This window comes from Carcharodon carcharias, chromosome 19, assembly GCF_017639515.1.
Source record: "Carcharodon carcharias isolate sCarCar2 chromosome 19, sCarCar2.pri, whole genome shotgun sequence".
Classification (NCBI taxonomy): domain Eukaryota; kingdom Metazoa; phylum Chordata; class Chondrichthyes; order Lamniformes; family Lamnidae; genus Carcharodon; species Carcharodon carcharias.
Window position 1 is genome coordinate 98,641,225 of NC_054485.1, and position 144,179 is coordinate 98,785,403.

A 144,179-nucleotide genomic window follows, 5' to 3' on the forward strand; every position below is an offset into this window, starting at 1 on the left:
CTTCGGAGAGGGGTCATATTGGACTCAAAACGGTAACTCTTGTTTCTTTCGCTGAGCCTTTCCAGAATTTTCTGCTCATGTCAAAAATGCAGAATACCGCGGACGCTGGAAACCTGAAATAAAAACAGAAAATGCTGGAGATACTCAGCAGGTCGGGCAGCATCTGCGGAGAGAGAAACAGAGCCTGTGACCTTTCATCAGGACTGAGGGAAAGTTAGAGATGTAATAGGTTTTGAGCAAGGGGTGGGTGGGACAAGGGCAAAAGGAAAGTCTGTGATAGGGTAAAAGACAGGAGAGATTGAATGATGGAAGAGTTAGTCTTCCAGGACCAAAGGGAATAGTGATGGGGCAAGAAAGAAACAAAGTACCAAACGATGTGCTGAGTGTGATGCTGTCTGAAGGCAAAAAACAAGCAATAAAAGCACCATATCCAAACCACCTCCCCTCGAAAGACAGCCTATTTTTCAGCTCCAGTTTTGCTTGCCAATCTTTGATTCCAGTTTATCTGGGCTGGATCCATTTTCACCTCATTGAAGCTTTCCCTCCCCCATTAAATCATTCTTACTCTGGATTTGCTCCTTGTCATTTTCCATTGCCATCGTAAACCTGATGATACAATGATACTCGTCCCCTAAATGTTCCCCTACTGTCACTTGTTCCACTTAACCCACCTCCTTCTCAAGAACTAGGTCTGGCAGTGCCTTCCTCCTCATTTTATTGGACACATTATGGCGTAGAAATAAAAACAGAAAATGCTGGAAAAACTCAGCAGGTCTGACAGCATCCGAGGCAAGAGAAACAGAGTTAACGTTTCAAGTCTGTATGACTGTTCTTCAGAGCTAAAGGGATGGGTGCGACCTCTCTGTCACTCTGAAGAAGTCATACAGACTCGAAACGTTAACTCTGTTTCTCTCTCCACAGATGCTGTCAGACCTGCTGAGTTTTTCCAGCATTTTGTTTATTTCAGATTTCCAGCATCTGCAGTATTTTGCTTTTATGATGATGTAGAAAGTTCTCTTGAACACACTGTAGGAATTCTTGCCTTTCCCAGTCTTTTAGAATATTACCATCCCAGTCCATATTTGGATCATTAAAATCTCCCATTATACCTACTCTATAATTTGTGCACTTCTCTGTGATTCTATAGCAAATTTGTTCCTCTACATCTTACCCCCTAGTTGGTGGCCTATAGAATACATCAAGCAGTCAAATAGTACCCCTATTGTTTCTTAGCTCTGGTCATTTTGATTCTGTCCTTGACCCTTTGGGACATGTCTCTCTCCAGCACGTTAATGCCCTCCTTAGTCAATACTGCCACCCATCCTCCTTTCTTTCCATTTATATCTTTCCTGAACAGCTTGTACCCATGAATATTTAGTACCCAGTCCTGTCCTTCCTTAACCCACATCTCCATTATTGCCACACCATTGTATATCCATGTGGCTATCTATACTTGCAGCTCAACATCCTTGTTTACCACACTCCATGCATTGAAACACATGCACAGTAACCCAAATGTTGACAGTATTGCAGTATCTCTTACACTGATCCCAGCTTACTATTTCCTACTCGAGTGCTATCTGTGTCTCCCAATTCACTGTGCACCTTAGTATTCCTCTCTAATGATGCCTCCTGGTTTCTACACTCCTGCCATGTTAGTGTAAACCCTCTCCAATAGCGCTAGAAAATCACCATCAAAAAATTTGATCCCAACTCTGATCTGGTGACCCGACTGGACTGTAAATCCAGATCACCCGCTAGTACAGGGCAAATGCCCTGATTTGTGTTATGACTTCTATCTCGGATGTCAGCATACATCCATGCCTCGAGTTTCAATTTTGCTGCATCATCTCTTACCAAATCCTCTCTGGTTTTCATGTGCACAGGGGAAGGAGGGGGCGAGATGAGGGGGAACATGATGAATAACCTCAGCGCAGTGATCAAATTCAGGAACTGCATTTACTAGACATGCATGTTGCAGGAATTCATTCTGGACAAAAGACCAAGGTAGATGATCCACAGACCCTTTAATACTTGTCCAATATTCAGTTCAAGTGACTGCTATGTAACTGAATGTTGTGAGGAATTGCAGCATCTCTTACACTGTGATTCCCAAGTGATTCCACCCCTTCCCACTCCACGGATTTTAATTCGTTCCCTAATTTTAAACTGTTATTTCTGCTTAGAGTTGAAATATATATAAGCCTGTGCATCTTTTTTTTCAGATTTTGATGTTTTTATGCATGTTATAGTTAATCTGAAAATCAAATGATACTTTATTTGTTCCCAAAGGAAGACATCGATGTGTGATTGACAAAGAAAAATAGTTTCATCAAGTAATTCAAATCTGGCTTTATTGCAGTGAGCTATTGAGATACAAAGAAACAACATCAATTAACTTTCCCAGTTTGTTCAGATCAGCAAAATATTAAATCTGGCAACAGCAAAGTAATGTAATTTATACTATTTTCCTCTCAATTTGTATCTTGTTTTATTACAATACTTTAATCAATAACAATATTGATAAATGTATCACTGATACCTTTGCCCATAGCCCAGGAATGACATATACAACATGGTTATTGCTATAAAAGGAGAAATGCTGTTGAGGCTTTTTCTCCTGCACTCATCAGGACCGAATGGCAAGAATACCAAATCTCAAAGGGAAGCACCATGGCAATGTCTCGACCAATCAGAACCCACATGCCAACCAATCAGCACCCTTTTCTCAAGCAGTGTAAATTGCTCTTCGCTTTTAAATTGGCAAATAGAGAGACAGAAAGGCAACGGTAGAAAGGTGAGAGAATGAAGCTGCAAGTTTAGTTGCAGTTTCTTCCATCGCAGCCTCAGTGGTCTATCAGTGGAAAAACCTGGGGAAATGTTCCTCCCAGGGTTCTGCAAAAAGGTGCGCTGGAATTATAACAAAGGACAAAGATGTTCACCTTGATGTTCTGGTGTGAAACTGCCATTGTGAATCGGCTGGTCAAGCTGGCACAATCCAGTTAAAATGCAGATTGCAGACCCCATGACATCATATGGGCCCAGCCTACTATTTTAGTTCAAGGTCTGAGTGAGTGAGCTGGGCCCCACTGGCTGTCCTTCCCCTCATTTAAACAGCTCCTTCCCTCCGCACAGGCAGGGTTGGGGGAGTTCAAATAAGGCAGATTGTTTCACCTGGGAATTAGTAAAGTTGACATTGGAAAACGTTTTATTCACCGGCATTCTTTCCTTTGATGACCACACAAATGTTTTACTGTGCAGATACCTCCTAATCCTCGGCTGAATCTTCAGCAGAGTGGCAATCGCTATCAGGTTGCCACTCTGCTCCTTTTTAAACTTACCCTAGACTGGAGCTGCACATTTCTTACCTGAGCTTCTGACCTGGGCCTGGTGAGAAATGTGCAGCAACAGCTGCTGGAGCTTCTGCTGTGCAGGAATCGTCAGGGAAAGTGAAGGGACACGAGCTGCCATTAACCAGTAAATCTAAATGTCCTATCCACTTTGACAAGAGAGAAGGTAAGTGTGTAAGGTTAGTGGGAAGGATAAGTTGAGGGTTGGTGACATTGGTAGGATGGATCGGGCGGGGTAGCATGTGTCGGGAGGTTTGGGTGGTCAGGGATCAGTCAAGTGGTCGGGGGGATCAGAGGATGATGGAGATGCCGGGATTGGGGGTAGTCAGGGGGTTAGGAGGTGAGGGTGTGGTCAGGGTTGGGGAGCTAGTCAGGTGGTTTGTCGAGGGCGGGGGGGCATAGCTGGGGGCTTAGTCAGGGGCTGGCCGGGTAGTCAGGGGAGTTGTTGGGGAATGGGGCCTGGAGGTTAGTCAAGGGGTCCAATGGGTGTTGGAGATGGGGGGGGGGGGGGGGGGGGGGGGGGGTGCGCTGTGGGCATCAGTTACTGAGGAATTAGAAGTGGTTTAAATACTTCTAACTTTCCTGGATAATTACTGTGCTAGGAAAGTTGGAACCACCTGAAGTCTCTGACTTTAAATTGAAGTTTCGGAGTGTTCCAGCTGCAGGGTAATTGACCAGTGGGAGCTGAAACTTCCTGGGCAATTCTGATGCAGTTTTTTGTGTGGTGACAACCAAGGGGACCCCGCCCTCATCCCCTCGTACAACTGTCAGGGCACATCTGGGGTACGATCCTCCAGGGAACAGAAGGTCTGGGCCATGATCAGAACTGTAAATGGAAAAGCTCTAAGGTTGGTGCTACATATTGTTCATTGTGATTGATGCTAAAATACGGGTAAAGTTTCTCCGTAAACTTGTCGTTGAAAGTATGAATATGCGACATGTCCCCGGCATTGTAAAATGACAACTGTCCTTTCTCGTAGTCGAGGTAAATGCCAATCATTTTGGCATTAATATCAAGGTTGATGGTGACTTTTTCATTGCCGTAGGCCCGATAATTTTCCCCAATTCTATGTCCTATGGTCCAATATCCGTTCTCCGGTTTGGTTACTGCACACACCTTCCTATTGACTGATGCTGCAGCCACACCGAGAAGCCAGTCAGCACCTTCACTGACATTTATCTCCCAGTAATGTATTCCTGAGGTTAAACCCACTGAAGCAAAAACACTGAGGTGGTTCGTAAACCTCTCAGGGGTGTCTGGCGGCTTTGATTGAATTTCACAATACTTTAGTTTTCGTCCAAGGTTTGATATGCGAAGGTAAGGATTTGCTGTTCTTGGATCGAAGTGAAGTGCAGTTGGAACTGTAAGGGAATTGGATATAAACAGGCAATTATACTCTCTTTCGCTGAATATAGCGGAGCAGAGGTTTGGAAAAAGTGTTCTTTCTGCCTGTCAGTCTTGTTCACAATACACAACGTGGGGTAGATTTTCAGATGTCAAGGTCTTGGAGAGGGTGCAATAGGAGATTTACTAGAATGATACCAGGGATGAGGGACTTCAGTTACGTACAGAGACTAGATAATCTAGGATTCTTATCCTTAGAACAGAGAAGGTTAAGAAGACATTTAGTAGAGGTCAAAAATTATGAGGGGGTTGATGGAGTCGATGGTCTGAAACTGTTTATACAGGCAGGAGGATTGGTAACAATCAAGAACCTTGACACCATCCAGGACAAAGCAGCCCACTTGATCTTAACCCCATCCACCACCAATGTACAGTGGGCAACAGTGTGTACCATCTACAAGACGCACTGCAGCCACTCACCAAGCCTCCTTCAACAGCACCTTCCAAACCTACAACCTCTACCAACAAGAAATACAAAGACAGGAGACATATGGGAACACCACCACCTGGAAGTTCCCCTCCAAGCCACTCACCAGCCTGACTTGGAAATATATCGCTGTTCCCTCATTGTTGCTGAATCAAAATCCTGGAATGCCCTCCGTAACAGCACTGTGGATGTACCTACACCATATGGACTGCAGTGGTTCAAGAAGGCAACTCCCCACCACCTTCTCAAAGGCAATTAGGGATGGGCAATAAATGCTGGGAAGAAATTTCGATAATTGGCAAAAGAACCAAGAGAGAAATGAGCAGTTTTAAAACAAAATGCAGGAAGTTTTCTGATCTGAATGAACTCCCTGAAAGGGTGGTGGAAGCAGATTCAATAGTAGCTTTCAATAGGGAATTGGATAAATACTTGAAAAGGAAATATTGGCGTGGTTATGGGAAAGAGCTGCGGTACTGATTGGATCGCTCTTTCAAAAAGCCTGCACAGACATGATGGGCTTCCTGACCTCCTTTATTGTTATAAGGTTCAATGTGGGGAACCGCCAGCCTAATGTACCCATTGGAAGATTGGCAGGATTGCATATAGAGCTGGTTCTGCATCCCACCCAATGTTACCCCTTCTTGATGTCAGAGATTAACATTGAGCAGGTTGTAAAACTGACCTTCAAACTAAGACCCATCACACTGGTTTCCTACACAGTGAGTCAGGTTAAAATTCTGTGACTTTTATCTTTACTATCAGCATTTGGGCAGAGGGCAGCTAGGTCCCCACAGTTTTAACCTGCCCAACAAGAATTTTAGCTTTCGGGCTTTAGCTGCCATCGACTTCAACTGCACATAAAAACAAACAGGAATCAGGCATGGAACCTGGACACTGTGCGGATACTGTGACACTGAATGTATTTAAGACTGAGATAGACAGATTTTTGCTCTCTCAGGGAATCGAGGGATTGGGGGGGTGGGTAGGCGGCACTGAATAGGAATGTGGATCTGAGGCGAAAGGTCAACCAAAGCTGTATTGAATGGAAGAGCAGGCCCCAAAGCTGTATGCTCCACTTCTGCTCCTATTTCTTATGATATTGTGCTCTTAATTAATGAAGCTCAAAGTTAAGTGTGCAAGCATGTCCCTTTAAGAAGCTTTGCACAAATATAATGAAGTGCCATAATCGAGGCAAAGAAAAATTATAATGTTAAAATAACCTATTGTGATGATATTCTTCATCTGTTTCCAGGCTCCATACTGTAGAGGACCATAAAATTCATCCACTTTGAAAATTGGTGCATTCAATACTGGATCATAAATTGATTCAGATCTGCAATAGGCAAACATGACTGAGTTGATTTCTTCAGAAAGGTACAACAATATGCACCATTATTGCTTTCCCAAACTCCCCTTTGTGTTGCTTTTGTTTACTGAAGAATTTGGACCCTAAAATTAGAGCCCAAACTCTGCACTTAATTTGCTTCAACACTGCCCATCTCAAGTCTATTCTCTGGCTACTTAAGGATAGGTTGGGGCACTTGCCCATCCCTGCTCTCACCCACCCCTGCAGAGACAAAATTGTCAACAGCATCTTCCTGCTGCATCAGACACCCAGAGGTTGTGATTGAAGATCTTTCTGCAGTTAATAGCTGCCAAGGAAAGATGGCTTGGAACTAGATGGGAGGAGGGGCTAAATTAGCGATATGGCACCGGGTGCCTGTTACACGCTCTGTTTGATCTTCAATTCTATGTATGGCAACATAATTGAATATAAGTGGCAGATACGATATCGCCCAGTTGGTGCTGCTGCTAAAATGAATTGTAGTCACAGTTCAGTGGCTGCACCCTTGTATTAAATGGCAGACACGAGAAAAGAAAAGGGTCGCATTTCCACTACACATTCCCCCGATCTGCTGCTGCAACATCAGTCAGGATCTGCACAGCCTGTTTAGCTCATTATGCTGTGCCTGAGCATACGCAGGGTGCCAATTGGAGTCGGATTGTCACTCCGCTCCTACTTTTTCTTTACCCTGTAACATTTACCCTCCAGCCTCACCCGACCTTCTGACTCAGCCCGGCTGAGAACTGTGCAGCGCAGCATGCCCCTGGAAGCCTGCAGTCAAGTGCTGCCGAATCAGACGCAAGGAGGCCATTCCCCCTCCCCACCCACCCACCCCCGTTTTTTTTAACGGCATAGGCTGCACAAAGTCAGGTGAGATTAAAGGTCCACACCTCACTTATCACCCCACCAGCCTCCGCATTCAAAGGATCATCCTCCGCCATTTCCGCCAACTCCAGCATGATGCCACCACCAAACACATCTTCCCTTCACCCCCACTGTCAGCATTCCGTAGGGATCGTTCACTCCGGGACACCCTGGTCACTCCTCCATCACCCCCTACTCCCCAACCTCCGCCTATGGCACCACCCCATGCCCACGCAAAAGATGCAACACCTGCCCTTTCACTTCCTCTCTCCTCACCGTCCAAGGGCCCAAACACTCCTTTCAAGTGAAGCAACATTTCACTTGCATTTCCCCGAACTTAGTCTACTGCATTCGTTGCTCCCAACGCGGTCTCCTCTACATTGGAGAGACCAAAAGTAAACTGGGTGACCGCTTTGCAGAACACCTGCGGTCTGTCCGCAAGAATGACCCAAACCTCCCTGTCGCTTGCCATTTCAACACTCCACCCTGCTCTCTTGCCCACATGTCTGTCCTTGGCGTGCTGCATTGTTCCAGTGAAGCCCAACGCAAACTGGAGGAACAACACCTCATCTTCCGACTAGGCACTTTACAGCCTTCCGGACTGAATATTGAATTCAACAACTTTAGGTCTTGACCTCCCTCCTCCATCCCCACCCCCCTTCTGTTTCTTCCCCCTTCTTTTTGTTTTTTTCCAATAAATTATATAGATTTTTCTTTTTCCCTCCTATTTCCATTATTTTTAAATATTTTTAAATCTTTTATGCTCCCCCCACCCCCACTAGAGCTATACCTTGAGTGCCCTACCATCCATTCTTAATTAGCACATTCATTTAGATAATATCACCAACTTCGACACCTATGTGTTCTTTTGTTCTACCGTCTGTGACATCTTTTGATGATCTGCTTCTATCACTGCTTTTGCCTACAACCACACCCCCCCCTCCACTTCTCTCCCACTCCCCCCCCCCCCCACCCCACCTTAAACCAGCTTATATTTCAGCTCTCTCCTGGACTCGAACTCAAGTTCTGTCGAAGGGTCATGAGGACTCGAAACGTCAACTCTTTTCTTCTCCGCCGATGCTGCCAGACCTGCTGAGTTTTTCCAGGTAATTCTGTTTTTGTTTTTTATTAATTATTTCAACCCTTCCTGGGATTCACCTAGTTCTGTCGAAGGGTCATGAGAACTCGAAACGTCAACTCTTTTCTTCTCCGCCGATGCTGCCAGACCTGCTGAGTTTTTCCAGGTAATTCTGTTTTTGTTTTTGAGATTAAAGGTCCAGCCACTTTCAAGTCAGGGAGGAGGTAAGCTTGTCAGGTAAGTGGTTAGAATTTGGTGATGGGGTGGGGTATGGTTGGGTGTTCTCGGCCAGTTGGAGGATTGGGGGTGGGAGAAGGTGGGGATTAGGTCTGGCTGGGCCTGAAGGGTGTAGTTGGGGGTTGGGGGTGAGGCAGGAAGTCCCTTGGGGAGGTGGGGTCCCTGAGGGTTCAGGGGTGTGAGGGGAGTCCCTTGGTGAGGGAAGGGGGCAAAATCAGTGTGGGTGCATACATTAGTTACCCAGAAGCTAGAAGTGGTTTTAGTTCTTCTAACTTTTTCTGGGTAACCAGTTATGTTGGAAACATCCAAGGTTTGCAATTTAAATCCCAATTTTTGAATGGTTCCCAGTGCAGGGCAATTGCCCACGGGAAGTTTGCACTACCCTGGCAATTGCAGTGCAAACCTTACCTGGGAACTTCCAGGGGTGGGGTGTTTGGTGTACCCCCAGATACAACACCCTGGAACTCGGAAGTTATGGCCACAGCCCTGCTTGTGTACTTAAGGCAGTCAGTCAGAAGTTAGGTTGAAATTAATCATAACAGGTTAGGGAGGGTTCAAAATAAGTGGTATACATACCTCTTCTTAAGACTGTCATATTCCTGGGAAAGAAAGAAAGCATACTCTTATTTTGTCGCTTAATTTGTTTCTGAACTACCACATAATTTAGAAATTGCAACTCCCAGACTGTGAAGTCAAATCATTTCCATTGCTACCTCTGCTAACTCACCTGCAGTAACTGGTAGCTGTCTTCTGAATTTATAACCTCACGGATGGCTAGTATTATTGCTTCCAATGTGTCACAATGTCTTGATAGCAGCAAAACGTTCTCTTCTAGCTTTTGCAGAACACGATCTTCTTCGTCTGCAAGTTTTTCTATGATTGCACGTTCTTTCTCATCGAGAAAATTATGCATCACCTTAAATTGTCCTGCTATATCTTCTCTCAGATGTTCCATTGTATCCTATAAGAGTGTTGGTAAGAGCATTGTAATCAAAGTTGTCATAGATTTTATTGCAATCCCTAAAGACATTGATAACTTTTTTTTAAAAAGAGATTCAAACTTCCAATTATTAGCTGAAAGAATGACTTGATAAGACTTTATGTTTTAAAACTTTTATTGTAACAAATTATTTTAAAAAAGCATGAGTGACTAAACATTATTTTCTTTTTGTAGGCAACTTATACTTTAACTTACAGAAACAGAAAGTGACATTCCCCTTGTACATTTAGGGTAGCAGATATAACTCCACTATTGAAAAAAGGGAGGGAGAAAACAGTAAACTACAGATTGGTTGGCCTAACATCAGTAGTAGAGAAAATGCTGGAGCCTATTATAAAGGATGTGATAACAGGACACTTAGAAAATATCAACAGGATTAGATAAAGTCAGCATGGATTTATGAAAGGGAAATCACGTTTGACAAACCTACTGGAGTTTTTTGAGGGCGTAACTAGCAGAATAGATAAGGGAGAACCAGTGGATGTGGTGTATTTGGATGAGAGGTTAGTGTATAAAATTAAAGCACATGGGATTGGGGGTAATATATTGGCATGGACAGAGAGTTGGTTAGCAGGCAGGAAAGAGAGAGTAGGAGTAAATGGGTCTTTTTCAGAGTGGCAGGTGGTGACTTGTGGGGTACCGCAGGGATCAATGCTTGGGCCCCAGCTATTCACAATATATATCAATGATTTGGATGAGGGAACCAAATGCAATATTTCCAAGTTTGCTGATGACAAAACTTGGTGGTAAGTGAGCGATGAAGAGGATTATAAGAGGCTTCAAGGCGATTTAGACAGGTTGAGTGAGTGGGAAAATACCTGGCAGATGCAGTATAAAGTGGAGGTGTGTAAAAGCAATAACAATAGAGTAATTATATTAGGTGATTTCAAATTTCCCAACATTAATTGGGATAGACATAGTGTTAAGGGCTTGGATCGAGTGGATTTCTTGAATTGTGTACAGGAGAACTTTTTAGGTCAATGTGTAGAGGGTCCAAAAAGGGACAGCGCAGTGCTGGACCCAATTCTGGGGAATGAAGCCGAACAGATGGCTGAGGTGGTGGTGGAGCATTTTCACGATAGCGACCACAACATGGTACAGTTTAAGGTTGTTATGGACAAAGAAATAGACACGTTGCAAAAAAATTTTCGGATTGGAGGAGAGTGGATTTTAGAAAAATAAGGCAGAATCTGACCAAGGTAGACTGGGAACAGCTACTTGTGGGGAAATCTGCAGAAGAGCAGTGGGGGGTGGGGTTGGGGGTGGGGGGGTGGCATTCAAAAAGGAAATGGGGAGGGTACAGGCTCAACATGTTCCCTCTAGGGTGATAGGAAGGAGTAACAAGTCCAGAGAACCATGGATGACCAGAGATATTCAGGATACGATGAGAAGGAAAAGAGAGGCTTTTAGCAGGTACAAAGGGAGAAAATCAGCAGAGGCATTAGTGGAGTACAGACAGTGCAGGGTGGAGCTTAAGAAAGCAATTAGGAGAGCAAAGAGGGGATATGAGAAAGCTCTGGCTGGTAAAAGTAGGGAAAATCCCATGATATTCTATAAGTATATCAATGGGAAGAGGATAACCAGGGGAAGAGTAGGGCCCATTAGGGACCAAGGGGGCAATCTATAGGTGGGGCCAAAGGTCATCGCTAGAGTGTTGAACAAATACTTCATATCGGTCTTCACCCAAGAGAATGAAGATGAAGGTATAGAACTCGGAGACAGAGACTGCGAAGTTGTTAAGCAAATTGATATAGGGAGTGACAAGGTATTGGAGGTGTTGGCAGGCTTAAAAGTTGGCAAATCTCCAGGTCCGGTGATTTGTGTCCCAGACTGCTGAGGGACGCAAGGGAGGAGATCGCAGGGGCTCTGACCCAAAGCTTTAATTCCTCTCTGGCCACAGGGGAGGTGCCAGAGGACTGGAGAACAGCTAATGTGGTTCCGCTATTTAAGAAGGGTTGTAGAAATAAGCCAAGGAACTACAGACCAGTGAGTCTTACATCAGTGGTAGGGAAACTATTGGAGAAAATTCTGAAGGAGAGAATCTATCTCCACTTGGAGAGGCCAGGTTTGATCAGGGATAGTCAGCATGGCTTTGTCAGAGGGAGGTCATGCCTAACAAATTTGATTGAATTTTTTGAGGAGATGACCAGTTGTGTAGATGGGGGTAGCGCAGTTGATGTAATTTAAATGGATTTCAGCAAAGCCTTTGACTAGGTCCCACATGAGAGACCTATAAAGAAGACAAATGCACATGGGATACAGTGTAATTTGATAAGATAGATTCAAAATTGGCATAGTTGTAGGAGATAGAGGGTGATGACAGAAGGCTGCTTTAATGACTGGAAGCCAGTGACCAGTGGCATATCATAGGGATCTGTGCTGGCTCCCCTATTATTCGTCATTTCTATAAACGACATAGATGACTATGTGGGGGGGTAGGATTAGTAAGTTTGCAGATGACACAAAGATTGGACGGGTGGTTAATAGTGAGGCTGAGTATCTTGGGCTACAGGAAGATGTAGACGGGATGGTCAAGTGGGCAGATGGAATTTAATCCTGAAAAGTGTGAGGTGATACAATTTGGAAGGAGTAATTTGACAAGGAAGTATTCAATGAATGGCATGACAATAGTAAATTCTGAGGAACAAAGGGACCTTGGCATGTGTGTGCAGATCTCTGAAGGCAGAGGGGCATGTTAGTGGGGTGTTGAAAAAGGCATATGGGACACTTGCCTTTATCAATTGAGGCATAGATTACAAAAGGTCATGTTGGAATTGGCGAGGCCACAGCTGGAGTACTCTGTGCAATTCTGGTCACCACATTATAGGAAGGATGTGATTACACTGGAGGGGGTGCAGAGGAGATTCACCAGGATGTTGCCTGGGATGAAACATTTAAGTTATGAAGAGAGGTTGGATAGACTTGGGTTGTTTTTGTTGGAGCAGAGAAGACTGAGAGGTGACCTGATCGAGGTGTACAAGATTATGAGGGGCATGGACAGGGTGGATAGGGAGCAGCTGTTCCCCTTCTTTGAAAGGTCAGTCACAAGGGGACACAAGTTCAAGGTGAGGGGCAGGAGGTTTAGGGGGGGATGTGAGGAAAAACTTTTTTACCCAGAGGGTGGTGACAGTCTGGAATACGCTGTCTGGGAGGGTGGTGGAGGTGGGTTGCCTCAGATCCTTTAAAAAGTATCTGGAGAGCACTTGGCACGTCATAACATTCAAGGCTGTGGGCCAAGTGCCAGTATATGGGATTAGGTAGATAGGTCAGGTGTTTCTCACGTGTCGGTGCAGACTCGATGGGCCAAAGAGCCTCTTCTGCACTGTGTGATTCTGATTCTGTGAAGTCTGAAGTTGTCCACTTTGGTAGGAAAAAGAGAAGGCAGGGTATTATTTAAATGGTGATGGATTGGAAAATGTTGATGGACCTGGATGTCCTTGTACACCAATCATTGCATGCAGGTGCAGCAAGCAGTAAAGAAGGCAAATGGTATGTTGACCTTCATTGCTAGAGGATTTGAGCACAGGAGCAAGGATATCTTACTGCAGCTGCATCGGGCCTTTGTGAGACCACACCTGGAGCATTTGTGCAGTTTTGGTTTGCTTTTATAAGAAAAACATACTTGCCTTCGAGGCAGTACAGCGAAGGTTCACCAGACTGATTTGTGGGATGGCAGGATTGTCGTATGACAATCGTATTAGAAAAATGAGAGGAGATCTCCTTGAAACATATAACATTCTGACAGGGATAGAGGGATTGGATTCAGTGATGATGTTTCCTCTGGCTGGAGGATTCTAGAACAAGGGGGTCACAATTTCAGGATAAGGGATAGACCATTTAGGACTGAGATGAGGAGAAACTTCTTCACTCAGGGTGGTGACCCTGTGGAATTCTCTACCACAGAAGGCTGTGGAGGTAAAGTCACTGAATATATTTAAGAAGGAATTTCTAGAATAGGTTTCTAGACTCTGAAGGCGTCAAGCGGTATGAGGAGAGTGTGGGAGTACGGCGTTGAGATAGAGGATCAGCATTGATCATATTGAATGGTGGAGCAGGCATGAAGGGTTGAGGGACCTTTGTCTATGATCCAAACCTCTGACTCTATCAGTCTGTGACCGAGCAATGTTGCAACAATAAGAAATCAAACAATCATCAGTGTTTTGGATGGTGGGAAGGCAGAGCAGATGTCACTGTGGACCTCAAATACCTGGCTGTTCAACCCCAACCTCACCAGCACCAGCGGACCTGGGCGTGTGGCACCTCTGAAGCACCAGGGCCTCCTGCTCAAAATGGCTCAACGTCATGAGCTGGGCCTGGCCACCTCCAGCCCTTGAATACTCACATGCATTGTGAGCATTCTTCTCCTGGAAAACAGAGGAGACCATTCATCGCAGCAATTTGCACATGGACTCTGCATGTGGACGTCACACCCCAATCACAGTGGCCCATCTCAGGTTTTCAGTGCCTCCTCTCCCCGTTGTTCCTGATCAGTCACACAAAGGTAGTGCAGCTGCTCCCAACTCCCAACGGCCACATTGGACACATTCTGCGTCCATCACTTTAGGAAACACACGGTCTTAGCTCCCATAGCAAGGAAGCGCAACTAGGTGCAGCGTCGAGGGAAGCAGATGGCTCTTGGCCACGAGATCTTGAGGCTCCCCTTCCACAATCTCATCACTATGGATAGGACGATGGAATACTTAGAATTGGAGTTCTGAGTATGCGCTTAGCTGCATCTCCCGCAGGCTGCCCCCAGATTAGTCATGTGCGACTAAGAGCAACATATGGTGCGGGGGAGAACTCATGACCTCATGAACCACTCAGGCTGATCTAAACATGGGCACTATCTCCTTGCTCACCCAGCGTACGAGAAAAGCCCAACATGATTCAATGCAGTCAAGACAGTAAGACTTGGGGGAGGGGCCCTCAAAGGCGAAGGCTATCTGCTGGGTTAAATGTCTAATGCCAACATGGTACTCACCCTTCCACAGCACAACAAATCATTGAAGTGCTTACGGCACTGGATCCAGATGTGCCGCACCGCATGGAGGGAGCTCACCACCTCCGCCACCTCCTCCCAGCAGTTTGGTCACATGCGGGGGGCCTCCTCCTCCCATCCTGGGGGGACCAACACCTCCCACCATGCTGCCACCCCCTCGAGGAGGGCAGCAACGCATTCATCTGAAAAACAAGGGGTGCGTTGGCCGCCTCTGGCCTACCCTGCAGCCTGCCCTGCTCCTGTGGCAGACCCTGCGGCCCGCCCTGTTCCAATACCCTTCCCTCCAGTGTGCGCTGCTCAGCGGTGTTGTCTGGCAGTGGCCATTGTGAGCAGCCTAGAGGAGGCTGTGAGGCCTTCCTGCAGACAGACTGCCTGGCTGGGTCGCCAATGGACCTGGCGGTCTGCGCATGCCCGGCTATTCACGGGAGTTGGAAATGTGCTGGGCGGGCCTTAATCGGCGCGGCCCCTTCTGCCCTGCCCGATGCGGGAAATATTCAGGCCATTGAGAGAAGTTGAATGCGATACTCCCAAAATGGAGAATGATACATAGCTGAAGTCGTCATGCTGTGTTACAGTCGGACAATCCATTGTTCCCACTTTGGTGCCACTCCAGAAATTGAATGTCTCCCCCTTAGAGAGTGTTGGCTGGAAATTTCGGCCATTGTTGAATCCACCCCTTATCCCAACTGCACCTCCCTCTCTCAGCCACCCACACACTCCAATATCCCATTAAATCAACTCAAATAGAGCTGGATATCGGGCTTGGCGCCCGATTTCAGCTTCTGCCAAACACACCTTTCTATATGTTTTTAAAAATCCTTTGAATAAAGGATTAGAAACAATTACAAGGTGCAATGGGAAATAGCTAGCTAGCTGTGCACAACAAACACATCGCACTGTTCAGAGACTCACCAACAGATGTGAAATCTTATCCCCTTGTGAAATGCGCATTTTCACATGGTCTGTAACCTCATTTTCGAGCAATGTCATCGAACGTTTCAGTATATCCTATAAAAAAAACGCAGAATAAATTGACAAATTATTTTTTTTTGGCCCTATTCACTTCATAGTAATTATAATCTGAGCGCGCCCAATTTTAACTGAAGCCACACATTGGGAAATTGATGGGATCGGGTGATACATTGTTGAAGTCAACGCGGACTAATATTGGGGGGTGGGGTGTAAAATTTGTGTTCCACCCTGTCCCATGGGATTCCCACTTGGCCAGCTACATTAAAATTACCGCCTATGAGAATGCTGATCCACCAATTAACTGGATTATGGATAACCCAGTTATCGATATAACTCCCTTGACCTTGCAAAGAATCAAATTCCAGATTTCTATTAACCCTCCGTGTGTTTAAAGAAAAACTTTAAGCTCTGATACTGTTCTGGTGAATCTGCACTGGATTCCCTATCTTTGTCCTGGGATGCTCACGACTGAACCCAGGGCACCAAATGGGGGGCTGACCAAGATACGACATAATGAAAATGTAATTTCCTTCCCTTAGTATCTCAGTCCCTGTGAGCTAGAAGTTGATATTCCATTAACCCGCTTCATTACCTTATGTTCCTGTGTTCTTCTTTAATAGGAGGATAACGGCAGGTAATGGTCAGGATTTCCCCGCCCGACCGACTCGGCGGCCGGCCGATTGCCGCTGGCGAAATGGGCCGTGCCGCTATTTCCCGCGGGCCAGTTAAGGCCCACCCAGCGGGTAAGTGACTCCCGTGGGGAAGGGGAAAATAGTCGCGGGGGTGTTGGACAGCCTCAGACTGCCGGTTCCAATGGGGAACCAGCAGCCTGTATAAAGAGTGGCCAGGCAGCCCGCTTGTGGCAGTGCACCATGGCCATTGGGGGAGCGAGGGAGGGAGGGAGGGAGGTCCGAGTGGACAGCAGCATGAGTAGGAGGAGGGGGGCAGGCTGCAGGAGAGGCCAGCAGGGGGGGGCCACTGTGCCCCCTCATTTTCCGATGCATGCCTTGCCGTCCCCCTGCAAGAGGTGGGCATCCGTCGGCACCTTCTGTATCCAGACGATGGGAGGAGGAGGGCTCCCCATGTCACCAGCCGGGTGTGTAAGGAGGTGGGTGATGCTGTTAGTGCCCATGATGATGTGCGGCGCACTGGCACCCAGTGCAGGAAAAGATTCAATGATTTGCTGCACTCTGGATGGGCGAGTACCATGTCTGTCTTGGCCATTTGACCCAGAAGGCGGCCTTAGCCTTTGAGCCCCACCCCCCCCCCCCCCCCCCCACCATGTCTTGCTGTCGTTACCGCATAGGGCAGTAACTGGGTGGGCAAACGGGTACTGATCATGCTTACAGCAGCCTTAGTGGTTGAGGTGAAGAAGTGCAGCATATGTTGGTGTTTGTGGCATTTGAGTAGTCTGGGGGCAACCTGCAGGTGAGGCCACACAACACATACTCAGAACTCCAACACATGTCATATTGATGCTGATGAGATGGTGGAAGGGGAGCCTCAAGGTGTTTTGGCCAAGTGCCATCTGCTGGCATCGGCGCCCCACCTAGTTGCGCCTCTTTGCCATGGGTGCTAAGACCCGCGTGTTATTCAAAGTGATGGACGCCGAATGTGTCCAAGGTAGCCACTGGGGGAGGGTTTTGGGAGCAACCGTACGATCTTCTGGGGACTGATCACCAGTATTGTGTACAGGAGCCGGTGGAGGCCTCAGATGGGCCACTGTGGTTGGGGTGTGGCGTGCGTGTGCAGACTGCATGAGCGATCAGCTCCAATAAATCCTCTTCTCTGTTTTGCAGGCAAAAAGTCACCACAGTGCTCAGGAGCGCCAGAGGATTGGAGGTGGGCACGCCCTCCTGCAGCGCCTCACGCCTTTTGAAGAGCAGGCCATGGAGCTGGGCAGGAGTCAGGTGGCCTGGGTGGCCGGGGTCAGTGAGGCTGGGGTCCGGCGGGCAGGTATTTGAGGTCCACAGTCCCATCCACTCTGTCTGCCCACCATCCAAACCATTGATGGTTGCTGCAATCGTTAATACTGAAACACTGCTCATTCACAGACTGAGACATTCTGACGTGTGGGTCATACAGAAGGGACCCTCGTCCCCTTGAGGAATCGCATCTCCTCCACCTTCCAAAGTCACCTTATCCCATTTGTGACCACTATCATCATGGTCTAACACGCCATTGGATCGCTGCTGCACAGCCAAAGACTTATTGTATCTTGGGTTTGGGACCTCCAGCACCCTTTCAGCCAGTGTGCCCCACATTACTCTGTCCAAAAGGTCCTCAGCACCTCAGCTGTGAGCCTCATGGCACTCAACCTAGATGAATGAAACAATGTTACTCATCCCTGCACCAAGGGGAAATGTTGCCTTCTGCCCACCAGGTCTTTGCCCCTCATAATGGAATGAAGGTCAATAATGTGACCTCTCAAACTCCTGTGATCAACGGCAAATATTGCTACTGTTTGTGATGTTTCCTGAACCCCACAACTATCCAGGCCACAATGAATCCAGGTCAGGTACCTCTGCACTCTCCCCACTCCTATGGTTCATAACATGCCATGTGGCATTCCTGAGGCCATGTGACCAGCCTGTCTGCATGTGCGTTTAATGGTAGGGGCTGGTCTTGAATCTTTTCCACCTCACCAATGTTCTTCTCCTTAGGGTCTTGAAGGGTGAGCGACTTATGAAGCTGGAGGGGAAAGGGATGAAAGGTTGAACTGAATGTATACTAACTGATGCACTGTCCTTGTTGTTAATTTCAGCATCACCACCAGAGTGAGCTGCACCTCCACACCTGTGGGCCAACAAGTACAACTTGCGGCACATCATTTCAGCCAGCCAGGCACCAACGCAGACACACACACCTCGGTGGGGACTTTACCATCGGCTGGTGTCCCAGGTCACAGTGGGGAGGGCACATCACGATCGCTGGAGGAGATGGTCGGGGCAGAGAGTACGGATAGGGCCAGCAGCCGGAGGGCTGCAGGGGACGAGGCACATGCTGAGTCCAGCACTGATGACGTGCGTCTGGAGTTGTCCCCAATGCAGCAGCTGCAGGACAGGCGGCAGGAAGTGCATTTGCATCTGGCAGGGTTGCATGAGGGAATAATTCAGTTGCTCTCTGTGACAGAAGAGTCCAGGCAGAGTGCACGTGAAGGTTTAGCCCTCAGGGCAGAATTTCAGGCTTCCTCCAATGAGAGATTGGCGACTCACATAGAGAGGGGCTTCAATCGATTGGAACATTTCATGATTGGGATACGCTTTGACCTGCAAACCCTCACAGCGGTACTGGCCATGGGTGGTCATTCCCAATGTGGGAGATGTTGTGGACACCAAGCATTGGCACTCGGTGGCCATGAATCTGTGGTGAGCAGAGAGGTCGAAAGGGACCTCACGTCGGCGCAGCAGCTGCCTGTCATCGCTGCGAGCTCCTCTCAGGACGTTCCGGATGAGGGCAACTGCTCCTCCGTCCCTCTGCCAGTCAACGTTTCTTCCATTGAGGCTGTGACAACTTGGGAGGTGCCAGTTCTGGAACTGGCCACTCCCTCCCAGGCGGGGCCATCACAGGCTCCACGGGCCAGAGGATGCCCACCAAGGTCATCGAGGTCAACAGGACAGCAGAGTCAGCAGGCTGTCTCACAAGCCACTCCGAGCGATGGGGTGGCACCTAGACGTACCACCCAAAAACATAAGCATAAGGCACAGTAGGCACTCCACGGGTATGTCACTGGTGATTTTGTGTTGGCCTTAGAATAGGGACCCATATTTTTGTGCTCGCAAAAAAGTGCTGTGTGCTTTTCTTTTGGACAAAATAAAGTCCACCTTTGTAACCATGGCTGAAGGTCTTTTGTTTGTGCTGCATTTTTCTTTTTCACATATTGATCATTAGTGTTTGAGTGGACATTGATGTTTCTGTACTAAGTCCTTATTTGCAGCTGAACAGGTGGAAGATGTTGCACCTAAGTGCCACGTGTGGAAGCGCCAGGCAATGCTGGTCCTGCTGATCCACATGTGTGGAGCTAGCTGAAGGTTCTTTGGATTAAATTGTCGCGGGTGTCCCTGCCTCCTTGGTGTAGTAGTGCGTCAGTGTGCTGCCCCTCATCATTGTCCTGTGCTTCCTCATCCTCTGAGCCACTGCTGGATTCAGCATGTGCAGCCTTATCCACTGCGTCAAGGTCTTCATTGTCATCTGCATCCCCCCCTTTCCAGCGCAAGATTGTGCAGAGTGCAGCATGCTACCACTATCTCAGAGACACGATCTGGAGGGTACTGGAGTGCGCCCCCTGAGCAGTCCAGGCAACGGAAGCGCATCTTGAGGAAACCGATGACTCTCTCCACCGCAGCCCTTGTGGTGCCCTGGCTCCTATTGTACCGCTGCTCAGCTTCTGTTCTTGGATGGCGTAGTGGTGTCATGAGCCACCTTCTGACGGGATAGCCCTTGTCACCCAGCAGCCAACCATCCAGCCGAGCCAGAGCACTGAACAGCCCCGGCACCTGGGAGTGTCTGAGGATGTAGGTGTTGTGGGAGCTCCCTGGGTACCTTGCACAAACTTGCAGCATCTGCATCATGTGATCACACACTATCTGCATGTTCATGGATTGGAAGCCCCTCCTGTTGATGAAGGCACCGAGCTCATTTGCTGGCACCTTGATGACCACATGTGTACAGTCTATTGCACCCTGGACGCAGGGGAAGCCAGCAATGGCCGTGAAGCCTCTGGCTCGCTGGGCCTGACTTACCTGGTCCCAGTGGATGTGGATGAAGGTCAATACCCGTCTGAACAGAGTGTCTGTAACCTACTTGACACAAGTGTGGAAAGCTGATTGGGAGACACCACAAAGATCACCCACCGAGCCCTGGAAGGAACCAGAGTTATAGAAGTGGAGGGCAACTGTGAGCTTCAGAGCCGCTGGCATGGGGTGTACACCCACAGAATTAGGGAAGATCTCAGGGCCAATCATCTGACAGATATAACTGACTGTCTTCCTTGAGAGTCGGAGCCTCCTTCGGCACTGCACCTCAGTCATATTGAGGTTGCTGCTTTGCCGCCTGTATACCCTGACAGCAGGATAGCGGCATCTTCTGCGATCCCTTGCACCTTGGGCAACCTCTTGGCCCTGCGTCCCTTGTGCCTGTACCTGGCCTCCCAAAGGTGGCTCCCCTGGAGGCTGATTGTCCTGTCCTGGCCTCCTCCTTATTCTATCCCTCCCTTCCTCCTCAGAGGAGCTGCCTCCAGTGGAGAGGTCAGAACCCGTATCCCCAGGCTAAATGGAGGCCTCCGGAAAGCTGCAGGCCCGAGAAAGATTACTGATTGCAGACTGGTTTCAAAGTACACAAGGAGCTCTTGGAAATCGATGAGAACTGTTAACAATCACACAGGTAACTTTTAAACACTTTCAGCAATTAAAACTTCATGGAAAACATGAACAACCCCTCTGAGTCCACAAATCCCGACTTTGCATGAGTTTTCTTAAAAACTCTCCTACCCGCCTGCCTGTTGGGCCCGTGCGCCGACCAAAGTTCACACCGGCCCCTCAAAATCCAGGACAATTGGCAGGTTAAGGGCCTTAACGAGCCCTTCAATTAATGGCGGGCGAATGCTTCACTGCTGAGTGTGTCCGCCGACCGAAATATCGCGATGCCGAGAGCTGATGTCAGGATGCTCCCGCGACATTTTAAGAGCTGACATGCGGGTTCCACCACCCCCACGCCAGCCCGAAAATTCTGGCCTATATAACTAAAATGTAATTTCCTTCCCTGGGTTTCTCAGTCCCTGTGAGAAAGAAGTCGATATTCCATTAACCCACCTCATTACGTTATGTTCCTGTGTTTTTTTTTAATTGGGGGGGGGTATCGGCAGGTAATGTGTCATAATAATGGCAAGTTTGCTGCTGAATTTCAGTGCCTTGGGGCAATTTTAACTGCATCTGCCCATCAGCAAATGACCCGATTGGATGCACTCCCACCGGTTTCCCTCTCCCTTGAACTTGGAAGGTCAGAAACATTGGACCATGTGTTGAAGGCAAGGTTTAAATTAGCCACCAAAATGGTGTCCAGCATTGCTCCCTGGAAGAAAATATCTTTCATCCACATGAAAGTTAATTTCACCCTCAGCATCCGATTAAAAGAAATACAACCCACACAACACGAAATTTTGGCTGCTACTGTATGGTTGGGATTGAGCTGAGTCTATTTAATTGAGGGCTTCCTTGAGGAGCTTTTCCTCATTAACCTGGAAATTCCATGCCATTTTCTCAAACCAGAGATTGGCAGCCCTCTAATTTAAACCTGAAGTTATTCCAGAAAATCCAAATGACCACTATTGACATTCAGGAACTCCAATCTTAATATCACACTCAGAGCTAAATACAAACAGGTGGAGTGGGCCAATTAAGGCACAAAAAAGAGAGACCCATATGTAGAGGCAGAGGGCAAGGCTAAGGTGGTAGCGGAGGAAGAAGGGAACTGCAGGTCAATTACTCTGCCAGTTCTGGTCGGGAAAGTGTTGGAATCTATTGTTAAGGAAGTCTTCACAATGCACTTAGAAAATCAAAACATGGTCAGAAAAAGAAAAGGAAAATCATGTTTGACTAATTTATTAAAGCTTTTTGAGGATGTAACTAGTATGGTTGATAAAGGGAAACCAGTAGATGTAATATACCTAGATTTCCAAAAAGCATTTGAGAAGGTGCCACACACAAAGCTGTTTGGCAAGTTAAGGGCACGTGGTGTTGGGAATGATATGTTAGTATGCATAATATGGTTAATGGACAGGAAACAAAGCATAGGTATTAATGGAATATTGTCAAGTTGACAGGTTGTGACTTTTTATTCTTTCATAGGATGTAGGCATCTCTGGCAAAGCCAGCATGCATTTGCCCTTGAATTGAATGGCTAACTAGGCCATTTCAGTGGGCAGTTAAGAGTCAACCACATTGCTGTGAGTCTGGGGTCACATGGAGGCCAGTAGATTTTTTCCCCTAAAGAAGCAGGTGGGTTTTAGAACAATAGATAAATGTGACAGATCTCATTATGACCATTATTGAGGCTGGCTTTAAATTCCAGATTTATTAACTGAATTTAAATTATACCAGCTGCCATGGTGGGATTTGAATCAGTGTCCCCAGAGCCTCAGGATTACTAATGTTATCACTACGGTCACTGTTTTTGGTGAGATAACAGAGGGGATTGATGAGGGTAATGTTATCGATGTGGTATATCTGGATTTCCAAAAGGCATTTGAGAAAGGGCCACAAAATAGGCTTTCCAACAAAGTTGAAGCTCATGGAGTAAAAGGACAGTGGTACCATGTTTACAAAGTTGGCTGAGTGGCAGGAAACAGGAAGTAGTCGTGAAAGGTTGTTTTTGATGACCAGAGGAAGGTATGCAGTGGATTCCCACCCTCCCCCTTCCCCCTCCAGAGACCAGCACAAGGCCCACTGCCTATCATGTTATATATTAAGGGCTTAGACTTGTAATTATAGTGCACACTTCCAAGATTTGCAAATGACAGAATTTGGAAGAATAGTGAATTGTAAGGAGGATAGTGATTAATTTCAAGACAATATAGATGGTGGAATGGGCAACCACGTTGCAGATGAAATTTAACACAGATAAGTGCAAAGTGATACATTTTGGTGGGAATAATGAGGAAAAGCAATATAACCTAAAGGGTACCATTCTAATAGATTGTGCCAGAACAGCGAGGTATATGTACACAAATTACTGAAGGTAACAGGGCAGGTTGAGAAAGTGGTTAAAAAAAAAAGTATGTGATGACTTGGGCACAGAGTACAAAAGCATGCCAGCTATGCTGGAATTTATAAAACATTTGATCCATGTCAACTGAAGTCTTGTGTCCAATGCTGGACACCATGCTTTAGGAAAGAGGTGTAGGATTTAGAGACAGTGCAGGGAAGATTTACCAGAATGGTCTCAGGGATCAGAGAATTCAATTATGTGGAATACGAATGTACAATTCAAGATTCTCCTTAAAGAGAGTTGTTCAAGATCACAAGGGGCATAGTCATAGTAGATAGAAAGGTTTTCCCACTGGCTGGAAGGTTCAAGAACCAGAGGACTTGGATTAAAAATGGTTGGATTAAGACCCCAAGGTGATTTTGGGAAAAACGCATTGGAGAGAGTGCAGAAGTGGTTTACGAGAATGGTTCCAGGGGTGAGATACTTCGGTTATGAGGAGAGATTGGAGAAGTAGGGACCGTTTTGCTTGGAGAGGAGAAGGCTGAGAGGAGACTTGATAGAAGTTTTCAAGATCATGAGGGGCCTGGGCAGATCAGATAAGGAGAAACTGTTCCTGCTCGTAAACGAATCAGGAACCAGAGGGCACAGTTTTAAAGTGTTTTGCAAAAGAAGCAAATGCGAGGTGAGAAAAAACTTTTTTCCACACAGCCAGTAGTTAGGGTTTGGAATATACTACCTGGGAGTGTGGTGGAGGCGGGTTCATTTGAGGTATTCAGGAGGGCATTGGATGATTATCTAAATGGAAACGATGTGCAACATTACGGGGAAAAGGCAAGAGATTAGCACCAAGTTAAAATGCTCAGAGAGCCTGGGCAGACACGATGGGCCGATTGGCCTGCTTCTGCGCCGTAAGGATTCTGGGATTCTGAATTTTCATGCAGCGAATTTCGCCCCTGAATGAGTCAGATGCGCTGACAGGGAATCTCCACCCTGCCAGTTTGGAGGAGACGGGTCCGAACAAGCGACTGTGAGGTTATTACACCTACATTAAAAATAAGAATTGACACTTTTCGATCTTACCTTGCATTCCGTATAGCCTTCATCTATCGGGACGCAGTCGTGATATCTGTGTTCGCGGGAGGCTGAACAGATATAGCACACCAGCTGGTTGTCCTCTTGACAGAAGAGTTCAAGATCTTTCCCGTGCCTGACACATCGCCGACTGTCAGGCCCTGTTCTTGTCTGTGTTAGGAGGTCCTGCAGTCCGGCTATGACATTGGCCAGTTGCAGGTTGGAGTAAATGGATTCGTCCTCAAACACAGCTCGGCAACAGGGACACGTAAACACCCCCTCCGACTCGTCCATGTGTCTTTGTATGCAGGTTCTGCAGAAGTTGTGGCCGCACCTTAGCAACACCGGGTCTCGGTAAACTTCTAGACAAACCGGGCAACTCAGGTCTTTGTCCAGGTTAGTGGCCATTTCGCAGCCCTCCCCGCAAAACCGGTCTGAGCGTCTGCAGAGTCACAGGAGACTGCGGAGATTCTTTCTGTTTGTTAAGAGGGGAAAATTACCTGGCAAACTGCCCTCTTCGCCATCAATTATGTAAGTTATTTTTAAATCCATTTCCGGAATGTGGGCTTGGCTGGCTAGACCAGCTCTTATTGCCCATCCCTTGGAAAGGTGGTGGTGAGCTGCCTTCTTGAACTGCTGAAGGAAGGGCAATATATTTCTAAATCAAGATGGTGAGTGACTTGGAGAGGAACTTCCCAAAGCCTGTCCACCATCTACAAGGCACAAGTCAGGAGTGTGATGGAATACTCCCCACTTGCCTGCATGAGTGCAGCTCCCACAACACTCAAGAAGCTTGACACTGTCCAGGACAAAGCAGCCCACTTGACTGGCACCACATCCACAAACATTCACTCCTTCCACCAGCGATGCACAGTAGCAGCAGTGTGTATCATCTACAAGATCCACTGCAGGAATTCACCAAGGCTCCTTAGGCAGCACCTTCCAAACCCATGACCACTACGATCTAGAAGGACAAGGGCAACAGACACATGGGAAAACCACCACCTGGGAGTCAGGTGGTGGGTTACTCATCGCACGATTCCTAGCCTCTGACCTGCTCTTGAAGCCACAGTATTTATATGGTTAGTCCAGTTCAGTTTCTGGTCAATAGTAACCCCCAGGATATTGATAGTGGGGGATTCAGCGACGGTAATACCATTGATTGTCAAGGGACTTTGGTTAGATTCTCTCTTGTTGGAGATGGTGATTGCCTGGCATTTGTGCGGCATGAATGTTATTTGCCACTTGTCAGCCCAAGCCTTGATATTGTCTAGGTCTTGCTGCATTTGGACATGGACTGTTTCAGTATCTGAGGAGTCGTGAATGGTGCTGAACATTGTGCAGTCATCAGATAACATCCCCACTCCTGATCTTATGATGGAAGAAAGGTCATTGATGAGGCAGCTGAAGATGGGCCAAAGACACTACCATGAGGAACTCCTGCATTGATGTCCTGGAACTGAGATTACCGACCTCCAACAACCATAACCATCTTCCTTTGTGCCAGGTATGACTCCAACCAGTGGTGAGTTTTCCCCCTGACTCCCATTGACTCCAGTCAATGCCAGGGCTCCTTGAGTACACACTTAGTCAGATGCTGCCCTGATGCCAAAGGCAGTCACTCTTATCTCATCTCGGGAGTTCAGCTCTTTGCCCATGTTATATATCTTTAAAAAAAGTGACTGTGGCTCAGTCATACTGGGTCTTCAATTACCTTTTCACTTGATTAAAACAGAAAATGTTGGAATTTCTTAGCCGGTCTGGCAGCATGTGTGGAGTGAGAAAGAATTATCATTTCATTTTGATACGCCTTCATCAGAACTGGAAGAAGTTGGAAATGTGATCGGTTTTAAGCAAGCACAGAGATGGGGAGATGGCTGAAAAAAGCAAAAGAGAAGGACTGTGATAGCCTGTGAAAGAATTAAATGACCACGGGGATGATGGTACAAAGGTTCAGAGTTGGATAAGTGCTGAAAATTAGTCTAGACGAGGTGTAAATGGGAATACCAGAATCATCACATCTCAGAGAGAAAAGAAAATGAAGACAGTGGTTATGATATGAAATTGTTGAGTCCAGTGTTTAGTCTGGAAGGATTCAACAAGATGAGGTGTTGTTCCATGAACTCAATTTGAGCTTCATTGTAACAAGGTAGGGGGCCGAGGACAGAGAGGTCGGAGTGGCAATGGAATGGTGAAGTGACAAGGGAGAAAAATCCAAAGGCCATGTTAATGGACTGAACAGACTTATTTTGCAAAGCGGTCACCCAATCTGTCCTTGGTGTCTCCAGTACACAGGAAACCACACTGTGAGCAGCAAATAGAGTATCCTAAATTGTAAGAAATATAAGTAAACAGCTATTTCACATGAGAGGGGTGTTTAGGCAATTGGATGATGGAAAGTGAGGAGCTAAAAAGGCAGATGTTGCATATATCCCCGTAAGCAGCTAACTCCAGGAACATCAACACAGAATGAGGCCATTCAGCCTTTGAGTTTGTTCTGCCATTCAGTTAGCCATGGCTGATCTGTATTTTAACAGCGTCTACTCATCTCTGTTCTGTAATCCTTTACATCCTTAGCTAACAAAAAAACCTATCCATCTTGGATTTGAAATTTTCAATTAGCAGCTCTTTGTAGAAGTGAGTTCCAGATTTCCATTACCCTTTGTGCTAAAATGTGTTTGCTAACACCAAGGATGAGTGGCCTGGCTCTAATGTTGAGGTTAAGCTCCTTTGCCTGGATTTTCTAACCAGAGGAAGTAACCTTTTTCCATCCCCCTATCAATTTGAATAATCAATTTCTCAATCCAGTCTTCCACCTGCTAAGAGCACCTGAAATACATCCAATTGGATTTGACAGTATTCAGACATCTGTAGCACTACCTAAAACAGGTGCTCAGTGCCTTGCATAGGTTAAAGAGGGGCTGACAACTGTTTCAGGACTTGTCCCAGAAATTCACCAGCACTGATCGAAGTTGGAGCCACTTTCCTCTGCTCAGAAGGCTGGTTGTTTATCCTAGCTGACCAGCAGTCCTTAAGGGGATGCCAGGAGTCCATAGACCAAATGCTTTCCCCCACTGAAGTCCCTCCTTCGGGCGTTGAGGCTGGCCCATATTGGGCTTCGAGAACCAAGGAGTTGTCTCTGGATGGGTATCAGCGACTCTCCAGAATTGGCTGGATGAGGCACAAGGTCTAACTTTGGATGAGCCTTGGGCACCTGCCTCAGTCAAGCAACCATTTCAACAAGAAAGCAGGCCTGAATCGCTCTTCTGATTTCCACTTCAACTGTGACAAATTGCAGAAGACTGTTCTTTCTTCGCTTGCGTCAAAGAAATTTTTTTTGCTGAGAGAATGATGAGAGTGCAGAAATCACAGCCACACGGACTGGTGCAAGAACCTTTTATGGGATGCTAGATGAGTAGAATGGAATAAAAGGCTCGGCTGATAGGGCGGGATTAAGTTGGGTGACAGGGGGCCAGTGTCCAGGATAAACGCTGGCACAGAGTTACATAAGCAAAATACCGCGGATGCTGGAAATCTGAAATAAGAACAAAAAAATGCTGGAAATACTCAGCAGGCCAGGCAGCATCTGTGGAGAGAGAAACAGAGTTAACATTTCAGGTCAAGATGACCTTAAAACAGAACTCTGTTTCTCTCTCCACAGATGCTGCCTGGCCTGCTGAGTATTTCCAGCATTTTTGTTCTTACACTGGCATAGAGGTGTTGGGTAGAAAGGCCAGTTTCTGTGCTGTAGATTCCATGTTGTTTAATGTAATGTCAGAAAGGAAATTCTTTTCCTCAGAAAATGATATTTTCTCAGGTAAATGCTTTCCCCAAAGAAAAACAGAAGGAACATGTTGTCTTGAATGAAAGTCTGGAATAATTATCTTTGTGTTATATCATGCTGTAAATCATACCACCAATTTATGGCTCCAGTAACATTCTTATCAGCATCTTTGGGCACATCAAGTAACGAGGAAATCATTGCAGAAAAAATTCAAAGTTGTTTTTCTCACAAGGTAACTATAGATGCCCGCATCATGATGTACACACATCTCTCTCTCTCATCATATGTTTATTATTATGCAAGACTTTAACATTCTGAAATGACTGCGCTTCCAAAAGTACTTAACTGGTTCTCCAGTGCTTTGCTCCATGGATATGAAAGGTACCGTATAAATGCAGGCCTATTTTTCCTTCCTGTTTTAAAAAAAGAACTGATGCCAAATTTTTTAATGACTCATAGGACCCGACATTTATGCTAGGAATAGGTGCAGTGGTAGCAGCTGGGAAATCACAACCGTCTTTCCCGGCAGGAAGTGATTTGGATTATTTTTCCCTCTTTTTTTGCACTGGCGGGTAGGCAGACAGAGGGGCTGGCTGTGGTTTGGGGAAGCCTGTAGGAATGTCACAGCTGGGGAGCAGATGGGAAGGAAAGAGGGAGGGACATGACATTGCATGAAGGTCAGATTGCAGGTCACGGGGGTGTGCCACAGAGAGATTGTGGATCAGGAAGAAGGTTGCAGGTTTGACACAGTGTGGGTGGCCAGGGTACGCTAGGGGTGAGGTGGGGGAGCAGTGAAGTGTGTGAGTCAGCAGAAGGTCGTGGGTCAGGAGGGAGATCACGGATTGTGAGGGGAGAGGGGTGTGGGCAAATATAGGGAGGGGCGGAATGGAAGCAGTTTAACTTGAGGAAATCGGGGCTTGGCACTCATACTCCCCCTGGCCCACAAGCATTGCTGGGAAGGCAGTTACCTGCTGGATCTATCCCTGTCTCTACTCCCTTCAGCTGCTGGGTTTCCTGAGCCCTGGGATACCCAGACCACAGCAGATAGCCTCTAAGAGCTGGGGTAAGAGCGGGCTAATCAACCCCAAACCCAACCACCACCACCTCCCTCCTCTCCCACCATTAAAACTAGTAGTGGACATGCTCAATTTTGGTCTCACAACTGAAATTCAACTGCATTCCTGGCCCCACCCTGACCCTAGATTGGCACTAATTTGATTCTATCCCACTCAACAGAGAGAGCTAACTTGATTGGGTCAGGGTATTGTTTTACATTGGAACCCATTTTGCTCCCATGGGTTCAATGGGGAGTAAATTCAGGAGCGTGCAGAAGGCTGAAGGCCAGAAGTCTCCATTGACCTGCCCAGTTCATGAGGTTGATATTAGACCTGAATCTTGATTATCCATTGGGCTAAGTTTTACAGCCCCATCCCATCGGTGCGATCTTCCCGTCTCACCAAAGTCAATGGACTTTTGAAAGGCATCTTCTGCCTCGGCCCCGTCATTCTGCCCATTGACTCACTCAGTCGGTGTTCAGCAACATGTCAGGGGAAAACCAGCTCAGGCTGATAAATTCCCATCATAACAAGAATATTAAAAAAGCCATCTACGAGCCAGTGGAACATGCGGTGTGGGCGGGGCTGGAAAATGCAGCAAGCTGTTCAAAACTCCATTGGCCTTGGTGGGAATGGGAGATCCGGTCAGCGGGAAGGGCCATAAAATTTCGCCTATGCGGCCGAACTATCCAGCGGCGGGATTTTATGGTCCCGCCGAAGTCCATGGGCTTTAGGCTGGCTCGCTGCATTTTGTGGCCCCACCACTGCTGCAATGGGACTGTAAAATTCAGCTCATGATCTCGGAGACAAAGGCTCAGTTTGCTCACACACTGTTCCACACCCCAGCCGCGAATGCCAGGGCTAATTTTGATACCGTGTTTTCCCTTCTGTCTGAAGATGAAGTGAGAGATCTTGGTGTACAAGTACACAGGTCCCTGAAGGCAGCAGTTCAAGTAGACAAGGTTGTAAAGAAAGCATATGGAATGCTCTCCTTCACTGGCAGAGGGATAGAATATAAAAGTAAGGATATAATGTTAGAATTGTATAAAACATTGGTGAGGCCACAACTGGAGTATTGTGTGCAGTTCTGGTCACCACATTACAGGAAGGATGTAATAGCCCTGGAGAGAGTGCAGAGGAGGTTTACAAGAATGTTGCCAGGGTTATAAAAGTGTAGCTACAAGGAGAAATTGGATAGGTTGGGGTTATTTTCTCTGGAACAAAGAAGGCTGAGAGGTGACCTGAATGAGGTTTATAAAATTATAAGGGGAATAGACAGAGTGGACAGGATAAAATTGTTTCCCTTGATGGAGAGTTCTAGAACCAGGGGACATAGATTCAAGATAAGTGGCAGAAGTTGTAGGGGCGACATGAGGAAGAACTTTTTTATGCAGAGGGTAGTGGGTGTCTGGAATTCTCTGCCCAAGTTGGTGGTAGAGGCAGAAACTTTAAACTGTTTTTAAGAAGTACCTGGATCTGCACCTAAAGTGCTGTTAGCTGCAGGGCTATGGGCCGGGTGCAGGAAGATGGGAATAGAAAGGGCACCTGGGTGTCCTTGGGCTGGCATGGACAAGATGGGCCAAATGGCCTCCTTCTGTGCTGTAACTTTTCTATGCTTCTAAGTTATCTATCCAAATTTTTTTTAAAAAAAAACATTTGAAGGGCATCATTTCAGGGAATTAACTTCTTGGCGTGGAGCGTTCTTCACTATGGATACATAGAATCATAAAATCATATGATTGTGGAATGGTTACAGGACAGAAGGGAAGCATTCAGCCCTTTGTCTCTGAAAGAGCAACCCAGCAAGTCGCATTCCCCCTATCTTTTTCAGATAGTTCCACGTTTCTTTTCTTTTCAGCTAATTCTCCAATTCCCATTTGAAAGCCATGACTGAATCTGCCTCCACCACAAGCTCCAGCTGTGCACTCCAGATCCTAACCTCTCGCTGCATATAGCAAGTTTCTCTTCAGCTGGTCCTTTTTTGCCAATCCCCTTAAATTGGTGTCCCCATGTTTCTCGACCCTGCCACCCATGGGAGCAGTCTCTCTCCATCCACCCTGTCCAAATCACTCATGATTTCGAACGCCTCCTCTCATCCTGCTCTTCTCTGAGGAGAAAAGCCTCAGCTTTTCCAATCTACCTTCAAACCCGAAGAGTCCCTCCCAACCCACCATTCAAATAAATCCTACCTGCACTCTCTCCAATGCCGTCACACCCTTCCTAAAGTGTGGTGCCCAATACACCAGTTGAAACTTAGCCAGTGTTTGAGAATGCTCAGCATAACTTCACAGACTGCTGGAAATACTCAGCAGGTCAGGCAGCATTCCTGATGAGAGAAACAGAGTTACTGTTTCAGTATTCTTTGTTTCAGATTTCCAGCATCCACCGTATTTTGCTTTGTCACCATAACTTCTTTGCTTTTGTACTCTCCACCTCTATTTATAAAGCCCAGAAGCCTGGAAGCTTTATTAAACACTTCTCAACCTGCACTGCCATCTTCAGCAATATGTTTACATTTACCCCAAGGTGGCTTTACTTCTACACCCCATATTGGAATTGTACCCTTTAGTTCATATTTCTGTCGAATGTAAACCTCATTAATGTCAGCGGGTGTGTCAGTGCACCAGTAATTTACTGACAGGCCGCTCACTGCTGGCCAAGTTCCACCCCTTGGCACTGAGCCCAGCAAAACCAGTCTGTGCCATGGAATTCAAGATGTTTACGCTTCAGCACCAGGTTAGGTAGGGGCGTTTTATCTCAGGTACTGGGAATTTCCTTTGGGATTTCCCCAGTCGGATGAGGGGGGTGCCGGGGGGGCGGGGGGGGGGGGGGGGGGAACAGTTGCGGAAAGGAGTGGTCATTTTAACCTAAACTGGCAGATGGGAAATCCACAGGATCAGGTGGAACTCAGATGGGAGTTCTGACCTACTTACCCACCGGTAAACTAATGAGCTGGGGTGAAACTATGGGAATCAAGGGAAGTTCTTCCACTGGTTGGAGTCATACCTAGCACAAATGAAGATGGTTGTGGTTGTTGGAGATCAGTCACCGCAGCTGCAGGAGTTCCTCAGGGTAGTGTTCTAGGCCCAATCATCTTCAACTGCTTCATCAATTACCTTCCCTCCATCATAAGAACAGAAGTGGGGTGTTCCCTGATGATCGCACCATGTTCAGCACCATTTACGACTCCCAGATACTGAAGGGATCACCCCTTGATGTTCAACGGCATTACCATCGCTGGATCCCCCACTATCAACATCCTGGAGGTTGCCATTGATTAGAAACTGAACTGGACCAGCCATATGAATACTGTGGCTACAAGAACAGGGCAGAGGCTAGGAATCCTGTGGTGGGTAACTCACCTCCTGACTCCACAAAGCCTGTCCACCATATACAAGGCTCAAGTCAGGACTGTGATGGAATACTCTCCACTTGAATGGATGAATGCAGCTCCAACAACAATCAAGAAGCTCGAAACAATCCAGGACAAGCAGCCCATGTGATTGGCACCCCATCCACCACGTTCAACATTGACTCACTCCACCACCGCACAATGGCAGCAGTGTGTACCATCCACAAGATGCGCTACAGCAACTCACCAAGCCTCCTTGCAATTCACCAAGGCTTCTTCAACTGCACCTTCCAAACTCGTGACCTTTACCATCTAGAAGGACAAGGGCAGCAGTTGGATGGGGACACCACCACCTGGAAGTTCCCCTCCAAGCCACTCACCATCCTGACTTGGAAATATACTTTGGAACTATTTAACCCCCTCCCTAACAGCACTATGTGTGTACCAACAACACATGGGCTGCAGCGGTTCAAGAAGGCAGCTCACCGCCACCTTCTCAAGGGCAAATAGCGATGGGCAATAAATGCTGGCCCAGCCAGCAATGCCCACACCACGTGAAATAATAATTTTTTAAAAAGCTGGAAGATGTATCCCAAACCACTAAAGATAAATAAGGCCCAAATACGAGAGGTCAAATGATTTCTTCATGCTGCACTGACGAATAAGAAATTGCACTTGCCTTGGCCTCTTCTGGCCCTGCTGCTGAATGCTGCTTGTCAGGAAGATATAATAATTCTCATAATGTCATTGGGATTTATTGTAAAGTAGAGTAAAAGTGGGGTCTGTGTCTGTGGGTCTATGTTTATGTGTGTGTCCGTTTGTGGCTTAATTAAATCAAAGCCAGCCGGTCTGAAGGCTTTGACGTGCCAGAAGGTAAGCTGGGTTTGAAATATTAAGCAGGTAAACAAGCAGGAAGTTGTAGAATGTAAGAGGTAAAGGGAACATTTGCGTTTTCAATAAACCAGACTAGCTTGGATTCAAAGAGAGGGAGTGAAATATTACACCTAGCCAGGGGAAGGTAAGAAACAGTGTGTTTGTTTTTTTCCAGAGATTATTGGTAAATGTGGTATGATGAGAGATTTTTGTTATTAAAAAGATGGGGCAGAATTTCCGGGCTAATGTGTGGGTGGTGGAGCCTGCATGTCAGTGCTTAAAATGTCGCGTGAGCGTCCCAACGTCAGCACACGGCATCGCGATATTTCGGTCGGTGGGGGTGCTCAGCAGCGGGGCGTTCGCCCGCCATTAATTGAAGGCCTCGTTAAGGCCCTTAACTTGCCAATTGTCAAGGCTTTTGAGGGGCTGGTGCAAACTTTGGTCGGCGCAACGGGCAGGCGGGTAGGAGAGTTTTTAAGAAAACTCATGCAAAGTCGGGATATGTGGATTCAGAGGGGTTGTTCATGTTTTACACAAAGTTTTAATTGCTGAAAGTATTTAAAAGTTGCCTGTGTGATTGTTAGCAGTTCTCATCGATTTCCAAGAGCTTCTTGTGTACTTTGAAACCAGTCTGCAGACAGAAATCTCTCTCGGGCCTGCAGCTTTCCGGAGGCCTCCATTTAGCCTGGGTCTGGATTCTGACCTCTCCACTGGAGGCAGCTCCTCTGAGGAGGAAGGGAGGGATAGAATAAGGAGGAGGCCAGGACAGGACAATCAGCCTCCAGGGGAGCCACCTTTAGGAGGCCAGACGCAAACACAAGGGACGCAGGGCCAAGAGTTTGTGCATGAGGCCACAGAAGATGCTACTATCCTGCTGCCAGGGTATACAGGCGGCGAAGCAGCTACCTCAATATGACTGAGGTGCAGTGCCAAAGGAGGCTGCGACTCTCAAGAGAGACAGTCAGCTATATCTGTCAGATGATTGGCCCTGAGATCTTCCCTAACTCTGCGGGTGTACACCCCGTGCCAGCGGCTCTGAAGCTCACAGTTGCCCTCTACTTCAATGCATCTGGCTCCTTCCAGGGCTCAGTGGGTGATCTTTGTGGTGTCTCCCAATCAGCTGTCCACACTTGTGTCAAGCAGGTTACAGACACTCTGTTCAGACGGGTATCCACCTTTATCCACTTCTGCTGCGACCAGGCAAGTCAGGCACAGCGACCCAGAGGCTTCACGGCCATTGCTGGCTTCCCCGCGTCCAGGGTGCTATAGACTGTACACATGTGGCCGCCAAGGCGCCAGCAGGTGAGCCCAGTGCCTTCATCAACAGGAAAGGCTTCCACTCTATAAATATGCAGATAGTGTGTGATCACAGGATGCTGATTCTACAAGTCTGTGCAAGGTACCCAGGCAGCACCCACGACGCCTACATCCTCAGACACTCCCAGGTGCCGGCGCACTTTGGTGCTCCGGCTTGGCTCTCTTCGGTGCTCCGGCTTGGCTGGATAGTTGGCTGCTGGGTGACGAGGGCTATCCGATCAGTTGTTGGCTCATGACACCACTATACAGTCCAAGAACAGAAGCTGAGCAGCGGTACGATAGGAGCCAGGACACCACAAGGGCTGTGGAGAGAGCCATCGGTCTTCTCAAGATGCGCTTCAGTTGCCTGGACCGCTCAGGGGACACACTCCAGTCACCCCCAGATCGCGTCTCTGTGACATTGTTAGCATGCTGCGCTCTGCACAATCTTGTGCTGGAAAGGGGGGATGCAGATGATGATGAAGACCTTGACGCCGTGGATGAGGCTGCACATGATGAATCCAGCAGTGGCTCAGAGGATGGGGAAGCACAGGGCAATGATGAGGGGCAGCACGATGACCCACTATTACACCAAGGAGGCAGGGACACCTGGGAGACTTTAATCCAAAGAACCTTCAGCTAGCTCCACATACATGGATCTGCAGGACCAGCATTGCCTGGCACTTCCACACGGGGCACTTATGTGTTACATCTTCCACCTCATCAGCTGCAACTAAGAGCTTAGTACAGAAATATCAGTGTCCACTGAAACACTCATGATAAATATGTGAAAAAGAAAAATGCACCAAACAAAAGACCCTCAGCCATGCTTACAAAGGTGGACTTTATTCTATCCAAAACAAAAGCAAACAACACTCCATTGCAATAAGAAAAATATGTGTCCCTATTCTAAGGCCAACACAAAATCACCAGTGACATACCCGTGGAGTGCCTAATGTGCCTTATGCTCACGTTTTCAGGTACTACACCCAGGTGCCGCCCCATTGCTCGGAGTGGCTTGTGAGACAGCCGCTGACTCTGATATCCTATTGACCTCAATGACCTTGGCGGGTGTCTTCTAGCCCGTGGAGCCTGTGCTGGCCCTGCCTGGGAGGGAGTGGCCAGTTCCAGAACTGGCACCTCCCCAGTTGTCGCAGCCTCAAAGGAAGAAATGTTGACTAGCAGAGGGCCGGAGGAGCTGCTGCCCTTATCTGGAGCGCCCTGAGAGGAGCTCACAGCGACGACAGGCAGCTGCTGCACTGACATGAGGTCCCTTTCAACCTCCCTGCTCACCGCAGATGCATGGGCACCGAGTGCCAACGCTTGGTGTCCACAACATCTCCCACATTGGGAATGACCACCCGTGGCCAGTACCACTGTGAGGGCTTGCAGGTCAGAGCGTATCCCAATCATAAAATGTTCCATTCGATTGAAGCCCCTCTCTATATGAGTCACCAATCTCTCATTGGAAGAAGCCTGAAATTCTGCCCTGAGGGTCAAACCATCACGTGCACTCTGCCTGGACTCCTCCGTCGCAGAGAGCAACTGAAGCATTCCATCGTACAACCCTGCCAGATGCAAACACACTTCCTGCCGCCTGTCCTGCAGCTGCTGCATTGGGGACAATCCAGACGCATGTCATCAGTGCCGGACTCAGCATGTACCTCGTCCCCTGCTGCCCTCCGGCTGCTGGCACCATTGGCACTCTCTGCCCCTACCATCTCCTACAGCTATCGTGATGTGCCCTCTGCTCTGTGACCCGGGACACTGGCCACTCTTTAGACAGCTGCTGGTTCCCCATTGGAACTGGCAGTCTGAGGCTGCCCATCCCCACAACTATTTTCCCATTCTCCACGGGAGTCGCTTACCCGCTGCATGGGTCTTAATTGGCCTGCCCATGGAAAATGGCGGTGCGGCCTGTTTCTCCAGTGGCAATTGGCCGCCCGCTGGCCACCGAGTCGGTTGGGTGGAAAATTCTGCCCAGTGTGTTTATTTTTTCCAGAGATTACTGGTAAACTTAGTACTGTGAGAGATTTTTGTTCTTAGAAGGGTAAAGTCCAAAGACAAAGTGAAACAATGGGAATTTGCATTCAAAGGGGGGAATATGTACAAAGGAGTGAAGGTTGTGTGTAAGGATACGCATTCTAAGATCTAACAAGTTAGAAAAGGCTTCAGCACGTATACCTCAAGCTGCTGCCTACAAAGTACTGAAGTTAAGAAGACTCACTTTGAATTGAATTATGCAGGGTATAATTTTTTTTTGCCCGGATCTTTTATAATCTGTGTGTCTTAGTGTTGCCTAACAAAGGTGTAACTGGGAGTTAGATTAATTAGGGGATTTAGAAGTTATCATAGTAGTAATTTGTAGATCTATGTATATATTTAAAATAATTTCTTCTATTAATAAACCTTTAATTTAATTTTGCAAGAAATCTATAAGACTTGGTGATCTTATTACTGCTGAATTCAAAGCATGCATCTTGAAATTTATCCAAATTGCAAAACGGTTGTGGCAGTTGTTTCAAGATTCCCTTTGGGATTTGAGCAACTCAACATTTCCCATCGGCTGTGCCATAAAAAAGCTGAGGGCTCTTTGCGGGATATATTTGAGATTCCTTGATTAGTTTGGAGTTGGTGAATCTTAAGGTTATGAGTATGGGAAGCACTTTGAATTCAGGAGCCGGTGTGAGGTTTTTTTCAGTGGCTTTGGCAGTTGCTAAGACTTATCTGGGAGTTGGCTGGTTTCCAAAAAGTAACTAAAGTTAAGTTAATGTAATTGGCAGATACATTACAGTTGGGGTTACCTGCAGGGGTGAAAAAAGCAGATCTAATTGAAGGTACAGCACAGCATTTAAAGTTTGAAGTGATAACTGACACTAGTGAGTCACAGTTGGAGATAGTGAGACTTCAGTTAGAAATGAAGAAGCCTAAACTTGAACAAGCAAAGGAAATGAACAACTTGAGCTAGAGACAGCGGAAAAAGAAAAAGGAAGAGCATTTCAACACACAGGAAGACAGGAGTGAGGAAGAAAACAAGAAAGGGAATTACAAATGGTGAGTTAGAAAATGAAGAAAGAGAATAAAAAAGAGATAATTCCAGCTTAAAATGTCAGCATTTAAAAAAGAGACATCAGTAGGTGAGGAAGGACTTATTTCCAGACTAGAACCCAGTGGGGAGATGTTTAACTTTGTACAAGCTGTTCCAAAGTTTGAGGAAAGGGATGTTGAAGCATTCTTTATTTCATTTGAGAAGATAACTAAACAGTTCAAATGGCCACAGGAAAACCGGACATTGTTGTTACAATCCAGGTTGGTGGGTAGAGCACATGAAGTTTATGCTTCACTGTGAGAAGAAATGTTGGTGAGCTATGATGTGGTTAAAAAAAGACTAATTTGAGTGCATATGAGTTGGAGGCATGCAGGCGGAAATTTAGGAATATGAGAACACAGCCTGGGCAAACTTATATTGAGTTTGAAAGAGTAAAACAAAGTAATTTTGACCAGTGGATACTGGCATTAAAGATAGAAACAACATATGCAGCTCTGAGAGAGGTCATTCTTTTGGAAGAATTTAAAGATTCAATTCCTTCAATAGTGAGAAGTCATGTGGAAGAACAGAGGGTTCAAATGATAAGGCAAGCAGCAAAGATAACTGATGATTATGAGTTAGTTCATAGAGCTAAACGTTTTTTTGTCACCCTAATAAATCAGAAAAGGATAGAACGTGGGAAGGTGAAAGGAAGGTGGGTAGTCAGGGAAGAGAAGGAGTAGGTGGAAATTCACAGGAAGGCTTTTCTCAAAATGCAAAAAAAGGCGCTGTGGGTAGAAGTGACATTTGAAAATTGAGGTGTTTTCATTGTAATAAAGTTGGACATACAAAATTTGTGTGTTGGAAATTGCAGGGAAAATCTGTTGGAATTATAGGGGTGCATAAAAATTCTGGAAGTAAGAGTTCTGTGAGTTCTTGGATTCAGGTGCAGGAAAAAACAGTGGTTTGTGCAGAGGTAAAACAGAGAGAATCAGTGATAGATAAAGGAATGGGAATGTGTTCACAATTTACCCTAGAAAATTCAGAGGAGCAGGTTGCAGAAATGTTTCAAGATTTTGTGTTAGAATGGAAAGTCTTTCCATGTGTATAGGGTGAAGTGGATAAAGGGGTTAAAATCTTAAGAGACACAGGGGGCTAGTCAATCCTTAATGTTGTGGGATAATGATATTTGTTGTTCAGAGGGAGTATTGCAGGAACAGGTGATAATAAGTGGGGTTCATGGAGATGCTAAACCTATTCCATTGTGGAAGCTAAATTTAAAGAGTAGGTGGAAAACAGGTGAGGTGACTGTTGGAGTGATGGAAAATTTGCACATTGCAGGGGTTCTTTTATTCTGGGTATTGATATAGCTGGATTACAGATGTAGGTGATGCCTATGGTAGTTGAGCAGCCTGTAGAAGTGTTTTCAACAGAAGTGTTGCAGAAAGAGCATTCTAGATTGTTTCCAGATTGTGTGATAATGGGATCACAGGCTCATAGGTTGAAACAAGAAAAACAAGAAGTTCAAAGACAGGGAGAAGGTGTGGAAATCCAATTAGCTAACACTAATAAGGTTTGATAAGATTGTTTAGGAAGAAAGACTGGAAGACAATTCAGCTTAAGTGTTCAAATCAAGGCAGTTGATAGATTTACAGAAAAAAATGATTTACAAATACAATATTTGGGGATTTGTATTCAAAGAGGAGAATATGTATAATGGAGTGAAGGCTGTGTGTAAGGGTAAGCATTCTAAGATATAACAAGTGTGAAAAGCCTTCAGCACCTATGTCTCAAGCTTCTGTCTACAAAGTACTGAAGTTAAGAAAACTCACTTTGAATTGGATTGTGCAGGGTATCATGTTTCTTTGCCTGGGTCTTTTAAAATCTGTGTCTTACTGTGCCTTAATGAAAATGTAACTGGGAGTTAGATTAACTATGGGATTCAGAAGTTATCATAGTAGTAATGTGTAGATCTACGTATGCATTCAAAATCATTTCTTCTATTAATAAAGGTTTAATATAATTTTGTAAGAAACCTCCAAGACTTGGTGGTCTTATTACTACTAAATTCAAGGCACCCGTCTCAAATCTCATACAAATGGTAACAAGTTGTGGTAGCTGTTTCAAATTTCTCTTTGGGATTTGAACAGCTCAGCATTTACCATCAGCTGTGCCATAACATGCCCCCTGGTGGCCTTGACACTAAGTGACCTGAGCTGGTGTGCCACAGCACAGTTGGCATCATGGCACCTTGAGGCCATGACTTTCACTGTTAAAGCAAGCCTTCACTTGGCTGCAGCAGGAGTCCTGTCCTCCATTAAATCAGTACCACCGCCTGGGAATTGTATGGCCTGAGGTAAGTAACTAAACTCGGTTTGATCTTAAGCCCTTCCATGTATCGCTATCAGTGGGCAAGGGGGAGTTAAAATCGTAACTGCTGGTGTGATTTCATTCTCCGTTGAAGACAATGGGCAGTAACGTTCGGCAGGATACAAACACCCTCCCATCTTCTTACCCGGTTAAGTTAAAACGACCCCCCTCTACTGACATCAATGGAGAATAAAATCAGGTTGGGCAGAAAACCATCACAGGGATCAATTTGAACCTTATTTGGTTCTCCAGAAGCTGAATGGGGTAGGCTGCAAAGCTAATTTTTAACCCGTCCAATTTTATTCTGCTCAGGGGTCCATGGGTAATAATATTGAACAGAGTGTAAAACTACTGTTCCAACCAATCCTATGGCTTATCAAAAATTCAAAATTCAAAATTCAAGATTGAAAATTACCTGCAAATGGAAGAGAAATTGGGTGGAGATCTGGAAATGGTTTTGGGGTACTTCCTGCATGTCTTTTTATCTCTGGGTTAACTCCAGGCAATGCTTAATGCCTTGCATTCAACAAGATGTCATGGCGTACAAACAGGAATAAATGCTTTGATTTAATTGTGTCACGGGAATGATCAATGTAAAACAAAAATCACGCTTTTTGCGTTACTTCCACTGGTGTGATTCACTCCACCAATTTACATGTCTGGTAAAGTTAAACATGTTGCAAGTATTGTGAGGTGAGAAAAAATATTTTCACACAACGAGCAGTTAGGGGTTGGAATGCACTGCCTGGAAGTCTGGTGGAGGTGGGTTCAATTGATGCATTCAGGAGGGCATTGGACGATTATCTAAATAGAAACAACGTGCAGGGTTATGGGGAAAAGACAGGAGATTGGCACTAAGTTAAAATGCTCGGAGAGCTGGTGCAGACACGATGGGCCGAATGGCCTCCTTCCACACCATAACAATTCTGTGATTCTGTGAAGTAAACTGCTTGGAAAAAAAAGTTTCCCAATGTGCCCTACAACTCCCCTTCAAAAATGTTTCTCACATAACATCTACATTTCCCTCAGAAATGAGCACGTGTTCTAGCCTGTGGCATTCTAATGCCCACTTTTGCATCAAACCAGTTGATTTTGTGCAGCAGCAATCTGGGAGCAGCTGCACACCGCTTTTGTCTGACTCCTTTTGGAGTTGATCCCAGCCTCATACAAAACCCATATGTTCAGACCATCCTTCAGGCCCCCTGAGAATCTGGAGAACCGATCTAGAGAGTGGCAGCCGTATTTCAATTGACAACACTCTCGCCTGAGTCCAGAACCTTTCTTTCCTTTTGCTCTCTTGAGTTAACACAAATTCACAACAAGATTGTGCAAATGTGGTTGACTTTCTCATCCCTAGACATTGATTTTGAATTTAACTCATTTACAAAAAAAAAGTAGCTCATTTCCATTTGTTTGACATATGCGTATTAAGACACGGAGGCATGGCTGAATCACTAAAATAGCATGTGTGCTAATTCCCTAAGGTTGCATTTAAGGGTTGTTCAAGTGTAACTATCCAAACTTGTTAGTAGCGAGGTGGTTTAAGGGTACTAGTTATTTCGAACTTTTGAAGAGCATTGATAGTAATGACACAGGAACATGGAAACGTAGGAACAGGGGTTAGCCCCCAACCCAGTTCCACCATTTAATGAGATCATGGCTGATCTAGACCTTAAATCCAAATACCTGTTTTTGTCCCTTATCCGTTCATACCTTTGGATAATGATCTCAGTTTTTAAGTTACAATTAGATTCATATCAATTGTCATTTGTAGAAGACAGTTCCCAAACTTCTACCATTCTTTGTGAAGAAGCGTTTCCAAATTTCACTCCTGAAAGGTCTACCTCCAATTTTCAGATTCTGCTCCCGAACCCTAGACTTCCCCAAAAGGCGGAAATTCTACTGTTTCCCTTAATATCTTGAAAACTTAGATCAAGTCGTTCCTTAACTTCTGAAACTCCAGGAAACAGCCCCAGCCTGTGTAATCACTCCTTGTAATAACCCTTTAGGGTCCACGTGTCTTTCTGGTAAATCTGTGTTGCACTCCCTCCAAGGCCTCCAGGGATATGGAGCAAAGGCGGAGCACAGCCAAGACCTAATGGAGTGGTGGGGTAGGCTGAAGGAGCTGAATGGCCTCATCCTGTTTTGAATGGTGGTCAAAAACATGCTAATCAAACATGATTACCACGTTTAAAAACAGGTTCTTCCAAAATAGAGGTGCCCAGAACTGCTCACAGTATTCCAGGTGTAATGTCTACACCCTTGTAGTCTGGCCCTCGATATAGAAAGGCTCATTCCATTATCCTTTTTGATTATTATCTGTACCTGCTCATTATATTTTAATGATCTACATGATTGATGTTAATCTTATCACTCCGTATTATGCGTTTTAAACATTTTGGGGCACAACATCATGTCTACAGGCGGCAATGTGCTTTTTGCAACAGTTTGGCTGTAAAGGAAGTCAAATGAACTTGCACTATGTGGAAATTGCAATTTATTGACCAATAACATTCATATAACGTCAAAGTCCTTTAGTGTTGAGTTCAAAATTCCCTATAACTGATGTTCACAGCTGCCTGGGCTGATTTTTGCGTAACATATTCTATCCTTGTCACTAACCAAAATTCTATTGTCTTTAAGCAGCCATACACAAAGAGGTAGGGAAGGGAGGGACTTGAATTCTCTCCCCACAGATGCTGCTAGACCTGCTCAGTTTTTTCAGCATTTTCTGTTTTTGTTTCAGATTTCCAGCATCCGCAGTATTTCTGCTTTTATCTAAAGTGTCAAGAGGACATAGAATCGACACGGGGATTTGGATAGACTAAGTAAGTGGACAAAAATTTGGCAGAATGGAGTAGAATGTGGGAAAGTGTGAACCTGTCCACTGCCGATTCACAAATAAGGCGTGCCACAAGAGTTATCTCCAGGGAACACGCCTTCTCTGCCGATTCAGGGAATGCTCCCTTGAGCACGAAGTGAACACTTGCTCCATTTGCATTGAGACCGAAAGTAGGGACCCAGCCGCTGGTGACATGGCGTTTGTAAAGGAACTAGAGAAGGCGAAATCTCAGGCGACCTGTTTACTCTGCCGAGATTTTTACAGGGACCCGGTGATGCTGGACTGCGGCCATGACTTCTGCCGCGCCTGTGTTTTCCAGCACTGGGAGGCGATGGCCGGAGTTAGCCAGCTGCCCGCAGTGCAGATAGCGCTTCCCCGAGAGGACCGTCAAGACCAACCACTTGCTGTCCAGCATAGTGAAGACCATTCAGGGTCTAACTCTCAGTCAGAGCCAGACCCACCACTGCGAAAAGCACGACGAAAGAATCAAAATGTTTTGCGAAGATGATCAAAGTGCGATCTGTGTGATTTGCAGAACGTCCCGGGATCACAAGGACCACACAGTCAGACCCTTGCAGGAAACGGTGGAGATGTGGAAGGTAATGCATTCCTATCCTGTCCATGTTACCTGTCTCATTGACGTCCTGCTTCACCTTAAAACCAACTCACGAGCAACGAGGACATCCATTGCACGACCTGGAAGGCGCCTGGTGTGCCTATCTCCATTTATCCCAACAGATGTGAAAGGGATTAGATAGGAACATAGGCATAGGCCGTTCAGCCCCTCGAACCTGCTCCACCATTTCACGAGATCACGCCTGATCCATCACCTCAACACAATCTTCTGCCATTCCCATATCCTTTGATATCATTGGTACTTAGAAACCTATCAACCTCTGCTTTCACCACACTGAATGACTGAGCCTCCACTGCCCTCTGGGGTGGAGAATTCCAAGGATTTCACACCTTCTGACTGAAGAAATTCCCCTTCATCTCAGTCCTAAATGGCCTGCCTTTTATTGTGAGACTGTGTCCCCTTGTTCTCAGCTCCCCCTTCCTCACCACCACAGCCGGGGAAACATCCTTCCTGCATCGACCCCATCAAGCCCCATAAGAATTTTGTACCCTTCGATGAGGCTACCTCTCATTCTTCTGAACTCTGGAGAATACAGGATCAGTCTCCTCAATCTCTCCTCATGGCAAAATCCTGCCGGGATTAGTCCGGTAAACCTCCATTGAGGAAATACAGAGGAACCATTCCCTCTGGTTGAGAAATTCAGGAGGAGGGGCTATACATATTAACATTGGAGCCAGGTCATTCAGAAGGGAAGTCAAAGAAGCACTTCCTCACTCAAAGGGTCATGGAAATCCGTAGCCCTCCCACCCCATCCCACCCAATCCATCCAAACAAAGCTGCAGATGCAGGGGATGTGGGGGAATTGGAGCTGTCAACACTGAGCTGGATAGATTTTTGTCGGATCAGGAAAACCAAGGATATGGAGCAAAAGCGGATAAATGGAGTTGAGGCACAGGGCAGCCAGGGCCTAATGGAGTGGTAGGTTGGGCTGGAGGGGCTGAATAGCCTCGTCCTGTTTTGAATGGTGGTCAAAAAATGCAAATCAAACATGCTTACTACATTTAAGATCGATTCATTGTGTTGAAACTGCACTCCAAATGCTGTCCTGGAAGCCTTTTGGTTTTTGTGTGGGTTATATAGGTCAGAGGGTCCAGGTTGGGTAGGGGACTGCTGATTAATTTAATCCCCCAATAGAGGACTGGGGATGGGTGGGGGGGGGGGGGGGGTTTAAAACCAATGCCCTCTGCTAATTTAGTTGCTTAGCACATGACCTAGATCTTCCTGGGAGAATTTGCCCCTAACCAGCCTCTGCATTCATCTGTGACAGTGGAGTAGTCGTCAGTGCAAGCATTTGTTTTCATGCAGCTCGTTCTGTTTCAGGAGAAGCTGAATGCGGTGAAGGAATCTCTACAAGCACAACTGAAAGACTATTCCAAAATCCAGAGTGAGGACAAAGCAGAGCAGGTCAAGCTAAAGGTGAGGTATTGAAATATTCATCATTATCTTGTGTCATGGAGGGTAGGACAATCAGCTGGATGATGTGTAAGCACTTGGCGAGTGAGGGGGGGTGGATGCTGATTGCCCTGTTCCTAACTTTTAAGTTCCCTTTGCCGTTGGCTCTTTAAGCTTTCCATTGACATCAACCTGATGATGCATCCCTGTGAAAATCAATAGGGCCTTGCGCAGCAATGTATTACTTGGTGGTGTGTGCACACTGCATGGCTGTAAACGAGCTCTAAAAAAGTAACCACCATCTGCATCCAAATTCGGGCAGGACTGCAGATAAGTATTTCAATCTGGCCGTGCTCCTAGAACAGAGGTGATACTGGTGATATGCATCATATTTGCAATAACCTGCTCTAAGTATATGATGGGTATGCCTATAAAGGATATACCAGGGAAACCGTTATGGTTCACCCATGCTCTGTTGATGATGTGTTGCTGCTTTAGCAACAATTCCATTGATGCCATGGATCTGTATTGCCTCAGACCGGTACTGCAGTGTTAGGTTCGGCTGAGCAGAACCATGAGTGAATTGGCCTAGCTGAAAGAGCTCCCCTCTCCCCAGGAGTTGGTCCACTTTAAGCTGTCCAGACAACAACAAACAGTTTGTGCTTATACAATACAAAATCAGAAAGTGCTGGAAAAACTCAACAGTCCTGGCAGCATCTGTGAAGGGGGAAACAGGGTTAATGTTTTAAGTCTATCTGACTCCAGCTGAGCTTGGTTTCTGAGGAAGTTTCACATTGGATTCCAAACTCTAACTCTGTTTCTATCTCCACAGATGCTCCCAGACCTGCTGACCTTTTCCAGCACTTTCTGTTTTTATATCAGATTTCCAGCATCCGCAGTATTTTGCTTTCATTTTGTCTTTATATTTGTGCCTTTAATGCAGTATAATGACTTCACAGGAGAGTTAACCAACCGAACGTGACACAGGAGATATCAGGGAAGGTGGCCAAAAGCTTGCTCGGAGACGTTTTAATGGGCACCTTATAAATGGAGAACGGTGAAGAAGTAGCAAGGGCTAAGGAGTGAATTTCAGAGCTTAGGGTCTGGGCAGTTGAACACAGGGCCACCAATGTTAGTGAAAATGTGCTGTGGGGAGTGGGGGGTGATGCGCAAGAGACATGAATTGGGGGAATGTAGAATTTGAGTGTTATGGGGCTGGGAGAAGTGACAGTGTAGAGTTTGAGTGTTATGGGGCTGGGGAAGGTGACAGTGTAGAGCCTGAGTGATATAGGCCTCAGGAAGGTGACAGTCTAGAGTGATACAGACCTGGGGGAGGTGACAGTATTAAGTCTGAGTGACCTAGGCCGGAAGATGTTGACAGTCTAGAGTTATACAGACCTGGGGGAGGTGACAATGTAGAGTGATATAGACCTGGGGGAGGTGACAGGGAAGAGTGATATAGGCTTGGGGAGGTGACAGGGTAGAGTCTGAGTGATATAGGCCTGGGGAAGGTGGCAGAGAGAAGGAAGGGTTTGCAAACAAGGAGAATTTTAAAATTGACGCTTTGGACCGGAAGCCAATGGAGATCAGTGAACAGTGGGGTGGTTGGGGATGGGGGAGAAGCCCTCGCTTCCTATTTAACAGGTGGCGGGTTCGAAACCCTGCACCCCAGATGAATTAGATCTCTCAGCAATTGCATCAACGGGGCCCGTGAGTGGCAACGTTTTATACCAGACTACCTGGCACGAGTCAACTTTCTCAGAGCAATTGAGGCCGTTTCTCTGCCTTTCGACCCCTTGGCCTCAGTTTAAAGTATCCCCGAAGGTAATACTGACAATGGGATTGCACTGGATGGAGCAGCAACACAGGTAATGCAGAGAAGCCAAACTTGCCAAAAGGTGAGGGGCGAATAGAAAACGTGACAGATTGTGCCCATGCCAAAATTTCCCCAGGTTTTCGGCAAACTTTTTGGCAAACTGACGTGCAGGATGTGACTTTTGTGATCTTTCATTCTTTGACAGTTGTGTAGAAATTTCGGAACAGTGGGTCGAAGAGATCCCATTCCTTCTGATCACTAAAACCTTTCCACTTTTTTGAACAGAAACAAATTTACAAACAGCGGCAGCACATCCAGTCCGAATTCATTAAATTACATAACTTCTTGGTAGAGGAAGAACGGAACCTCATGATTAAGCTTCAGGAGAAGGAAGAGCTTATTCTACAATTAGAGGAAAATATGAAGGAAACTTCCAAGGAAAGTGATTCGATCAGCCGATTAATAACAAATATCCAGGAGACATTGAGTCTGCAAGAGATGAAATTACTGAAGGTAAGCAGTCAGCAATACCGAGGTGAAGATAACAGAGGTTTAGCAAAAGTGGCTCCGGTTGAATATTACTGGCTATTGTAGAAATGAATACCTGAGTTAAACTGTGAAACAAAGCAGAATCACAGAATGGTTACAGCACAAGAGAAGGCCATTCATCCCATTATACAAACGTATGTAAATACCAACAAAGGAGCAGGAGCAGGCTATTTGGCTCCTGGAGCCTGCTCCACCAATTAATAAGACCATGGTTGAACTGATAGTAACCTCAAATCTGCATCCCGCCTACCCCCGATAACCTATCACCCCCTTGCTTACCAAGAATCTCTCCACCTCTGCCTTAAAAATATTCAAAGACTCTGCTTCCACCCGACTTTTCAGGAAAAGAGTTCCAAAGACTCTCATCCCTCTGAGAGAAAATATTTTGCCTCAGCTCCATTTTAAATAGGCAACCCCTTATTTTTAGACAGTCACCCTAGTTCTAGATTCTCCCACAAGAGGAAGCATCGTCTCCATATCCATCCCGTGAAGTCCCCTCAGGATCTAATATGTTTCAATCAAGTTGCCTCTTACACTTCTAAACTCCAGTGGATACAAGCCTAGCCTGTCCAACCTTTCCTCATAAGACAACCCACCCATTCTAGATATTAGTCTGGTAAACCTTCTCTGAACGGTCTCCAGTGCGTTTACATCCATCCTTAAATAAGGTGACCAATACAGTACACAGTAGTCCAAATGTGGTTTCACCAGTGCCCTGTGTAACTGAAGCATAACCTCCCTCCTTTTGTATTCAATTCCCCTCACAATAAATTATAACATTCTATTAGCTTTCCTAATTACCTGCTGTACTTGCATACTAACTTTTTGTTTTTCATGCACTAAGGCACCCAGATCCCTATGAATCTCGGAGTTCTGCAATCTCCCACCATTTAGATAATATGTCTCTCTTTTATTCTTCCTGCCAGAATGGACAATTTCACATTTTTGCACATTATACTCCATTTACCAGATCTTTGCGCATTCACCTAACCTATCTATATCTTTTTGTAGCCTCCTTATGTCCTCTTAATGACTTACTTTCCTACCTATGTTTGTGTCATCAGCAAATTTGGCAACCATCCCATCCATCCCTTCTTCCAAGTCATTTATGTCAATTGTAAACAATTGAGGTCCAAGCTCTGATCCCTGTGGCACACCACTCATTGCACATTGCCAACCTGAAAAAGACCCATTTATGCCTACGCTCTGCTTCCTATTAGCCAGCCAGTCTTCCATCCATGCAAATATGTTGCCTCCTATAATCATAAGCTTTTATTTTCGCAATAACCTTTGATGTGGCACTTTATCAAATGCCTTCTGGAAATCTAAGTGCAGTACTTCCGCCAGCTCCCCTTTATCCACAACACATGTTACTTCCTCAAAGAACTCCAATAAATTGGTTAAACATGATTTCCCTTTCACAAAACCATGTTGACTCTGCCTGATGACCTTGAGCTCATCCAAGTGCCCTGCTATAGTTTCTTTAATAATAGCTTCTAACATTTTCCTGATGAGAGATGTTAAGCTAACTGACCTGTAGTTTCCCGCTTCCTGTCTCCTCCATTTTAGAATAATGGAGTTACACTTGCTATTTTGCAATCTAATGGAACCTTTCCCAAATCTAGGGGAGTTTCAGAAAATTAAAACCGATGCATCAGCTGTCTCACTAGCCACGTCTTTTAAGACCCTAGGATGAAGTCCATCAGCACCCAGGCACTTGTCAGCTGCAGCTCCAACAATTTACTCAGTACCACTTCTCTGGGATTGTAGTTTTCCTGAGTTCCTCCCTCCTTTCCATTTCCTGACTTATAGCTGCTTCTGGGATGTTACTTGTACCCTCTATAGTGAAGACTGATGCAAAATACCTGTTCAATTCATCTGCCATCTCCTTATTTTCCATTATCAATTCTCCAGGCTCACTTTCTATAGGACCGATGCTCACTTTGTTAACTTGTTTATTCTTAAAATATGTATACAAATTCATACCTATCTGTTTTTATATTTCTGGGTAGCTTTCCCTTGTACTCTAATTTTTCCCTTGTTATTAGCCTTTTAGTCATCCTTTGCTGTTCCTTATATTTTGTTCAATCTTCTGGCCTTCCACTTATCTTTGCACGATTATATATTTTTACTTTAAGTTTGATGCTATCTTTCTAGTTAACCATGAATGGTCTGTCTGCCCCTTGGACTGTTTCTTAATCTTTGGAATGTATCTATTCTGGGTATTCTGAAATATCCCCTTAAATGTTTGTCACTGCATCTCTATTGACCTATCCCTTAACCTAATTTGCTAGTCTTGTCTGTGCTGGTTATCTCAAGGAGCAGTTCACCCAGCGCCATTCCCCTGCCTTCTGCCTGTACTTGCACATTCTTCCTTTTCAGATAATGATCCAATTCCCTCTTGAATAGCCTTGATTGAACCTGCCTCCACCACACACTCAGGCAGCAGATTCCAAACTCTGACCACTCGCTGAGTGAAAAATATTCTTCTCTTGTCACCATTGCTCCTTTTGCCAATCGCTTTATATCTGTGCCCTCTGGCTCTCGATACTTCCACCAATGGGAACAGTTTCTCTCTATCTACTTTGTCCAGACCTCTCATGATTCAGAATACCTCTACCAAATCTCCTTCAAACCTTCTCGTGTGAGGAAAACAGCTCCAATTTCTCCAATCTATCTATGTAACTGAAGCCCTCCAGCCTTGGAACCGTTCTGGCAATCTTTTCTGCACTCTTTCAAATGCCTTCACATCCTTCCAAAAGTGTGGCGCCCAGAACTGGACACGATACTCCACTTGAGGCTGAACTAGTGTTCCGGACAAGTTTAACATAACCTCCATGCCTTTGTACTCTAATAAAGCCTAGGATGTTTGTATGCTTTATTGACCACACTCTTAACCTGTCCTGCCACTTTCAAAGATTTATGCACATATACACCATTTGCCCTTGAAACCCTTTAAGAAATATAGCCTGTATTTTGTATCATCCCTCCATGTTCCTCCTACCAAAATGAATCACTGCACACTATAAGGCCATAAGACATGGCAGCAGAAGTAGGCCATTCAGCCCATTGAGTCTGCTGCGCCATTCAATGAGATCATGGCTGATCTAATAACTCCTTTCCTGCCTTATCCCAATAACCCTTGATTCCCTTCGTGATTAAAAATCTATCTCAGCCTTGAATATACTTAACAACCCAGTCTCTACAGCCCTCTAAGGATAAAGAATTTCACAGATTCACTACCCTCTGAGAGAAGAAATTCCTCCTCATCTCTGTCTTAAACAGGCGACTCCTTACCCTGAGATTATGCCCTTTGGTTCTAGACTCAACCACAAGGGGAAACAACCTCTCAGCATCTACCCAGTCAAGCCCCCTAAGAATATAAATATGTTTCAATAAGGTCACCTCTCATTCTTCTAAACTCCAAAGAGTACAGGCCTAACTTAATCAACGTCTCCTCATAAGAAAATCCTCCCATACCTGAGAACCTAGTGAACCTTCTGGACTGCCTCCAATACCAGTGTGTCTTTCCTTAGATAAGGGAACCTAAACTGTTCACAATATTCTAGGTGTGGTCTAACTAGTGCCTTGTATAGTTTTAGCAAGAGTTCCCTATTTTGATACTTCATTCCTTTTGAAATAAAAGTCAACATTCCATTTGCCTTCCCTATTACCTGCTGAACTTGTATGTTAGCTTTTTGTGATTCATGCATGAGGAACTCCAGATCCCTCTGTGCTGAAGCTTTCTACAGTTTTAACTTGTCTATATCCCTCTGCAGACTCTGTGTGTCATCTTCACCACTTACCTTCCCAACTATTTTTGTGGTCATTCGCAAACTTAGCGATAGTACATTCACTTCCTTCATCCAAGTCATTAATATATATTGTAAATAATTGTGGCCCCAACACTGATCCCTGTGGCACTCCATCCTGAAAATGCCCCCCTTATCCCAACTCTCTGTCTTCTATTAGTTAGCCAATCATCTATCCATGCTAATATACTAACCCCAACACCATAGGCTTTTATCTTATTAAGTAACCTTATGTGCAGTACCTTATTGAACGCCTTTTGAAAATCCATATATATTACATCTACTGGTTCCCCTTTATCCTGCTTGTTACCTCCCCGAAGAATTCTAATAAATTTGTCAGGCATGATTTCCCCTTCATGAAGCCATGCTGACTCTGCTTGATTATATTATGTATTTCTAAATACTCTGCTATTATATCCTTTGTAATAGACTCTTAACATTTTCCCAATGACACACGTTAAGCTAACTGGCCTATAATTAACTTTTTTGTCTCCCTCCCTTTTTGAATTAGGGTGTTACATTGGCAGTTTTCCAATCTTCTGGGACTTTTCCAGAATCTAAGGATTATTCAATGATTACTACCAATGCATCCACTATCTCTGTAGCTATTTTCTTTAATATCCTAGGATGCAACCCATCAGGTCCACGGGACTCATCGGTCTTTAGCCCCATTAGTTTCCTCAGTACTTTTTTTATCATGATAGTTATTGTTTTTATTTGCTCTCCCCATTTTTACCCTTGATTATTTGGTATTTTTGGGATGCTATTTGTGTCTACCGTGAAGACTGATGCAAAGTATTTATTCAGCTCCTCTGCCATTTTCTGGCTCCCCATTATTATTTCCCCAGCCTCATTCTCTAAGGGGCCTATGTTCACTTTGGCCTCTCTCTTCCTTTTTATATATTTAAAGAAGCTCTTACTGTCCATTTTTATATTACTTGTTAGTTTACCCTCAAAGTTTATTTTCTCCCTCTTTTTTTTGGTCATCTTTTGTCGGTTTTTAAAACTTTCCCAATCCTCTGGCTTACCACTAATCTTTGCCACATTGTATGTTTTTTCTTTCAATTTGATACTATCCTCAACTTCTCTGGTTAACCTTGGTTGGTTTATCCCCTTCCTAGAATCCTTCTTCCTCACTGGGATATATCTTTGTTGGGAGTCGTGAACTATTTTCTTAAACATCTGCCATTGTTTATCAACCATTTTTTCTGCTAAACTCCATTCCCAGTCCACTCCAGCCAACTCTGTCCTCATTCCTTTGTAATTACCCTTATTTGTTTAGCACGGTTGTTGCTGACCAAGTTTCTCACTCTCAAACTGAATGCTAAATTCTACCATGTTACGGTCACTGTTTCCTATGGGATATTTTACTCTGAGATCATTTATTAAACCTGGTTCATTACACATCACCAGATCCAAAATAGCCTGATCTCTGGGTGGATCCACAACATATAGTTCTAGGAAACTGTCCCAAATATACTCAATGAATTCCGGCTCATGGCTGCATCTGCCAATTTGATTTTCCCAATCTACATGAAGATTAAAGTCGTCATGATTAATGTACTACCTTTTTTACATGCCCTCATTATCTCCTGATTTATTCTCTGTCCTACAGTATAGCTACTGTTAGGGGGCCTATAGACTACTCCCACCAGTGTCTTCTTCCCCTTGTTATTTCGTATCTCCACCCATATGGATTCCACATCTTTCGATCCAAGATCATCGTACTTATTCCATCTCAGACTAACAAAGCTACCTCACCACCCTTTCCTTCCTGCCTGCCCTTTCGAAAAGTCATATACCTCTGAATATTTAGTTCCCAGCTTTGATCTCTTTGTAACCGTGTCTCCGTAATGGCTATAAGAACATACCCATTAATCTCTATTTGTGCCGTTAATTCATTTATTTTGTTTTGAATATTATATGCGTTTAAGTAAAGAGCCATTAATTTTGCCTTTTTACCATTTTTCCCCCTTTGACCCTATTGCTGCTTTTTTAATGTTTGTAGACTCTGTCTCTTCCTGTTACACTCTGGGTATCATTACCTAAATAGCTGCACTGCAATGCTGCCATATCCTTTTGCTTTGTAAGCCTACGTATCCCCTCTCCAGAACCGCACCGCCCCCCCCTCCCCCGCCACCCCCACCGACCCCCTATTTAGTTTAAAGCACTCTCTACAATCCTAGTCATTCAATTCGCCAGGACATTGGTACCAGCATGGTTCAAGTGAAGCCTGTCCCACTGGGACAGCTCCCTTCTACCCCATTCCTCCCACATTGAACTTTGAGCCACACATTTAACTCCTTGACTTTATTTACCCTATGCCAGTTTGCCTGTGGCTCAGGTAGTAATCCCAAGATTATTACCTCGGAGGTTCTGATTTTTAATTTAGCTCCTAACTGTTCAAATTCTTTCAGCAGAACCTCCTTTCTAGTCCTATCAATGTCGTTGGTACCAACGTGGACGATGACAACTGGATCCCTCCCCTCGCACTCCAAGTTCCTCTCCAGCCCTGAGGGGGTGTTCTTAACCCTGGCACTGGGCAGGCAACACAGCCTTTGGGACTCACACTCGTGGCTACAGGGCACAGTATCTCTCCCCCTAATTATACTGTCCACTTCCATTGCTACATTCCTTTTTCCTCTCCCCATGAATGTCTCCCTGTACCATGGTGGCGTGGTCAGGTCGCTCATCCTTCCTGCAGTCCCTGTTCTCATCACCTGCTCTGCATCAAATTTCATCTGCCATTTGTCTGCCCATTGTAACAACCTGCCTGGGTCCTTTTGGAGTTCTACACTAGCCTCCTCACTGTTCACAAAACTTCCAACTTTTGTATCATCTGCAGATTTTATTAGATATCAGGATAGTAGGGCTTATGCATTATCGATAAATCACTTTCAGAGTGAGATACAATCTGGAGATGAATGGACTCAGCAGCTGTAGAAAGCTGGGACTTGACTGGCTATAGAGAAAGGAATGAGGCACTGATGTCAGTTTTCAAATGAACTGTTCTCGGGCAACTGGAATGGGTTTCAGGGTACTATAGTCTAACTGAGATTTAATTTTAATTGCAATATGCATTTTACTTGCAATAATATCACAGGATGATAATCTGTACTAAGTATATGATGGGTATGGCTATAAAGAATATACTTGAAAAACGCTTATGGTTTGCCTGTTTGTCTGTTGACGAATATTTCAGATAGATCGGTAGATCGCTAGATAGCACAGAACCATCTAATGGCCAGAGTTTCACATTATGATGCTCCAATGGGAAATGTTAACATTGGGATTGTTCACAGAAATGCAAAGTCCAGGCAAAAGGAAATAAGTCTATGGGCAGGAAGGACGCAGCTTTTATCAGATTTTTTATATATACATATATATATATGAAATGGTTTACAAGTTTTGCTGACGGCATTTCACTTCTTTTGTAGATAGCTAAATCCATCGTCGACAGGTATGGAATTTATTAATATATTTGTAAATCTAAATGTGGAATATTAACGAACCATTATCTACAGTCAAATGTAATTTTATGGAAAATGTTTTGCTTTCCACATAGTTTTTTTCACAAAATGTTATGGCAGGCAGATGGTAAATGCCAAGCTGCCCAAATCCCAGCAGGAATCTTGAAGCAGCTGTTACAACAATTTGCACTTATTTCGAGGACTTTGAATTCAGTAAAAAGGCCGCCAAGTCTTACAGGTCTCTTAAAAAACTAAATTATACCTTCATTAAATAAAAAATTGATTTTAAGCACATGCATAGGTTTACAAATTACTACTATAATAACTTCTAGCTCCCCTGATTAATCTAACTCCTAATCTAACTTTACTGTTGCCCCCGTTAAGGCAACAGTAAAAATACATATATTTTAAAAGACCCAGGCAAAGTAACACAATGCCCTGAACAACTGAATTCAAAGTGAGTTTTCTTAACTTCAGTTCAGCGGTTTGGGCACAGAGGCTGAAGACTTTTCATACTTGTTAGATCTTGCAATGCCAGCCTTGCACAGAGCCTTCACTCCTTTGTACATGTTTTTCCCTTTGAATGCAAATTCCCATTGTTTCACTATATCTTTGGTCTTTACCTCTCTAATAATAAAAAATCAATCATAGTACCAATTTTTCCAGTAATCTTTGGGAAAAATAAACACACTGTTTCTTACCTTCTCCTGGCTAGGTGAAACATTTCACCCCTTCTTTTAAATTCAACCTAGTCTGGTTTATTTAAAAATGTAAATGTTCCCTTTACACCTTGCATTCTAAAACTTCACCATGTTTATCTACTTACCAGTTCAAACCTAGTTTATCTTCTGATACATCATAGCCTTCAGACCAGCTGCCTTTAATTCAATTAAAATGCACACACAGACTCATAGACACAGACCCCACTCTTACTGTCCTTTACAATAAAGTCCAATAACATTATGAAAATTATTATATCTTCCTGACAAAAAAAGAAAATCAAGGTTTTTGACTTCCCATTCGCTATCCTGTTCCCTTCCACTTTGAATTCGAAACTTCCAGCGAGACGGTTGTTCTCTTGTCCAACCTTTCTCTTGAAAGTTAACAGTGGGTAAATTACTCAGACTTACGTGTTTTAATGTACAACACAGTTACAGGCTTTTTGGTCCACCCAACTCTACACCCTCACTGTAGATCGGGAAGAATTAGACTACAGCACACAGGGGTCAGTCAGTCCTAATTTGGAAGCCGTCCTTATTTTTCCATAAGACTTTGATGTGTTATTGTTACTTAGTGTGAAATGAAAAGACTGTTAGTCATTTGAGAAGCTGGGGAGTAAAGTTAGTCGATGAGTAGGAGATTCTTTGCAGCCTAGTTTGAAGAGGTGGTTGGGGGTTGGCAAGTGAGAAGCACTTTGTAATTGCACAATCTACGAGGACATAAGAATTTATTATAATGGTATTGTCACAAGTATGAAAATTGCAGCAAATGGAAGTACAATTTCCCTGCAAGATGTCTAAATATAATATACCTTTAGCTATAGATGTGCCAAGAATAGAAAGAACTTACATTTATAAAGTGCTTCCACTACCTGAGGTCTTCACAAAGCACTTCCCAGCTAGCGAAATGACCCTTAGTGTAGTCACTGCTCCAGCGGAGGGAGAGACAGATGGATAGATAGTGATTTTGTTATAATTCATTTCAGGTTAATACTCGTATACAGTAGAAAGATAGGTTTGTGTTGTATGTGGGAACTATCGCCCACACTGGTGTGACACTTGTAAAAATGTGGGCCTAGCAGGGCATTTAGAGGGACTAAGTTAGAAAAGTTAAATAACTAAAGGTATGACTGATCTTCAAATATCCTCCTTGAAGGTGGTGGTTGTTGCAAGCTAAGGGACAGAGGACCATTTTGAGACATAAACCCATCTCTGCTATTATCTCATATTATAGGACTTGTTATATGTTGTAATATAAATAAATATAAATCCCTTTTATCATTTTTCGGTATTAAAGGTCGCTCAGTTGCAGTTTTTAATTAAAGCTGCTAAAGTACAGTTGTTTTCATTAGAATTAGTATGGAGAATCATGTTATGTTAGGAGCTCTGTGCAGTTGGAGTGGTTGTTAGTTTGAAGTCATCATTTATTGCCGAACAAGGGGAAATTGTAGAGAGGCTGAAAAACAAAGATCTACATGCTAAAGCCATGATTGGGTGGAATGGGGTTGTGGAGCATGAAGACACATGATTGGATGGATGGTGCTGCTGTTTAGTCTTGTGGTATAATGACAGGGGCTTAGGCCTTTTTCAGAGTAGTGGATTTAATATTGGGCACCAGGTGGGTGCACCAGGATGAATTGCAGGCAGTACAATGGACAAAGGCTCAATGCTACCCAAGGATCAACAGAGTAATTTAATTCTCGATTGCTCCTTGTAATCGCTCCACCATTGGTGGCCGTGCCTTCGGTTACTTAGGCCACAAGCTGTGGAACTCCCTCCCTACACCTCTCCTCCTTTCCACCTCCCATTCCTCCTGGAAGCCATTCCTTAAAACCTACCAAGTCTTTGGTTGCCTGACATAATATCTCCTTACATAGCTTGGTGTCATACTTAATTTTATAATGTTCCTGTAAAGCGCCATTTTATTTATATTGGCCATTTTAAAAGTGCTATTTATAAGTGCCATTCTATTTATATGGGACATTTTATTACGTTCAAGGCGCTATAAGGATGTAAACGTTTGTACACTGCTGCTCAAACATTGCGTGACTTAATAATTCACACCTACACTTAAATAATATGGAGATAGCTTCAAACGATTGGGGAGACAATCTAGAGGGATTGTAAATACTACATGGTTTTATGTAGTTTTTTTCAGGTGATTGACCAAATCAAAGAGGGAAAACACAGTCGACACTTATATACATTCACAAGCCATGGGATTAAACAATTCAGTAAGAAATAAACATCTAGCTCATTATTCATACAGGTGTGATGTTAAATTCAAGAAACCCACCAAAGTTTCCATCGAGCTCAATCTGGCTGAACTCGTTGGGCCACTACAGTATATCACATGGAGACGGATGCTAAGGATCATCCATCCAGGTAAAGCTAAATTAGAACCCTCTGTTCCTACTTGAGATATAACAAAAACACGCTTACCTTAACAACACAAACATACAGACTGTTAATGGGCTTACTGGGCATAGATGGCTGGATAGTACTGAAGTCATGCCACTTTCAGTGGCAAAGTGAAAACTATTGCTGGTTTAGCGTGGGTGCCAGCGGATTACGGTTGGTAAATCAGACATCTAAATGAGGCTCAAGAACAAAAATACCTGGAAAAACTCAGCAGGTCTGACAGCATCTGCGGAGAGGAACACAGTTAACGTTTCAAGTCCGTATGACTCTTCATCAGAACTAAGGAAAAATAGAAAAGAGGTGAAATATAAACTGGTTTAAGGGGGTGTGGGACAGGTAGAGCTGGATAGAGGGCCAGTGATAGGCGGAGATAGCCAGAAGATGTCATAGACAAAAGGACAAAGAGGCGTTGAAGGTGGTGATATTATCTAAGGAATTTGATAATAGGTGTCATTAAGGGTAGAAAGCAGACGAGCAAGGTAAAGATAGCCCTAGTGGGGGTGGGGTGGGGGCAAGGGATCAAAATAGGCTAAAAGGTAGACATAAAACAATGGATGGAAATACATTTAAAAATAATGGAAATAGGTGGGAAAAGAAAAATCTATATAAATTATTGGAAAAATGGGGGATCGGAAAGGGGGTGGGGATGGAGGAGAGAGTTCATGATCTAAAATTGTTGAACTCAATATTCAGTCTGGAAGGCTGTAAAGTGCCTAGTCGGAAGATCGGGTGCTGTTCCTCCAGTTTGCATTGAGCTTCACTGGAACAATGCAGCAAGGCAAGGACGGACACGTGGGCATGAGAGCAGGATGGAGTGTTGAAATGACAAACAACAAGGAGGTCTGGGTCATGCTTGCAGACAGACTGAAGGTGTTCCGCAAAGCGGTCACCCAGTCTGCGTTTGGTCTCTCCAAAGTAGAGGAAACTGCATTGGGAGCAGCGAATGCAGTAGACTAAATTGAGGGAAGTGGAAGCGAAATGCTGCTTCACTTGAGAGGAGTGTTTGGGCCCTTGGACAGTGAGGAGAGGGGAAGTAAAGGGGCGGGTGTTGCACCTTCTGCGGTTGCATGGGAAGGTGCCGTGGAAGGGGGTTGAGGTGTAGGGGGTGATGGAGGCATCAACAATTTCCAGTTCCCTGGCCCCAACCGCCTCCTCTTCACCAAGGTCCGATCCCTCTACACCTCAATCCCCCACTGGGATGGTCTGATGGCTCTCTGCTTCTTCCTCGAACAGAGGCCCGAACAATCCCCATCCACCACTACTCTCCTCTGGCTGAACTTGTTCTCTCACTGAACAATTTCTCCTTAAACTCCTTTCACTTCCTCCAAATAAAAGGTGTGGCTATGGGTACCCGCATGTGCCCCAGCTATGCCTGTCTCTTTATGGGGTATGTGGAACATTCCTTGTTCTAGTCCTACTCCGGCCCCCTCCCACAACTCTTTCTCCGGTACATCGATGATTGCTTCGGTGCTGTTTCATGCTCTTGTCAGGACCTGGAAAAATTTATTAATTTTGCTTCCAATTTCCACCCCTCCATCACTTTCACATGGTCCATCTCTGACACTTCCCTTCCCTTCCTTGACCTCTCTGTCTCAATTTCTGGTGATAGACTGTCCACCAATATTCATTACAAGCCTACTGACTCCCACAGCTACCTCGACTACAGTTCCTCACACCCCGCTTCCTGTAAGGACTCCATCCTATTCTCTCAGTTCCTTCACCTCCATCGCATCTGTTCTGATGATGCCACTTTCAAAAACAGTTCCTCTGACATGTCTTCCTTCTTCCTTAACCGAGGCTTTCCACCCACGGTGGTTGACAGGGCCCTCAACCGTGTCCGGCCCATCTCCCGCACATCCGCTCTCGCACCTTCCTCTCCCTCCCAGAACCATGATAGGGTCCTCCTTGTCCTCACTTCTCACCCCACCAGCCTCCGCATGCAAAGCATCATCCTCCACCATTTCTGCCAACTCCAGTATGATGCCAACACCAAACACATCTCCCCTTCACCCCCCCCCCCCCCCCCCCCCCCCCCCCCCCCACACCCGGTGGCATTCCGCAGGGATCGTTCCCTCCGGGACATCCTGCTCCACTCCTCCATCACCCCCTACACATCAACCCCCTCCCACAGTACCTTTCCATGAAACCGCAGAAGGTGCAACACCTGCCCCTTCACGTCCCCTCTCCTCACTGTCCCAAACACTCCTCTCAAGTGAAGCAGCATTTCACTTCCACTTCCCTCAATTTAGTCTATTGTATTCGCTGCTCCCAATGCAGTTTCCTCTACATTGGAGAGACCAAACGCAGACTGGGTGACCGCTTTGCGGAACACCTTCGGTCTGCTGGCAAGCATGACCCAGACCTCCTTGTCGTTTGACATTTCAACACTCCATCCTGCTCTCATGCCCACATGTCCATCCTTGGCCTGCTGCAATGTTCCAGTGAAGCTCAACGCAAACTGGAGGAACAGCACCTCATCTTCTGACTAGGCTCTTTACAGCCTTCCGGACTGAATATTGAGTTCAACAATTTTGGATCATGAACTCTCTCCTCCATCCCCACCCCCTTTCCAATCCCCCTTTTTTCCAATAATTTATATAGATTTTTCTTTTCCCACCTACTTCTATTATTATTAAATGTATTTCCATCCATTGTTTTATGTCTACCTTTTAGCCTATTTCGATCCCTTCCCCCTACCCCACCCCCACTAGGGCTAACTGTACCTTGCTCGTCCTGCTTTCTACCCTTTAATGTCACCTATTATCAAATTCCTTAGACAATATCACCACCTTCAACACCTCTTTGTCCTTTTGTCTGTGACAGCTTTTGGTTATCTCCACCTATCACTGACCCTCTATCCAGCTCTACCTGTACCCCCCTCCCCACCTTAAACCAGCTTATATTTCACCTCTTTTCTATTTTTCCTTAGTTCTGTTAAAGAGTCATACGAACTCAAAACGTTAACTGTGTTCCTCTCCGCAGATGCTGCCAGACCTGCTGAGTTTGTCCAGCTATTTTTGTTGTTGTTTTGGATTTCCAGCATCCGCAGTTTTTTGCTTTTATCTAAATCAGGCTAGAAGGTATCCTGCAGTCGAAATGGATCAAACTCCTTGGGAGATAGGTTCACAGATCTTTGGCTTTGTAGCATTCCTATAATGTGGTAAAACAAAGCAGCTTTTATCATTTTCTTAACAGACCTGAATATTGGGTGGTATGTCTAACAGGCAGTAGTTGCAATAAACCCCTATAATGCACACTTTTCCAACCATTGGGGCCTTGCACAGGCAGAATTGTCTTAAACACCATTCTCTCTCTTCAGGTACCATGCCCTTAGACGGCACTGGCGAACATGGATCTCCATGTTAATGTTACTATGGAGGCGTTGGTGGTACATTCATCCAGTTTGCGAGGCTCTTTAGAGAAATCGTTCTTTGTCTATTTTGATCTCTTATACCATCGATCTTTCCTGCAATCATCAAACTTTCTAAATCATGATTTCTTATTTCGTGCCCAAGAAATTCCAGCTGTCTCTTCCTGATCCTGGTCAGCAGAGGTCTTTTGGTCTCAGATTTCACTAGAACCTCTCTTTGTTGGAGAAGTCTCACTTGCTCAAGGTATTTTCATCATTGGCCTCAAAAGCCACAACTCTACAGCCTCAATTCTTGTCTGCATTGCTTCACTGATCGTGCAATGTTCGCTTCCATGTGTCAAAATTAAACACGCCAGTGAAAGGCATATTTGATTTGGACACACGGAAGGGTGATAGTGACTTGGGGTGATAGTGTAAATGGGTCATAGCAAGCAGGAAGGCCATTTTGCACCACTGTTGATTTTTATTTTGGTTGATTTCAATGATAATAGAAATCAGGAGAGCTGATAAGCAAGCTGCCAACTCACTACCACCAGTTTTGCACCATTTCACAGTCATGCTCTGCCCCCACAGTGTAATTTTGGGTGAAAGTGTAAAAGCAGCGGAGGAGAATTCAGCAACTGGTTATACTTCTCTGCAGATCTTTATTTCCGTTTTGTGTATAACGGGCGGTTAAATTGATATCAACCATTGTACATTATCACCCAAAGTCAGAATTAGCCACGATGCAAATGGGATTGTATCTACTGAAGGTCAAGTGGTATAAATGGACTTTTCATGTTTTGTGAACTTTGCTGTATATAGAAATAAATGCATTTTTTTAATAAAGAAAACATATCCAAAACTTTTATCTCACCAGTAACATTCATTTTTTTAAAAGCTCCCAGTTCCCTGACTCTGGATCCAATGACTGCACATCCGAACCTAAAACTTTCCAATGACTTGACCCAGGTAAAACGTGGTGAGACAGTGCAGATGGTTCTTCCCAACCCGAAGAGGTTCAGTAACCGGCGTTCCATTCTGGGCTCCGAGGGATTCACTTCTGGGCGGCACTACTGGGAAGTGGATGTGAGCGGCTGCAACTTCTGGGTGTTGGGCATGGCAAGGGAGTCTATCCCAAGGAAGGGAGATTTCCCCCTGGAACCCAAGGCTGGAGTGTGGGCAGTCGGACTATGGTGGCAGGATGGTTATAAAGCTCTCAGCTCGCCCCCTACCCACCTTCCTGTCAGTGTGAGGCCCAAGAAATTGGGAATCTATTTGGACTATGAGGGGGGACAGATGACATTTTGGAATGCAGATGACATGTCCCATCTTTACACCTTCTCTGATACGTTCAGTGAAGAACTCTACCCTTATTTCAGCACTGGCTGCAAGGCTAATTCACTAAAACTCGTCTCCTTACAATTGTAAGAAATACTTAGTGTTAAGGAGGGAGAGCTTTCATCAGCTCATACATAAGGATAAACGCATTTGTAATCAGGATTAAAGCAGGATAAAGCCATTCCAACTTTTACTGATGGTGTAAATTGGACGATATCCAATTAGTTGCCCATTATACATCGCCTGTAATTTTAATTCCAACTGAAGTCACTGAAATTTGATGTTGCCCATCTTACAATAATACCCAGAAGTTAGTCTGTTCAACACTCTGGAAGGTCTTGAATTTCTTCAGAGTTTCCCCAGATCAAACCTTCCACAAAAGGTCAGGAAAGTGATTGGAAACAAACCTGCAAAAATCCAGGGATGGCTAGCTTGCCTTCCTCATTAACATTTTTGGGTAGAAATTCATCTTGGGTGCTTTGCTAAATGCTTGATAAGTTAATGGTCTTCCATAACTCAACTGTATTGAAATAAATTGAACCAAATGTGAAAGAATAATAGGCAGCCAATTCTGTTTCAGCTGTTTTGCACTCCTGCCCAAGAACCATTTCACCCAGGTAGACCTGAGGACGTGGGATGACCTTCAGAGATAACAAAGAGTGAAATTGCACTTGGGCAATACCATAAAGCAGGCAATAGTGAATCAGCCATTCATATTAAAGCCTGCCTAATTTTCTTTTCTGCTGAAGACTAGTTGGATAACAGATTACACTTGGTTGGTGAAGAACAGAAATTACCCAGATTAATCCACGTGGTTCTCTTTGCCTGCTGAAGATATCGTGATATCAGTTTACCAGTTGGCATCCATTACAGAAACATCCCATTTTAAAAAAAAAAATTCAGTCGATAAATGATATATTTGTAACTAGAAAATTTAGAAATTTGTAAGGAAAGATCAGGACAGTGGGACTATTTTGATAGCATTTTTGATGAGCTAGCACAGGCATGATGGGCTGAATGGCCCCCTGTGCTGCCAAATCCATGGTGTGATCTAACACATGGGTTCCTTATACTGAAATGAAGGGTGTAATTAGTATAGCATTGAGAAAAGAGCAGAAGAGTGGGGCTAATTTAATAGACCTTTCAAAGAGGCCAAATGGACATAATGGACCTCCTTTTTTTAAAATTTATTCTTTCATGGGATGTGGACATTGTGGCCAGCATTTGTTGTCTGTCCTTAATTGCTCTTGAAATGAATTGATTGCTAGGCCATTTACGAGGGAGCTTAATTTCAACAACATTGTTATGGGTCTGGAGTAACATGCAGACCAGACCAGTTAAAAACAGCAGATTTCCCTCCTTTAAGAGGAGATTAGTGAACCAGATGGGTTTTTACAACAATGCATGATAGTCTCATGGTCACCATTAATAAGACTAGCTTCCGATTCCAGATTTTTTATTCATTGAATTTAAGTTCCATCAGTTGCCATAGTGGGATTTGAACCAATGTCCCAAAGTATTAGCCTGGGACTCTGGAATACTAGCCCTGTGATATTATCACTAATGCCATCTCCTCCTCTGTGCTGTATGAATCTAATAACCTTTTAATAATGCCTGATATTTAAGGGAGTAATTTTACTGATTTGACTTCAACTTCAAGTGCAATAATTGTATTAGAAATTGGTATTGCTGACATGAATTTGCATCAGTTTAATCATCAGCTTATGATTATCTTTCATGTTTTGAATGTGTTCTGCAAAAATATTTTAAGAAACTTGATTGTTGAAATTATATTTTTCGAAGAAAATCTTTTGGATTCATTATTTTTAACCTTCCATTCACTCTCACTGAAAAGTTAATGTTACGCTTTCTTGGTGGTAGTAAATTTCTAAGCCCTGATATCATTCAGGTGAATCTCTCCGAAGCCATTATCTCCTTCTTTTGTGCAGTGCACAAAACTGAATGCAGTCTCCAGATGGGATTTGACCAAGACTCTGGGCAACACAAGCATAATTTCCAACCCTTTGAATTTGCATCCTCTTAAGATAAAGGCTTTGGTAAATGATCTTCATACACATCTAATTTTGAATTGAAAAGCAGGATACTGCTGGAAACCTGAACTTAAAATCAGAAAATGCTGGAAGCCATTGACAGATCAGGCAGCATCTGTGGAGAGAGAAACAGTTGATATTTCAGATCAAGGACCTTTCACCAGAACTGGGAAAAGTTAAAGATGCAATAGGATTTGAGCAAGGGTTGGGTGGGACAAGGACAAAAGGAAAGTCTGCGGTAGAGAGGAAGACAGGAGGGATTGAAAGACAGAAGAGTCTTTTGAGGCCAAAGGGGATGGCAGTGGGGCTAGGAAAGAAACGAAGGAACAAAAGATGTGCCTAAAGCAGGTGCGCTGCTGACTGGAAGCAAAAATAAGAGAAAACAATCACTCCCAATGGCCCTTCCCCTTCCCGTGGCACCTTTCTATGCCAGCACAGGAGATGTAACATCTGCGCTTTTGGCCTCCTTTCTCCTCATTGTCCAAGACCCCTAACACTCCTTCCAGATGAAGCAGCCACGTGTGCTTCTATCAATTTAGTACACTGTATTTGCTGCTCACTATGTGGTATCCTCCACATTGGGGATACCGTGTGGAGATTGGTCACTGCTTTATGGAACTCCTCCGTTCAGTCCACCAGTACGACCCTGAGCTTCTGGTGGTCTCTAGTTTTAATTATAGACTTTGCTTTCATGCTGACATTTGCCCCCTTGGCCTTCTGCACTTTTCCAGTGAAGGTCGACACAAGCTTGAGGAAGAGCACTTCATCTTTCGATTAGACACTTTATAGCCTTCAGGATTCAACAGTGAGTTCAACAATTTCAAACTGTAATGCCATTTTGTTTCCTTTCCTTTGCATGTTTTGGTTTTTCTCTGTTTCTTTTTTCTTATTTTTGCTTTCGGTTAGCAGCAACAGCTGGAGGCTCATCTTTTGTTCCTTTTGGTGAGAGGGGCAAGAAAATATATATTCCCTTTGGCCCTTCAAGACTAACTCTCCTGTTGTTCAATCTCTGTTACTGTTTCTCTCTCCACAGATGCTGCCTGACCTGTTGAGTGTTTTCAGCATTTTCTACGTGTATACAAGTTTTGAGCGATTTGTTTACTTTCACATACAAATCTCTTTGCTCCTTCACAGTTCCTAGTTCCTCACCATTCAGGAAATCGTCCAATTTCTCTTTCTTGCATCCAAAGCGCTTGGCTGCACACTTGCCCATGTGGAACATCATTTGCCACAGTTCTGCCCAGTCCTGTTATCCAGATCTCTGTGCAATTTCCTCCTCACATCAGAGAAGAAAAAGCTGATTGGGGCTCCCACCATCATCTGCAAAACTCCATAGAAACTCTGTATTCCTTCTTCTCTGTGATTGATAAATTATAGAGCAAAAACCGATGCCCTCACACTTGTCATATTCTTCCAACATGAAAGCCAAACAGCATAAGCAGCAAGTGACAGACAGAGCTAAGCGATCCCACAACCAATGGATCAGATCTAAGCTCTGCAGTCCTTCCACATTCAATCGTGAATGGTGGTGGACAATTAAACAACTCACTGGAGAAGGTGGCTCCACAAATATCCCCATCCTCAATGATAGAGGAGCCCAGCACAACAGTGCAAAAGAAAGGCATTCGCAACAATCTTCAGCCCGACGTGCTGAGTGGATGATCCATCTTGGCCTCCTCTGGAGGTCCCCAGCATCACAGAAACCAGACTTCAGCCAATTCGATTCACTCCACATGATAGCAAGAAACGGCTGAAGGCACTGGATACTGCAAAGGCTATGGGCCCTGACAACATTCTAGCAATAGTACTGAAGACTTGTGCTCCAAAACTTGCCTTGCACTGAGCCAAGCTGTTCCAGTACAGCTACAACACTGGCATCTACCCGGCTATGAGGAAAATTGCCCAGGGAGGTCCTGTACACAAAAGGCAGGACAAATCCAACCCAGCCAATTACCGCCCCATCAGTCTACTCTCCGTCATCAGTAAAGTGATGGAAGGTGTCACCAATAGTGCTATCAAGCAGCACTTATTGGCAATAATCTTCTCCCTAAAGCCCAGTTTGGGTTCCGCCAGGGCCACTCAGCTTCTGACCTCATTACTGCCATGGTTCAAACATGGACAAAAGAGCTTAACTCCCAAGGTGAGGTGAGAGTGACTGCCCTCGACATCAAGGCAGTATTTGACTAAGCATCAAGGAGTCCTAGCAAAACTGGAGTCAATGGGAATCAGGGGGAAATCTCTCCACTGGTTGGAGTCATACCTAGCACAAAGGAAGATGGTTGTGGCTGTTGGAGGTCAGTCATCTCAGCTCCAGGACATCACTGCAGGAGTACATCAGGGTAGTGTCCTAGGCCCAACCATCTTCAGCTGCTTCATCAATGACCTTCCTTGAATCATAAGGTCAGAAGTGGGGCTATTCACTGATGATTGCACAATGTTCAACACCATTCGTGACTCCTCAGATACCGAAGCAATCCACGTCCAAATTCAGCAAGACCTGGACAATAACCAGGCTTGGTCTGACAAGTGGCAAGTGACATTCGTGCCACGCAAGTGTCAGGCAATAAACAAGTCCAAGAAGTGAGAATCCAGCCATCATCCCTTGGTGTTCAATGGCATTACCATCATTGAATCCCCCACTATGAACATCCTGGGGGTTACCATTGACCAGAAACTGAACTGAACTAGCCATATAAATACCGTGGCTCCAATAGCAGGTCAGAGGCTAGGAATCCTGTGACGAGTAACTCGCCTCCTGATTCCCCAAAGCGTGTCCACCACCTACAAAGCACAAGTCAGGAGTGTGATGGAGTACTCCCCACTTGCCTGGATGAGTGCAATTCCTACAACACCAAAGAAGCTGGACACTATCCAGAACAAAGCAGCCCACTTGATTGGCATCATATCCACAAATATTCACTCCCTCCACCACTGACGCACAGTAGCATCAGTGTGTACCATCTACAAGATGCACTGCAAGAATTCACCAAGGCTCCTTAGACAGCACCTTCCAAACCCACAACCACTACCTAGAAGGACAAGGACAGCAGATAGATGAGAACACCAGCACCTGGAAGTTCCTCTCCAAGTCTCTCACCATTCTGACTTGGAAATATATTGCTGTTCCTTCACTGTCACTGGGTCAAAATCCTGGAACTCCCTTCCTAACAGCACTGTGGGTGTACCTACACCACATGAACTGCAGCAGTTCAAAACAGCACACCACCACCTTCTCAAGGGCAACAAGGAATAGTCTATAAATGCTGGCCCAGTCAACGAAGCCCACATCCCCTGAATGAATAAAAAAAAAATGAACAAACCTTAACAATGTAACTGATAAGACATTGACACCGGGGGAAGTTGAGAAGATTGCTTAAAAACATGGGATCCTGGGCTTTATAAATAGAGATCTAGAGTGCAAAAGAGAGGAATTTATGCCTAGCCAATATAAATCACTGGTTAGGTCACATTTGAAATATTGTTGCCTATTTCTAGGCACCACACTTTAAGCCTTAGAGAGTGTGCAGAGAAGAGTTATTGGAATAGTACCAACAATCTGAGACTTTAGTTATGGAGGCATGAGAGAATCTGGGATTGTTCTGACATTAAAAGTTGTCCAGGGGAGGATTAATGAAGGAATTCACAATTATGAAGGGTTTTGGTAGAGTAAATGGGGAGAAACCAGTTCCCTGACATACAGGTCAATAACCGAACACAGATTTAAAGTTATTGGCAAAAGAGCCAGAAGGGAGAGGGGACAAACTGTTTTGAGCAGCAAGTTGTTATGATCTGAAATGCACTGCCCAAAGAGTGATAGAAGCAGATTTAATTCTGACATTCAAAAGAAAATTGGATAAATGCATGAAGGAAAGATTTTGAAGAACTGTGGAGAAAAAGTGAGTGAATGGATGCTGTAACAAGCTATTGTGTAAGGATTGCCTAGAGATACAGGAGAGAAGGCTGGTGTGACCTTATTTTAAGGGCAGGGCCAGTAACTTTACTCCTTTACTTTAAAAGCCAAGCTTCATCAGGCAGATAAATCCATATTTTATCTTCAATCTGCACAAACCAACTTTGCCCACGCCAAAAATTAACATTTTTACTTACTTTGAGGCACTGGGGATCAATGTCATATGCCCCTTCCCACACTTTCCTCCAAAAGGAGCAGTTATGCCATGAAAGGGGCCATTTCATCCATAACCTTATTGCGGGTGATTGCATTGATCTCTTGACCTTGACAGAAACTTGGCTTAGGATTGGTGACAGTTTGCCTCTTGCCCCCAGTTAAATTCTGTTAGATCTCACATGGCCTTCTCCTGACACAAAGTCTTTCATGCTCCTTTATATATGTTTCTTTCTTTTTATTATATAAATTCTATTGTTTAATACATCTTTGAAACTGTATTTTCCTCATAACATAAAACTTCAATGTTTCCAATATTGCTAGCAACCTTTGGGAAAAATAAACACATTCCTTAGCCTTGCTTATCAGGCTAGTTGTAAACAGACTAAAATCCCTTTGAAATCCAAATCTCCCTTTATTTATCTAAAAATGCAAATTCCCTTCACACCTTACATGCTAAGCCAGCATCCATGTTTAGTCATTAGCATGTCAAGCACCTAGCTTCTTTTGATGAGTTAAAGCTTGCAGTCTACCTGACTCCAAATATAATTAAATCACACACAGACAGACCCAACTATACTTACCCCCATAACCCACTTTACAATAAACCAGAAAAATATTATGAAAATTATTATACTTTTGTTACATTGGGGTAATTAATAATTTTGTAGAAGAACCTTTAGGGATGAGTGACCATAATATGATAGAATTTTACATTCTGCTTCAATCTGAAGCCGGGGTGTTAAACTTGAACAAAGGAAATTATGAAGGTATGAGGGGCAAATTGGCTGGGGTGGATTGGGAAATACAGCAAAAGTTATGATTTTACACAGTCTTTAAAGAATTATTACATAGCTTACAGCAACTATACAAGGCACAAAAACCCAAAAGGAAAAGTCAGTCAATGTTGGCTAACAAAGGAAGTTAAGGATTGTATAAGATTAAAAGAAAAGGCCTATAAAGTTGGCAGAAATAGTAGTAAACCTGAGGACTGGGGGCATTTTAGAATACAGAAAAGGGGGAATCAGGAAACTGATAAAGAAAGGGAGAACAGAATATGAATTTAAATTAACAAAGAAACGTAAAAATAGACTGTAAAAGTTTCTATCAGAATGTTAAAAGGAAAACATTTTATCTAAGACATATGTTGGTCCATTCCAGCAGAGTCAGCAGAGTTTATAATGGGGAATAGAGAAATGGCAGAACAGCTAAATGATTACTTTGTGTTTGTCTTCACTGAGGAAGATACAGGAAATCTCCCAGAATTAGAGATCCAAGGGACTAGGGATAATGAGAAATTGGAGGAAATTAGTAAGAAAGTTGTATTGGAGAAATTAATGGGACTGAGGTTCATAATTCTTCGGGACTTGATATTCTACATCCCAAGAGTGTTGAAAGAGGTGGCTATAGATATAGTGGATGAATTTGTGATCATCTTCCAAAATTCTATAGATTCTGGAATGGTTCCTGCAGTTGGAAGGTAGCAAATGTTTCCTCACTATTTAAGAAGGGAGGGAGAGAAAAAACAGGGAATTACAGACCTGTTAGCCTTACATCAGTAGTAGGGAAAATGTTGAAATCTGTTATAAAGCATGTGATAAATGGATACTTAGAAAATAATGACCTGATTGGGCATAGTCAATATGAATTTATAAATGAGAAATCATGTTTGACAAACCTTTTGGAGTTTTTTGAGTATGTTACTAACCAAATTGAAAAGGGGTGGATGTAGCATACTTGGATTTTCAGAAGGCTTTTGATGAGATCCCTCACAGGAGGTCGGTTAGCAAAATTAAAGCATGTGGGGTAGGAGGTGATATACTGGCACGGATTAAGGATTGGTTAACAGATAGAGAACAGAGAGAAGGAATAAATGGGTCATTCTTGCTTTGGCAGACTGTGACTAGTGGGGTATTGCAAGGATCAGTACTTGGGCTCCAGCTGTTCCCAATATACATCAATGATTTGGATGTGGGGACCAAATGTAATATTTCAAAGTTCATGGATGACACAAAGCTAGGTGGGAATGTGTGTTATGAGCAAGATGTAAAGCGGCTACAGGAGGATTTGGACAGACTTAATGAGTGGGCAAGAACATGGCAGGTGGAATATAATGTGGAAAAATGTGAGATTATCCACTTTGCTAGGAGGAACAGATGTGCAAAGTATTTCTTAAATGGTGAGAGTTTGGAAAATGTAGATGTGCAAAGGGACATGGGTGTCCTTGTCAATAAGTCACTGAAGGCTAACATGCAGGTGCAGCAAGGAATTAGGAAGGCTAATGGTGTCTTAGCCTTTATCGCAAGTGGATTTGAGTATAGGAGTAGCGAAGTCTTGCTTCAGTTGTATAGTACCTTGGTTAGACTGCACCTGGAGTTCTGTGTGCAGTTTTGGCTCCCTTTAGGAAGGATATTATTGCCATAGAGGGAGTGCAACAAAGGTTCATCAGACTTGTTCTCGGGATGGTGGGACTGTCCAATGAAGAGAAATTGAGGAAACTGGGCCTATAATTCGAAGAATGAGTGGTGATCTTATTGAAACCTACAAAATACTTAAAGTAGATGCAGGTGAGATGTTTCCCCTGGTTTAGAAGTCTAGAACCAAGGAACACAATTTTAAAATATGGGGGAAGCCACTTAGGACTGAGATGAGGAGATTTCCTTTTTACTCAGAGGGTTGTAAATTTTTGGAATTCCCGATCCCAGAGGGCTGTGGAAGTTCAGTCATTGAGTATATTTAAAGCAGAGATTGGCATTTCGAAATCTGTCAATGATGTAAAGGCATATGGGGATAGTGTGGGGAAAAATGCATTGAAATGGATGATCAGCCTTGATCGTATTGAAGGACAGAGCAGGCTCGATGGGCCGAATGGCCTTCTCCTGCTCCAATGTTCCTATGTTCCTCAGGGGCCACAAATGAAGATTGCAGGACTTTGAATGCATAATTTACCTGCAGTCTAACCATGAATCGTCAACGTGCTCATTTTGCCTTGGTGGATATAGAAGAGAAAGAACTTGCATTTACCTTTGTAGCTAAAGGGTAGTACAAGTGTGGAGCTCTCTCCCACAATAAAACTGGCTTAACTAATAATTGTAAATCTGGGATCAATAGACTTTTGCTATTCTAGAGTACAAAAGGATAGGGGAGTCAAGTGGAGTTCAGAAAAAGACGTGCCACAGAATGATAGAACAGGCTCAAGGGGCTGGATGGCTTACCTTGTTCCTAAGTTCTAATGAATTACATTTTTTGAAGTGTTATCACTATTGTGATGTTAGGAAACACGACAACCAATTTTCACGCATTGAGGTCCCATGAGCAGCAATGTCTTATGATGACTAGATTATGCTCTTTAGATTGAGATATAAATGTTGGCCTGACACCTCTTTGAAATAGGGAGTGCCCTGGGACCTTCTACGTCCACCTGAGAGGGCAGACAGGGCCTCAGTTTAGCCTCTCATCAGAAAGGCGCCTCTTCTGATAGTTCAGCACTCTTTCAGTACTGCATTGGAGTGTCAGCCTAGATTGGATGGTGCGCTCAAGGCTCTGGAGCATGTGGCAAATTCAGAAAGGCTGCAGCAAAAACAAACAGAAAGAATGCAGGTAGCAATCAGCAGATGGGGCAGCATCAGGCATCAGTGGAGAAGCTGAGGGGGGTGGGTGGTGGGTTAATGGGAGTGGGGTGGTGGCATGAAAGGTCAACATTTCAGCTGTTGATCTGTCACATATTCCAGCCTGGCCAAGGGCTGCACCCTAAACATTCCCATTTTCCCTTTTTTCACGGATGCTGGGTGCTCCGAGCATTTCTGCTTTGTTCTGCATGATAATTGGATGTTATAAGGGGTGAGGCTGATTAACAGTAAAGGCTGAGAACTGCCCTCTGACATCTGTAACAGGCACCAAGAACAGCTTGACCAGATTCCTCTCGGCAGATGGAATATTTATATGAGGCTGGCGCATGCAACCCTGACACATTTGAAAACGTGCATTTCAGCCAGATTTCCAATAGTATCCAGGTTCTCTGTGTTATCCATGGCTGTTGTGTCCATGTACCTAACAGTAAACCTAATCCTAATTATCAGCCATGTCCATGTATCTAACACTAAAACTAATCCTAATTATCAGCCATGTCCATGTATCTAACACTAAAACTAATCCTAATTATCAGCCAGTCTCTGCACAATACTGAAGGCTTCTTAAAGAAGTTTCTGATCTGCTTCCTCCGAAACACCCCGTCATGAGAAAAAGGCAACCCTGGCCCATCAGTGCAAAGTGGATATCTGGAATTTTAGGGCAGAACTTGACCCTTGGTGTGCGGGCATGCGCCTGAATAGCGGGAGCGTAAAATGACACGTGATGATGCCAGAGTTGGCTGTGCGCCCGCCAATAATTAAAAGGCCTATTAAGGCCATTAACAATGTAATTAAAGTCAATTCTACACTGCCAGCCCAACCTTATGATTGGCGGGCAGGCGAAAAGGCCAAGTGAGCTTTGCATTTCTTCTCGTCAATGGGCGGGATGAGGTTTCCAAAAGCAAATAAACATTAAATAAAAACTTTATTTTGGGATTAAAAACATGTCCCATCTCATATGACAGAACCACACGAGGGGACATGTTTTATTAAATTTTTACTGTCTTTATTAATTTTTTATAAAAGCGCTTCAATCTCCTTGAGGCAGCTCCGTGCCTCAGGGAGATTGAAGGTGCTGTTTTGCATGCATGTGCGAACTGTGCACTAGGCCCGACTCTCCCTTGTGCCCCCGACCGCAAAGACAGAGGTCAGCACTGCCCCTCGCGATCTGCGCAGGGCAGGCCTTAATCGGCCCACCCGCGTGAAATCACGGAGTGGAGCCGATGGCGGGCAGCAGCCGACTGCCCAACCACCACCCCCCCCCCCAACCGTCCACCCCCACCGAGCACCAAGGGAAAAATCCTGCCCTTAATTGCAGGTCCAAAGGGCAGTTTCCAAATACGTCATTTGGTCTAGACAGAATAGTGCCGTAAGTTTAAGTTTGGGCGATGGTGTGAAATGTGTGACTTTGAGTTAGCCGTTCCATTCTGGATTACGCTCCGTCTGTCCATCTTTGGAAGTTACTAAGAATGAAAGTCAGGAGATATATGGACCAGACTGCCCATTCACTGTGGCTCGTATCACTGAGTCACACAAGACCAAAGATACCCTCTCATTACCTACAAATAAACATTGTCGTTGTCACTATGTCAGTCGGTATTTTCAAACATAACAGCAACTTGCGTTCATGCATCACCCTTAACGTGGTAAAACATGCCAAGAATGTTCACAGGTGCATCAGCAAACCACATTGGCAGACATTAAGACGGGTGACCAGAAGCTTGGGCAATGAAGCAGGCTTTAGGGAGTGTCTCAAAGGTGGAGAGTAGAGAGGCCGAGGGCTGTAGGAAGGGAATTCCAGAGCTTAGGGCCTCAACTGCCAATGGTGGAGCAATTAAAATCAAGTGATATGCAATATTCTGCGTGTGATTTTAAAGATGAAAAGGGTGCTGTCCTAGTAAGGCACAGGATCATTTTGAGCTATTTTGGTGCTAATTACTGATTAGCATAATTTGAACATGGCAGGAGATGCCAAAATGGACAACCACAGATCGAACATTCAAGCTGTGTTGGGAAGCAATGTTCATGGGACAAGATGTGTGGGCTGCACACATCCACTTCAACTGAACGTGTGTAATGCGCTGGCTGACACACCCAGTGACAGGTTTCAGAATGGCTCCGGGACCGAGGAAAAGAGTGTCCATAGATCCCTGAAGGCGGAGAGGCATGTTAGTGGGGTGATGAAAAAGGCATATGGGACACTTGCCTTTATCAATTGAGGCATAGATTACAAAAATAGGGAGGTCACATTGGAGTTGTATAGAACCTTGGTGAGGCCACAGCTGGAGTACTGTGTGCGGTTCTGGTCGCCACATTATAGGAAGGATGTGATTGCACTGGAGGGGGTTGCAGAGGAGATTCACCAGGATGTTGCCTGGGATGAAACATTTACAGTTATGAAGAGAGGCTGGATAGACTTGGGTTGTTTTCCGTTGGTGCAGAGAAGACTGAGGGGCGACCTGATCGAGGTGTACAAGATTATGAGGGGCATGGACAGGGTGGATAGGGAGCAGCTGTTCCCCTTAGTTGAAGGGTCAGTCACGAGGGGGCATAAGTTCAAGGTGAGGGGCAGGAAGTTTAGGGGGGATGTGAGGAAAAACTTTTTTACCCAGAGGGTGGTGACGGTCTGGAATGCGCTGCCTGGGAGGGTGGTGGAGGTGGGTTGCCTCACATCCTTTAAAAAGTATTTGAATGAGCACTTGGCACATCATAACATTCAAGACTATGGGCCAAATGCTGGTAAATGGGATTAGGTAGGTAGGTCAGGTATTTCTCACGTATTGGTGCAGACTCAATAGGCCGAAGGGCCTCTCCTGATTTTGTGATTCTCTGATTCTGATTCTGTGCACGGGTTCTTGGATGTGGCACCGGAGGTCCTGAAGAGGAGGGGATGTCCTGCACCCACAGGTGAGGAACGAGTCCGTGTCACCTTCCTATCCCTCTCTCCTGCAGTAGCTGCTGCTGTTCTGCCTGGCCTCACGTAATCCTCACAATCCTCCTGCAGAGCAAGGGTGGTTCTTGAGCAAGACACTGAAGGCCAAGCAGTCCCTTTCTTCTGGTGACTCCCCACAAGATGTCCAATAGGGTGAAGTTGGCCAGCATTCACCCACTTTGGGGGAAATCAGAACAACATATGAAATAGGAGCAGAGGTAGGCCATTCTGCCCATCTGGTCTGCTTCACCATTCAATAAGATCATGGCTGATCTGTTTGTATCACTAATTCCACATTCCCATCTACCCCCCCGAGAACCTTTGATTCCCTTGCCTAACAAGAATCTATCTACTTCCATCTTAAAGATATTCAATGACCCCGCCCCCACCGCCTTCTGAGGCAGAGAGTTCCAAAGTCGCATGACCCTCTGAGAGAAAAAAAATTCTCCTCATCTCTGTCCTAAAAGGGCGGCCCCTAATTTTAAAAGAGCGCCCCCTAGTTCTGGACTCGCCCACAAGAGGAAACATAATTTCCGCATCCACTTTGTCAAGGCCGTTCAGGATCTTATATATTCATTCAAATCACCCCTCACTCTTCTAAACTCTAGTGGAGGCAAGCCCAACCTGTCCAGCCTTTCCTCATAAGGCAAGCCACTCATTCTGGTATCAATCTAGTAAACCTCCTCTGAACCACCTCTAACGCATTAACATCCTTCGTTAAATAAGGAGACCCAAACTGCACACAGTGTTCGAGATGCGGTCTCACCAATGCCCTGTCGTCAGAATGAATGTTGGTACAGCATTAACAAAATTTCGACAAACTGTGCCAGAAAGTCTCCCGGCGTGTTTCAAAAGTCCTCTTCAATGCCCTAGCAGCAAGTGAACAGTAAAAGGTGGTGTACCTTTAAATAGCACTGAAAACCCTCTGCAATGAAATGTTTGCTCCTGTTCAGCTGGTCCCTGTTAGAAGGGGTCGATAAATGAAGTGCAGTCCACCAAAATAGCTTGCAGCATCTTGAAGGAATGCCATAAGGTTATGTTATTCTTAATTAGCTCCTGACGATCCTCTGGGTGGTTGTCATTAGCCTTTACTAAGATGACCTCTTGCACTAAAGACAGGTTAAACCAGAGTACAGTGTTCAGCATATAGGCCACATCTTTATCTCTTAGGCACTTCAGTCAAGTTTTCCCCCAAAGATTTGTCGAATGAAAGTATGTGGGTGCATTACAGATGAAACTAATTGACTTTAAAAATAGAAATCATGCGAAAGGAAAGATGTTCACCTTCAGAGCTCACACGGAATCAGAGTTGTGGTGATGAAGACAAGTCACTGAAGGAAAAGCTAAATGAGAAGGACAAGGGGATATTAAGAATCAGAGAAAGAAAAATCAAGAAGCCTTTTCAGAGCATAGAAGGGACAATGCATAAGTAGAGAGTAAACTGATAAAAACAAAAAACTGCGAATGCTGGAAATCCAAAACAAAAACAGAATTACCTGGAAAAACTCAGCAGGTCTGGCAGCATCAGGGGAGAAGAAAAGAGTTGATGTTTCGAGTCCTCATGACCCTTCAACAGAACTAGGTGAATCCAAGGAGAGGGGTGAAATATAAGCTGGTTTAAGGTCGGGGGGTGGGGGGTTGGGTGGGGGGGAGAGAAGTGGAGAGGGGTGTGGTTGTAGGAACAAACAAGCAGTGATAGGAGCAGATAATCAAAAGATGTCACAGACAAAAGAACAGAAGAACACAGAGGTGTTGAAGTTGGTGATATTATCTAAACAAATGTGTTAGTTAAGAATGGATGGTAGGGCACTCAAGGTATAGCTCAAGTGGGGGGTGGGGGCATAAAAAATTTAAAAATAATGGAAATAGGTGGGAAAAGAAAAATCTATATAAATTAGTGGAAAAAACAAAAGGAAGGGGGAAGAAACAGAAAGGGGGTGGGGATGGAGGAGGGAGTTCAAGATCTAAAGTTGTTCAATTCAATATTCAGTCCGGAAGACTGTAAAGTGCCTAGTCGGAAGATGAGGTGCTGTTCCTCCAGTTTGCGTTGGGCTTCACTGGAACAATGCAGCAGGCCAAGGACAGACATGTGGGCAAGAGAGCAGGATGGAGTGTTAAAATGGCAAGTGACAGGGAGGTTTGGGTCATTCTTGCGGACAGAGCGCAGGTGTTCTGCAAAACGGTCGCCCAGTTTACGTTTGGTCTCTCCAATATAGAGGAGACCGCATTGGGAGCAACGAATGCAGGAGACAAAGTTGGGGGAAATGCAAGTGAAATGCTGCTTCACTTGAAAGGAGAGTTTGGGCCCTTGGACGGTGAGGAGAGAGGAAGTAAAGGGGCAGGTGTTACATCTTTTGCATGGGCATGGGGAGGTGCCATAGGTGGGGGTTGAGGAGTAGGGGGTGATGGAGAAGTGGACCAGGGTGTCCCAGAGGGAACGATCCCTACGGAATGCCGCCAGGGGGATGAAGGGAAGATGTGTTTGGTGGTGGCATCATGCTGGAGTTGGCGGAAATGGCGGAGGATGATCCTTTGAATGCAGAGGCTGGTGGGGTGATAAGTGAGGACAAGGGGGACCCTATCATGTTTCTGGGAGGGAGGAGAAGGCGTGAGGGTGGATGTGTGGGAGATGGTCCGGACGGTTAAGGGCCCTGTCAACAACCGTGGGTGGAAAACCTCGGTTAAGGAAGAAGGAGGACATGTCAGAGGAACTGTTTTTGAAGGTAGCATCATCAGAACAGATGCGATGGAGGCGAAGGAATGTAAGGACTCCATCCCATTCTCTCAGTTCCTTTCACCCCTCCCTTGGATTCACCTAGTTCTGTTGAAGGGTCATGAGGACTCGAAACGTCAACTCTTTTCTTCTCCGCCGATGCTGCCAGACCTGCTGAGTTTTTCCAGGTAATTCTGTTTTTGTTTTAGAGAGTAAAGTGGCCCAGTAGAGAGGGGAAGCCTGAATACTGATGAAGGTGAAATTACAAGCAGTCTTATGTGCACAAAATCATAATCCAGTGAAAATTTGCTTTCAACCCAATGTACTTGAAATTCATAGTATATAATGCGAAAAAATTGAAATATAACTCACACTGAAATAAAGAACAACCTCAGGACAACCCAAAGGGCTTCACAGACCGGATGGTTAAAGTCACTGTGGGGCGCTATTGCACTGTTGATCTGTTACAGGCATATAAGCGATTAATTAAATAGAATAGTTTCTGCATCATTTAATGCACATTAAACAATGGCAAACCATCAACAGTTCTTAGTTCTAGATGATTACTGGCAATTGTGCACCTACATTAAAAATAAACATAATGATAAAAGCTTAACATGTTTACATGTGATATCAGTCCATGTACTTCTGTTTTATCTTAGGATATTTAAGGATTTGTTGAGAGGTATGTCACGTTTTAACTGTTTTCCATTATAAATATGAAAATGGTCGCAGGTGGTATTATAAACTAAGTAAGTTTTGTTTGTAACCACAAAACCTTGCAATTATATAGCACCTTTAATGTAATAAAATGCCCAAAGTGTTACACAGGAGTGTGACAATGATCCACATAAAGAAATATTAGCAAAGGCCTTTTTTTATTCATTCTTGGGATATGGGTGCGGCTGGCTAGGACAGCATTTACAAAAACATAGAAAATAGGAGCAGGCGTTGACCATTCAGCCCTTCGAGCCTGCTCCGCCATTCATCATAATCATGGCTGATCATCCAACTCAATAGCCTGCTCCCGCTTTCTCCCCATACCCTTTGATTCCTTTCGCCCCCAAGAGCTATATCTAACTCCTTCTTGAAAATATACAATATTTTGGCCTCAACCACTTTCTGTGGTCGTGAATTCCACAGGCTCACCACTCTCTGGGTGAAGAAATGTCTCCTCATCTCAGTCAATGGTCTACCCCGTATCCTCAGACTGTGACCCCTGGTTCTGGACTCCCCCACCATCAGGAACATCCTTCCTACATCCACCCTGTCTAGTCCTGTTAGAATTTCACAGGTTTCTATGAGATCCCCCCTCATTCTTCTGAACTCCAGTGAATATAATCCTAATCGACTCAATCTCTCCTCATATGTCAGTCCCGACGTCCCAGGAATCAGTCTGTTAAACCTTCACTGCACTCCCTCTATAGCAAGAACATCCTTCCTCAGGTAAGGAAACCAAAACTGCACACAATATTCCAGGTGGGGTCTCACCAAGGCCCTGTATAATTGCAGCAAAATATCCCTGCTCCTGTACTCGAATCCTCTCACTATGACGGCCAACACCATTTGCCTTCTTTACCACCTGCTGCACCTGCGTGCTTACCTTTAGTGACTGGTGTACAAGGACACGCAGGTCTTGTTGCACATTTCCCTCTCTCAATTTATAGCCATTCAGATAATAATCTGCCTTCCTGTTTTTGCTTCCAAAGTGGATAACCTCACATTTATCCACATTATATTGCATCTGCCATGCATTTGCCCACTCACTCAGCTTGTCTAACTCACACTGAAGCATCTCTGCACCCTCCTCACAGCTCACCCTCCCACCCAGCTTTGTGGCATCTGCAAATTTGGAGATATTACATTTAGTTCTCTCATCTAATTCATTAATATATATTGTGAATAGCTGGGGACCCACCACCGATCACTGCGGTACCCCACTAGTCACTGCCTGCCATTTGGAAAAAGACCCTTCATTGCCCATCCCTAGTTGCCCTTGAGAAGGTGGTGGTGACCTACCTTCTTGAACCGCTGCAGTACACCCACAGTGCTGGTAGGGAGGGAGTTCCAGGATTTTGACCCAGAGGCAGTGAAGGAGCAGTGATATGTTTCAAAGTCAGGATGGTGAGTGACTTGGAGCAGAACTTCCAGGTGGTAGTATCCCCATGTAGCTGCTGCCCTTGTCCTTCTGGATGGTAGTGGTCGTGGGTTTGAAAGGTGCTATCTAAGGAGGCTCGGTGAGTTCCTGCAGTGCATCTTGTAGATGGTACACACTGCTACCCCTGTGCATCGGTGGCGGAGGGAGTGAATGTTTGTGGATGGGGTACCAAAGAAGCAGGCTGCTTTGTCCTGGAGGGTGTCGAGCTTCTTGCATTGGAGCTGCATTCATCCATGCAAGGGGAAAGTATTCTATCACACTCCTGACTCAAGCCTTGTCAATGGTGGACAGGCTTTGGGGAGAGTCAGGAGGTGAGTTTCTTGCCACAGGATTCCCAGCTTCTGACCTGCTTGTGACTAAAAAATGGTCAAAGAGCATGGTTTCATGGAGTGCATGAAACAGGAAATCCGAGGTTGAAGAGGTTTAAGGAAGGAATTCCAATGCCCAGGCAACTGATAGCATCAATTAAACATTTAAAATCAGGGGTGCACAGGAGGCCAGGATTATGGAAGTGCAGACATCAGAGAGATGTGGGACTGAAGGGAATTACAGAAATAGGGAGGAGCAAGACCATGGAGGGATTTGAAGACAAGTATGATCATTTTAAAATTGCATCACTGCTCACAGAAAATCTTAGGGGCACCAACCAGGAGGACAGTGGATCTGAGACTACTGAAGTAGAAAGAGCTCCGCAGCACATCACATCGAGGAGAATGAAGAAGCCACTTCAACATGGTAATGGCCTGTGTTTTTATTTCTGTTATCATTTTGCACATATTCTCCCTCACCAAGTTGTCTTTGTAAGTAATCTTCCAGAATTCTGGAAAAAGATCCAATGTTAGATGCCATTGCATTTGTGTTGAGCTTATGAAATCCTGATGATAATTGCCCGCAGTGCTTAATTTTCAATATTCAGCAACAAATTTTGATTTTGATGTGGAAACAATGAAGAATGTTTCCTCTTTTCACTATGTGTCAGCCACGTTGGGATGTTAAGCAGAATTTGTTCAGGGATTTAGACAATTTGGAGAGAAATAGCTGACGTGGGAACTGTTCTGTTCATTAGCTTGCAGAATACCCGAGTATACAGAAGTCATTCAGCCCATCCATTTACCATGTTGCTGTGAGGAAGTGGTCCATATTCTTTGTATCTCATTTAGAGGGCATATCGGATTAATCATGAACTGTCTTAAATTAGCTGAAATGTTTTATTGTTATATTATAAGGTAAAACTCCCCTTAACCTCCCGTGCTCTGGAAAGAACAATTCCAGATTCTCTAGCCTCTCCACATAACTAAAGTCCCTCATAATCAAACAAAACTATTACAAAATGTGCCTTTAAAAAGAAAGAATTGCTATTATTAAAATCTGAATCTTAAATTTAAAAATGTAGGCTTTCACACCCATTTTAAACACATTGCCCTGGATTTTGTGGTAGAAATAATGGCAAGACTTGTACCGTTAATAAGGAGTAAAACAGATCACATCCTCCAGAGGTCTCCTATGTGCAATTAAATTGCTGCCATAATTGCCCTCCTTCACCTGAAGTTTCACTGTGACAATATCTTACTGAGACGCTCATCATTCAAATACATGGAATGGAGTAAAGCCAAAGACTTACATGATAAATACCCATTAAACATGCCAGAAAAAAATAGGCCTTGTCCAATCCAGGGTAAGCAAATGTTAACGTAAGGATAAGTCTTAATTGCTGCTGAAGAACATTTCTGAAGTGGAAAACTTACTTTTATAAACATATTCCTTCAGATATCAATTATTATTGGAGATTTTATTGGAGCTTTTTTTTGTTTCTTTTATCTCTCTATCTTAATCCCTTCTTTCTGTCCAACTGTTTATTTCACTTTCTGTAAATGTTTGAAAAAGTATTAAGTATTCTAACTGAAACTTCCTGGTCCTGATTCTGTACAGGGTGGGGGGAATTTATTTACATAACATCGCTTCTAGTATCATTGATATCATGAAAGAATTCCTGGAGGTAAAAAGGAATCAATTCGTCAACCAGGTTGGTTAAGGAGATATATACAGTCGATTGTCCTGTTCACACAGGTCTCAGTTCCTCTAATTTCTAATCACTGTAAGTTCCAGTGCAAAAGCCCATGAAAAGTCCATGGGCAAATCTAAATTTAAAACAGGAAGCACAGCTGAATGCAAAATTCATGGATTGCTCTGGTCCTTTATAAAGCACTGCTGATATTTCCTTCTCAGAACCGAAACTGGCACTGATCTCCTTAGACTAGGGAAAGTTGAGGGGGAGGTTACTAGAGATATTTGAAATCATGAGGGATTTTGATACAGTAACAAATAGTTGCTGGTAATACAGAATTTGAGTATTGCTGGAAAAATCCCTTTCCTCAACATGTTAGTTGAGAAATCCGCTAATGGGTTCTCTTCAACTTCAATTGCAAGCCTAACTTCACTGGTCAAAATATACATTGGTATCCCTACAGCTCCACGCGCTATAAAATTGGTCATATCAGCAACCCCGTAAATAGAGCCCGAGTCATTTGCTGAAGGTGCAAGCTTGACTCTGAAATAGGGTGCACCAAAGCAGGATAATGGCTACTCCGATCAGATCATTGCTCGCTGTATATAGCACATGCTCACAAATCGGCCATAGGCCGCCACTTTTGGACCTGAAATGTGTCCAGTCTACCTCAAATTATCCCAAAAGAGTAAAGTATTTCAAAAATTTGAGCAACAGGTGAAGCTAGCCATTTCACACTGTTACTATGAAGTAGCAACACAAGTCACGTTCTCCACTAACAGGATGCTGCCACCAAGCCAAAAGACATTCTGCCTACCACGTGAATAAGTAATGCGGTATATGAATTTCAGTGCCAGTGCAATGCCAGGTACATAGGCCATGCATCTCAATGACTGATGGATTATATCAAACAGAGCGTCCCTTTGGCTGTTTGCGATAGGCAGAGTACTGACCATCCTCAACCAACCCATGCTTTCAAAGCTCAGAACATAATGGCTAACATTAGATGTAATTCAGCGATTGGACAGCATTTGCTGAACAATTACAAGCTAAGAATTAAACTATCAGCCAATTTAAGATTATCAGTCAAGCACTCAATGAAGCTTATTTATGCTTGCTAGAAGCTGCATATATTTATATGCAGGGACCTGATCTCTGCAGGAGAAAGGAATATGTCTAGACATTGCACCTTTTTTGAATAAATAAAAACACGGGAGATGATAGCTCTCTGGTGCATTTGCTATGGCAACATTTTGTTCAATCAGAGCTGACTTGCCAACAAATCAGCATCCCTTTTCTCGTGCAGCATAAATTCTTGTCCACTTTGAAATTTGGCATTCTTGCATCTATCCTGATGAGTACAAGATGAAAAGCTTTGACAGCATGTCTCTTTTTCCAGTACTACTCAAGGAGAAATTGTTTCACATTGCAGAAGGATCAATAACCAGGAGACAGAGATTGAAGACAATTGGCACATGAGGGAAAAAAAAAACATTCATTCTGCAAGCTGTTACGATTGGAATGTACTGCTTGAAAGGGCGATGGAAGCAAATCTAGTAAAAACTTTAAAAAGGGATTTGGATAAATAGCTGAAGGGAAATATTGGGAGTTGCAAGGAAAGAACAGAGAAGCAGGACTAATTGGATAGTACTTACAAAGAGTCAGCACGATAGGTAAATGGCCTCCTTTTGGGCTGTAAGATTCTAAGTCTTAATAATAGGCAACATTTCTGGTGAAATCAAATGGTTATATGGTTAGGAAGTTAGTCACAAGTAGCAAATGAAGAAATGTTGAGGATCATTTATGATTCTCACCCACTGAAGTAACATCTTTAATGTGACTCAACAAAGTATGTTGATGTAAGTACCAAGGTAGACCATAATCTTTATGTTCTTTTAGTTGTAGCCTCCCTGTCTCTGAACTCTCACATGGCTCATCTGTGCTTGACTTTGTCTGGAGGCCTAAGTGGAATCCGGATCACTGACAAAAAACAGAATCAACCAGGCAATCCAGAAAGGCTTAGAAATCATCAGTCTGTCCTTGCTTCTCAAGGATTCACATCATTACTGGGAGGGGTGGATTGGAGTGGAACACCAAATGGGCCATTGGAGTAATCAGATAAGTAATCATCAGGGAAAGCTTGCAATCATTGAAGTCCAGTAATGGAAATGGGTCATAGCTGGAGAAAGAGAATCGCTGTAAACACAAAGCTTGCTAAGCTCAGGATTCTCAGGAAAGCTGCAACAAGATTGGGGTGTAACTTGATTGTGAAATGGTCATGTTTCATTTTATGATGCTAATGATCTGTGCTACATCTACAGCAATTGGTTCAATGAAAAACTTTAACTATTTGTTTTTCTGGAGGCCAGATGAAGTCGGCCACTCGGAAACTATAGAATGTAACTCAAGGTATTCATCCTGAATGAACAACCAAAACAATAACTAGTGCTTGTCCATTAAATATGTCTTTCCAGTTCACTACTGACATTGTGATTGCTTGACATGTACATAGAATTTACAGCACAGCAAGAGGCCATTCAGATAAGAGCAAAATACCGCAGATGCTGGAAATCAGAAATGAAAACAGAAAATGCTGGAAAAAACTCAGCAGCTCTGGCAGCGTCTGTGGAGAGAGAAGCAGAGTTAACATTTCGAGTCCGAATAACTCTTCTTCAGAGCTGAAGAGAAGTAGAAATGTGATGGATTTTATGCTGGTTAAGAGCGGGTGGTGCAGGTGCAACGAGATACTGCTGACAAGGGTGGTGCTATTGCTGTGGGGCATACCGACCTCCACCTCGCAGAGGTTGAGCACCAACTCTCAGAACAGTGATGTTGTTTCCTACATTTTATGTTACTACATTTAAACAAAAAACTTCATGAGCTACAAAACAATGCAGAATTTCCTGCGGTTATAAAAGATGCAACATAAACTTTTTATGATTTCTACCAATGGCTTAGATGAGGGGAGTGTAAGGGCATGGTCGCTAAATTTGAAGAGGACACAAAGATAAGTAGGAAAGCATGTTGTGAAGAGGACATAAGGAGGTTGCAGATTGATATGGATAAGTTGAGTAAGGCGGGCAAAAATCTGGCAGATGGATTATAATGTGGGGAAATGTGGAGTTGTTCACTTTAGCAGGAAGAATAAAAAAGCAGAGTATTACTTGAACGGAGAATAGCTGCAGAATTCTAAGGTGCGAGGGATCTAGGTGTTCTACTGCATGAGTCACAAAATGTTAGTACGCAGGTAAAGCAAGTAATTAGGAAGGGTAATGGAATGCTATCCTTTATTATGAGAACATAAAAGTAAGGATGTTATACTTCAATTATACAGGGCATTGGAAAGACGACATCTAAAATACAGTGTGCAATTTTGGTCTCCTTATTTAAGGAAGGACGTAAATGCAGTGGAGGCATTTCAGAGGTTTACTAGCTTAGCAGCTCTGAAAAAGAATCACACGGACCTGAAACGTTAACTCCGTTTTACGCTCCACAGATGCTGTTAGAACTGCTGGATTTTTTTAGCATGTTCTGTTTCTGTTTACTAGATTGATATCTGGAATGAGCAGGTTGTCTTACGAGGACAGGTTGGACAGACTGGGCTTGTTTCCACTGGAGTTTAGAATAGGGGTGACTTGATTGAAGTTATAAGATCCTGAATGGTCTTGACAAGGTGGATGTGGAAAAAATGTTCCCTCTTGTAGCTGAGTCCAGAACTACAGGGGCACCATTTTAATATTAGAGGTCACCCTTTTAGGACAGGGATGAGGATTTTTTTTCTCTCAGGGGGTTGTGCAATTTTGGAACTCTCTGCCTCAGAAGGCAGTGGAGGAGGAGGTCATTGAAAATTTTTAAGGCAGATGCAGATAGATTCTTATTAGGCAAGGGATTCAAAGGTGATCGGATAGATGGGAATGTGGAATTCAAAACATTGAATGGTGGATCAGGCTTGAGGGGCCGAATGGCTTACTTATGCTCTTATTTTGCAAGTTCGCATAAACGTAAACCCTTTTTCAGTTTCTTCATTACCATAAGCACAAGCACGCTAAACAGAATGGGATTGGATTCAGAGGCTAATATATTCTGAACTATAGCACTGATAACACCAGGGGATGTAGAAGTGGAGAAGACGTTAGAGTGTATTTGAGAGAATGAGGACAGACTTCATTAGCTTTGTGGCAATGAAGGTGTTTAGCTTCATAGATATTGGGACCTTTTTCTGACACATCATATACCATCTGAAATGGTCTTTAGGTCAAAATTAAGTTGAAAGTCAATTGAACACAAATCGTGATGGGAAATATTCCAGATGCAGCTCAAGGTATTAAACTGAGATAAGGGAAATTCAGCTTCCAGCTTGTTAGATACCCTTTTTGATGCACAGTGCTGTTGAAGTCAATGGTACTAAATTTCAAATCGGGAAGATAACAGCTGGTGAATTTGATATAACCCATTTAGCGCCCACTGCCCAGGTGAGTCTCCACCCCAAGAATTATTCTTGTCCCTTCATGTACCCTGAGAATGGGGCATGAAGAATTCCTATTGGTAAATCTTTTTTTTTTACCAGAAATTGTAAATGCACTTAAAGGGAAATTTGCTCTCTAAGTCCATCCAGGAGGCAGTGGCAGTGACACTGGACTGATAATCCAGAGACCCAAGGTAATGCTCTGGGGACCTGGGTTCATATCCCAACACAGCAGATGGTGGAATTTGAATTCAATAAAAATCTTGAATTAAAAGTCTGATGATGTCAATTGTCATAAAAACTCTCCCCTTTAGGGAAGAAATCTGCTGTCCTTACCTGGTCTGGCCTACATGTGACTCCAGACCCACAGCAACGTGGTTGACTTTTAACTGCCCTCTGAGCAATAAATGCTGGCCTAGCCAGCGACGCCCACATCCCATGAATGAATAAAAACAAAATCAGAAGCATGTTCTATTCCAGAGTATTACCAACTTCAATAAACATGTCACCAGCTCAGTGCTTCCTCTGTTAAGCTGTCGCTCAGTTAGTAGCACTCTCACCTCAAAGTCAGGGGGTGGTGGGCTAAAGCCAGAGACCTAAGTATAGGAATCTGGGCTCCAATGCAGTATTGAGCGAGTGCTGCACATTATATGAGGTGTCAGTTTTTCAATGATGCATTACATCGTCTGCTCTCTCCTCCCAGTGTCCTAATATCTATCCTTCAATGAACATTAAAAAAAAACACATTATCTGGTCAATGTCTCATTGCTGTTTGTGTGACCTCGTTGGGTTGAAATTGATTGCTGTGTTTCTTCCATTAGTCACAACATCTCAAAAGTAGTCCATTGGCTGTAAAGCACTTTCAGTTGTCTTGGGATTGTGAAAGGTGCTGAACAAATGCAAGCCTTTCTTCTACCAGGTTGCAGGGAATCTTCCTATATCCATCCACCTTCACACAGCGGCCAAAGGAATTCTCATCACCATTGGACATAAATGGCTGTTGGGGATGCTAGTGTATGAACCCTTAGAGGGCACATATCAGAAATCAGGGAAGAAGCTGGGCTTGGGCAGGAGTGCAGAGCAGGCAGATTTTTTGCCACCCGTTCGATACTCAATGCTAATTGCAGTCAACAGCAATTGGGACATATAAACAAGTGACCAGTGTGACACCCCCAGATTCGCATCCAATTTCACTCCAGATATCTTCTATTTTTCACAGAAGAGTTATCCTGTTGAAAACCAATGGGATTAATTCTCTATTAAAACAGCAGCCCAGAAGAATTTCATACCGAGGCACAAAGGAATCTTACATAAAATTCCACTTCTGTGTCTTAAAATGTTTAAGGCGCAAAGATCTGAGAAACATAAGGAAGTAGGTGAATTTTGCTGTTCACAGGAAATTTATAAGGCGACCCTGTACGCAGACTTAGAATAATCTTAAGACATTTATAAAAGCTGAGAGATGAAGTAGTGAAGGTGAAGTAGTATCTTTTTAATTAAAAAACAAAATTCTAATAAAGCAATGTGACCGGGTTGTGCAAACGTTTCTCAATTGCAGTCGATTTGCAACTGGTTCCCCTCTTTTAGATTATTTAACCACTTTTTCATGCCAAATTCAAACTGCTTTGATGCTTCTTAAATAATACTTGAGGCAATTTACATGAAGCTACTGTTAACATTACGTGTAGCAATGTTCCATTCCTGTTTAAATCGCCACCCTGAATGTGGTGAAGCAAGAATTAAATGTTGATCTACAGTGCTTGTTAATACAGCGCACCGATTTGTATTTGTACCAGTAAAGGGTTTTTACACAATAATGTCATTCCCTGTATTGTGCGTTTGGTAAATGCACCTTGTAAATCAGGAGCAGCTTCCCCATCTGTAGTTCTTCAGCGCTTGAAGGAAAAGGGACTAAAGAATCAAAAGATGGTGGGTGATTTTATTTTGTCGGGGGAGGAGAGGGGAGTGCAGGGTGCAGGTTCTGAGACCTGCTGTCCAAGACACTCGACAGTTCTGCCATTGCACAGCCGAAATTGATGCCAAGATTTCAATATAAGCCCAATAAGTTTGCCTTTGTCACCCTGGCTTCCACCTAGGTAACCCTCTCAGTTGTAGTGCTGAACGGTACAAATATTGAACAAAATGGAGCTGGAGGGCACGTTGCCCCAGTTACAGATCTGTCCAGTTTAATGTAGGCTGATGCAGCTCAGTCTAATCCAACAGGAGTTCCCAACATTTCAGAAAGGGAATTTTAAACAGATAACGTCGAGGATTATCATCTTTGCTCATTGAGGCCTGGAGTTTCTGTGGCAGTTGCGCTGGACCAGTCCAGCCAAACCAGCAATCTGCACCTCTGCAGCCACCCCCCCTTCCCCCTGCTCAGGGTTAACTTGTTTGTCTGCAGCACCAAAACGATGGACAGGACAGCATTGTAAGTAATGGGGCACTTCTAAAACATATATAAACATGCACAGAAAAATGGAAAACTAGAAGAGGCATAAACCAGGTCGAATTTTTAATTAGAAATTAACAGAGGGGCTACCACTAAACAGAACAGTGTGTTAGTGAGGCCCATGCACATGACAAGGGAGGAGTATTTTCCCTCTATAGCACCTCACAACGCTGTCCAATTACCTCAAAGTCCTTCAGCGCAGTGGCCATTGCTCGGCAGACGATCGGAGCAACCACGCAACACAATCCAGCAGTGGGATGAGTCACCGGGCCACATGGTTCTCTACGGGCTCGCCACAGAGAAAATAACAAGACACACAAAAGCTTTTCAAACCTCACGGGCAGGCTGTGGACAGGAAGCAGGATTTAGGTCGCGTTGCCGAGTGCCGAAGGGAAACGGGGAGCGGAGAGAATTCGAAAGAAAGAAAGAAAGAAAGAAGCTGCCAGGCACGTTAAGGACAGAAAAAAAAACCACCACGGGGCCCGAGGGCAACGTGTCTCCGGCAGCCACTGCGCTGGCAAAACGCGGCCTTCCTCCGGTCAGACGCTCAGGAGTTTATTCCGGTACCACCTCGCTCAGCCATTTCATGTAAGGCGGGTTTCCCTGATCGATTGGCATGCTGATAACTTCCGCCACTTCATAAGGGTGAACTGACCTGAGAGAGGGGAGGGAGGAGAGAGAGAGATCACTGACACTTCAGCGTCAAACAGCTCCAAGGCCCAGGATCCGCTTTCTAGACTCAACACATGAGAACAGGAGGAGGGCATTCAGCCCGTCGAGCCTGTTCCGCCATTCAATTAGGTCACGGCTGATCTGCATCTTAATTTTGTTTACCCACCAGGGTTCCGCAACCCATAATACTCCTGCTCAATAAAAATCTATCCAGCTCAGTTTTCGGGATGAACCATATCCACATCCCATGAGGGAACAACAAAAAACTCCATTGGCCCACCCGCAAAGCCTCAAGAGCTTTTTTTTTTAGTAGTTCGTGGGATGTGGGTGTCGCTGGCTAGGCCAGCATTTATTGCCCATCCCTTAACTGATCTTTTTCTTCCCAGAAGGCAGTTAAGAGTCAACCACATTACTGTGGGCCTGGAGTCACATGTAGGCCAGGCCAGGTAACGACAGCAGATTTCCTTCCCTAAAGGACATCAGTGAACCAGATGGGTTTTTATAACAATCGGCCATTGTTTCATGAGACCACGAGACTTTTAATTCCAGATTTTTACTATGTGGAAGAGTTACACGTTTCTGCAACTCTTTGACCTTTATTGCAAGGTGGGTGGAGTATAAAAGTAGGGAAGTCTTAATACTTCTATACAGGGCACTGGTGAGACTGCATCTAGGGTACTTTGTACAATTTTGGTCTCCTAAGGAGGAATATTCTTTCACTGGAAGCAGTCCAAAGATGGTTCACTAGGGTGATTCAAAGGATGAAGGGGTTGGCTTAAGAGGATAGATTAAGGATGTTGTGTCTATACTCATTGGAGTTTAGAAGAATGGGAGGTATATCTTATTGAAACATAAGATTCTGAGGGGGCTTGTCAGGGTAGACGCTGGATGTCCCTCCACCCTGTGGGGGGCATCTAGAACTAGGGGCACAGTTTAAAAATAAGGGGTTTCCCATTAAGACAGAGATGAGGAGGAATTTCTTTCTCAGTGGGTTGGTAATCTTTGGAATTCTCTTCTCCAGCGAGCAGTCATCTGAATATATTCAAGGTTGAGTTAATGTAGGTTTTTGATCCATATGGGAGTCAGGTGTTATGGCAGAGTGGATGAAAGTGGAGTTAAGGCTAAAATCAGATCAGCCATGTCTTATTGAATGGCAGAACAGGCCTGAAAGGGCCGAATGGCCTGCTCCTATTTCTTATAGTCTTATGGTCTTTGTGTGAACAAGCATTTCATGAATGGCCTGGCCTCAATTTATTGTTTTAGACTCCCCCGCCAGAGGAAATTGCTTCTAACTCCCCTATCAAATCCTTTAATCTACTTAAAAACCTCAATTAGATCATTCCTTAATCTTCTACACTCAAGGGAATACAAGCCAAGCCTTTGCAACCTGATCATGGCTTAAATCTTCTCGGGTTAATCTGCACTGCGATACCAGCACTAGCGACTCCTCCAACCGTTTTGACCAACTACATCAACCCATTTAAAATAATAAGTTCAGAAATTCACATGCCAATATTAAGGTGTGATTTTGCTCCCAGCCATGCTCGGGAGCTGAGCGGCAAACAGAAATACCACAGCAGCTCTTCCACCACCAGAGGAAGCATGTCGGATGAGTGTGCCATGGCAGGCCTCCCAGGCTGAGCATGTGCTGCACTGGCAGGCCTGCTATATTTTGGGCATTTCCGTGCCTGCTAAGTAACGTTCAACGGGTGACCATGTGAACGGTAGCGCGTGAGGGGCAGCCATACAGTGACGGCATTAAGTTGATTGAGTTCCACGGCCTTTCTCCCTGCTTCCCTTTGCGGCAGCCATCCACCCCAATGGACTGCTTGGGAAAGTGGGTGAGAGGTCCGACAGACCGCGCTGCCCTCCTCCGATGCAAGTTTGTGGCAAACCGAGCCACCTCACTTACCGTACGTACGCCGCTAAATCGCCAACTTTGGTACTTCGTGTCTTAATCATCTGTTTAAAAGACAAACAGAGGAACTGTTGTGGGAAAAATATTCGCAGGTTTCACCAAATTTTATTCTTAAAGTGCCAGCCTGGCTCAGTGTTTAACTCTCTTGCCTGTGAGTCCCAAGGTCATGGGGATCAAGGCCCAATCCAGAACGTGAGCCCATGATCTAGGCTGGCACTTCCAGTGTGGCACTGAGGGAGTGCTGCACTGTCAGGAGTGTCAGTTGGATGTTATACCGAGATTAAACCGCTGGAAGAGTAGGAGGCATGCTCCCCTGTGTCCGGGCCAATATTTACCCCTCGTCCAGCATCGTTAAAGTAAATTACCTGGACATAGGAACGTTTCACAAACGACAGTGTGATTATGTGCTGACTGGCTTACAGGTGTAAGCTGTGCACTCTCGTCTCTGAATCACGTTTCCGGCTTCAAGACCCGCTCCACTGCTTCAGCATAAAAACCAATGCTCTCACATCAGTGCAGTACTGAGGGGGTACTGCACTATCAGAGGTGCCGTCTTTTGCAAGAGGTGTTAAACTGAAGTCCCATCTACCTGCTCGAATGGATGTAAAAATTGCAATGGCACTATTTTGAAGAGCAGCAGGTTGCATTTTCCCCGGTGTCCTGACCAACATTTGTCCCTCCACCAACATTGTAAAAATAGGTTATCTGATGGCTATCACATTGATTATGGGAGTTTGCTGTGTGCATATCCGCTGTTGCATTTCCTACTTACTTACACTTCAAATAGTACTTCATTGACCGTAAAGTGCTTTGAGATGTTTGGTGGTTGTGAAAAACACTATATAAATGAAAGTCTTTTCTTTCTATTTGCTGTATTTGCCTACAGAACAACCATGACTAGACTTCTGTGTCCCATAGTCATTATCCTCTCCCCAAACACAATGCTCTAGGGAAGCTCACCAATTACCTCTGTTTTACCCTTGCCAGGTGGCCAATAGTTTTGATGTGAAGTGGTTTTCATTGAGGTATTCACTTTTAAAACTTTGCACACCATGGCCAGAGAGAGGGCACAGTCTCGCCCTGTGCTACAGGTGCTGTGTGCGAGTCAGACGTTTCACAGGAGAGCTGATAGGCTTAACAAATCGCTGCAGACACCTAGTCCAGCTCAGCGTTCCACCTCAGCTCAAAACTGACATTTAGACAGTCTCCATTTTGCAAATAGCTCAAACTGAGTTCTCATCAAATGTGGTAAATTATTTCCTTCATGAGCAGTCGCACCTGTCACCTCAGGAAAAGAAAAGCATTTGCGAGAACTACAGCGACTGGCAGGAGTTGGTTAAATCATGTATTAGTGCAAAAACTCTGCTGCCTGCAACCCGAATCGCATCAAGTCCCATTCACCCATCACTCACTGTGCTGACAACAGTGGCTCCTTGTCTGGCAGCACCTCAATTATAAAATTCTCATCCTTCTTTTCAAATCCCTCCTTGCCTCAACTCCCCCCGCTGTCGCTGTAACCATCTCCAGCTCTACAAACCACTCAACACATCTGCATTCCTCCCATTTTGGCCTCTTGCGTATCTCTGAGCCCTAAGCTCTGGAATCATCCTCCGAAACCTTTCCGTCTCTCTTCCTCCTTTAAGGCGCTCCTTAAAATCTACCTCTTTGACCAAGCTTGCGGCCATCTGTCGTAATGTTTGGCTCGGTGTCAAATTTTGTTTGATAACACTCCTGTGAAGTGCCTTGGGATACTTTATTAAGTTGAGGGCGTTGCAGAAATGCAAATTGTTGTGAACAGTTTGTACAAACTGCTATAAGATCAGAAAATGCTGGAAAGTTCATTCAGGACCCATGGAGAAAAAGGCTGGTAATTGTTTAGGGTGCAACCCGCTATCAAAAAAATGAAACCAATAAAGGTTGGTAAAATTGGAAAGGAAAGTTCAAAGGATTGGAAACAGATACAATAGTTATAGAGAGGAAACTATTAGGTTGAATGACCTGAAGATTGATGAAGAACATATGCACAAACCATTAACCTGAATCTTCGTTTTACAAGTGCTGAGTGGCCTGCTGTGTATTTCTAGCACCATCTGTTTTTATATCATATTTCAAGCACTTGCAGATTTTTATTTTTACCTCTATCAAATGCTGCCTGTGTGAATCTGAAACTGCAGCAGGCAGTAATAAATAACCTCCAGTCCCTAGCTGACTTTTGTTGTATATGAGTTCAGGGAAGACACTGTGATGGGACTGGGATCAACGGCGGGCAAGATTAATGGGGAAATCCTTCCAGTGGCTGGAGCCAGACCTGGTGCATAAGCAAGAAGGAAAAAAACAACTTGCATTGATATAGCGACTTTCATAACGTCAGGGTATCACAAAATGCTTTACAGTCCATGAAGTGCTTTTGAAGGGTAGTCACTGTTGTGACATAGGAAACATGACAGCCAAACTTTACACAGCAAAGACTCACAAATAGCAATGTGATAATACTAATTTTTTTTTTGAAGTGATATTGGCTGAGGGGCAAATATTGGAAAACTCCACTTCTCGTGTTCAAAATAGTGCTACTGGATTTTTTTGCGTCCACCTGAAAGGACAGGCAGGGCCTTCAAGTCTCAACTGAAAAACTCACCGCCGACAGTGCAGCACTCCCTCAGTGTTGCACTGGATGTATCAGCCTGGATTAGGTGCTGTGCAGCAGGGTTTGAACCCATGACCTCTGACACTGAGGGGAAGGCGGTAACAGCAAAGCCACGGAGATGGTCACCAGAGATCAGTCATCGCAGACTATCTGTGTCACTGTCGAGAGCTTCACCTCAGGCAGAGCCGTGAATGGAACTGAACACTTAGGGTCATCAGTGAACAGTGCCAACTCTGGTCTCATAACAAAGAGAAGGCCTAGATGCTCCATTAAATAACCCACTGAAGTTCTGGTACTGCTCCACAACATTAGGAATGGGCTCCCTCCCAGGTTTTTCAATTTTAAAATGTGGCACTATGAAGACAGCCTGTCCCTTCACATGGGAGCTGTAGATCCTCAAGTCACTTACTCATTAACACTTGTTGACAGGGCTCTACTCGTGTGCACAGATAATTTGCTGGCTGAGGCACACATCGATCTTTGTTGAAAGTAGCCATCAACCATGCCACAAACAACTGCACAACTTGTGCAGGAAATTACAACAGCACATAGAATTTCAGCTCCAATATAGACATATTTACTCATTCAGCACCAACGTGGGCCATTCGGTTCATCGTGCCTGTGCCAGCTCTTTGAAAGAGGTAACAAAGTAGTCCCACTCAACCTACTCTTCCCCATAGCCCTCCACACACTTTGTTTTTCTACTTTCCAAGCATTTATCTAATTCTCCTTTAGAACTTACTATTCCACTGCCGCTCTCGGCGTGTTGCCTTCAACAACAACTTGCATTTATGTAGCGCCTTCAATGCAGTAAAACCTCCTAAAAGGTGCTTCACAGCAGTGTTATCAAACCAAACTGCACAAAGCTACATAAGGAGATATTGTGGCAGGTTAGCAAAAAGTTGGCCAAAGAGGTGGATTTTAAGGAGCATCCTAAAGGAAGAGACAGAAGTTAGAGGGATGGTTAGGTTTAAGGAGGGAGTTCCGGAGTTTTGGGGCTAAGGCGCCTGATGGCATAAACATCAATCAATGGCAGAGTGATCAAAATCAGGGATGCACAAGAGGCCAGAATTAGTGTAGAGGTCTTGGGGGGCGGTTGAAGGACTGGAGGAGGTTACAGAGATAGAGAGCGGGGCGCCAAGGAGGGATATGGAGGCGAACATGAGAATTTTCAGATTATGGTATTGCCAGGCTAGGAGCTAATGTAGCTCAGTGAGCACAGCGGGTGATGGGTGAACGGCACCCGGTGCGAGTTAGGGTACAGGCCGCAGACTTCAAGGCGAGTTCAAGTTTACGTAAAGAGCAAGGTTGGAGCTTGGTGAGGGGAACACTGGAATAGTCAAGTCTAGAAGTGAAGATTCAGGACCAAGCTGGATTCTGCCCACAATTAAGCCTCTTCCAGCAGCCACTTGCCACAGTGAGACCTTTCTTCTGAGATGAAGCATTCGACACATGATCCATTGCTCCAGATATTGCTGTGTGTGAGACTCTGAACTGCCAACCCCAGTAAAATGGCTCAGCGATTAACTGGACGCCCCATTTGAAACGGAGGTGGGAAGAAATGTTTTCTCGCAGAGGGTAGTGAGTCCTTGGAACTCCCTTCCTCAATCGGCAGCGTAAGTGGGGTCTTTGAATGTTTTCAAGGCTGAGATAGATAGATTCTTGATAAGCGAGGGGATGAAGGGTCACCAGGGGTAGGTGGGAGGTTACAGTCAGATCAGCCATGATCTTATTGAATGGCGGAGCAGGCTTGAAGGGGCGAGTGGCCTACTCCTGTTCATAGTTGGTATGGACTGCATCTCGTAAAACAGCATGACTTCATCTCAGACGGGGCCAGGCATAAGGACCAACAATTTCAACCAGCACCCCTTTGGCCCTGGGCAAGGGGGAGGGGGATATAAACTGGCCAAGGTTACTGCTGGAAAGCGTATTTGCTTGGGCATCAGGAGGGACTAGACAGAGCAGGGGTGCAAAAAAGTGTGTCGGCACTCACCACTGCCTCAGCCTGTGCATGCAGAATGACTCCTTGGTAAGGGTATCAGAGATCTACCAACACCCATGGAACCGTAACAATCGAAAAACATTCTAACATTTCCAAGGTCTGACCGAGGATCACCGACCTGACCTGAAACGTTAACTCTATTTATACTCTCCCCACGGATGCTGCAAGACCTTCTGAGTATTTCTAGCGTCTTTTGTTTTTATTTCTAAAATAAGGGCAGCTTTAAGAATTGCCCCATTCAGTGACCCCAGTCAGACTGAAGCACTCAAGGCCGTTAGCGTGCCTTCCACTCACTGCAGATATCACACACACATAGAAGGAATGGCATACAGAATCTGATGAGAAGGAGTTGACTTTTCATCCCCAGCTATTAGGAACGTCACCAGGCCGCACGTGTGAACAAACAGTTCGCACTTGATCAGAGATCGGACGTACAATTATTAACAGGAAAAGGTCATCAGGGTCAACAGGCCCATCCCAATATGTTCAGATTAATCCCCGCCATTTACACACTTCACCATACGCCACAATCCCTTCGGTCTCAGCTGTGCGCCAAAGTGCGTGAAAGCTTTCAGCCCTTCCTAACAGTGCAAGTTGTCTTGCACGTGCTACTTCTTCAACAGCGCCCTTTAAGCAGCTCTGAAAAAAATCCTTGCTTTGCAGTTTTATACCAGTCACTAGTCTGCACGCTTTAAATATAAAAGCGACAGCACAGCTAAGAATTTATGTGAATACACTGACAGGCATACTAAAAATGGCACACAACGGAAATTAATCTGAATTAATTATTCCAATTTTTCACTGCACTAAACTTGGCTCAGCTGCTGGTATCTCGCAGGTTTAAATTTCGTGACAGATTTCAGCACCTGATCTAGTTTTCTACCACAGAGCAGCATGAAGGGAATTGCATTGACTGAGGTTTCAGGTAAACCTTTTCATTTGGGGGGTGTATGCCACTATGCAGAGAGGAAGAAGGACTTGCATTTATGTGACGCCTTCCATGGCCTTACGATATCACGAAGAACGCGTTCGCGTTTTTAAAAATGTATCCACGGGATGTGGGCCTCGCTGGGCAGGACCAGCGTTTATTGCCCATCCTTAGTTGCCCTTGAAATGGCGTTGAGGAGCCACCGTCTTGAAGCATGTGATGGACGTGCTCCCACAGTGCTGTTGGCACGTTCCAGAGTTTTGACCCAGTAACAGGAAGGAACAGCAACATATTTCCAAGGCAGGATGTTGTGTGACTTGGAGGGGAAGCTTGGAGGTGGTGGCATTCCTCGCATCTGCTGCAAATACAGCAGCCAATTCCCCTTCAGAAAAAACCCACATGAAGCAAACGGCTTGCCAATCTGCCCCGGTAATGGTGGTCAATGTCGACCCAGGATATTGAGGAGATCTCCAACACCCAACATCAACGAAAACAGAGATAAAAACAAAAAAACTGCGGATGCTGGAAATCCAAAACAAAAACAGAATTACCTGGAAAAACTCAGCAGGTCTGGCAGCGTCGGCGGAGAAGAAAAGAGTTGACGTTTCGAAACGTCAACTCTTTTCTTCTCCGCCGATGCTGCCAGACTTGCTGAGTTTTTCCAGGTAATTCTGTCTTTGCAACGAAAACAGGTTTGGTCAGTGTTGCAATGCTCTTTGGGGGATCTTCCTGTGTGTAAGTGAGTCACTACTTTTCCAATGTTACAACAGCGGCTGCACTTCTGAAAAAAGCTCATTGGCTGTACGATGTTTTGGGATGTTCAGAGGTTGGGTATAAATACAACTTCTTTCTTTTACTGACGTGCAGAGTGACAGCGTCACAAAGCACCTGAGCGAGTGATCATCGACCTTCCTCATCGTCCTTGCGCTTCCCGCAGGAGCAACAGGCCAAGATCTGCGCGGTTATTGCCATCTGACTGGCAGCTGGCTGAGGCAGATGTGTGCTGCTTCCCCTAATGCAGGAGATCAGTCACAGCAGGGCCCTTCACATCAAGCCTGGGTGCTCTTATGCGAAAAGACAGGCCCGTGTTGGATCAATGCCACCTCGTGTTTAAGTGGAAACAAGCTGAACTTCATCCGACACCACACAGAGCCAACACTGAAGGCAGCATGAGTCTGGCTCACACTTTTCAGAATGCCTGGAAAATCACTTAACATTGAAACTTTGTAAGAGGAAACTCCAAGTACCGCAGGTGCTGGAAACTTCTTTTTCAAGAAAGTAAGAAATGCTAGGAGCACAGGTGCAGGTCAGGCAACATCTGTGAAGTGAGGGAACAGATGTTGCCTGCCCTGCCTGCTGAGTCCTCACTGCATTTTCTACTCTTACTGAAGTAGTGATGCTAAGCATTGCGATATTGGACACCCTTCAAAATTAAGCATGAAGAGACTTGAAGGCTGGCATTGGAATTGCACAGGGAAGCCAAACAGGTAGAATTAGATCTGTCACCCCTTAACACGTGACCGATATTCAGTGGCTGAGGTCAGAGAACATTTTCATCCACTTCCAACCTCACCCCTGAAAACCCCTGTCATTTATTACACTCAATCTAACCTTTCCCTGTCAGTCTCTCTCTCTCTCTCAAAATGCCCCACCATGCCTCTCAGCTCCTCTCCTCAAAGAGCCAGCACTTGTAGAGTTCCACAGGTGGCTGGGATGAAACGAGCTAGTATACAATGCACAGAGAGGCAGTGTGCTCCTTTAAGGGAACAGGTCAGATTGCTACAATTGGGGATGTCCCAAGGACGATTCCCTGCTCTTGGCTTGACTCAGCACTGGCACGATCTTCTCAGAGCCAAAAAGTTGTGGGATGGAGCCCAAGTCCCCTTGTCAAAGTTAACAGTCACAACTGGTCGTCAAACTCACTAATCTGGGCTCCTTTTATCTGTACAGTGGTGGTCTGGGTCAACTTTCACCGATAAATTAAAACTAAGGGCAGTGGATCACTGCATCTCTCATAACTGCATTACATGAAATGTTAACGTTATCGATACTTACCAGGGAGCCAACCTTTGACAGTGGTAAAGAAATTTACAATTGAAGATGATGGCCTTGAACCAATTAACGCGCTGGGCAATCACATAACATTAGTGTTTGCTTCAGACCCTCACATCCTGTGGAGCAATCTCCACCCTAACTGACCTGAGCCACCCTGCTAAGATTCTTCTTAGAAAAAAGTTTTTAAAAAACGCAGCCAATGGAAATCTGAAACAAAAGCAGAAAGTGCTGGAAATACTCAGCAGGTCTGGCAACATCCGTGGAGGGAGGAACAGAGTTAACGTTTCTGCTCTGCGACATTTCATCAGAACTGTGATTTTTTTTCTTAGACTGTACCTGATCCATTTAGGCTGCCTCTCTGGACAAAAGAAGAGGTCACCTAATAGAGCTCTTTAAAATTATGAAAGGGGTTTGATAGAATAGACGCAGCGAAGATATTCCCACTTGTGGGGAAAGACAAAAACTGAGTGGGGGTGCGGTGGTGTCATTCATATATGATAGTCATTAATAAATCCAATAGAAAATTCAGTAAAAGGTTCTACATTCCAAAGGTGGTTAGAGTGTGGAACTCGCTACCACAAGCAACAGTTGAGGTGAATAGCATAGAGGCAATTAAGGGGAAACTAGATTAAGTGCATGACGGAGAAAGGAGTGGGAGGATATACCGATAGGGTGAGATGAAGAGGGACAGGGGGAGGCTCGAGTGGAACATAAACACCAGCATGAGTCGAATGGCATGTTTGTGCAGTAAATCCTACATTCCCACCTCCAGTCTGCTGTCGTATCCGTCAATTTTCCCACCCAATTAATTTGACCAACCAGTCCCCTGAAACTGTTCCTTTCCAACTCAATGCATTTGCTGAACCAAACAGTTTCAGTCTCAATTCCGCCCCGACAGTACACTGCTGCACCTCAAAACAAAACATGACTGCAACAAGAGAAAAACACAGGCACGCCATGTAACACATAGCTGCAGCCCTGGGGCATATTTTGCATTCAACAACTTGGACTTAAACTGATTTTGATCTCTACTTTCCACAAAACATGATCGCTGAACGATAAAGACCAAACCTTTTGCCTGACTCTCTGATTGTTATTCCCACAATATTTAAAATTGCAACTGTGCATTCAGTAAACATCTGCTTACCTCAAAGTAATTTTATTCTTATATTCCCTTTCCTGCTGATTATGTCAGAACTGCAGACAATAAGGAAAAAAAACCATGACTGGTGCTTTCATCTTTAGCCTGCAGAATAGACAGGAATTGCAGTTATAGAACTCGTGTTTTGCATTGGATATGCATCACAGAAACAGGCCATTCAGCCCAACTAGTCCATGCTAGTATTTATATTCCACTTGAGCCTCCTTCCATCTTTCCTCATTTAAATCTATCACCGTAATCCTCTACTCCATTCTCACTCTTTTGCTTGTCTCGCTCCATTAAATGCGTCTATACGATTTGCTTCAGCCACTCCATGAGGTAGCGAGCTCCACATTCTCACCTCTCTGGTTCCTTCAGAAATTCCTTAAATGTAAATTTGTAAATATACCCGTGACACAATCATTCTGAATTTGTCCAAAAAATGTTTTATAATCTGAAAACTCACAAGCAGAACTTCACTGTCTTCCTCAATGTTCCCTTTCCACTCATATCTGGAGGTGGAAAGAAATAAAATTAAAATATTGTGAGGTCAAATATACAGATATGCAAATAAAACATACTCTAAGGATGAAAAAAAAACCTCTCCCATTTATATAGCGCCTTTCACTACCTCAAGTAGTGAAGGAAAGCATTACAGCCAATGAAGGGTGTTTTGAAATATAGTCGCTTGTAATGTAGGAAACACAGCCAATCCCACAATCCTAATCCAAGCACAGCAAGATCCCACAAACACAGTGTGATAATAGTCAGATTAAAGGCCTTTGAGATGTTGATTAAGGGACAAATATTGGCCAGGACATTAGGGCTAACTCCCTCGTTCTTCTTTGAAATAGTGCTATGGAATGTTTTACATCCATCTGACATGGCAGAGGGGGCCTCGGTTAAACGTTTCATCCAAAAGACGGCACATCCAACAGTGTAGCATTCCCTCAGCTCTGCACTGGATGGTCAGCCTTGATTTTTGTGCTCAAGCCCCTAGAGTGGTGCTTGAACCTAAAACGTTCTGATTCAGAGGCAAGAGTGCTACCAGGTAGTTGACATATAAACAAAGTAGCGTTGGGTTGAAGATGTGTCAGTGGGCACATTGCGTCGTCAAACAAGCGTGTCAAAACATTTGGGTCCTCTCAACTACATCAATAAAGTGTCACCACATCAAACTATATATGTTAGAATTTACTTTACGGCCCACACAAGCAGCAAACTGCAGAAGTCACATTGGAGGTGTTGTCTTTTGGATGAGACTTTAAATTGAGAGCTAGTCTGGCCTCTCAGGTGGATCTTAGTCTTCCCTAGCCCACAATCTAGGTGGACAAGGGCAGTAGGCATATAGGACCACCACTATCTTCCTGTTCCCATCCAAGTAACGTACAATTCCAACTTGGAAATATATCAATAAATTAATTCATGGACTGTGGAATCCCTGGCAAGGCCAGCATTTGTCACCCATCCATAACTGGCCTTGAGGTGGCGGTGGTGAACTGCCTTCTTGAGTACAGCTCAGTGGCTTACTAGGTCATTTCAGAGAAATGTCAATAATCACTGACAGGGTTGTGGGTCTGGAGTCACGTATAGGCCTGACCAGGTAAGGAAGGCAGATTTCCTTATCTGAAGTTCATCAGTAAACAAGATAGGCTTTTTTTTGACAACACAGTATCTTTGCTGTCACCATTACTGAGAGCAACTTTTTATTCCAGGTTTACTTAATTAATTGAATTTAAATTCCTCAGCTGATGTGGTGGGATTTAAACTCACGTCTCATTCGTCCAGGCCTCAGGTTTACTAGTCCATAACCGCTATGCCAATTTACCCCCAACGCTGGATCAAAAGCTTGAAAGCCCCTAGCTAACAGCACTGTGGGTGTACCTACCACCTCCACCTTAGGGGCAATTAGGGATGGGCAATAAATGCTGGCCTTGCCAGCGATACCTACCTCCTGTTAATGCAAAAATAAAAAGACCACATAGCAGGAGTGTTCTTCTGGCCAATATTTATTGCTGAACCAACATGACTAAAAGAGATTACCTGATTATTTATCTCAGAGCTGTGTGTGGAACCTTGGCCAACATTCAAAATTAGATCAGGTAAGCCAATGAAAGAAAAGGAGTTGAAGGGATAATGTGAGGGTGGGTAAAAGTGACCACAGTTATTTGCTCCCATGGTATAAAAGAGACCACCTAGACTGCTTGCATCCAATGGCCGTTTCTTGTGTAACTTCTAGGTGTTCCATATAAAGACTCACGTACACAGATGTTATCTGGGGGATAATGTTTACACAGGCTGCCAGCTTCTTCTGCACAACGCCCCTGGAGGATTTAAACAGAGCAAGAAACATTAATGTTAATTGTCCATCACAAAGTACGAATTGCTTCTTTCACTTTCTTGAAATTCAATTTGAGATGGTATCAAAGTGGCTCAGTTCACTGAATGAATTAACAGCATTTTTTTTAAACTAGCATTTTGGACTTGCTGTGCTTAACTAAAAAAGCTGCATGTCCGGGCACAGATGAACCATGTTTACAACTCACAGGCCCCTTGAGGCAATTCTCTGCCATGCTGTGCAAAGCATCCGGATATTTTGACAAACATATGATACCCAATAAATGGGTGCATTGCACTATGTTGTAGAAAAAGTTGAGTTTTCCAGTGCCTTTGTAGGGGTCCACTAACTTTACCCCGCAGAAAGGTAAATTTATTCAGCTGAACTATTGTTAGTCTTAATCCTCGACTAGGAGAGATTTTAAATCATTATAAGAGCTTAGTCAGCTATACTAGCTATAGACTTGGTCTTAAAATAAAATGTCCTCACTCCCAGGAGCATATAAACTAAACAAAGATATCACAAAATAAAATATGCTTACTAGTTATATTATAGCAGAAATAACTCTTGAGTGAACCTCAGTGCATAGAATTCCCCATTGAAGAATTCTAGAGAAATTAGGGCCCTGAGGTATACAAAGTGAGTCTACACCTTTTTATAATGGTTACTTAATAATATTTTATTATAAACTTATACCTTCGGATAGATTGTAGTAATGGTAACAATACTACAAAGTGTGAAGTACATAAAATAAACTAGTCCATCCAAAATATAAATGCAAAATAAACTAAGCCACCTAAAAGTAAATGCAAGATACAAATCCACCTAAAAATAAATGTAGGATATTCAAACAAATAACAAACTAACAATTAAAGTATAAAGCGTAGTTTCTGTCTTGTCTCAAATAAGAGATCTATAAGATCTCTACTCTGTGTCCACCGAGCAGATCTGATCTAATCTTATGTTTGCCCAAGAGCCAAATTTCAAGAAAATCTTTTGCTTTAAGGATAACATAACTATTGTCTATCTTACTCTTAGGGTTCTTTGTTTTAGAATTCTTGGAGAATCGATTAATGTGTTTTTTATGTATGCAGATATCCTTAGCTTGTTGTAAATAGTCTCAAGGCCTTGTCTGGCAAAGGCTTGTCAAGGTTTTCTGCATTTGTATGTGTGATGCTGTCTCTCTTTCTCTCGGCAAAAATTCATATTTTCATTAGCTAAGTTAAATCCTTAATGCCTTAATACATTCTCACTGCATTGCAAAGTGATTCAAGACAAGCAAATTGCTTTTTAGGTATATTCGTTTCATAGGCCTGTGTGGCAGCCAACTTTCCCACAGCAAGTCCTTTAAACAGCAACAAGGTAGAGAAAGTGAAGACCTGTGGAATTGAAATGTGGAGGAGGGAGAGGTGAAGGCAGTAAATCTGATTAAAAACAGGTCAAAAAAGAGAAACTGAGAGTAAGATTTAAGGCCGGTTTATCAGAAGAAAGCGGACAATCATGTCCCACAGGATTCTGTTCTGGGGTCACTTATGCTCACCAATTGTGTCACCGATTTGGACAAAGGGCTGGAAACCAAATGGTGACCAAAGGTGCAACTGATACTAAAATAGGAAGCGTAAAGAATAATTCCAAGGACCAAAGGAATCTGCCAGGGTATATCGAAAGGATGGCAAAATGGCCGACAAAGTGGCATGTGAAGTCTAAGGTCAGTAAATATGAGGTGGCACATCTGAATTAAAAAGAAAACGTGAATTATGCTTTGCTGTAGACAGAGCTAAGTGATTCCACAACCAACAGGTCAGATCAAAACTCTGCAGTCCTGCCACATACATCGTGAATGGCGGTGGGCAATTAAACAACTAAACAGGGGAGCAGGCTCCACAAGCATCCCCATTCTCGATGATGAGGGAGCCTAGAACACTAGTGCAAAAGACAGGTACCTGAAGCATTTGGAACCACCTTCAGCCAGAAGTGTTAAATTGATAATCTGTTTTGGCCTCCTCTGGTGGTGCCCAGCATCACAGATGCCAGTGTTCAGTCAATTTGATTCACTCCACTTGATATTAAGAAACGACTGAAGGCATAGCACATCGCAAAAGCTACATGGCCTGACAACATCACAGCTGTGATACTGAAGATTTATGCTCCAGGACTAGCTGCATCCCTAGCAAAGCTATTCTAATACAGCTACAACACAGGCAATGTAAAAAAATTGTCCCGGAATGTCCTATCCACAAAAAGCAGGCCAAGTCCAATCCAGCCAATTACTGCCTCATCAGTCTACTCTCAATCATCAAGGTGTCACTGATAGTGCTTTCAAGTGAGCAGTTCAAGATGTAGAATTAGTTTGGGTGAAGTTTACAGACCCCCTAACAAAAGCTACACTGTAGGACAGAGCATGCATCAAGCAATAATGTAAGAAAGGTACTGCAATATTAGTGGTAAATTTAATCTTCACAAATCAAATTGGCAAAAGTAGCCTTGAGGATGAGTTCATTGTGTATTCGGGACAGCAGAGGTGCCATCTTTCAGATCAAACGTCAAACCAAGCGCTCCAACTGCCTGCTCGGGTATATATAAAAGATCCCATGGCACTATTTTGAAGAAGAGCAGAGCAGTTATCCCCAGTGTCCTGCCCAATGTGCATCCCTCAACAACATCACCAAAAAATAACAGGTTATCTGGTCATGATCACATGCTGTTTCTGCGAGTTTGCTGTGCGCAAATTGGCTCCTGTGAGTGCACTTCAAATGTACTTCACTGGCTTTGAAGCACTTTGAGATGTCTGATGGCTGTGAAAAGCAGAATATAAATGCATGTCTTTTTTACTTTCTGTGTGAAGCCATGTTGCTCTCATAAATCAGTAAATGGTTACAGAACCGAAGGAGGCCATTCAGCCTGCCATGTCCATGCCAGCTCTCTGCAAGAGCAACTCAGCAAGTCCCACTGCCCAACCCTTCCTCCATAGCCCTACATATATTTTCTCTTCAGGTGCTTATCCAAATCCCTTAGAGCAGAGTAGGTTAACGAGTGATTTAATGGAGGTGTTGAAAATTATAAGGAGTTTCTTTAAACACTAAATAGGGACAAATTGTTTCCACTGGCAGGAGGGATGGGAACCAGAGAATAAAGTTAAGGCCACTGGCAAAAGAACCAGAGGCAACATGACAGAGAAAAGATATATGCAGTGAGTTTTTGTGGCCTGGAACACATTGTCTGAAAGGGCAGTGAAAATAGGTTCAATAGTAACTTTCAAAAGGGAATAGGGGGAAAATTTGCAGGTCTATTGGTAATTGGGAAAAAGGAGAGTGGGACTAGTTGGATAATTCTACCATAAAGCTGGCACATGCATGATGTGGCAAATGGTATCCTCCTGTGCAACATGATTTTATGATGCTCCTTGGGCAGTTGTGGGGGTTGGGGGTGGGGGTTGGGGTAGGGGAAGAAAGTGATTAAAACCACTACATTGCAGCTATATATACAGCACTATATATGGCCTCATCCATCAACTAAAACAGAAGAACTGGAAAGATATAGATGAACTGGCTCCTATCTCACCGCGCAATGTCTTTAGCAACCTCCATGTTGGGGCACGTAATGAAGGCTGCAGAGTGGGTTCCGGACACATAGGTTTCTGTCGCCATGGAGAACAGTCTCAATCCCACACTCCTCAAGCCGGAGAACATCAACAGTGTAAAAAGTAGAGCCTAGAAGAGATAAGAGGATAAAGGAGATCAGCAGGCTATCTCCACATAGTGTTATCGGTGAGGTACAGCTAGTTACAGGGTTCTACAGGCTATTTCCACATAACCCCTTCTGTGAGGTACTGCTGATTACAGGGTTCTACAGGCTATTTCCACATTGCTCCTTCTGTAAAGTACAGCTGTTTATAGGGATCTACAGGTAATTTCCATATGGTGCCATCTGTAAGGTACAGCTGGTTGCAGGGATCTACAGACCATCTCCACACAATCCCTTCTGAGAGAGTTTGCTGGTTACAGGGATCTACGGGCTACTTCCAACTAGCTCCTTCTGAGATACAGCTGGATACAGAGATCTACATACTATCTCCACATAACTCCATCTGTGAGGTACTGCTGGTAATAGGGACCTACAGGCTATTTCCACTTAGCTCTTTCTGTAAGGTACAGGTAGTTATAGGGATCTACAGGCTATTTCCACATAGCTCCTTTTGTGAGATACTGTTAGTCATAGGCTACTTCCACATAGTGTGATTTGTGACATACAGCTAGTTACAGGGATCTACAGGCTATTTCCACGTAGTGTTATCTGTGAGATACTCCTAGTTACAGGGGTCTACAGCCTAATTCCACATAGCTCCTCTGTGAGGTACTGATAGTTATAGGGATCCACAGACTGCCAATTATAGTGATCCGCAAAACATCGCCTCATGGGCCGGGTGCCTTTCTTCAATGGGCTCATCTAGGGTGAGGTGGAACATCTGGAAAGGGTATATCACATTCACTCATGGAAACGGAGGTTCGGGCGTAGTGTGCTCAACCTTGGGAAGTGGAGGAGAAACACATGACACTCGATTAAGTTTTGGAATGGGAGGAGAGTTTGGGAGAGTCACATTCATGTGGGAGGGGATGGGGCATGAAGTACTCTCTCATTAGGAGAAGGGAGCTGGCTCACTAGAGACCCCCTCCCTCACTCGCTGGGGGCGAGAGGAGGGTGAACACACAAACACACACACACACAGAGACACACACACACAGTCCTTGCATAGCTTGGGAAGCAATAACTTCAAGCTCTGGCTGGCCATCAGTTCTGAAGACTGAGCAGTCTATAAGCCTCAGGAGAAGGCAGTGGACAGCCAGAATCAATGGCAAGTAATCATTCTGCGTGGCAGTGGTGTTCAATCGAGCCGTTCACAGGGCTTTCAGAGCTGAGGAGTCTTCAATTATTTGATACAGTATGCAATTAAGTGGTATACCAGTAAGCAGGTGATGCACAGAGAAACTGATAACTCAGGTCAGGGCAGTAATAACAGCAACTCCCCTCAGCCAAAGGATAACTCGCGAGCGTTAACTTCACGGTTAAGGTCAGGAAATAAAGATCATTTACTCCCAGCATACCTGGTTCACCCACTAATCACCCACCAACTCACCCAGTTGAGCATCTAACTGCACCTCATTCTCCCCCTAATATCTTTTGTTGTACTTTTGTTGAATAGATTTGATTCTTTCCAAGGAGATGGACCCCCTCTTTTTCAACCACTGTCTCCTCCCTGTCTCCACCACCAAACCCCACCTCAGGTGTCAGTGTAGCTCAGTTGATTGCACTCTAGCCTCTTGTATCAGATGGTTATACGTTCAATTCCCACTCCAGAGGCTATTACCTACAAGCTATGCTAGCATGCCCAGGGCTGCACTGAGGGAATACTGCGCTGTAGGAGGAGCTGTCCACTCGACGAGACATTAAACCATTTGCCCTCTTGGATGGATGTACAGACCCCATGATATTATTCAAGGCACAGCAGGGGAGTTCTCACTGGGGTCCTAGCCAAGATTAATCTCTCACTAACATCACTAAATCCGATCATTATCACATTGCTGCTGCCTGGAGCTTGCTTTCCGCAAATTGGCTGCCACATTTCCTTTATTACAACAGTGGCCATACTTCAAATGTATTTCATTGGCTGGTAAAGCGCTTTGCGATGTCGTGAGGTTGTGAAAGGTGCCAATTAAACGCAAGTCTTTTATTTCTTCCTCTCCCAACCTTCCCAATGTGTAACATTGCTAGACCATCTTACCCACAATATGCTATTGCGCCCTCTGGTTCATGCTAAAAGCAGGCCTGTTAGTCATTATATGAGAGCAAAAAAAAAAGGTTCTGTCTTTCATGATCACCTCCCCTCCCCCCCAAGCCCACTCCTGCTCTCCAAACAGCTGCACACCTTCCTATGGAAATGCAGAGACTTGCAGCAGGAAGCAGAGCAAGCACAAACAGGTCATTCAGCCCAATTGGTACGTGCTGCTATTTATGCTCCCACCCGTCTTCACCTAACCTCAGCAGCACATCCTTCCAATTCTTTCTCATGTACATATTTAGCTTCCCCGTAAACGCATCTATGATTATCACCTCAACCAGTTTTTGTTGTAGGTAGCTCTACATCCTAGTCTCTGGGTAAAGAAGTTTCTCCTGAATTCTCATTTGGATTTATTGCTACCTTATATTTAATTAATTGTCCCTAGTTTTGGTCTCTCCCACACATAAGTGGAGGCATCTTCCCCTATCAAGCCCGTCCAGAATTTTAAGAGACCTCTATCAGTACACTCCCCAGCCTTCTCGTCCAGAGAAACAGCCACTAAGAAACAAGCGGGGGGGATGGGCGTATGGAAATGGGAGACTTTGTTTAATTTTGCCCATAAGGTTGAGAGAGGAGATCAGCTCAGTGAAGAATAAAGGAATAATTAACTTACAAGCATTGTGGCTTTGAAGGGGCTGTGTTTGAGGCCTAGTCTCAGGCTACCCAACGCCTGACTGAAGTCACGCATTCCCCTGTGCAGACACCAGAGAAGAGGCATTGGAAACAGTCACAGAATTATGGTACAGAATAGTAGGCACAAAGGAGGCCATTCAGCCCATTAAGTCTGCGCCAACCCTTTCGAAATGTCCTGCAATCAAGGCTAAAACAACTAAAGGCACCATCTAGAAGAAACAGCTTGGCATTCATCCAGAGTGAGAGTGCCCTCAATAAGTTGCCTGAAGATATTCGGTTCCATTGATGGGCAGGGCACGGGAAGAGAGTCCGAGCAAATGTGGACAAGAGCACAATTTAAGTTTACTTCCCCTTCTCCAGCCTAAATTTCCTTTAAGTGTTGGCTATGGCTCAGGGTTCTTCATTCTAACCTCTGCATCAAATTGTGTTCAAGTCTCACTCCGGAGACCTGAGTGCATAAATCTGGGCTGAAAATTCGGTGCTGTACTGCGGGAGAGCTGCACTGTTGGAGGTGATGTATTTCAGCTGGGATGTTAAACTAAGGGCCCATCTGCCCTCCCAGGGCATCACCATTTCGAAGAAGAATAGGCGAGTTATCCCCAGTATCCTGGTCAATATTTAGCGCTCCATCAGCATCACAATTGTCTGATCATTTGCCGTTTGTGGGAGCTTGCTGTGCGCACATCAGCTGCTGCATTTCATACGTTATGACAGCGACCACACCTCGGGAAAGTATTTCACTGGCTGTAAAGTGCTTTGATAAGTACCAAGGTTACAGAAGGCACTGTATAAATTCAAGTTTTTCTTCAGCTTTTTTCACTTGCGAGTCAGTTACTTGACTATTCTAAGGGCAGCGGAGAAGAATGTTGAGCACAGCAAGATCTCAGAGATCACAATGGGATGGATGACCAGTTGGTCAGTATGACCATGTGATCTGAGGGATGAATGTTAACCAGGATACCAGGAGAGCTCTGGCCTTCATTAAAAGTGACATCCCTTATACCCAACCTGAACGGGCAGACGTGACCTTGGTTCACCATCCATCCATAAAGTAGCTCTTCTAACAGTGCAGTGCTCCCTCGGAGCTACACTAAAGTGCTGGCCTAAATTATGTGCTTGAAGCCATGGCTTGATCTGTTTCAGAAGTGAGTGCTACCAACCGAGCCAAGCTGACACTGATCCTTTACATTTTACCTGCCAGAAGCCCTAAAGGGAGTTTTTTCCAGGTTATCCAGGGATTGACAAAAGCTTGATCCAGGCAAACTGTTCATTGAGGGAAAAAGATGTGCATTTCTGTAGCAGTTATGACAAGCGGGCGTCTCAAAGTGCTTGACAGCCAATGAAGTGCTTTTGAAGCATGCTCACTATGAAACACGGCAGCCAGCAACTTCCCACAGACAACTATCTGAGAATGCCCAGATAAGGATGTGATTGCACTGGAGAGGGTGCAGGGGAGATTCACCAGGATGTTGCCTGGGCTGGAGCGTTTCAGCTAAGAAGAGAGACTGGATAAGCCAGGGCTGTTTTCATTAGAGCAGATAAGGTTGAGGGGGTGACCTGATAGAAGTATACAAAATTATGAGGGGCATAGATAGGGTAGATAGGGAGAAACTTTGCCCCTTAGCAAAGGTGTTAATAACCAGGGGGCTTAGATTTAAGGTTAGGGGCAGGAGGTTTAGAAGGGATTTGAGGAAAAACATTTTCACCCAGAGGGTGGAATCTGGGACACACTGCCTGAGGAGGTGGTAGGGGCAGGAACCTACACAACATTTAAGAAGTATTTGGATGAGCACTTGAAATGCCATAGCACACAGGGCTACGGGTCAAGTGCTAGAAAATGGGATTAGAATAGATAGGTGCTTGATGGCTGGAAACAATGGACTGAGGGGCCTGTTTCTGTGCCATATAACTCTATGATTCTATAATCTGTTTTCTTGGTGTCAATTGAGGGATAAATATTGGCGAGGACACAGGGAAATAACTCGCCTGCTCTTCTTTGAAATAGTGCCATGGGATCTTTCACAACCACCTGTGCAGGAAGATGGGGCCTCCGTTTAACATCTCATCCTAAAGACAGTGCTCCCTCAGTGCTGCGCCGGAGTGGCAACCTTGATTTTCGTGCTCAAGCCGCAGAGTGGAATTAAGGGTCCAAATGCAATGGACCACAGGGTAAAATGTTGAAAGTGAGCAGTAAGAATGGAAGTCAGGTAGAACCTTTTCCATTAAAAGAGGACGGAGCCACTGAATAAGTTACCAGGGAAGGACACCAAAGCTGGAGGATTGGGCAGCTGGAGTGGTGTGTGCTGAACTTCTAGATTGCCTTCAGGGCGTTACTGGACTAGCTTCTTGACTGGTGCAGAGAACACATCATCTGGAAGGTATTCCCTGAGTACAGAAGATTAAGGGCTGGTCTAGTTGGTGTTTAAGTTAATGAAAGGAAGAAATAAGGTAGGTCGTGAGAAGCTATTTCTGCTGGTGGGAGGCATCTAAAACAAGGGGCATAACCTTAAAATTAGAGCTAGGCTGATTAGGGTCACCTGGATAACATTTAGGCTTGGGGGCTGATAAGTGGCAAGTGATATTGATGCCACACAAGTGCTGGGCAATGAACTTCAACAAGAGAAAATCTAACCATCTCCCCTTGACGATCAACAACGCTGCTATCGCTGAATCCCCAACCATGAACATTCTGGGGAGGTTACCATTGACCAGAAACATAACGACACCAACCAAATAAATACTGTGGCTACAAAAGGTCAGAGGCTAATTCGCCTCCTGATTCCCCAAACCATGTCCATTATCTACGAGGTGCAAATCAGAAGTGTGATAGAATACTCTCCACTTGCCTAGATGGCAAAACTCAAGCAGCTTGATACCATTCAGGGCAAAGCAACCGACTTGATCAGCACTCCATTCACCACCTTAAACATTCACTCCCTCCACCACCGTTGCACAGTGGCAGCAATGTGTACCATCTACAAGATGCACTGCAGCAACTCAGACAAGGCTCCTTTAACAACACCTCCTAAATATGCGAACCTCTTCCTGCCAAGAGGGACAAGGGCAGCAGACGTCTGGGAACACCAGCACCTGGAAGTTCCCCTCCAAACCACACACTATCCTGCCTTCAAACTATATCGCTATTCCATCATTGCCCCTGTGTCAAAACCCTGGAACTCCCTCCCTAACAGTACTTGGGGTGTACCTTAACCACATGGACTGCAGTGGTTCAAGAAGGCAGCTCACCACCACCTTCTCAAGGGAAATTAAGGATGGCCACTTCCCATAACAAATGACAAAAAAAAATGCAGTGCACATCTGGAATTCTCTCCCCCAATAAGTTGTGGATGCTGCGTGCTGATGGAAAATTTCAAGGCTGAGTGTGACAGATTTTGGTTGGGCAAGGGTATTAAAGGAAATGAAACAATGGTGGGTGAATGGAGTTAAGAAATAAATCAGCCATAATTTAGTTGAAAGGCAAGGCAGGCTAGAATGGCTTATTCCTGTTCCTCGTGTGTTCTCTTGGACTGGTCTCGGCTGCCTGAGGCCTTCAAGAGAGGAATATATCCCGAGTATTCTTTCCCTTTTTTTAGTCCCGCATTTTTCCTCTGTTGTCTTTCCTCTCCCAGGAGATTACGTGACTGCGTAGGGGAGTGTAGGGAAGTTGAGTCTAATCAAGATGCTCCGACGGTCGTGGTGCTGGGTAGGCTTAATGGACCAACTGGCCTTTCCCTGTCACTTCTATATGTTCGTATAAGTGGGTTTAAGAGGTAATTAGACGTGTTCATGGAGAACGGGAAGAGAGATACATGGTGTTAATGCATCCGAGTGGGATCAAGATCCATCAAAACGAGACAGTTTCGTCAGAACTATTGCCTTTACCTGTTCTGGGGAGCTCCTCGTGCTCGTCAATGACCTGTATCTAATCCAGCTGAAGGAACACAAATCAGTGCACATACCATCAAATAAGGAGAATAAGGAGTGAAAGGCTGGCAGCAGATTAGTAATTGGGCCATTCCCTCCCACCCCCCCCAGGGAGTCAGTGCACAATGGGATGCAACGGATGATATCACAGCACACCCACCCCAACCAAGACATCACATTAACATTGCGGTAAGCAGATTCACTCACTGACCCAGAGTCACAGCTTCAAGACACACACGTATGTCCAGGGCTGTTTTTTTTGTGTGAATGAATATTTTTTACCCATAAATGAATGAGCTGGATCTGCTTCCTGGAGGCCAGAGGTGATGCACGAAGGAAAGGCAATCAGGCAGAGTCAGTATGGTTTTGTAAACGGCAAGTCATGTTTAGCCAATTTATTGGGAGTTCTTTGAAGGAGTCACATGTGCTGTGGAAAAAGGGGAACCGGTGGATGTACTGTACTTAGGTTTCCAGAAGACATTTGATAAAAAGCCACATCAAAGGTTATTGCAAAAAATAAAAGTTCATGGTGCAGGGGGTAACAGACTGGCAAGGATAGAAGATTGGCCAGCTAACAGGAAGCAGAGAGTTGTCATAAATGGGTCTTTTTCTGGTTGGCAGCGTGTGACAAGTGTTGTGCCACAGGGATCAGTGCTGGGGCGTCAGCTTTTTAGTTTATATAAATGACATGGATGAAGGGACTGAAGGAATGGTTGCTAAATTTGCTGACGTAACAAAGATAGGTAGGAAAGTAAATTGTGAAGAGAATGTAAGGAGGCTACAGAGTGACAAAGATAGGTTAAGTGAGCAGGCAAAGATCTGGCAAATGGAGTATGATGTGGGCAAATATGAACTTCTCCATTTTGGCAGGAAGAATAAAAAAGATGATCTAAACGGTGAAAGATTACAGAGCTCTGAGATTCAGAGGGGTCTGGGTTCCCTATTGCATGAATCACTAAAGGTTCGTATGCAGGAAATTAAGAAAGCTAATGGAGTGTGATAATTTATTGAGAGGGGAGCTGATTACAAAAGTACAGAAGTTTTGCCTCAGTTGTACAGACCATTGGTGAGACCACACCAGGAGTATTGTGTACAGTACTGGTCTCTTTATTTAAAGAAAGATGTAAATGCGTTAGAAGTAGTTGAGAGAGGTTTACTAGACAAAACCAGGAATGGGCGGGTTGTCTTATGAGGAAAGACTGGACAGGTTAGGCTTGCATCCACTGGAATTTAGAAGAGTAAGAGGTGACTTGATCGAAACCTTTCAGATCCTCAGGTGGTCTCGACAGGGTGGATGTGGAGAGGAAGTTTCCTCTTGTGGGACAATCTAGAACTAGGGGTCACTGTTTATAAATAAGGGGTTGCTCATTTAAGACAGAGATGAGGAGAATTTTTTTCTCTCAGAGGGTAATGAGTCTTTGGAACTCTTCCTCAAAAGGTGGTGGAAGCAGACTCTTTGAATATTTTTGAGGCAGAGCTAGATAGATTCTTGATTAACAAGGGGGTGATAGGTTATCGGGAGCAGCCAAGAACGTGGGGTCGAGGTTACATTCAGATCAGCCATGATCTTATTGAATGGCGGAGCAGGCTCAAGGGGCTGAGTGGCCTACTCCTGCTCCTAATTAATATGTATGTTCATCTGAAACAGAGGGGCTGTAGCGACCAGCTCTGTTTAGCCAACTCTGCAATCAACTGGAATATAGAGCACACCACGAGGGTGATTAAGATGTTGGAATTCACATTTAGCTGAAGCCTTGATGCTCGGCTGAGGTGTCTACATGAGACTCAGAAGAAGTAATTAGCATTCAGCAACACAGCGGCTTTCCCTCATTACAGACTTGCTGCATCAGCAGTGGTTTTCCCTGCCTGACTCTCGAGCATGCAAACCTGAACCTTTGCGCTCCCCAAGGGTTTAGCAGGTTGACGGCGCCATTCAGTCAGACATTGAGCCTATTTGATTCCTAGCTGGTGCTGAGTCAGCTCAGCTAACACTGCCAAAAGATCAAAGGAAGTTATAACAAAGAAGAGCATGGGAGTTTGCTAAATGTTTGCTAAAACAGGTTAATTGGTCACAATCACATTGCTGTTTCTGGGAGATGGCGGAGGACAAGATCACACTCAGCTATGATTCCCCCAATGGCCAAACAGCTCATCAATCCTTCCAAACCCGTGACCTTTTTTTTGCCCAGAAGGATTAGGGCAGCAGATGCATGGGATCACCATCACCTGCATGTTCCCCTCCAAGCCACACACCATCCTGACTTGAAACTCTATCGCCATTCCTTCGCGGTCGCTGGGTCAAAATCCTGGAACCCCCTAACAGCACTGAGGGTACTCCTAGAGTGGTTCAAGGCAGCGGCTCATCACTACATTCTCAAGGGCAATTAGGGATGGCCAATAAATGCTGGCCTAGCCAGTGATGCCCACATCCATGAACGAATAAATAAAAATAGAAAATCACGAAGCCTCACAGTGAAACTGATTGCTTGGGCAAAGTACCCGAGGGCAGACAGAGTCTTTGCCACTGCAGCCAACAAGACGAGAGGGTGGAGGGGGGAAGAAGGCTGACGTGGTGGGGGAACAGAAACATGAATTATGAATACACTGGAAGTTCATTCAGCAGAAGATGCTGGGAGAGTTACATGCGAACATTCGGATTAGGAGTAGGAGTAGGCCATTCTGCCTCTCAAGCCCACTCTGCCATTAATAAGATCATGGCTGATCTGATTGTGGCCTCAACATCAGTATCATCCTGATACCCTTTGAATCCCTTTTTAGTTAAGAATCAATCTACCTCTGCCTTAAAAACATTCAATGACCCTGCTTCCACCGATTTCTGGGCAAGAGTGTTCCACAGACACTCAACCCTCAGAGAAAAAAATGTTACAATCTTTATCAAACTCTCTGCATACGCCCTTAAGGGGAAAAGCTGATGGCAGCCATGCAACTACACGCTTCAGGCAGTATAGGAATAGGGAGCTAACCCAACAATGCACCCTCAGAAAAGGTAGAGTTAACATGTTATAATATTGCTCAGTCACTCTCTTCACCGCCCACCCTGATCCTGAATCAGCCAACACAGACTGCAACAGCATCACACACTGGGATGAAAAAGCCCATGAATCAGGTGGTTCTTTGGACTCAGCGAACCGGAAAATCCTTTGTTTCCTGCCCACTTTCCCATTCATTGTTTCAAATCCCTTTATGCCTCACTCCTCCCCATCTCAGTAACCACCTCCAACCTTACAATCCAAAGATCTACACACTTTCTTCCAACTTTGGCTTCTCGCTCATCACCCACGTGTACCCTGACCTTCTCTCCACCCCCTCCACCCGTGCACCCTGACCTTCACTCCACACCCCTCCCCCCACCGTGCACCCTGACCTTCTCTCCACCCCCCCCACCCCCACCGTGCACCCTGACCTTCTCTCCACCCCCCTCCTCACCGTGCACCCTGACCTTCTCTCCACATCCCACCCCCCACCGTGCACCCTGACCTTCTCTCCACCGCCGTGCACCCTGACCTTCTCTCCACCCCACCTCCCCCCGTGCACCCTGACCTTCTCTCCACCCCCCCTCCCCCCGTGCACCCTGACCTTCTCTCCACCCCCCCTCCCCCCGTGCACCCTGACCTTCTCTCCACCCCCCTCCCCACGTGCACCCTGACCTTCTCTCCACCCCACTCCCCCCGTGCACCCTGACCTTCTCTCCACCCCACCTCCCCCCGTGCACCCTGACCTTCTCTCCACCCCCCCTCCCCCCGTGCACCCTGACCTTCTCTCCACCCCCCTCCCCCCGTGCACCCTGACCTTCTCTCCACCCCCCTCCCCCCGTGCACCCTGACCTTCTCTCCACCCCCCTCCCCCTGTGCACCCTGACCTTCTCTCCACCCCCCTCCCCCCTCCGCTTCCTCCAGTCTCTGTCCCTCCCAGAGCCCGGGCTCCAGGCCCAGACCCGATCTCACTCACCCGCCGCAACGTCACACGCTCAAACTCCGCGACGTCATCGCGCACGCGGCAGAGTCGGTGGAGGAACCACGTGACCCACGTCAGATCAGTGCGAGGGATAGAGATAGAGAGAGGGAGAGATAGAGGGAGGGAAGGATAAAGAGGGAGGGAGGGAGAGATGGAGGGAGGGATAGAGATAGAGATGGAGGGAGGGATAGAAATAAAGGGAGGGAGGGATATAAATAGAGGGAGGGAGGGATAGGAATAGAGGGAGGGAGGGATAGAGATAGAGGGAGGGAGGGATAGAAATAGAGGGAGGGAGGGATTGAAATAGAGGGAGGGAGGGATAGAAGTAGAGGGAGGGAGGGATAGAAATAGAGGGAGGGAGGGATAGAGATAGAGGGAGGGAGGGATAGAAATAGAGGGAGGGAGGGATAGAAATAGAGGGAGGGAGGGATAGAGAGACAGGGAGGGATATAGGGAGAGTGAGAGAGGGAATGAGGGATAGAGATAGAGGGAGGGAGCGATAGAGGTAGTGATGGATAGAGATAGAGAGAGGGAGGGATAGCGATAGAGATGGAGGGAGGGACGGATAGAGATAGAGGGAAGGAAGGATAGAGATAGAGGGAGGGATAGAGATGGAGGGAGGGGTGGAGGGAGGGGTAGAGGGAGGGAAGGGTAGAGATGGAGGGAGGGAGGGATAGAGATGGAGGGAGGGAGGGATAGAGATAGAGGGAAGGAACGAGGGATAGAGATAGAGGGAGAGATAGCGATAGAGATGGAGGGATAGCGATAGTGTTGGAGGGAGGGATAGAGGGAGGGAGGGATAGAGGGAGGGAGAGATAGAGATGGAGGGAGGGATAGAGATGAGGGAGGGATAGAGATGGAGGAAGGGAGGGATAGAGATGGAGGAAGGGAGGGATAGAGATGGAGCAAGGGAGGGATAGAGATGGAGGGAGGGAGGGATAGAGATGGAGGGAGGGAGGGATAGAGATGGAGGGAGGGAGGGATAGACTGATGGAGGGAGGGATAGAGAGAGAGGGATAGAGAGAGAGGGAGGGAGGGATAGAAATAGAGGGAGGGATAGAAATAGAGGGAGGGATAGAAATAGAGGGAGGGAGGGAAGGATAGAAATAGAGGGAGGGAGGGATAGAAATAGAGGGAGGGATAGAAATAGAGGGAGGGGGATAGAGATAGAGGGAGGGAGGGATAGAGATAGAGGGAGGGAGGGATAGAGATGGAGGGAGGGATAGAGATGGAGGGAGGGAGAGATAGAGGGAGGAAGGGATAGAGATAGAGGGAGGGATATAGAGAGAGTGAATGAATGAGGGATAGAGATAGAGGGAGGGAGCGATAGAGGTAGAGAGGAATAGAGATAGAGAGAGGGAGGGATAGCGATAGAGATGGAGGGAGGGATAGCGATAGAGATGGAGGGAGGGATAGCGATAGAGATGGAGGGAGGGATAGCGATAGAGATGGAGGGAGGGATAGAGAGAGAGAGGGAGGGAGGGATAGAAATAGAAGAAGGGACGGAGGGATAGAAATAGAGGGAGGGATAGAAATAGAGGGAGGGAGGGAAGGATAGAAATAGAGGGAGGGAGAGAGGGATAGAAATACAGGGAGGGCGGGATAGAAATACAGGGAGGGAGGGATAAAAATAGAGGGAGGGAGGGAGAGATAGAAATAGAGGGAGGGAGAGAGGGATAGAAATACAGGGCGGGATAGAAATACAGGGAGGGAGGGATAGAGATGGAGGGAGGGATAGAGAGACAGAGAGGGATATAGAGAGAGTGAGAGAGGGAATGAGGGATAGAGATGGAGGGAGCGAAAGAGGTAGAGATGGATAGAGATAGAGAGAAGGAGGGATGGCGATACAGAAGGAGGGATGGCGACAGAGAAGGAGGGAGGGACGGATAGAGATGGAGGGAGGGATAGAGATAGAGGGAGGGAACGAGGGATAGAGATAGAGGGAGAGAGGGATAGAGATAGAGGGAGGGATAGCGATAGAGATGGAGGGATAGCGATAGTGTTGGAGGGAGGGATAGAGGGAGGGAGGGATAGAAATGGAGGGAGAGATAGAGATGGAGGGAGGGATAGAGATGGAGGTAGGGATAGAGATGGAGGGAGGGATAGAGATAGATAGAGGGAGGGACAGAGAGAGAGAGGGAATGAGTGAGAGAGGGAGGGAGGGATAGAGTAGAGGGAGGGATAGAGATAGAGGGAGGGAGGGATAGAGGGAGGGTGGGATAGAGATAGAGCGAGGGATAGCGATAGAGTTGAAGGGAGGGAGGGAGGGATAGAGAGAGGGAGGGAGGGATAGAGATGGAGGGAGGGAGGGATAGAGATGGAGGGAGGGAGGGATAGAGATGGAGGGAGGGAGGGATAGAGATGGAGGGAGGGATAGAGATAGGGGAGGGAGGGATAGTGATGGATGGAGGGAGGAATAGAGATGGAGGGAGGGAGGGATAGAGATAGAGGGTGGGAGGGATAGAGATAGAGGGAGGGAGGGATAAAGATAGAGAGAGGGAGGGATAGAGATGGAGGGTGGGATAGAGATGGAGGGAGGCATAGAAGGAGGGAGGGATAGAGGGAGGGAGGGATAGAGATAGATGGAGGGATAAATATAGAGGGAGGGAGGGATAAAGATAGAGAGAGGGAGGGAGGTATAGAAATAGAGGGAGTGATAGAGATGGAGGGAGGGATAGAAGGAGGGAGGGATAGAGGGAGGGAGGGATAGAGATAGATAGAGGGAGGGATATAGAGAGAGGGAATGAGGAATAGAGATAGAGGCAGGTAGGGATAGAGATAGAGGGAGGCAGGGAGAGTTAGCGGGAGGGAGGGATAGAGATAGATAGAGGGAGGGAGGGATAGGGATAGATGGAGGGAGGGAGGGATAGGGATAGATAGAGGGAGGGAGGGATAGAGATAGTTAGATAGAGGGAGGGAGGGATAGAGAAAGATGGAGGGAGAGATAGAGGGAGGGATGGAGACAGAGGGGGGGAGGGATGGAGACGGAGGGCGGGAGGGATAGAGATAGATTGAGGGTGGGATAGAGGGAGGGTGGGATAGAGGGAGGGTGGGATAGCGAGAGAGATGGAGGGAGGGATAGAGATAGAGAGAGGGAGGGATAGAGAGAGAGTGCGAGAGGGAATGAGTGATAGAGGGAGGGAGGGATAGAGATGGAGGGAGGGAAGGATAGAAATGGAGGGAGGGAGGGATAGAGATGGAGGGAGGGAGGGATAGCGATAGAAGGAGGGAGGGATAGAGATAGAGGGAGGGAGGGGTAGAGATAGAGGGAGGGAGGTATAGAGATAGAGGGAGGGAGGGATAGATAGAGGGAGGGAGGGTGGGATAGAGATAGAGATGGAGGGAGGGATAGAGATGGAGGGAGGGATAGAGATGGAGGGAGGGATAGAGATGGAGGGAGGGATAGAGATGGAGCGAGGGATAGAGATGGAGGGAGGGATAGAGGGAGGGAGGGATAGAGATGGAGGGAGAGATAGAGATAGATAGTGGGAGGGATAGAGAGAGAGAGTGAGAGAGGGAATGAGTGATAGAGATGGAGGGATGGATAGAGGGAGAGAGGGATAGAAATAAGAGGGAGGGAGTGAGCGACAGAGATAGAGGGAGGGAGGGATAGAGAGAGGGATATAGAGAGAGTGAGCGAGGGAATGAGGGATAGAGATAGAGGGAAGGAGCGATGGAGGGAGGGATAGAGGGAGGGAGGGATAGAGATAGAGGGAGGGAGGTATAGAAATAGCGGGAGGGATAGAGATAGAGGGAGGGAGGGATAGAGATAGAGGGAGGGATGGAGATAGAGGGTGGGAGGGATAGAGGGAGGCAGGGATAGAGATAGAGGGAGGGAGGGATAGAGATAGATAGAGGGAGGGATATAGAGAGAGTGAGAGAAGGAATGAGGGATAGAGATAGAGGGAGGGAGGGGAATAGAGAGGGAGGGAGGGATAGAGATGGATGGAGAGAGGAATAGTGATGGAGGGAGGGAGGGATAGAGGTGGAGGGACGGAGGGATAGAGGTGGAGGGACGGAGGGATAGAGGTGGAGGGAGGGAGGGATAGAGATAGAGGGAGGGATAGCGATAGGGAGGGAGGGATAGAGATAGAGGGAGGGAGGGATAGAGATAGAGGGAGGGAGGGATAAAGATAGAGGGAGGGAGGGATAGAGATAGAGGGAGGGATGGATAGAGATGAGGGAGGGATAGAGATGGAGGGAGGGATAGCGATACAGAGAGGGAGGGAGGGATAGAGATAGAGAGAGGGAGGGAGGGATAGAGATGGAGGGAGAGATAGAGAGAGTGAGAGAGGGAATGAGTTATAGAGATAGAGGGAGGGAGGGATAGAGATGGAGGGAGGGATAGAGATAGAGAGAGGGAGGGAGGGAATGAGTTATAGAGATAGAGGGAGGGAGGGATAGAGATGGAGGGAGGGATAGAGATAGAGAGAGGGAGGGAGGGATAGAGATGGAGGGAGAGATAGAGAGAGTGAGAGAGGGAATGAGTTATAGAGATAGAGGGAGGGAGGGATAGAGATGGAGGGAGGGATAGAGAGAGGGAGGGAGGGATAGAGATAGAGGGAGGGAGGGATAGAGATGGATGGAGGGAGGGGTAGAGGGAGGGATGGTGGGATAGAGATAGAGCGAGGGATAGTGATAGAGTTGGAGGGAGGGATAGAGGGAGGGATAGAGAGAGGGAGGGAGGGATAGAGATGGAGGGAGGGAGGGATAGAGATGAAGGGAGGGAGGGATAGAGATGGAGGGAGTGAGGGATAGAGATGGAGGGAGTGAGGGATAGAGATGGAGGGAGTGAGGGATAGAGATGGAGGGAGTGAGGGATAGAGATGGAGGGAGTGAGGGATAGAGATGGAGGGAGGGAGGGATAGAGATTGAGGGAGGGAGGGATAGAGATTGAGGGAGGGAGGGATAGAGATAGAGGGAGGGAGGGATAAAGATAGAGAGAGGGAGGGAGGGATGGAGATAGAGGGAGGGAGGGATAGAGATAGAGGGAGGGATATAGAGAGAGAGAGGGAATGAGGGATAGAGATAGAGGCAGGTAGGGATAGAGATAGAGGGAAGCAGGGAGAGTTAGAGGGAGGGAGGGATAGAGATAGATAGAGGGAGGGAGGGATAGAGATAGTTAGATAGAGGGAGGGAGGGATAGCGAAAGAGGGAGGGAGAGATAGAGGGAGGGATGGAGACAGAGGGCGGGAGGGATGGAGACAGAGGGCGGGAGGGATGGAGACAGAGAGAGGGAGGGAGGGAGGGTTAGAGATAGAGAGGGGGAGGGAGGGATAGAGATAGAGAGGGGAGGGAGGGATAGAGATAGAGAGAGGGAGGGAGGGATAGAGATATAGAGAGGGAGGGAGGGATAGAGATAGGGAGAGGGAGGGAGGGATAGAGATAGGGAGAGGGAGGGAGGGATAGAGAGAGGGAGGGATAGAGATAGAGGGAGGGATAGCGATAGAGATAGTGGGAGGGAGGGATATTGATAGAGGGAGGGAGGGATAGAGATAAAGGGGAGGAGGGATAGAGATAGAGGGAGGGATAGAGATAGAGAGAGGGAGGGAGGGATAGAGATGGAGGGAGGAATTGAAATAGAGGTTGGGGGGAGGGATAGAGATAGAGGGAGGGAGGGATAGAGATAGAGGGAGGGAGGGATAGAGATAGAGGGAGGGAGGGATAGAGAGACGGGGTTTGGGCGGGAGGGAGGGAGAGGGGATTTGGGAGGGTGAGGGGGTTTGGGAGGGAGGGAGAGAGGGGTTTGGGAGGGAGGGAGAGCGGGGGGATTGGGAGGGAGGGAGAGCGGGGGGGGTTGGGAGGGAGGGTGAGCGGAGGGGTTGGGAGGGAGGGAGAGCAGGGGGTTGGGAGGGAGGGAGAGAGGGTGTTTGAGAGGGAGGGTGGAGGAGAGAGCGGGGGGGTTGGGGGTGTTGAGAGAGGGGGTGGTGTTGGGGGAGGAGAGAGAGGTGGGGTTGGGGGAGGAGAGAGGGGGGGTTGGGGGAGGGGAGAGAGGGGGGTTGAGGGAGGAGAGAGGGGGGGTTGGGGGAGGAGAGTGGGGGGGGGTTGGGGGAGGAGAGTGGGGGGGTTGGGGGAGGAGAGAGAGGGAGGGGGTTGGGGAGGAGAGGGGGGGGTTGGGGGAGGAGAGAGGGGTAGGGTTGCGGGAGCAGAGAGAGAGGGGGGTTGGGGGAGGTGAGAGAGGTGTTGGGGTAGGAGAGAGAGGGGGGGGTTGGGGGAGGAGAGAGGGGGAGGAGAGAGAGAGGGGGAGGGTTGGGGGAGGAGAGAGAGAGGGGTTGGGGGAGGAGAGAGAGAGAGAGGGGTGGGGGGAGGAGAGAGAGAGGGGTTGGGGGAGGAGAGAGAGAGGGGTTGGGGGGGGGAGGAGAGAGAGAGGGGTTGGGGGAGGAGAGAGAGAGAGAGGGGTTGGGGGAGGAGAGAGAGAGGGGTTGGGGGAGGAGAGAGAGAGGGGGAGGGTTGGGGAGGAGAGAGAGAGAGAGAGGGGTTGGGGGAGGAGAGAGAGAGGGGGAGGGTTGGGGGAGGAGAGAGAGAGAGAGGGGTTGGGGGAGGAGAGAGAGGAGGGGTTTGGGGCCGGGGGGAGAGAGAGAAGGGGTTTGGGGCCGGGGGGGGAGAGAGAGAGGGTTTGGGGCGGTGGGGGGGGGGGGGGGGGAGAGAGGGGGTGGGGCGGGGGGAAGAGAGAGAAGGGGTGGGGTGGGGCAGAGAGAGAAGCAGTGGGGCCTGGGGGCAGCGAGAGAAGGGGTGGGGTGGGGCAGAGAGAGAAGCAGTGGGGCCTGGGGGCAGAGAGAGAAGGGGTGGGGCGGGGGGGAGAGAGAGGGGGTGGGGCAGGGGGGAGAGAGGGGTGAGGTGGGGAGAGAGAGTGAGAGAAGGGGTGGGCTGGGGAGGAGAGGGGTTATGGTGGGGGGGAGTGAGAGGGGGTGGGGTTGGCGGGGAGTGAGGAGGTGGGGTAGTTGGGAGAGAGGGAGTGTTGCGGGGAGAGAGAGGGGGTGGGGGATAGAGAGAGTGTTGGGGGAGGGTGCGGAGTAGAGAAGGGGTTTCGGAGAGAGGGCAGTGGGGGGAGAGAGGATGGGTGGGGGAGAGAAGTGCAGTGGTGGGTGGAGGGGCAAGAGGGGTGTGGGAGAGAGAGGGTGTAGGTGGGGAGAGATGCACGCAGAGAGGAGAGGTAGAGGAGGGAGGGATGGAGAAGGATTCAAAGGGAGAGGACGCAGGGATGGGGAGGGAGGGGAGAGGGCACTGTGGGGTGAGTGTGGGAGGGGGTATGGTGAGGGGTTGAGAGAGGAGGTGGAGGGAGGCAGTGGAAGAGGAGAGAGGGGGGAGACAGGCAGGTGATGGGGAAGAGGGAGGGAGGAGGGAATTGGAGCTGGAGAGGTGGGAGGGACGTGAGAGGGAGGGGGAGAGGAGGGACATGAGAGAGAGGAAGAAGTGAGGGGGAAAGGAAGGAGGGAGCAAGGGGGAGAGGAGGGAGGGAGGGTGGTGGTGAGGGCAAGGAGGGAGGAGGAGTGAGGGAGGGAATGGGGATGGCAGAGGGAGGGGTGACGAGGAGGGTGAGAGTAAAGAGGGAGGGGGTTAAAGCAGGGGAGAAAGGGAGGGGGGATGAAAGGGGAAGAGAAGAGGGAGGGGAAAATAGGGGGACAGAAGAGGGAGGAAGGGGATAGAGGAGGGAAGGAAGGAGACAGAGGAGTGAGGGAGGGGAGAAAGTTGTGGGGAGGAATGGGGAGAAAGGTGGGAGGGAGGGGGAGAAACTGGAGAAGGAGGAGAGGTTGAGAGGGGAAGAAAATAGACTGAGATAAGGGAGGGATGGATTGAGAGAGCAGAAATAAATGGGCAGCAAACAAGAGGGGTTGAAGAAAGGAAAAGGGGATTCAGCAAAAAGATGAAAGGGGACGATGGTGGAGCAAGTTAAAGGTAGAGAGAGTGAAGGAGTGAAAAGAAGGGAGAGAGTGAAGAAAGAGGGGAGTGGGCTAGGGAGAAAAGAATGGATGGAGAGGAGAGAGAGGGAGTAGAAAAGACGGGAGAGAAATAATGGTAAAAGAGGAATGAGAAGAGCGAGGGGAAGGATACAGACCATAAATGACCACATCCTTGATGGAAAAGAGATGGTTGAAAATGCTGTGTCTTTTTTCGGATTCCAAAGTGACTGGATGATGTTGACTCAGCCACATTATTTCACCTGGTCCAGAACAGTAGAACTAGATGGCATGGCCTGTGCTTGCAATGGGGGGTAAATTCCAAAGTAATGGGGGAAACAATATTTCTGTGAGAGGTCAATCTATGGAACAAGCTCCCTAGGGGGATGGTAGAAGCAGTTACTGTTGGTTCATACAAACACAAATGAGATAGACTTCTTTTAGAATATAATATATTGAGATAGAGTGTAGGTAATTTGAGCTGTGACAGCTGGTAGGTGTAACATCTGGTGAGAAACGGATAACTTTGAACCTATGTCTCCCCTCTCTACCACTGGGGTTTTCCGTCAGCTCATGTCTGGATCTATCCTGAACTAATTGATGGAGATTGATTGCTGCGATTAGTCAGTAACTCCGTCACCATTGTATCCTGCGACCATCAGGGTGATAGCAGATGAATCTTGGTCTTTTATCATCTTGCGATTGTTACATTCCTATGGAAGAAATACAATAAAGCAGGGGAGGGAGAGAAAGAATGAAAGGTGGAAGTAGGAGAAACGACAGTCAAGAGGGAGAGAGAAAGAGGAAAGAAGTGATGGAAGAAAGGAGAGGTGGGAGAAAATAAACGGAGTGGTCAGGCAGAATGAGGGAGAACAGCTTGGTGGGAGAGGACGGAGGGAAAGGGAAGGGACAGAGGAAGAAGGACGAGGCATAAAGAGGACAAAGATGGGAAGATGAGAAGAAAGGGAGAGGAGGTGAGCTGAGTAGATGAGGGGGAAAGGGGAAGTGGAGAGAGACGAGAGGACAGAGTGAGGGGAGGGACGAAGAATGATGGGAAGGGGTTGAGGAATACGGGAAGAGAGAGCAATAAAGTCGTGCAATTGTTATGTTACTGGATCAGTAATCCAGAGAATGGGAGTTCAAATCCCATTATGGAAACTTGGACATCGAAATTCAGTTACAATAAATAACCCTGGAATAAAAGGTTGGCATCAGCAATGGGCCTCTGAAGCTGTTCCATTTTTGTAAGAACCCAGCTGGTTCACTAATGCCCTTTCGGGAAGGAAATCTGCCATCCTTACCTAACCTGGCCTACGTGTGAATCCAGACCCACAGCAATGTGGTTGACTCTTAACTGCCCTCTGAATGGCCTAGCAAACCATTCAGTTGTACCAAACCGCTATAAAGAATAGGAAGAATGAAACAACATGAAACATCTGGCCGTGACTGAGGCATTGGATTCAGACATGCTGAAGGAACACCCTGCCCAGCTGACCTGCAACATCCTCACTGACACCTGACGCTAAAATTGGGAGAGCTGCTCCACAGACTAGTCAAGCGACAACCTGAATCATCGAGCTAGCCAGTGTCTCAGACGTCACCGTCAGCCATCTATGGGTAAGGGTGGACAATAAATGATGGTGTTTGCAGCAATGACACATGCTGAGAATGATTGGGGAAGAAGAGAAAGTGAGAGGGGAGAGACAGATGTGGATTCAAGAGGAGAGAGAGCAAGGATTGTGGGGGCATCTGAGGGAGAATCAGAGATCGTGGGAGAGTGTAGGGGATCAGGAATCGAGACAGAATGAAGGGAATTAGGGATCAAGAGGCAGAATGAAGGGGATCAGGGATCAAGAGGCAGAATGAAGGGGATCAGGGATCGAGAGGGAGATTGAAGCGGATCAGGGATGAGAGGCAGAGTGAACGGATCAGAGATCGAGAGGCAGGGTGAAGGGGATCAGAGATCGAGAGGCAGGGTGAAGGGGATCAAGGATGGAGAGGCAGAGTGAAGGGGATCAGGGATGGAGAGGCAGAGTGAAGAGGATCAGGGATGGAGAGGCAGAGTGAAGGGGATCAGGGATCAAGAGAGAGTGAAGGGGATCAGGGATGGAGAGGCAGAATGAAGGGGATCAGAGATCAATAGGCAGAGTGAAGGGGATCAGGGATCCAGAGACAGTGAAGGGGATCAGGGATCCAGAGAGAGTGAAGGGAATCAGAGATTGAGAGGCAGAATGAAGGGGATCAGGGATGGAGAGGCAGAGTGAAGGGGATCAGAGATTGAGAGGCAGAATGAAGGGGATCAGAGATTGAGAGGCAGAGTGAAGGGGATCAGAGATTGAGAGGCAGAGTGAAGGGGATCAGAGATTGAGAGGCAGAATGAAGGGGATCAGAGATTGAGATGCAGAGTGAAGGGGATCAGGGATCGAGAGACAGGGTGAAGGGGATCAGGAATGAGAGAGGGAGAGTGAAGGGGATCAGGGATCGAGAGGGTGAAGGGGATCAGGGATGAGAAAGGGAGAATGAAGGGATCAGGGATGGAGAGGCAGAGTGAAGGGGATCAGGGAGGAGAAAGGCAGAGTGAAGAGGATCAGAGGTCGTGAGGCAGAGTGAAGAGGATCAGAGATCGAGAGGCAGGGTGAAGGGGATCAGGGATCGAGAGGCAGAGTGAAGGGGATCAGGGATGGAGAGGCAGAGTGAAGGGGATCAGAGATCGAGATGCAGAGTGAAGGGGATCAGAGATCGAGAGGCAGAGTGAAGGGGATCAGAGATCGAGAGGCAGAGTGAAGGGGATCAGAGATCGAGAGGCAGAGTGAAGGGGATCAGGGATCGAGATGCAGAGTGAAGGGGATCAGGGATGGAGAGGCAGAGTGAAGGGGATCAGGGATGGAGAGGCAGAATGAAGGGGATCAGAGATGGAGAGGCAGAATGAAGGGGATCAGAGATGGAGAGGCAGAATGAAGGGGATCAGGAATGAGAGAGGGAGAGTGAAGGGGATCAAGGATCGAGAGAGTGAAGGAGATCAGGAATGAGAGAGAGATTGTAGGGGATCAAAGATCAAGAGGGATGGGGATAAGGGATTGGGGGGAAATTGAAGGAGATCAGTCAAGGGGAGAGTGATGGGAATCAGATCGTGGAGAAAATGAATGAGATTGAAGGGAGAGTGAAGTGAATTTGCGTGGGTAGAAGATTGGTAAATGGGCCATTTTCAGGTTGGCAAAGTGTAAATAGTGGAGTGCTGCAGCGATCAGTGCTGGAGCCTCAACCATTTACAATCTATATTAATGACTTGGATGAAAGAACTGACTATTGTAGCCACTTTTGCTGACAATTTAAATATAGGTAGAAAATTTAAGTTGTGAGGAGGATATAAAGAGTCTGCAAATGGACATAGATAGGTTAATGAGTGTTGAAAATTTGGCAGATGGAGTATAATCGGTAAAATGTTAAATGGGAAGATGTCCACTTTGGCAAGAAGAATAGAAAGGAATATTATTTAAATGGAGGGAGACTGCAGAATGCTGCAGTACAGAGGGATCTGTGTGTTACAAAAAGCATGCAGGTATAGCAAGTAATTAGGAAGGCAAATGGAATGTTGGCCTTTATTGCAAGGTGGAAGGAGGATAAAAGTAGGGAAATCTTGCTACAAATGTACAGGGCATTGCTGAGACCACATCTGGGTTACAGTGTACAGTTTTGATTTCCTAACTGAAGGAGGAATATACTTGCATTGGAAGCAGTTCAGTGTAAGTTTACTGGGCTGATTCCTGGGATTCAGGGGTTGTCTTTTGAGGAAGGATTGAGATGGCTTGGCCTATACTCATTGGAGTTCAAAAGAATGAGAGGTGATATTATTGAAACACAATAAATTTCTGAGGGGGTTTGACAGGGTGGATGCCGAGAGGTTTCCCCTCATGGGGCAACTAAGGGACACAGTTTAAAAAGAAGAGGTCTCGCATTTAAGAAGATGAGGAGGAATTCCTTCTCTGAGGGTTGTTGGCCTTTGGAATTCTCTCCCCCCGAGAGTAGTGGAGGCTGGGTCAGTGAATATATTCAAGTCTGCGTTTGATTTTTGATCGACAAGACAGTCAAGGGTTATGGGGGTGGGGACAGGCAGGAAATTGGGGTTAAGGTGTCTATCAGTTCATCCATGATCTTATTGAATAGCCAAGCAGGCTAGATGGGCCAAATGGCCTACTCCTGCTCCTATTTCTTATGATTCAGGGTGAGAGGGGAGTCAGGGTCTGGGGTGGGAGTTCAGGACTGGCAAAACACCTGAATGTGACATTACCTGGGAAATTGTTGACATTGCAAATCAATTAACTGGTTCAGTGACCCATGTCAAATCCTCTGAGAAATCTGTCTCTCTTAATTTTGATCGGTTCCCACTTTCACTCATGTCACTCATGACAGCCTGCCAGAGCTCAAACACAATCATCTTAATTCATTTCCTTTCTTACAAGAGCCAGCCTGTACTTGGCATTCACATCGGCAGCTTTTGAATATTTTCTTCAGAAAGGGTTATCGCAAGGTTGCAGGATAAGGTGCAATATTTCATCGAAGGTGCGCATCTGAGCGGGTCCCATGCATCGAAAGAAACAGGTTGTTTGTGACAATGAGCACAAGGGAGGAGGGAGGGCTGAACGTCAAATCCCAATGGCAAAAGCATGAGCCACTGGAGATAAAGCAGGAGTAGATGCAACTGTGATTGGAGGAGCAGTGAATGCAGGACAGAAGGGATCTCTGATTGGGGGAGCAGTGAGAACGGGACAGAATGGGATCTGTGTTTTTGGAGGAGCAGCCATTGTGGGAGAGAAGGGACCTGTGATTGGAGGAGCACAGGGGAGAGGGAATATGATTGGAGGAGCAGCGAGCTTGAGTGAGAGAGAAGACTCAGTTGATTGGAAGACCGGCAAGTGAGGAAGAGAGGGAACCTGCGATTGGAGAAGCAACAAGTGCAGCAGAGAGGGAATCTAATTGGGGGAACAGTGAACATGGGAGAGAGGGAATCTGTGATTGGAGGAGCAGCGAGCTCGAGCACAGAGAAGGGGAATGCAGCAGGAATGGCAGGACCATTCATAACTGAGCTCCAAAAGGTGCGAGCACTCCGAATTCATTGGTCAACAAATGTGGCAGGGGAAAGAGATTCAGGAACTCCCCAATAGTACGTGAAGGGAGGAAAGGGTGAGTGGCAGAGCCGGAAGAAAGTAATTGGACCTGTGGAGCTTCTAGTTTTCAGTGCCGGAGTAGAGCAAGACATGGGAGTGCTTCTCATTTAGCGGCTCTAAACAACCCAGGACTCAACTTGGAGTCAAATGGCCCAGGTAGACCTACAAACACTAAAAGTCACGAACCCAAAGCAGATGGTCCATCATGGTCAGTAAACACACACACACACACACACACACAGCCTGGGAAAAAGCTGACCAATGGATTTAATCTTAATGAGCAGCTAATGGTTTCTGATGGATGGGTTTATGATGTCAGTTGGGTTCTTTATCACATAGATGGAACATGGCCAATGAACACTTGCATTCATATTTATCCCTCAACCAACATCACTATCTGATCATTAACATGTTGCTGTTTCTGGGAGCTTGCTGTGCACAAATTAGCTGCCACGTTTCCTACATTACAACAGTGACTACATTTCAAGAAAATACTTAATTGGTCGTAAAGCACATCGGGAGATCCTAAGTTTGTGAAAGGGACAGTATAATCACATTTTTTTTCGTGAATAATTCCAGTCTTACCACAAAATCAATGATGTATTAATAATCTCCAGACTGTGCACATATCATGGGAAACACATTTTATTATATTACAACAACATTCTTTTTACATTGAACAATATGGATTTTGCAGTACAGAAAGAGGACATTTGACCAAACCAGTCTATGTTAGTGTTTAAGCTCCACATGAGCCTCTATCCATTATGTAAAATCATCATATCCTTGTATTCCTTTCTCCCTCATGTGCTTACCTAGCTTCTCCTCAAATACATCTACGTTGTTCGCCTCAACCACTCCATGTGGTAGCAGGTTCCACATTTCTCTATCATATTTTTTATCACTTTTTCCATTATGAATTCCTATGTCTACATTCATTCCCTATGTAAACATGTGATGCTGTAATTGTGCCCCTACCCCCACCCACCTCCCGTCCCCTCCCATCCCTTCCCCTCCCCTCACCTCACCCCAGCACCACTGATGGTGCTGTAGTGCATCAATTCTGTCACCCAGTTCCTCAGCCTCTACTGCAGAGAAACTTTGAGGCACCAACCAACTTTACCTCTCAAATTTGCTTACATTCTGATATTTAAGTATAAATATGAATAAGCGCCTTTGGATGTTTTTACTATGTTAAAGGTGCTATATAAATAGTCAACCACTTGCAGCTTTGCATATGGGGATGGAGTCAACATGAAGAGCCAGTCTTCAGGCGAAGCGAGATTAGAGGGCAGGGAAATAATTGTATCAGGCAGATGTAATTCAGCTGCCATTTCAAAGTCATACATTCTGCCTTTATATAAGAATTGATTTGATATTATTAATACTGATGAAAAGAGAGAAATGTTTCCAAAGCTTTCCGTCTCGCACTCATTAGGACACACACAAGAATACCAAATTTCAAAAAAATCACAACAATTTATGCTACAGGAGAGCAGGTGCTGCTTGGTTGGCAAGTTGCCTCTGATTGGCCAAGGCATTGCCATGGAGAAAGCAACAGGGAGCTAGGCTCCTCAAACTCCCAGGTAATTCAAAAAAGGCACAAGACTTGTACGTTTTCCTTTTGGTTGCAGAGAACTTGAATATGAATGTACATTGCTTCTAGCAAGTGTAAATGAGTCACCATATGAGCTCAACTGGTTATCTTAAATTGGTTGTTAGTGTAGCTAATAGCACACTCTGGATTGTTCAGCAAGTGCTATCCAATTGCAGCATCACAAATAACAATAGACATTTTGTTATGGGTTTTGCAAGTCTGGGCTGGTTAAGTATGGCCTGTACTCTGCCCATCATCAACAACAAAGGAACATGCTGTTTGATTCATCAGTCCAAAGAGACATTGTGCCCGTTACAAAACTGAGCAACGCATTTATGAATTTCTGTGATGGTACAAGGCCAGATACGTAGGCCAAACAACCCAGCGACTGGCTGATTGAGTCAAACAGCATGGGGAAGGAGAGATGGAGAGGTGAAGAGGTTGGGCAGGCTGGGATTACCGAGCTTAGGGCCTAGGCAGCTGAAGGCACAGCCACCAATGGAGGTGCGATTAAAATGGGGAACGATCAAGAGGTCAAATTGGAAAAGTGCGCTGATATCTCAGAGAGTTCTAGGGCTGGAGGAGGTTACAGAGATAGGGATGGACGAGGTTATGGTGGGATTTTAAAACAAGGGTGTGAGTCTTAAATTTGCGGTGTTGCTGGGTTGGGAACCAAAGCAGCTCAGCAACCATAGGGGTTGATGGGTGAATGGGACTTGGTGCAAATTAGAATACAGGCAGCAGAATTTTACATGCAGCAGCAGTCTAGTTATATAAAAGACCTTCTCACATCTCTGAAAGAGGAAACATTCAGAGTCCATGTGCTGCTCGTATAAAAAAAAATGACACCAAATCTTGATTGTTGGCTGTGTTGCCAAAGTGATGGGAAAGTTATGCAAATACATGGAAATATATACAAATATATGCAGAAATGTGATCCCTTTAATGTATGTTTTCCTTCACCCTCGGATTTGCTTTGAAAGCAGTTTGCATTGTGAGAGGAATGCAGCCTGTTCCTCCAGTGTGCATGTGTTTGAAGGCTGAGGTGGTCAGCTCGGAAGCGATCCGGAGACTACACCAGGGAATGGCAACTGAATATTTACTCACTTCACTATTAACAGTACGACCTTGAGATCTTGTTAGGGAGGTTTCAGGGGAAAGAGAATGCCTGGGGACAGATGACTTATTAAACCGTGATCTCGCTGTGTCAGCTGCTGTTACTGGTCCATCCCTCACAGTGTTACTCATGGGAATTTGGGGCTCAACAAACATAAAAGCTATTACAGAAACAGGCCATTCACCTCAACTGCTCTTTACTGGTGCTTATGCTCCATATGAGCCTCCTCCCCATCTCTTCATCTAACCCCATCAACATGCCCTATCTTCTTCTCCCTCATGTGCTTGCCTATCTTCCCCTCCCCCTCTATGATCCATCTCTTCTACTCCCTGTGATAGTGAGGTGGATATTCCACCACTCTCGCTGGGTAAAGAGGTTTCTCCTGAATTCCTTATTGGATTGTTAGTGACTCTTAGCTTCTTACAGGTGTCATGAATACATCAGTTCATTCCAAGTGCAACCAGGAATACACCCCATTGTCAGTCCAGGTTCTTGGGACAGCATCTTCTGGGTGCATCTCCACAAGTTATTGTTTCCTGTCGCTATGACATTCTGTATCGTCGGTGTGCCAAGATCCCAAAAGGTTCCCGCACAGAAATACAATGCCAAGACAGGCTATTCAGCCCAACCAGTATTAACCTTTACCTTCCACATCAGCAGCAGCTCTAATCCCATATGCAGTCTACATTCCCTTATCCCTTTATCTCCCTTTCCTTCAACTGCCTATCTGATATAATCATCACACAATCAGATAGGAAAGTTACAGGTTAGTTTATTATGCATGTTATGACCACAGGAGATGTTAGTTGCTGAGCAAACCAAATTCCAGAGGGAAACTTGATTAACGGGCCATGCCCTTTTGTTTTGTATTCTGAAAATGAGAAGAAAATGTACTGATCTCAGCAGCAAGTCCAGTAACACTTTTGGCATTTTAAAAATTAAAAGTAAAAGTTTAATCAAGAAGAAAAAAAAACTTAAGCACACAAGATTACAGTTGCACAGTTAAAATCAGTCTTATAAAACATTCCCCCAAAAGACTCCGTACTTGGTCAGACCCACAAGTAAACACTCATTCCCTTATAGGTGTTTAACTATAAAAATCCAGTAATATTACCCAAAGCAAAGTGCTGTAGCTTTAATAAAAGCATACCACATGACCTATTAACCTCTCTTCCACCCTGCTGTGGAAATCCAAGACTTCAGAACAAGACTGCTTTTGCAGCTCAAGACCTTTCTGGCTTGACTGGGTGGCTGATTCAAACCTCCATTTTCTCCCAGCCTAGAGCTGTTTCCAGGAGATCTTCCTCACACAGCCAACAGCCAGAAGCCCCCAGCCAACAGCCAACCAAGCTCTCCACAGTAACTCTAAAATAGAGTTCTCCCCCTTTCATATCAGGTTCCTTTGTTCTCAAAGATAAAAACAAAAAAACTGCGGATGCTGGAAATCCAAAACAAAAACAGAATTAGCTGGAAAAACTCAGCAGGTCTGGCAGCATCGGCGGAGAAGAAAAGAGTTGACGTTTCGAGTCCTCATGACCCTTCGACAGAACTTGAGTTCGAGTCCAGGAAAGAGCTGAAATATAAGCTGGTTTAAGGTGTGTGTGTGGGGGGCGGAGAGATAGAGAGACAGAGAGGTGGAGGGGGTTGGTGTGGTTGTAGGGACAAACAAGCAGTGATAGAAGCAGATCATCAAAAGATGTCAACGACAATAGTACAATAGAACACATAGGTGTTAAAGTTAAAGTTGGTGATATTATCTAAACGAATGTGCTAATTAAGAATGGATGGTAGGGCACTCAAGGTATAGCTCTAGTGGGTTTTTTTTTTAATAATGGAAATAGGTGGGAAAAGGAAAATCTTTATAATTTATTGGAAAAAAAAGGGGGAAACAGAAAGGGGGTGGGGATGGGGGAGGGAGCTCACGTGAGCTCCCTCCCCCATCCCCACCCCCTTTCTGTTTCCCCCTTCTTTTTTTTTCCAATAAATTATAAAGATTTTCCTTTTCCCACCTATTTCCATTATTAAAAAAAAAACCCAATAGAGCTATACCTTGAGTGCCCTACCATCCATTCTTAATTAGCACATTTGTTTAGATAATATCACCAACTTTAACTTTAACACCTATGTGTTCTATTGTACTATTGTCGTTGACATCTTTTGATGATCTGCTTCTATCACTGCTTGTTTGTCCCTACAACCACACCAACCCCCTCCACCTCTCTGTCTCTCTATCTCTCCGCCCCCCACACACACACCTTAAACCAGCTTATATTTCAGCTCTTTCCTGGACTCGAACTCAAGTTCTGTCGAAGGGTCATGAGGACTCGAAACGTCAACTCTTTTCTTCTCCGCCGATGCTGCCAGACCTGCTGAGTTTTTCCAGCTAATTCTGTTTTTGTTTTGTTTTCCTTTGTTCTCAAATCTGTCTGGAACTCAAATCCTTCCAAATATAAAATCTTTCATGTTTCAATTTTGTCTCTTCTTTCGGGTCAATAAAATGTAATATACCCTCTTCTGTTTACCCATGGAGCTCCTGTAAGATGCAAAAGTGTTTCTTGTCACCTCTGACTTCCCTTGACATTCAAACAAACTCTCAACTTATCTAAAAATGCAAATATTCGATCCATTCTGTTTACTGGTACATCAAACCCACCATAATATTTCATTGTAAATGCACACCTAATGCCTGTATCCTTTCATGTCTTAAACCTCCCAGACAACCTGTCCCTGGTAACTTTCCCCAGCTTAATTAAATCATTTACACAGACACATAGCATTCTTCATAGAATAACACAATATTCCTTAAAAATATTAAAACAAAATGACATCCATTCTCACATGCAGCAGTAGTAATGCCACAATTGACGTCAGCATCCAACAACAACAATGTGCATTGTGATAGCTCCTTTAATGTAATAAGAAGTCCCAGGAGTGGAGCCTGACAAAATTTGACAGTGAACCGCATGAGATAGCAGTGCAATTGATTTCAAGGAGCATCCTAAAGGAAGGGGAGAGAGAGTGAGAGAGGTGGAGAGGCAGTGAAGTTTTGAGAGGGAATTCCAGAGATTACAGCCCCAGTCAGCTGAAGGCACAGCCGCCAACAGTGGAACAAATGAAGTCAGGAATTGGAGCAGTGCAGATATCTTGGAGGATTGTAGGGCTGTGGGGGTTACTGAGATATGGGGGTTGTGAGTTGGGGGGACGGTGAGGCCATGGAGGGATTTGAAAGCCAGGCTGAGAATTTTAAAATCGAAGCGTTGCCAAACTAGGAGACAATGTAAGTCAGCGAGTACAGGGGGTGATGGGGCTTGGTGCAAGTTAGGATATGAGCAGCAGAAGGTTTGGACGTGTTGCAAATTTATGGAGGTAGAAGGTGTGAGGCTGAGGCAGGGGATCAGCGGTTAAAATAAAAAGCCTGGATGAAAGTTTCAGTGGCGATGGGCTGAGGCAGAGACAGAGACTGATGATTTTGCAGAGGCAGAAGTGGGCAATTGGGTGATGGGGCGGACATGGGGTCGGAAGTTCATCTCAGGTTCACATAGGGCACCAAGCTTGCAAAAGGTCGGAGTTAGGGATAGGACGTTGGGCTAAGGTCCTCCCTCCCAATGCAACAGTGGCGTAACAGCTACAGAGTGGAAACAGGCCAGTCAGTCTAGCCAATCGGTGTTGGTCTTCACCCTCCACACAAAGGGCTGAACAACACAGGGGGAGGGCAGGGGTGCGGACGGTATGCCCCTCTGGAAGAAAAATGTCAATGGGGAGCCGGCATGCTCCATGCTGAGCCACCCCGCAGCCACAAAGTGCTACGGGGCGGGTTAACGAAGGCCGGTGGGACTTCCACCCCTCACTGGGGAGGAGGCCTCGCCCTCTGGAGCTGCCGGCCAATCCGATCGGTTGGAAGCTCCATCAGCCCCGGCAGCGCCTGGAAGGTGCCAGTGGCCGCTGCCGGTACTGCAGGAGGAGAAGACGACCAAGGCCCGTCCATCCTCGGAGCAGGTGAGTCTGAGGCCTTGGGCCACGAGGGTTTGGGTAGGTTAGGGAGAGGTGTGGGTTTAAGGGAGGGATTGGGTAGGAAGGAAGGGGGGGATTTTGACCTAAGAGAGGGGGCAATCCCCGAAGAGCGATCCTCCTTCCTTCCTTTCCACCCTTTAAACTTGAGTGAGAAAAACCTGGCTTCCTGCTCCTGGCTGGCTGCCCAATCCAAATGTTTTACAGCGTTGGCAGCGTATTATCAGGGTCAGTTGGCTAGATTGACCCTTGATTACTCATTTAAATATTGCGGGCGGGCGCCGAAACTGGCAGCCTGCCTGCCCCCTGTATTATGGGGGATGAGCTTGGTGGGTGGGTGGGATGGTGTATGGGTGCCCACCCTATTTTACATGCCCCCCCCCCCCCCCAACCACCACCCCTCCCTCACGGGAAGCATGCCTGCAGGGGGCAAGAAAAATTCAGCCCAAGGAGTGGTCCTGATCGCATGGACTTTCTCAGTTTCCATGTCCGTATAATCCCCCTTCAACCGCCTATCCTGCTCCTGAATGTTAACGTGGCCTCTGCCTCAACCAGTAACTCTGGTGGTGCGAAGTTTCTCCCGCTCTCTACGCCGAATCTCCTGCGTTTAGTTTTGTATCCCAATACATAGTGGACTGTGAACTTGGTGTTTCAGGCTGGCCGGAGCAGAATCTAGCAACAGCACCACATCTGCTCTAATGGAGCTGCTCAAGCTCAAAGCTTTGCTTGCAACAGAATGTTAGAAGCACAGATGCCAGGTGCATACATAATAGATCGGAAAGAAAGACTTGCACTTCACAACCTCAGGATGTCCCAAAGCGCCATACATGCAGCCACTTTTGAAGTGTGGTCACTGCTGTAACGCAGGCAATGCAGCAGCCAACGGGCGCACAGCAAGATCCCACAAACAACAGTTAAATAAATGACCAGCTCATCGGTTTTAGGCAATAAAGACAGAAAATACCGGAAATGCTCAGGCAGCATCCATGACGAGAGAGACAGAGTTAAGGTTTCAGATCAACGACCTTACGCTGGAGCAGTCGAACAAAAGGTCATCGACCTGAAACCTTAACTCTCTCCACAGATTCTGCTCATCCAGCTGAATCCAGATTTCCGGCATCTGCAGCTTTTTGCCTCGACGTTGGTTTTAGCTTTTGGTTGAGGTTGATCAGAAGGTGAGGCAGCAGATAATAGATGAGAGACGAATGATGATTAGATCATTTTTTAATTCAGTCAGGGGACATCACCGGCATTTACTGCCCATCCCTAATTGCCCTTGAAAGGTGGCGGTGACCCACCCTTCCTGAAACTGCTGTGGTAGCACTTTGAAACAACTGAGTGGCTTGCTCGGCCATTTTGGAGGACCGTTCGAAGTTGTCCGCATTGTTGTAGATCCGGAGCCACGTTCAGGCCTGACCAGATAAGGATGGCAGATTTCCTTCCCGAAAAGACATTAGTGCACCAGTTGGGATTTTATGACAATCAAATAGTTCATGGGGACTATTACTGAGACTCTCATTATATTCAATATTTATTTATTTAATTAATTGAATTTAAATTCCCCAGCTGCCATGGTGGGGTTTGAACTCATATCTCTGGAGCATTTGTCCAGATCCCTATACAAGTAACATAACCGCAGTACCATAACCACTAGATAAAAACAAAAAAACTGCGGATGCTGGAAATCCAAAACAAAAACAGAATTACCTGGAAAAACTCAGCAGGTCCGGCAGCATCGGCGGAGAAGAAAAGAGTTGACGTTTCGAGTCCTCATGACCCTTCGACAGGACTTGAGTTCGAGTCCAAGAAAGAGTTGAAATATAAGCTGGTTTAAGGTGTGTGTGTGGGGGGCGGAGAGAGAGAGAGGTGGAGGGGGGGGTGTGGTTGTAGGGACAAACAAGCAGTGATAGAAGCAGATCATCGTTGACATCTTTTGATGATCTGCTTCTATCACTGCTTGTTTGTCCCTACAACCACACCCCCCCCCACCTCTCTGTCTCTCTATCTCTCCGCCCCCCACACACACACTTTAAACCAGCTTATATTTCAACTCTTTCTTGGACTCGAACTCAAGTTCTGTCGAAGGGTCATGAGGACTCGAAACGTCAACTCTTCTCCGCCGATGCTGCCAGACCTGCTGAGTTTTTCCAGGTAATTCTGTTTTTGTTTTACCATAACCACTAGGCTACTGTGATAAAAGCAAAATACTGTGGATGCTGGAAACCTGAGACAGAAACAGAAAATGCTGGAAAAACTCAGCAGGCCTAACAGCATCTGCGGAGAGAAATACAGAGTTAACAACATCCTGGTGAATCTTCTCCGCACTGGAGGGGGTTGCAGGGGAGATTCACCAGGATGTTGCCTAGGATGAAACGTTTAAGTTATGAAGAGTGGTTGGATAGACTTGGGTTATTTTTGTTGGAGCAGAGAAGACTGAGGGGCGACCTGATCAAGGTGTACAAGATTATGAGGGGCATGGACAGGGTGGATGGGGAGCAGCCGTTCCCCTTAGTTGAAGGGTCAGTCATGAGGGGACATACGTTCAAGGTGAGGGGCAGGAGGTTTAGGGGGAATGTGAGGAAAAACCTTTTTATGTAGAGGATGGTGACGGTCTGGAATGCACTGCCTGGGAGGGTGGTGGAGGCGGGTTGCCTCACATCCTTTAAAAAGTACCTGGATGAGCACTTGGCACGTCATAACATTCAATGCTATGGGCCAAGTGCAGGTAAATGGGGTTAGGTAGGTAGGTCAGGTGTTTCCCACGTGTCGGTGCAGACTCGATTGGCCGAAGAGCCTCTTCTGTACTGTGTGATTCTATGATTCTGATCCTGAGTTCATATGACTCTTCTTCAGGGCTCTGAAGAAGAGTCATACGGACTCAAAACATTTACTCTGTTTTTCTCTCCACCGATGCTGTTAGACCTGCTGAGTTTTTCCAGCATTTTCTGTTTTTGTTGCATCAGGTTACTATCCCTGTTACATAAGTAGATAATAAATGGATGCATGACAGAAAGATATGGGGAAAGCTAAGTGGATGGCTACAAACATACAAGGTAAGGAGCAGATGAGTAGATGGATAATAAGTATGTAGATTTTTACTAAACGCCCAGTTAGGTCTCTAGTTATTGTAAGTATATAATTGTTTTACTCTTCAATAGATAGATGATAAGGAAGTAGATTTTTGATTGTTGCATAGATGTTAGAAGTTTCAGGCCTTCCTTTGCATATTCTGTCAGGTATAGCAGGATTGATCACTCACATAGGAACATAGGAAATAGGAGCAGAAGTAGGCCATTGGGCCCATCGAGCCTACTACACCACTCATTCACATTAACGGTCTAAGTATCGTAAAATTTCCACTTTGAGCTGTCAGGGAGTCGAGCCCAAACTGCACTGGTCGGTCACAGTTCAAGTTTCAGCAAAGATTAATTTGTATAATCACAAATGTAAAATCTTCCATGAAGCAGAACAGTCAGGCAGTTGTAATAGAACGGTGTTCCGAAAATGAGGCATACCGGACTTGAAACGTTAACTCTGTTTGTCTTTCTGCAGATGCTGCCAGATGCGCTGAGTTTTTCCAGCATTTTCTGTTTTCATTTCTGAATTTCAGCATCCGCAGTATTTTGCTTATCTAACAGAATGTAATTGTTTCTTTTTTCTCCCCATGAGAAAGTACTTCTCGATATATTTAAGAGTGGCAACCTGGCACAGTTTTATTAACGCAGCTTAGAATGGAGTTATCACAAGGAACAAGCACTTTTGATAAGGGTGTGTAGTCCTCCAAGATGTGATTAATCTGATTTATAATCATTGAAAATGACTGGGGGAAGAAAAAGCACTATGCTGAGCCATTTAATAGTTTCTTTGTTGTACACTAGACAGCCTCTTAGTATATTAAATATTGTTGCATATGAACGAGCTTTTAAAACATGACTGAGCACATGAAAATTAGCTCAATTCAGTGCAACCGGTGGATTCTCACAATATTCACTGTTCTCACAACATCGACCTTGGGGCAATGGACAGTTTGTGGGTGGGTCCTGATCCGTGCAATATGAATCTTAAACTAGCGTAACAGTTCGCAGAAAGCATGAATTTTATTTTTATTCATTCACAGGATGTGGGCCTCTCTGGCTGGGCCAGTATTTATTGCCCATCCCTAGTTGCCCTTGAGAAGGTGGTGGTGAGCTGCCTTCTTGAACCTGCTGCAGTCCATGTGGTGTAGGTACACCCACAGTGCTGTTTGGGAGGGAGTTCCAGGATTTTGACTCAGCGACAGTGAAGGAATGGCGATATATTTCCAAGTCAGGATGGTGGGTGGCTTGGAGGGGAACTTCCAGGTGGTGGTGTTTCCATGGATCTGCTGCCCTTATCCTTCTAGATGGTAGTGGTCATGGGTTTAGAAGGTGCTGTCAAAGGAGCCTTGGTGAATTCCTGCAGTGCACCTCGTAGATGGTACACACTGCCGCTACTGTGCATGTATGTGGATTTAGGCAGAACACACTCATGGTTTAACTTCTATGACCTTTTGCGCTGGCTCAACTAATGCCACCTGGATTGTGCTGATATTACTGGCCTAGCAGAGTGGAAACTCAACTCCTCATATTTAAGGCTATGCCTATATTGGCCCAATCATGGAACTCAGTGGTGTAACAGTGGCCCAAAAGACTCAGTCTGGTGAGATGTGGGATAAAGTCAGCCGAATGGGCTGCCCCCATTGGGAGGGTTGCATGGTGGTAATTTTACTGGATCTGGTAATTCAAGAGCCTAGACTAATGATCCAGAAATATGAGTTCGAATCCCGTGAGGGCAACTGGAGGAATTAAAATTCAATTAATAAATCTGGAATAAAATGCCAGTCTCATTAATGACCCTGAATCTGTTGGAAAAATGCATATGGTTCACGAATGTCTATCAGGGGAGCAAATCTGCTGTCCTTACCTGGTCTAGCCTACATGCGACTCCACGGCAATGTGGTTGACTATTAACTGCCCTCTGAAATGGTGTAGCAAGCCACTTAGTGGTATCAAAATGCCAGAAGAATAAAAAGCACTGCGGGTGTATGTGCACCACAGAGACTGCAGCGGTTCAAGAAGATGGCTCACCACCACCTTCTGCAGGGTACGCAGGGACGGGCAATAAATGCTGGCCTTCCCAGTGATGCTCACGTTCCAAGGACCAATATAAAAAATATCACTATGAAAGCCCTGCGTATTTTAGGCAGAGCACCAAAGGGGCAGCCTGGATTGGTGGTACCCGTACCTCTCATCACACCCCACCCCCTCGCACCCCACAGAATGTCTGTGGAGTTCAACACCTGAAAACACTTTACCTGGCCCTTGTTACATTGCTGTTCGTGGGACCTTGCTGTGTGCAAATTGGTCGCCACCCTTCCTCCATCACAAGAGTGCCTGCACTTCAACTTATACTTTATTGGCTGTAAAAATGCTTTGGGCTGACTTGGAATTGTGAAAGGTGCTATCCAAAAGCACACGTATGTTTAATTTTTGTTTGAAAATGCAGCGACTGTCGCAAATCTTGGCACTGAACCACAGCTGACACTGTGAGTATCTAGAAAAGGCAGCTGATAAGCACCAGTGGATGCAGACACCTTGGAGAATTGCAGAGCTGGACCGCACTACTGGGATGGGGAGGGGAAAGCCTGTGCCAAATTCCTCCGACCTCTTTTAGCTCTCCAACCCTCCTCCAATTCTGACCCCTTATGCATACCCTACTTCCATCGCTCCACCATTGGCAGCCGTTACTTCAGATGCATGGGCTCTAAGCTCTGGAAATTCCTCCCTAAACCTCTCTGCCTTTTCACGTCTCTCTCTCTCTCTCTCTCTTCTAAAAGCTCTTTTTGAAGCCAAGCTCATTGAACAAGCTTTTAGTCACCTATCCTAATATCTCCTTCTTTAGCTCAGCATCAATTTTCATTCATGTGAAGACCCATGGGACTAGTCCTACACTAAAGGCTCTCTGATGGTTGTGCTTCATGAGATGCGATTGCCGGCAGTTCACCTTGGCAAACACCAGATGGCAGTCCCCACTACATACAGGATTCCAGGTGAAGCACTGTCAAGTGCCAGATGTCCCTGACAGACTCACTGAATTGGCTGTCAGGAACAAACAAGCTTTGACTGGGAAACAGCGCAGGTTGGACTTAACAGTCCAAGCGGCAGCCCAGTTAATGAGAAGAGACAGGCGAAGAAGAATGTGGGGGGGAAAAAATGCTTCTTTTCCATCAGACCTAGATGGAGGACCTCAGTGAGATATAGGAATTGGAAGAGGCCATTCAGCCCATTGAACCTGTTCTGCCATTCAGTCACATCATGCAATCTAGCCCCATCTATCTACCTTGGTTCCCTATCCCTTAATGATCTTACCCAACAAAACTAATCTCAGTTTGGAAATTTTCCATTGACCACCTCCCCAACACTCGCATCCACCCCCGCCCCCCCACCCCACCCCCCTCTCCACCCCCGCCCCCCCACCCCACCCCCTCTCCACCCCAGCCCCCCACCCCACCCCCTCTCCACCCCCGGCCCCCACCCCACCCCCTCTCCACCCCCGCCCCCCCCCACCCCACCCCCTCTCCACCCCCGGCCTCCCACCCCTCCCTGACTTTATCATCTTTTTCATGGAAGAATCCAGCTTTCTAGTATCCTTTATGTGAAGAAGTGCTTCTGGACATCACCTATGAACAGCCTCGCTCTGGTTTGAAGATTATACCTCCTTATTGTTGGAGAGGTGGTGACATAGTGGTATTGTTGCTGGACAAGTGCTCTAGATACCGAAAGTAATGCTCTGGGGATCTGGGTTTGAATCTCTGTGAAATTTGAAAAGTCTAATGACGACCATGAAACAATTGTCATAAAAACCCATCTGGTTCACTAATGCCCTTTAGGGAAGGAAATCAGCCTACATGTGATCCAAGACCCATGGCAATGTAGTTGAAAATGCCCTCTGAAATGGCCAAGCAAGTCTCTCAGCTCTCAAGGGCAATTAGGGTTGGGCTGGCCTAGCCAATTACACCCACATCCCATGGACAAATTTTTAAAAAAATCTGCACTCTCCCAGGAGAAATAATTTCTCTCTATTTAGCCCTTAGGTCACCCTTTAATCTTCTAATGTACTGCAGCAGTCCAAAAGGCAGCCACTTTCTCAAGGACAATTAGGGTTGGGCAATAAATGCTGGCCTAGCCAGCGATGCCTACATCCCATCAATTAATTTTAAAAATA

General features: G+C 45.6%; 3 protein-coding genes across 11 annotated transcripts; 1 reads left to right on the forward strand and 2 right to left on the reverse strand.

The window, feature by feature from the left end:
- Positions 1 to 3,871: 3,871 nt before the first annotated feature.
- LOC121291826 (zinc-binding protein A33-like) lies at positions 3,872 to 24,931 on the reverse strand. The gene is made up of 6 exons (XM_041213423.1): positions 24,462 to 24,931; positions 15,618 to 15,713; positions 9,434 to 9,667; positions 9,283 to 9,305; positions 6,403 to 6,515; positions 3,872 to 4,712 (listed from the first exon to the last, which is right to left on the reverse strand). The coding sequence occupies exons 1-6, from the start codon at positions 24,858 to 24,860 to the stop codon at positions 4,171 to 4,173; spliced, it is 1,407 nt and encodes a 468-aa protein (XP_041069357.1). The 5' UTR covers positions 24,861 to 24,931; the 3' UTR covers positions 3,872 to 4,170.
- LOC121291828 (zinc-binding protein A33-like) lies at positions 24,713 to 64,340 on the forward strand. 5 transcript variants are annotated; one of them, XM_041213425.1, is made up of 8 exons: positions 24,713 to 24,848; positions 42,957 to 43,038; positions 43,588 to 43,651; positions 45,010 to 45,105; positions 47,183 to 47,410; positions 54,696 to 54,718; positions 57,717 to 57,832; positions 62,119 to 64,340. In XM_041213425.1, the coding sequence occupies exons 3-8, from the start codon at positions 43,643 to 43,645 to the stop codon at positions 62,646 to 62,648; spliced, it is 1,002 nt and encodes a 333-aa protein (XP_041069359.1). In that variant the 5' UTR covers positions 24,713 to 24,848; positions 42,957 to 43,038; positions 43,588 to 43,642; the 3' UTR covers positions 62,649 to 64,340. The 5 variants fall into 5 exon arrangements, with proteins under 5 accessions (XP_041069359.1, XP_041069363.1, XP_041069361.1 ...); XM_041213429.1 differs by lacking the exon at positions 62,119 to 64,340 and adding an exon at positions 61,188 to 62,082; XM_041213426.1 differs by having other exon boundaries at positions 24,843 to 24,983.
- Positions 64,341 to 89,136: 24,796 nt separating this feature from the next.
- LOC121291998 (protein CutA homolog) lies at positions 89,137 to 117,174 on the reverse strand. Of its 5 annotated transcripts, none has more exons than XM_041213714.1 (9): positions 117,147 to 117,174; positions 115,065 to 115,168; positions 113,136 to 113,184; positions 109,234 to 109,312; positions 106,346 to 106,494; positions 102,711 to 102,770; positions 100,913 to 100,958; positions 91,671 to 91,720; positions 89,137 to 89,741 (listed from the first exon to the last, which is right to left on the reverse strand). In XM_041213714.1, the coding sequence occupies exons 4-9, from the start codon at positions 109,306 to 109,308 to the stop codon at positions 89,642 to 89,644; spliced, it is 480 nt and encodes a 159-aa protein (XP_041069648.1). In that variant the 5' UTR covers positions 109,309 to 109,312; positions 113,136 to 113,184; positions 115,065 to 115,168; positions 117,147 to 117,174; the 3' UTR covers positions 89,137 to 89,641. The 5 variants fall into 5 exon arrangements, with proteins under 5 accessions (XP_041069648.1, XP_041069651.1, XP_041069649.1 ...); XM_041213717.1 differs by lacking the exon at positions 117,147 to 117,174 and adding an exon at positions 116,235 to 116,328 and having other exon boundaries at positions 115,071 to 115,168; XM_041213715.1 differs by lacking the exon at positions 117,147 to 117,174 and adding an exon at positions 116,235 to 116,328.
- Positions 117,175 to 144,179: the final 27,005 nt, after the last annotated feature.

Coding starts and splice junctions, on each gene's coding strand:
- LOC121291826 (XM_041213423.1), bottom strand. CDS start 24,860: ATGGCCACTAACCTGGACAAAGACCTGAGTTGCCCGGTTTGTCTAGAA. Junction 9,306..9,433: donor ACAGCTACCAGTTACTGCAG/GTGAGTTAGCAG, acceptor TTTCTTTCCCAG/GAATATGACAGTCTTAAGAA. Junction 6,516..9,282: donor TATGACAGTCTTAAGAAGAG/GTATGTATACCA, acceptor TGCCTATTGCAG/ATCTGAATCAATTTATGATC.
- LOC121291828 (XM_041213425.1), top strand. Junction 47,411..54,695: donor AAGAGATGAAATTACTGAAG/GTAAGCAGTCAG, acceptor CTTCTTTTGTAG/ATAGCTAAATCCATCGTCGA. Junction 54,719..57,716: donor GCTAAATCCATCGTCGACAG/GTATGGAATTTA, acceptor TTATTCATACAG/GTGTGATGTTAAATTCAAGA.
- LOC121291998 (XM_041213713.1), bottom strand. CDS start 116,365: ATGAATGGGAAAGTGGGCAGGAAACAAAGGATTTTCCGGTTCGCTGAG. Junction 106,495..113,135: donor CGAGGAGCTCCCCAGAACAG/GTAAAGGCAATA, acceptor TATCTCTTCTAG/GCTCTACTTTTTACACTGTT. Junction 89,742..91,670: donor GATTTAGCGGCGTACGTACG/GTAAGTGAGGTG, acceptor CCCCTCTCTCAG/GTCAGTTCACCCTTATGAAG.